A 140316-nucleotide genomic window follows, 5' to 3' on the forward strand; every position below is an offset into this window, starting at 1 on the left:
GTTTTCTTTTGTTTGTTTTTTTACAGAAAACCCATGCTGATTACATGGACCTTCAAGACCACAGGATGTAGATGCTTCAGGTGTGATACACTGCCCGATCAAACAAAAAAAAAAGTTGCAAACTCTAATATTTTGCTCGACTGCCTTTAGCTCTGAGTATGGCACTCATTCACTGTGGCATCATTCCGATAAGCTTCTGCAAAGTCACAGCACTTATTTCTGTCCAGAGATGCATTCATTTTTCACCAAGATCTTATATTGATGATGGGAGAGTCGGACCGCTGCACAAAGTCTTCTCCAGAACATCCCAAAGATTCTCAATGGGGCTGAGGTCTGGACACTGTGGAGGACAATCCATGTGTGAAAATGACGTCTAATACTCCCTGAACCACTCATTCTCAATGCGAGTCCCATGAATCCTGGCATCGTCATCTTGGAACATGTCCATGACATCAGGGAAGAAAAACTCCATTGATGGAAAGACCTGGTCATTCAGTATATTCAGGTATCAGCTGACCTCATTCTTTGGGAACATAACGTTGCTGAACCTGACAAACCCCAGATCATAATCCTAACCCCCACAGGCTGGTAGGCACTAGCCATGATGAGTGCATCACTTCATCTGCCTCTCTTCTTACTCTGATGCCCCCATCACTTTGGAACAGGGTAAATCTGGACTCTCTTCCATTGCTCCAGAATCCAATCTTTATGCTACCTAGCAAATTGAAGCCTCTTTTCCTGATGAGCCTCACTGATCAGTAGTTTTCTTAGAGCTACAGCTGTTCAGTCCCACATTATGCATGTGGAAATGTTCTTACTTTCACTATTAAACATAGCCGTGAGTTCTACTGGTGATTTCCTATGATCATCTAAGAGTTTGTTCCAACCACATTTGTTCCTCAAAGACGATGGTTCTCCACTATCCTTCCTGGTTTTATTAATGCGTTGGATGGTTCTTAACCTGATTTTAGTAGTTTCAGAAATCTCCTTAGTTTTCTTTGCTTGATGCAGGCCAATAACTTGATCCTCCTGAGACAGATTAACATCCTCTCAATGACCACAGGATTTGTCTTCCAACATGGTTGTTTAAGAAATGAGAAGCTCCTCACTGCATCAGCTAGAGTTAAATAAGTTGTTGCAGCTGAAACGTATTCATCACTGCAGTAATTATCCAGTGGAAGGCTCTTCACGGTTTGTTAAACCCTGGTGGCAGCTTGTTTTTTTTTTGGCCAGGCAGTGTATTTGTGCTGCTGTTTTCTACATGTATTGGTTTACTGATACTTTGTTCTTCACTGCTTCAAAAAGCTGACAACTCAACTAAATTTTAGGTCACCCAATAAATGAGTCTGACACAATCGTGTTGTATTGTATGAAGATCTGTTTATTGTATGGTGTGTTGTACAGTTTTGTAAATTGACAGCTCACACAGAGTCTATGTTCTTGAATCTGACACTGACGTAAATTTGTTTTTACCTAGGTCTCAACAGATAACATAGGTTACTGTGATATGATCAGTTTGGGACACCCTTACACAACATCAGATCTCACCATTTCTATGGTAAAAACAGTGACATTATTGAACAATTGGCCATACACACAACTGAGCTCAAACACATCTTCCATACGCTTTATTAAAACACAGCTACCCAGCTAAATAATTTTAGCTAAGATATAAGATTTGTTAAAAACTGTACATAACTGTAATATACATAAAGGCAAACTCTTTGGTACAGATATATACAGTTTATTTTCACTTTTTTCCTTTAAATTGGGCTTCTGAACATTTTGTCTTGTTGAAACCTTGAAACACTATACCTGAATTGCAATAGGTGTATGAGAATACCAGCCTCCCATGAGAATGAAAGATTTCATTATTATAATCAACTAACCACACTAAACAGCCGGTGACAACGGATCTGTATGACTAAATACGACCTACTTTATCAGAAAGTGGATATTTCAGTAAGAAACTAGAGAGCCCATTTGAAGAAATGCTATGAACATCACCACAGTCAGTGTAAATGTCAGCCCAGTGTGCAACTTCCTAAGCCTACTTTACAAATACAAAATGTATACCTTACATGTGTAATAGAAGATAAAATTATTCATTTAAAAAAAAAAAAAAAAAAGGAACACAACACTAATGAAAACGTACAAGGAAAAAAAGTGATAGCGAGTCCTTTGTAAGGGGACAAAATTGACCAATAAAGGCTACATATCCTTGATTTGTTTGGGTTTTAGTGCAGGAGTGTAACAAACAAGGATGAGTCACTAGCAGTACAATGAAAGGTTTGCTTAGCTGGGTGGGCGAACGGAGCACAGCAGTTGGAGCCAACATGACCACAAAGTAATAAAAAATCCACTGGATTCCTGATGTCATCACACCGAGAGAAGAACCAACGAAGGCAAAGCAAACATACACAAAAGCATTAGCTCAAGAACAAGAACGTAAGAAATTCCAAAACAACGAAACAAAAACAGAAATAAATATTCATCTGATATGCCCAAACTGGAAAGTGATCTGTTGCAGTCTCAGGAGAAGGTGGGCGGGAAGAGAGGTACAATAGCTGGAGGTCTCCACTAGAGGGCAAGCCAAGGGTGGCGCAAGCACTCTGCAGCTGTGGCTCTTTTCTCGGGGATCAGCTCCAGCATGGGAAGCAAAAAGTCGGTAAAGCACTCAGCTTCTTCACGGGGCCACTCGTATTTATCAATCAGCACCTCCAGCAGGCCCCACGGCTTCAGCTTGGTGATGTGTTTCAAATCACCTGCAGGCAAACCAGACACACGGCTCTGCATCAGAGAGCAGCAGCTACAGGGCACAACAACTTCCCAGGTTTTAATTCACTACAGGGCAGTTTAGTCTGTGAAAACATCACGCATACGCAATCTTAATATCATTAAACATTAAATATTTACCTTTGTTAACTGTATTTCCAAAACAGAATTGAAACATTATATGCTGGAAAACATTTCATTTTTAACGACTGAAGACGGTTATGACTCTTACATAAACTTAGGACATGATCCAAAGTCTAGAGGGAAAACTCACTGTAATCTTGAACGGCACTTCTGTTTTACCTTTCTTGGTGAAAAAATCCTTGGAATATTTGCCAGTCATTATGAGTTTGCGTGGGACACTCCCCAGCAGCTCAATGATCAGCGCTATATGGTCTACACAGCAGACGGTCGCAAGAGGAGAGGAGGAGACAGACAAGACAAACAACAGATTCATCAGACAGTGTCCCGGTCACAGGCCTGCTCTGGGTGTGTGGGAGGAGGGCTGAGGGAACCAAGAGTCGGGCCGATGGCACGCAAACATGGGCCTGATTGTTGCAGAGGACGAGTGCACAGACCAGTGGTTAGAAAATTAGCAAACAGGGCCACCAGACATTACAAGAGCTGGAGAGTTTTATGATGTGTTCCAGCTCTGAATCAAGAATCAGTGGATGGGCACAAATAAAATTCATACTAGAAAGAAAGAACTCCAGCATTATACGGTCATTGGTCAGCTGTTTATAGGCTGAAGCCAGACACTGACCACCTCTTTCTCAACTATTTGTGGCACCTTTTATGTGAACAAACGAAGGCAACAACATCAATGTGAGAAAATGTGCTACTTTTAAAAATAGCGGCAATTGGAATCACTAAAAGAATAAAATGCACATAAATCCCACTGATTTGTGGCAAATGTTTGTAAATTAGAAGTATTTGTCATGTTTATATAACTGTTTACATGCATTGAAGTTATTCATACTACAATTTAATCCTTTTTCACACTTTTATTATGTGTAAATATGGAAGTCCTGACATTTGAATCACCCTCGAAACGTATGAAAACAACAAATCCCACTCAGTATGCTGAACCATCACAAAGGTGATAATATCAAGACTCCATGTCATAGTTAATCCCCTATGGATAAATTTGTTATTTTGGAATAATGAGTGTTATACATCAATTATCATATTGTTGTAAACATTAAGACTTGTACTTTTTGAGGTCCCTGATGAGGCATATCACATACGTACACTCAAGATCTGTAAATAAACCGGAAAGTTACAACAGAAGTTGACATTTTCTCTGGTTTTTTGTTCTTTCATCTAATAATTCTATAAGAGTTAAATGTATTAGATAAAATCAGACAGCTGTTGCTGAACTCTCCCCGTGGAGGACAAAGATCATGAGAATCACCTCGACAGGGATCAATAAACTATCAAGTGCCAAGCCAAGTCATCCTCAACTAAGAGAGACTGTATGAATCTGAGCCTGGCGATCTGTGGCGCAACTACTGACACTGAATCAACGTCTGATGGTTCTGTTTAAAGTAACAGAGGTGCTTTACTTTGAAATATTAGGACATTTATTGCTCTGTGTTGATTATTACGCCAACTGGTCTGTACACACCAACAACTCTGCTAGGTTTGAGCCTGCCGACGGAAACCTTCTTCCGTCGTCCTTCCGTCCACCTTCCCCAGAGCGAGCCACAGACAGAGGGGTGGCGTACCTCTCTTGGTGAAGTATTCCTGTGAGTATTTCCCACTCAGAGCATAGTGACGAGGGATTTTACCGAGCAATTCAATCATGAGAGCAAGATGGTCTGGAAATGAGGCGCATCCGAAGAGGAGAGGGGAGACAGAAAATCACAGAGACGTGGTTTGGAGGGGAGAGAAGATGGCAAACAGTCATGTGGAACAATGTATTAGGAACAATGGATGATAACAGCCTAGTATAACAAGAAGCACGTGGATGGAATGCTTGTGTTATTTTTGGATATCAAATCTATTACACACATTTGAACACGTAGGTCATTCACTTTCGCATATGAAAACAAGCAATGGATATGAAGTCAGACTGAAAACAAGACCTTTAGAGCTAAACTACGTACACCAGATTCTGATACAGGATGATCACATAAATAAAGCAGTGCAAGAATAGAAAGGAATGGATTTCTGAGTTCGTGTGCTTTAAGTGAAAAAGCCAGTTCACAGCTGCGGGACATGCCGATACACTGAAGGTTAAATCTCAGCACATACCTGGCATGCCAAAGCAGAATCAAGTCAGTACAGAAATTTCAAGCTAAGCAGCAAGCCAACATCACCATAAAGACAGCATTAGGAGGAGAACAAGAAGAGTGGGCAGGGACAGACCAGGAGATGAAGAGAGATAAGAGAAGAAAGGAAGAGATGGCCCCATCTCCAGCGTGGCGAAATAGTGGTTTAAGGCATTAAAGATAGGAAATAGGCACAGGAATGTTGGTACTCTTTATCACATGATTTTTATTCCCCACTTCTAAATTTAAGATCATTCCACTTTTCATTGCAATGGAGTACCTCATTGAGCAAAGTGCACTCCAAATTATTGTGCAAACTGCACAATAATTTGGAGTGAATGTAAGAACTTGCCATGCATACTGTGAAACTCTTATTAGAAATGTGGATATTTTAAATAATTTATGACCACGAGAAAGCACCAGTGAAGGCAAATTTAACAAGGTTAGCACCATGAAGCTTTTCACAGTCGCAATAACAGTTAAAAGCTACCACCACTGCTAAAGGTCCCTCATCAGTGAAGCATACATTTCAGAACTAGTGAATGTAGCATTTAGGATTAATGCTGCGCAGTTAAAAGTGGATAAAAAAAGAGAGTAAACGAGAAGAGGAAGACCCAGCAATACCTTCATCCCTGGAATAATCTTCACCAGAATGTGGTTCAAATAAGTAGTCCCCTGTAGCAAGCTCGAAAGCCTGAGGAGACAAAACAATCATCATGAACACAGTAGGAAGCAATCTGCCTACATCTCAATAAATCCCTCCCACGACTAGCTACACACTCACAATGTTAGTAATCATGTTACACTATTGTGTTTTAGAATTAAAAACACACTAGTTTGATTTCCTCTCACCATGCAGGCTGTGCTCCATATATCAGCTGGTGTGCTGTATCCAGCACCGATGAGCACCTCTAAAGACCGGTACTGTCGTGTCTGGATGTCTTCAGTAAAGTGCTTGTGCTGGGAGAGGGAGACAGATTAGAGGAAACAAATCCTATAAAACAAGATTCTATGACGTTCGTAACAAGAGGCCTGTCACAAAAATTACATAATCACCTCATTGCAATTATCTAAGCTGGCCAAGATCACCGTTCATAATTATGAGTAATTGTTTCCATTCACCTGTATAAAAACATGCACAATGTCATGTTTCAATCATGATTTACAAGTCATTTTCCACTGCTAAACAATAGTATAAAGTTTTAGAGCTTAACCTCTAATATTCAACTGATTGCATTCTGATTCTATTGGTATTAACATTGTGGATTTAGTTCCAAACCTAAACACAACAGCACCATTGTGGTTGGAGGCCAAATGAAAAAGGGGAGCTCTGGAACTTAGAGGTGATTTGATAGATTTGCAGAAAAAGTAGCAATCAAAGGTGCTAATAAATCTACAGGCCTTTAATCTAAAGGCATAAAACGAACAGAAAAAGATAATCATTCTCCTCAGACAAGACAATCATTATTATTTATGGGATAATAGACAATCATTAATCACACTGTTTGTGTGACAACTAAGTCCCAACAAAAAAAATCATGATCATGACAGCCCTTGGTAACAGAACCTACAAACCGTATCCTGTTATAAAGATAAAAATATTTTATACACGATAATAAAATATATGTGAATTATAAATGTGTGCCGACTCCACTTGCTCTGCAGAAGCCTACAGAAATAGAGAACTGCACCACACTGTATCTTCCAATCCATTTCTAAACTTAAATCAATAGTTCATATGAAAGCTGGAAAACTGAAGCATTTCTGTTTTGGAAGCTAGATGACACTGGATGTGTCCCTAACTGGAAGGCTTCATCTCTAATCAGGAAATCCCACAGGCCATTAGCAGAGTACTCACCACCCAGCAGGCGTTTCCCAAATCAGCAATCTTGACCTTGATCTTGTCTGAATTGAGTGGCTCAAGGGGGTTAACTAGCAAGGATCCTGCTGTTAGTTTGTCTATATCAGGGCAAAGAGAAAAACACAGAGAGAAGGATAAAAGATAAGTCTAACAATCAATATTTCAAAGTTCACATGGCTGAGGAGTCTATTAGACTTCCAAACAAGCCCAGCCAGAGTAAAAAGCCTCCAAGAAAACCTCATCACAGTTTGATGTCCTGGTTTTGGCTGACTGACCATTTCTCAGGCTTTCTTGGGTTCCATAAGGACAGTCGGCTTCGTCCTCTCCCTCTTCCTGCAAAATGCTTTGTTCCAGCTCTCCCTCCTCCAGCCCGGCAGGAAGGTGTCTCTCAGTGACTCCACTGCTGTGAGCCCCCAGGCCTTCAGTCTCAGAGTCCAGCTCATTGAAATCTGTGGAGTCTACACCGTTGCACATGGAGTGGACGGGGGACTCCTTGTGTTGCTCCTCTGGAGTGGTACATTTCTCTGTCGACTCTGCGTTGCCATTGTGTTGGTCTTCGTCCCTCCATTGAGACTGTGTCTGCTCCACCTCCACATGGCCGTTACAGTTCACCTCCAACAGCTCCTCTGGTCCCACCCTCAGGAGATCTGCATTCACACTGTTCTCTAAAAGCATTAGGACAAGACAGAAAATAATTATTTTTAAATGACTCATACCAGAGCAGGGCTCCAGACTGCAACCAAATGGCTGCATATGCGACTGATATTTGTGAGTGTGTGAGTTAAAATTTCAAGTGGTTACATTCGTGGGAGTGAATGATGATCATCAAGCTGTTTTGTTGTTCAGCACAGGCAGCTACTGCGTTAGCCATAGTGGTAGAAAACAGAACTTTTATTTCTTCCGTGGTTCTGTCAGTCTGTTCCTGCCTGATGTGTAAAACAAGCTATTTAGCTGTTGTGCATTCCTCAACCAAAATTGAGGAAAGAGGAGGCAGAGAGGGAGAGGTCCGAGTCAGACACCTGATGATCAGACTGCAGGCAGGAAGATACTGAACTGTGGAGCTAGCCAATTACAATGGCTAGCTCAGCAGCAAGGCTGCAAAATCAAATAATCTTTAATCACAGTCATGAGTTAAGCTTCTAACCACTATACGAAAACAATTATATGCAGTCTTGACATTTAAATACGCACTCCACTCACAAAAGGCGTAGCTGTTTTCTCCACTAATAGAAAAAAAGAACGTCAGTGCAACATAAGGAGGCTATGCAAAAACAGCTGTTCTTCAGTATGCACAGTGGATTAATAGCTGTGGCAATGCTAGACCAAAATAAGGAGGTGGGGGTAGGGCGACTAAATCATCTGCTGCTGTGACCCAACAAAAAAGTTGGTGGCATCAGTGCTACCAGTGGAAAAGTTAGTCTGGAGCCCTACAGAGATTTGATTACTGTCTCGCAACCATGGTAGAACTTTGACTGACAGCAATAAAAACTAGGCAGCAGACATTACTCTCACTGATGTTAGCCTCTTACCCTCTGTCTCCTCATTTCCTAGCTCCTGGAGAGACACCTGTCTGAGAGGAGCACAGGCCCGTCCCTTTGGAGATTGTGGTTCGTCATCTTCATCATCCTCCTCTCGTGGCTCTGTGGTCTTTTCCATCTCCTCCAAGTCCAAGATACACTTTTCCAGCAGCTCCGCTTGACGCTTTTGCTTCTTTTTTAACTTCTTCTTCTTGTTCTTGGACATTTTTACGGTCTGTCAGAGACGAATAAAGGAAATAAAATGGCACGCTTACTGATTTGTAGGGCTGCTTCAAAAGTGTGTCACACTGAAATACGGGACGCTGATGTCCTTTGCAAAAAGTAAATAATAAAGGGTGTGTACCTGTTTTGGAGCCGGCGCTGTACTTACTGAAAAGAGAACATAAGGTGAGTACAAACTGTTATCAAACTGCCTTAATGAATGCGTACATGAATGTGTACAGGGCTCATACTTGCTGAACCAGAGGGAGGAGGCGCCCCAGCCCTCTGCCACTCTGTGGCTTCAGCTGCAAGCTTCCGGACATAAGGTTCATCGACACTCATCAGGATATTCTCTGGCTTGATGTCTGTGTGGATGATCTGACATTTTGTGTGCAGGTAGTCCAGGCCTTGGAGAACCTGAAAAATAAATGAAAAATAGCAAACCTGATTGTAAAAGCTGACTGACCTTCTCAAATTGAACTTGGCACTTTTCAATACTTAGCAGTCTCGAAGTCTTTTTGTTGTACACACAGGTAAAATGTATTACATAACATCTGACACACGTTTCAAAGTAACACAAATCCAGACAACATAGAGCTAAAATAAAAATTGAATCAGTGTAAATTGCTATTTGTATAAGTTATCCAACGTAAAATCAACAATTTAGAAATAAGTAACAAGGTACACTTTTATCACTGTGGAGATTTGTAATATATGTTTTAAACAGGACTATGGGATTGTTACATATGATCGATCAACCACTATATCCAAGCCCTTACAAACAAAATCACAAAATGCCGATTAATTCTACTAGTGCTATTTAAATCCCTCTGAATGTCACAGTGACTGAGTTTTAAGTCTGGTGCTTGCAGCAACATTCCCGCTGTGGCGCACCAGCAGCATTTTATGTGAACCGGCAATGACTTGTTTGCCAGAGCTGAAAAAGGGAGCAACCATGGCTACAGAAATAGAGTAGGTATAAACATAAACATAGGAAGCATCCAAGAACAGTTTCTGACGCTCTAAATAAAAAAAGGAAATGCATTGTTTAGAGGAAGGATCAGAGTCTAAATAAAAAAGCAATCGAGGCATAAGTCACAAGCACAAGTCAACAGTGTTCGAGTGGTTAATCTCAGGGGTAGACAGAAGTTACACACTAGAGGTTTAATCAGTTTTTGTCACATAATGACAAGATTTTTCTCACTTTATATATGTTATACTGGTTTGCCTTACTTACTGTTTATGTGCTCAGTTATCACAACATGCCTTGCCCTGACTGGTTTCCACCTTGAGGCTACACGGCCTTTGTAAGATACCGTGAGTGGCAGCTGAACATTCATCATGAGTCATCAAGGTATGGCTGTGGGTCTCGTGTTACCTGTCTTATGATGCTCTTCACACAAGGCAGGGGCAGTCCTTGGTAATTGGACTTTATTATCCATTTTAATAAGTGATGTCCCAACACCTCAAACACCATGCAGACATCTGAAGATCACAGAAGTTAAGATAAAAAACTACAGAGCAAATACAGCAAAATGGAAAACCCATTAGAACTAAAGTACATAGTGACCATGTAGTCATTCACCTACATGAGGAGGAGCATTATTTATACTGATGAGAGGGCAGGTCATAGGAGTGCAAACACTATCCTGTTGTCAGGGGCTCTCATATTACAGCTATAGCTATCTCTGGGGCATTCAGGGGATCTTACAGCCAATGTTTTGTGATAGGTGGAGGTCTGTTTGGGACACACAAGGTTCCATTATGACACCCATCACCTGTTGTTTACTTTGTTACTTGCATACTGCTTTTTAACTCAATTTGACACCAGCGGTGACTTCAGTCTTTCCAGTAGGAAGCAATTTAACTGATCAAATGTACCTCATAAGCAAGGTCAGGAAGCATTAGTAATATTTGGCTGTGAAGGATACGAGTTCCATTGACACCAGAGATCTTGAAGTCGTCTAGCAGCTGGACCACCATCTCACGGTTGGGATCATTGGGGTCTGAGTTTCTAACCTGGAAGTAAAGAAAAGTAAGAATGTATTACAAATAATCTGGATTTACATCTACTAATGTTAAATTGGATTAGGATTGGCATATTGCAATACTGCTTCAACACATATGCAAGCCGTCACAGTATGTGTAATCATGCAAGATGTAATGTAGAGTGTAATGGCTTGCAGTGTAGCAAGGTCCTGTCCTTGTGTTATGTCTATTCTCATGAACTGATGAATGTATCTGCACTGATGTCAGGAGTAAAAGTGTGTGTATATTTACTGTGCATTCTGATTTGAGCATTTTCAATTAAAACCTTCTGTGAGCAATTAACCCAGCTACTTACAGATCTAAGGAGTTTGATCTCGTCTACTGCCGTCTCCGTGTAGTGCTCTGCGCTCTTCACCACTTTCATTGCAACAAACCTCTTCACCCTGCAACCACAGAGAAGTCACATTCGCTAACAGGAAGCACTCTACCAGGTCCTACCACAACAGTCTCAGAGCCAGCTGCTATTGTATCCGTTATCCAACATCAAGCCTCAAAAACAAAACAGTGCAATGAGAATATGCAGGAAAGTTTTTCTCATACTGGATGTCCCAGGCGAGCCACACGGTGGAGAAGTGCCCCCAGCCAAGTTTCCGGATTACATGGTATTTTCCATTGTAAAGGTCTCCCACCTTCACATGGTGGTAGCCACCTAGATAACAAAAAAAATAAATAAATGCTTATTAGACAATTTAAAAACTAGAGTCCATTTACATGTGCAGCCTAATTAAGGCCATACTCTGATAATTGCAACCATCATGTAAAAACCTTCACACTTCAGCTTATTATTGTGAGTAAAAAATTAGCATGACTCAGTTATTGGGGAAGTTTATTCTGAAAATTCTGTAAATTGTTTCATTAAACTTATCAGTTTGGTGCATTTGTACACACTGAGTAAGTTGGGACTTGCCTTTGCAGTAGTCGTTGGGGTCCTCCTGCTCCTCATCATCAGAGCCGAGAATCTCTTCAGGTTCCTCCGGTTCCTGAGGCGAGGCTTCCAGCTGGGGTGGCTGTCGAGATCTGGGATTGGCTGGCTGCCTGACAGACAAACACCATCCAACACAGACTTCATTACACATATTCTTTTCTTTCCTGACTTCAAGTCCTTTCAGTGACAACCTTCACAGTGACAACAACTACGTGTTGTGTAAACAAATATATATAAAATGTTGAGCTAAGAGTTTGTTAACAGTTAAATTCAACCACACCTAAATCCTGATATTGCATTGCTGCTAACTGTTCCCAAAACAAAACAATAAAGCAGCAGCAACTGGCATCGTTTATGCACGGCAGCTCCACTGGCCAGACAACAGACCTTTAAACATGTGACAGGTTGTTAATTTGAATCATGTCCCCTGGAAATTAAGTTGGGAGGTTTGGTGTTCCTGGCTTAAGCGACTTAGTTTGACCTTGATGTCAACAAAAGAAAGATTTGTAAGGATCTCTCATGGTCCAACTAACTGAGTTCACAATGTAGTTTTATTTAAACTAATTAACGTTAACAGCAGCTCAAACAAATAGAAAAGCAAGGCCAGAACTTATCTGAAAGATCAGCGTTTAAAACAATCAAAGTTAACAGTTCATGCTAACTGAAAACAACAACTGCATTTCAACTTCGACAATTTGTTAATGCTGGAGATGAAAAGAGGATGTCCACATCAAAACCCTTCCTACCACAATACACCCACATCAACATTTCTCCTTCCACACATAATACATATGCAAAGTATAGGAAACATTTAGAGAAATCAAAGAATTAAAAAAAAAAAAAAAAAACAGCGTTGAACCACTTTTTTTATCTGTAGCATGCAGAAAAATATCAAAGCTACTGAATCAGAATTTCAGCATTGGGAAATTACAACCACATGAGGCAAGAAAACTGCATCTGCATTGAAAGGAGAAAAAACAAAGACTTTATCTGTCTGTGCAGATTGTCAGACTACTGAAGCACTTAAAACATATGCTTTATCTTCAAGAAAAAGATTAGAGTGCAAGCCTGACTGTAATCGTGTCCCAAAATTACACAGCTGTTCGGTCATAGAGTCAAACTGTCAGATGTGAAAGGAGCAGCAGATCAAGTCACAGAAGACAGGACAAAAATTTAGAAAGTAATACAAAAAAAGAAGGTTTTGTACATTACAATAGCTAAGCAATGTGTTCAAAACAATACTGCGGTACATGGAAGAATGTCTGTGTATATTAAATATGTTGTCTATACATCAAATTTTGGATTTACTGTTGTTTAAATTGTAATTCCAGTTTATTGATCCAAGTCAACATCACTGAACAACAGGATGACCTACAATAAGTGTACATTTTCAACATAAAATGTATATGCTTTAGGAATTATACAGCAGAGGGGCTGCAGCTTTTTAATGAGAATATATCATTTCAGGTTTCATCAAATCAGCAATACAATTATTTAGATGTGAAATATAAATATATCACTTACACTATTTCAATCAAGTGAAACATGCTATTTTTTACAGCAACTGAGCAGGATCAAAAACGGACTGAGATGTACGGCTGTTGACATCCTGGATCATAGAAAGACAGAGTGTGCGTGCATGTGTGGATATATATGTATATATATGTGTATATATATATGTGTATATATATATATATATATATATATATATATATATATATATATATATATATATATATATATATATATATATATACACTTACGTGCGTCTGTGTGTACATTTCAGTGCCTAATATTAACTTGAAAGCGCAACAGCCTTATGTTACTTCCCCCACAGTGGAGATTAAGGCTGCTCATCTATATGGGAGCCAAGAGAGCTGAGATCATATTCAAGTAAATTCCCAAAACTGGGCTGAAGTGTTTCCTAAATGGGCTTCTGGTTTCCACATAATCTGCAACCTATTTCTCTGTGTCTGACATGGTTATCTGAAGCCATGCACATTTGTGCACCGATGACAAAACAAACAGCTTCAATTAATTACTGAATTATTCAGATTTTTGATAAGGCTTTTTCCCTTGACATGCCTTCACTACTGCTGCATTACTGCAATTCTGGTAATTAAGACATTCAGTAATGCAAATTATTCTTCTAGATTCTCATACTCAGTTACGGACCTTCATTAACTATTAAAGAATGAAAACAGAGATAAACAAAACCATTACTGCAATGCAATTCCCACAATTAATCTAAAAAAAATAAATAAATCACAAAAAACATGGATCAAACATTGTGTGGGTGCTTTCGATTTTCGCTGGCGCTCATTATTTTAAGTGTGAAGAGAACTGTATGCTTCAACACCTAAGTTATTCTGATTTATATTTTCCTTCAGAGTGTAGCATTACATTGACATTTACCACGAGCAATGATTCACAACCTTAACTAGCCCACTCCACTATGTCCTCAACGTGACTGCTCTTCTATACAGCGCTCAGTATGCAAGGATGACTGTGGCATGCAACGGTAGGGTGTGCAGTTATATTTAGTTTCCTAATATCACATGATTCTTTACGCCTAATGGACGTGCCCGTTTCTGCCACGAAGAAAACACTGTCAGGAGGTGAGTATTCACAACAGTACTGTTTTTACTGAAACACCATGCTTCGGTGGGCTGATGTGGGCTTCTTCATTCCCTTGTTTTAAATATAGCACGGGCTGTTATGTAACACTCCGGAGGATGCCACTAGTGCAGGCATGATTAGTAGATTGTTAGGTACACCAAAACAATCAGGACTGAAGATCAACGCTCGAGTGGTTTATTTTCAGCCCCAAGTGTTGCATTATTGTAATGTAATCATTCATAAGTATTTTCGTAGTAGGACATAGTCTTCACGTAGTTAAATCAGGCACTGCATACTGCACATTCTATACAGACAGCTTACAATGTATGTCTCATTAAAATAACTGTCCAAACCTTTATGGAAACCAACCAAGTGTGCTCACTCTCGTGACTCTTTTGAGATATGATAAATCTGACTTTTACTCCTTTAACTCTGCAGCATGCACGGACCAAACGAAAGTATGAGAATATGCATGCTGTCAAGGACCATGTGACAGTTTTGCATATTGAAGTCAGGAAAATGCAGAGACAGCACATGTGTGATACGGCAACAAACAACAACATTTGACTGAGTGCAGCTGCTTGTATGAGGGGCTGCACTGCACAACACGAAGAGACGACGAGGCTGACATGGAGCAAAGACTCACTTTTTGCTGGTCTTCTTTCCTTTCGCCCTCTTCTTCCTAGCCTGGATTGCCAGAACTGAAAAGAAACCAGAGACATTATTTTTGCCATTGTCTGGTTGCCTTTTGATCTCCAGCTGACACTCGAGACAAAAAAGGATGAAATAGTCTGCGGGAAAGTACACAACTACCTCACCCCACAGCTCATAAACCCGGTCTTTATGCGTTGTATAATGCCATGTTTGCAACGACCAGGATCTAAATCATAATTGCAATACATACGTTTGTCTGACAGTTACCCAGTTTGATACTGGAACCCATCCAACGTTAACTTACATCACTAAGCTACCCACCTAGGTAACCGCTCCTTTAAAACACAGTAGTGTGGCATGAAGTAATTTCAGACAGGTCAGTGGGCGGCTGGTTGCTTTAACAGAAGCTAGATTCTCTCTTTGCTACTGCTGCTGGTGTTTTAGGCTGTGTTTTAAACGGACGGAGCCACAAACCACGTATCTAGCTAATCCTGACATGTCCCATTGAAGCTAAAGCTAATGTCTAGAAAGCTAACGTAGCTCGCTCCGGCTCAGTGCGTGACAGACGCGTTCAATTAAACCGGCCTCTGAATGCATGCAGCTCGGCTAAAATTCACATTTGCGGCTGCGTAGGAACACAAGCAGTGCTGCCAACACACATACGGGCTAACATTGTTCACACAGCGTGCGGCGTGTCGCGTAAAGATTTACCTTTCCTCTCCATGTCGGCTGGATTCGTAGCCTAGCCGTTAGCTACACCACCAGTGAGCGAATGTTCCACGCATGCGCACTCGGACGTTTTGCTCAAAGAGCGCTTCCCCAGTGACGTCTGCACCTGAGCATCAGACCGTTTTTATGGATTTTACTACACTGAGCCTGCAGGCTGCAAAGACACCGATCTGCCTTATAAAGGAGCATTTTATCTCCTGTCGCTGATTGGACTGAGAACTCACGTTTTAACCTTTTACTTCCTTTTACTGCATGGCAAAGGCCAGAACTGTTGGCAGGTGCTTCAACAGTGTTTAATGATCTGCCTGATTGATGAGGTGATTAAATGCTTGGTGACCGCATACTATAATTAAGCAAGCACATGAAGGACGGATTACATTTTTATGCTCATGACAATAAATTGTACAAACAATAGCAGGGTAAAATGAACAGGATCTATGCTGGAGACTGGATACTTGAGGCTGGTATCAATAAATATTTGACATTTTACAATCTGATAAAAAAAAAAAAAAACACACACACTCTTAATGGACAACAAACATTTTATTAACAAGACCGTGTAACCATGCAGACTACTTGTATAGACATCCTGAATTACATAAGACAATTGAGAACTATGTGCATATACAAGAAACAGAATGAAAAATAAATAGAAAAAAATGCAATAAATTGAAATTACAAAGCTACATACAGTGCAATATCCCAACCTAGTCAGTGCCCGTGTAAAGTATTCCCCCTCTTTGGAAGTTTTCTCCTTTCATTGCTTTTCAAAATTAAATGATCGTCAGTATAATTTTGAAATAACAGCTTTCCTCAAAGTAGCAGACAATCAATTTAAACAATGAAACCTATAATAAATAGTGACCCTCTTCAAGTCAGTATTCATTAGATGCTCCTTTGGCTGAACTTACAGCATTGAGCCTGTGTGGACAGATCTCAGTCCACCTTGCTTTTCTGAACACTGCAGTTTTACCCTACTCTTCTTTGTAAAACTGCCGTGCTGCACAGGGATTGAGAGTGAACAGCTCTTTTCAAATCCACCAGTTTAATTAAGGTCTCAGGTCTGACTCGGCCATTCAAGAACATTTGCCTTGTCTTTAAAGCATTCCTGTGTAAAAAAAATCCTCTCCCAAGTTCTTTTGCATCCTGCATCAGGTTGTCTTCCAGGATTTCCCTATACTTTGCAGCATTTATTTACCCTCTACCTTTGCAAGCTTTTCAGGCCCTGCTGCCAATTAGCATCTTCACATGATAATGCTGCTGCTGCCATGCTTCACAGTGAGGATGTTGTGTTGATGATGTAGTGTTTGGTGTCTCTAGTCTGTACAAGAAGAAAAACATGAAACATATCGTTTTTCTGATTCTATCTAGAGGTATGATGAACAGCCCTTCGACGGTCTGTCCAGGGTGTCCTCTGCCTTCGCCCCAAGTCAGCTGGGATAGACTCCAGCCATCCGCGACCCTAATGAGGATCAAGCTGTGTACAGATAATGGATGGGTGGATGGTATGATGAACACCTTTAGATTTTAGCTTTGGTTTTGTTCAGCATCTTGTTTTGGCAAAGTTTTAAAAAAGGCTTTGAATAACTTTCTGAACTCTCAAAATGCTTAATAAATGTGTGCAACACTGACCTCATGGTAAAATCATCAGATTCATTTACTGTGAAACTATCAAAGAGGAGCACGAGAGATAAATAAAGACATAAAAAATATTAGTCTCTTAAAAATAAGTCTTTATTTTGTTAAACAAAGGACTGAAGATAGTAGTTACTCTGCAGGACTGAAAATAGTTTAAGGGATCTTTCGATTGTTGCTTATAAATACCACCTCCACAAAGTATAAATACAAATCCCTCATTTACACATTTATGCAGTATTTCTATTACAGGATATATCGTGACACTTAAAAGCCCTGTAAACCAACAACACACTTGCAGACGCACACAATGTCTTGACGTACATTTTTAACAGTGATTGCCTCAAAACATAACCACAAGGAGTCGGATTTAAAAAATATGGCACAAATATTTACATATTTTGGAGCAGAGCATGTACCCATGAATATTTATTTTCCTATTTAGGTGCCTTGTTAAAGAGAATTATCCTTAAACAGTAGAGGCTCAGATTTTTACCTGTAAGAGTCTCACAGGGCATCTGAACCATCAAAAAACACATTAAAATGTGTGATTCAGGTGTTGAGCACTACAGATCAGTGACTACACAGAACAGGCACATTCTTAATTTATCAAACATCTAAAAAACTAAAATCTACTTTTGTCACAGACTGAAACCCTTCAAAGGCATCTCTTTTTAAATACAAGAACAGTTATGGTAATAACTAATGCATGTGACCCTGCACTGTGACAGCTTGGCAGGATGAGTGGTAAACCAGCAGATTCCTTTTTTCTGATAGACAAAAGCTTATTTATAAGTTACTAAACAAGAAATTTAAAACACAAAGTAGCACAGCTATAGGTCCAGGTGTTTCAGCATTTCAGTGTCACAGTGACGAGTCAAAGTGTAAATTTAAAAAAAAAAATCTGAAGAATACAAAATTATTTCAGTTGTTGGCAAGAAGAGACATTTCCCAGCAACAGACCATCAACATTAGTGGTTCATATACAAGAATAATGATAACTGGTCGTGTTCTTTCTTCCCCTGTGCTGGGAATGTTCTCCTTACAAGAGTTAATCATGGACAGAGATTTCTCGATTAGCGAAGAATGACAAAGACTGATTGGCAGTCTTACATGTGTCTGAGAGCTTAACACTAATGCGCACGTTAAATAAATGGAGGCTGGGGTCAAAGTGGCTCATCTCATTACTCCATGTCATCTTCATCAAAGATAGGCGGCTCAAAACTGCACACCTCCTCATAAGTTAAGCCTGCAAGAAATGAGAAAATGCCATGAAATTTAAATACGCATCAGGGTGCCTCTCCTTATCGGAGACTATATTATATCTTTATTTGCATTTTGAGAGAGATGACGTACTTTTCCACTCTTCAATCTCCAGCTCTCTGCTCTCAAAGCTCTGGTCGTACGGCTCAGCCTCGGGCTCGTCGTCTGGGTCGTGGTACTGAGTGAAGTAAGGGTGGGCCAGAGCCTCAGCTGCTGTTATCCGCTTGTCTGTATCCAGAACCAGCATTTTCTCCAGAAGGTCCACAGCTGAAATAGATGTAAACAGAACTGAATTGCAAATTGAAAATCACAGTGCCATGTCATGTCAAGTTGTAGTCTTAAATTTGAAGACAAAATTGGCAGGGTTTGCTCCACAACATACATACATGCATGCATGTGTGGAGAGAAGCTTCTCTTTCTCTTTTATTACCTTGTGGGTTTGCACCAATGAATACATCAGCAAAGTTCCTCTTGGGCATGTTTGGCAAGGAGCTGATGTAGTTTCTGGCCTGTGAAAATACATCAGTACAGTAAATCAAATGTCAGCTCCCACTAGTAGCAACATGCCATGACACATTATTTCATGCTACTGATTCTGTTCATTGCAGCCACTTGATTCAAATCATCACTGCTCAGTCCTTACATTTCTATCTACAGCTGAGACTACAGACAATTCCATAACTCTGAATGTATATTAATACTACACAGGCTGAATATGTTGGCTTTAACTTCTTAAGCACTCTGTGGTACACTGGAAGGATGTTGTGTGTCCTCATGTAGGACAACAGAAGCTACATGGCATGAAAAAAAACAAAAAAAAAAAAAATCATGAGAACTTGCTTGTGAGGCATTTGAAAGTTCAAGTTAGTTTTCAGATCCGTTTGTTGCCTCAGTTTTTGACGACCTCAAGAGAGGTGCAAGCAGTCAGAAATGCTGTTGACAGCTATGTGTACCTTGTGGCAAATAAGTGATTGACTGCCCAGAGGTGTTGTTTAGCAACAGCATGACATCTTAATGTTAATGGAACAGTGAAACAATAAAATGTTTACATTATAGTTACCATTAGGTAGATTCTCTAACCATGAGAATGAGCCCTGAGTATCCTATAGGGTATCTTGCAGGATACTGCAAGATAACCCTGTCTTTGTTTTGTATGATTGACATTACTAACTAAAGACATACTTTACAGTTATAATTTCTCTGATATTTAACCTCTTGATGGAAAAGAAAAGTTTAGTTTGCAGAGAATTATTTCATCATTTAGAATTAAAATTATACAAGACCGTATTGAGAGAAGCAGGCGACAAATTCCAAGAAAGAAAGGCAAAGAAAACCATGTGCACACCATGTGTAAACACAATTACTATAATTACACTGAAAAGAAATCTCCAACACCTTCTTGTTGCTCCAAGATGCCTTGCTCCTCTATACACCCCACTTGACCTGAGGTAGTTTGAGTAATTTGGTCATCCTCAGAGTTCAGCACTCTCTGTAGCATGGCTATTAATACCTTCAGTGTCTCTTCACTGAAGATTAAGGTAAGACTGACTGTACTTCAATCTGGGCATTAAACATCACTGCAAATGTTGGTCCATTTAAAGATATGCTAGTACAGAAAACTGTCGCAGTTTGGGGTATCACTCAACAAAAATGTAGGGGCAAAAGCTGTATAGCAAGTCTATCCTCCTGCTGTCTGAAGAAACCAACTGCTCACCTCATGACTGGGCATCCTGCATATTAGACTCATTGAGGGGGTTCCTGTCAGACGCATTATCTGCTGAAGCTGGTTTATATCTATGAAGCTTGTGTCAAGGGGAGTATAGCGACAGAGCAGAGTTGGTTAAGAAGGTGTTTCTCAACCTAACACTGTGTGGCTAAACTCAAAGTGCACTACAATGTTACGTTGAAAAGCAAACTTCAAGCTTTGAAGCAAAATGTGGCAAAACAGTAAAGAGGAGGCCTCGTCAGATTTAGAGCAAGAAAACAACACAATGGTCTTCATTACAGTCAGGCAGTGAAAGTCGGAACTCAATCACCTGTGTCACAATAATCACACAGCAAACACCATAGAATTCACTCATTTAAAGGTCCCATATTCTGCCTCTTTTAAGGAAATGTATTAAAATCTTTCAAGCAGTCCTACAAAGATAGTTCCGTCCACCATGATGGTAAAACTCCTGGTTTTAGTCCTGTTGTAAACAGGCTCTTGCAGTGTCTGTAGCTGTAAATGCAGCTGTGCTATTGCTATCCACACCCCCTTCAGGAACAAGACTCTCTCTGCATCTGTGATTGAAACTACACAGCAGCCAACACAGACACATATTATTGTGTGAAACTATCACTTCAAACGTTCTCTCTGAGCGGTCATGTTACATGTAAATACAGACATATTTCACTGCACAGTCGTTTTTATGTCTTGTATGGCAACTTTGTTAAACAATGATGCTGTAGTTCATTAAAATTTCAGTGGTGCAGCGCAGCAGCTTGGAAATGGGTCTAAAGTGACTGCTAGTTACCATGTAGTCTTAATAGGCTGCATTTTAGTCACTATTTCAGACTTGCGCTGTTGTCTAAATTTGAGAGCAGGACAGATATAAACAGATGACTGATACGGTTGTTTTTTGTCTTCACTAAAGCTCAACAGGTAACATTAAAGTCACAGTAATTAGCTTTGTAATTTCCACAGAACTCTGACCTGTGAGGCATGCAGTCAAGCTAAGGGTAACTTTGCTACACAATGTGCCAACACTAAGGATTCTGCTACTGTTGTGGTGACAAGTAATCACTTGACCTCCAGTTCCTAAATTGCTGGAGGCACATTAAAAGTCTTTTATTCACTCTTGCAGCATACAGTAGAACACTGAACGTAATCCAGAAACTGGGTGTATTAAGCATCTCCATGTATTGACAGCTTTAATGTTATGTTCATAAAACATATACATGACATTAATAACAGACTTTCACCACGTGGGACCTTTAAAGAGGAAGAAAGCAAGTGTCAAACTCACAAAGATGAAGGATGGAAAACATGCGGTGAATTAGAAAGCAGATACATCAAGCCGAAATCTGGTTAGAGAAAAACCTTGCATAGCTTTGTAAACTCACAGACTCTGAAGATATTTTCATCAAGAGCTCTGGCCCTGGTGTTCCGACGAGCAGCATGATTAACTTCAACTGATCAATGTCTACCAGCACACGGTAAAGGAAGACCAGATGCTGGATGAGGGAAAACTTGACCTCCTAAATTTGTGTAATTTATAGCCCATGTGTGATATTCAGTTTATTGTCTTGACTTTAAACTTCACACAGAGAAGAAAAGAAAAAAAGCATTTGAAATGTAACCTGTGGAGACTGAGGAATACGTGTATAATGACAGCGGAAGAGAAAGAGAAGCACAACTGTCAGTACAGATACAGCAGATCGACTGGCCTTAGTTCAGGCAGAAAGTGGACTGGAGCCAATGATGCACACTGACAGAGGAGAAAGAGCTGAAGAGAAAAAGGCGAAAGATGGTATGTGTCAAGCCAGAGGGAAGAGTGGAAACAGATACAATCAACATTACATTTTTAATATGAAAACGCCTCAGGCAGCTTTAAGTTGGATGAGGGAAGCAGAAAAGCAGGTTTTCATGAGAGGGCAGAGAACAGAAGCACCGCAGAACATCTTCTACAGTGTTGCCAAAAACATTATTAATCACTAGCTATACAACAATGTCAACATCCATTTAACTCTATTTGATTTGTTGTGCACATTACGTGTCAGAATCTCGCCAGCTATGAGAGCTCTGCACATACTGAACTCTCAAATGAAAAGGATACGGTCAGTGCCAGGAAATAGGGTTTTTCCAGTGAGAAGTTCTGCCATTATACATCCTACCGACCAGATATCCACTGAAACACAGAAAAGCACAAACGTCATGATCAACCTGTCAAACAAGTCTTCTATCGAGACACACGGATGCGGTACAGTCACAGAGGAACATCAAAGGAGCTTATTTTTTTTGTTTATCACCTGTCATGTTGTAATGCATCCAGTTCAACATGATCTCTGGTGCGCGGTACCAGCGGGTGGCGACATAGCCGGTCATCTCGTCATCCGTGTGCCGTGCCAAGCCAAAGTCCAAAATCTGAGGGTAATAAGTAGTAGTAGTAGTAGTAGTAAGTGCAAAGAGACAGCATAGTTTGCACAACAGTCACATCTACACGCAGATTTCATAAATGTTGTTATAAATAAAAGCAGTACTTCACTTACCTTCAGCTCACAGTCTTCATTCACTGCCAAGTTACTAGGTTTCAAATCCTAAAGGGAGGAGAATGTGAATTAGCGTGACTAAAGTTCAGGTGGTAAGTACTGTGAAAAGACAGTAAATCTGTTATAATGTTCTGGAGACTTCTCTAATTTCTTCTGGATGAAAGCAAGTCTGTCCCTTTGTTAACGGTAAATTAAAGAGTTACATCCTGAACACTGTGTACAGTGAAGGTCCTTTAATAATGTTCCTTCCTTTTCCTTCAGTGTTTGCACAAACCTGGCTCTGCCAAGTGGATTTTGTCAACTCTGACACACATTTTTACCCCTGAATGGGGTCAAAGACACAGTGACATTTGTCAGGCATAAACCAAACACTTACTCTATGAATGATGTCTGCTGAGTGGATATACTGCAGAGAGACAGAAAAAATGTGAGCATTAAATTATAACATCAGTTTAAGGAGGTTTAAATGTACCACAACAAAAAAGTCAGAGACCACAAGATACAGAGAATAAAACATTAATCATATTCCAAGTATTGGTAGGATAGTTGTTGCGAGAGCTAGATAAGAGGACTGATACCACTCTCATGTAAATATATAGAGCTATATGCAGGAGAACGTTAGCTTGCTTAGCATGAAGAATGGAAACAGCTTATCCTTGCTCTGTCAAAGGTAAAAACACCTGCACCTTTTAAAGCCAACAAAACAACATACAATATTTTGGTTCTTCAGTAAGTATAAAACCAAAGTGTAGAAACACTGTAGCTTTACAAGTATGTTATGAGCCTGAGTATTAAATTTTTACCACTATGGGGGGGTTGAAGGACACCAAGCTGAACCATGAGAGCGACAAGCTGTTGAGTCATGCCATTTGTTGTGAATGATTTTACAATGCAATTCATAGAAAGAAATATTTTCCCTGAGCCACAGTGAAGCTTTGTCAGACACTTTGCATCGTATTGGTTTGTCAGTGGAAAGCATTAAGTGTAACATAGCAGCAGCAGCAGGAAGGGTTCAGTAATCATCAACTGTAACTTAATACAGCTGAAGGCAATCAGTAAACAGTAAACTAATGCTCTTATCAGAATGTACACACTGGAACACAGTAGTGAAACTAAGCTCCAGACCGCTGAGATTCAGACTGAAACTACTAAACAGAGCTGAGGCCAGAGAGACTTCACTGACAGAGATTTCACTCTGGGATCCAGTACAGTTTGTGTACTGAAAGGACAAAAGAGGAAAGTGGCACATGTTGTCCATGGCCTGATGTTTGTCCCCAATTAAAGCCTAATGATCTCCACTGATGGTAAAAGCTTGTATTTCTTCTCCAGGCATAGTGACCTTTGCTTTTCTTCCAGATTCCAGTGTCTATGCTAGGCAAAGCAGATATGAGAGTGGACTCAATCTCCTCATTTAACTCTCAACAAGGAAGTAAATATTTCCCAAAATGTGAAACTACTCCCTTAACAACCTCACCTTTAACCCTCGGAGGATCTGGTATATGAGGAACTGCACGTGGTCGTCTGTGAGCTTTTGACATTTCACAATGTTGTTGAGATCTGCCCCCATTAGGTGAGTCACAAGATACCTGCCAATCACAAAAGATTAGTTTAAAAAAAAAATACAAACACATTTCAGAAATCATGCCAATGTTTTCTCACTTCATAAAAAGCCAGATGGGCCTAAAATTAATATATTTGCACTTCCTAACTAATTTTTCCAGAGATGTTTGCAGTCTGCAGCTAATTTCCCATATGGTTATGTGAGCTTAAACTGGTTCAGCTGCTACTTCTTTTCACTCTCACTTCTCTACAGAGGCACTAAAAGGCCAAGCCCTTCATAAATGGAATGTCATTTAACAACACACCCCAGATAAATGGGCTTAATGGTACTGCATCAGTGGATAATTCAAATCTAATCCGAAAGCTGTTCAAAAAGCCCAAACAGCACTTATGGAAGAAGGCGAGAGCAGGATGCTAGAGTGGCAGTTTTGGAGCCAAAACTCACAGCGCCATGTGCTGCTTCGACAGTCTGCTGCTCAACAAATACCCATTTCATGAATATCCTTCTATTCTCACACAGTACAGAGGGCGATGGCTTAAAATAGCACCTGGTTGAGCTTGAACTTGCTTTCAGCGGCACACAGGGACACAGATACTCCGCAAAGTTTATCCGCCTTGGGAAAAAAAGCCATGTAAATACGTGACCTATGTTTTCCTCTCTCCTATAGCATGGTTGGAGCGCTGAGGATTTTCAACCAATGTGTTGTGACTCAGTTTGTATTTTTAGAGTCGAGGGGAACCACACTTAGATCACCTGCATATCTGAGATTTTTATTTGCTATGACACTGTATACAGAACATTTTCAGGGTTCTAGCAGGTAAAGATAAACCTGTCTGAGCCACTTATTCATTTTGCCTCTCAAGTCCACGCTCAAACAGTCCATACGTGTGACCTTGCACTGCCTTCAGTCCTCCATGACATTATGCTAATCTCGGAGTAGGGTGGAGCCTCTTGAACGGACAGCTCTCCATTTCAACAGCAAATGGAGCCACTCCTGCATTAAACATGAGCACAACTTCTAGTATTACTGTTGTAAATAGAGATATCATGTAATTCTGACTAACATACTCCAGAAATGTCTCTTTGTGCTCCTTTAACACTGTCAGACAGACAAAGAAGTAAATCAAAACTGATGAAGGAGAACCAGATTTATTTGACTCCCTTGCCAAAACTCAATTTCCCACAATGCAACACAACTGCTGTCAGTAACAGTCCAGATTTTGGCGTGTTATGGTACAGGAGGCTAACGTATCCTCAGGTTGCTAACCTCAAGCAGGGTTGTTAACTAGTGGTCCCCACAAATGCTGCCTGAGGTGATTTTACAAAAAAAAAAACGGGTTAAAATACAACTTTTTCAAACAGGAATGCGTAAAATCATAGAAAAATATAGCTCTTAAAATAATTTACAAAGCTGTCATTCTTTCTACGGCTCGGTTTTATGTCAAATATGAAAAGGCCATGCAGACACACTACATGAACGAAAGGATAATAAGGGAAATGACTGATGAAAAGAGGAAAAGCACACTACGCCCCTCTGTTTACACCCTGCTGCCTCTGTCAAAGTACTTTTTCACACTTCACATTAAAATGTATCTTGAGCGATCTGACTGAGTCGTCACGAAGACTCGAGACCACAAATTTAGTGCAGCGTGAATGCAGGGTTTCCTGCATTGTTTTACAGCACGAGTGAACTCAACACCTCCTCAGCTCGTGCTGTAAACAAATAAAATTCTCCATGACCTCCAGAGACAGAATTTAATACATCATAAAAACAGCCCTGTGCAATTTTTAGTCACTAAAAGCCAAGGATACTCAAATGAGGTGGGCTGTTACAAGTATCTTGTGGATTTAAATGGTCTCAGTTATTCCCGTCTCATCATGTAAACCCAGACTGACCCCATGAGGTTGAGTTTAGAGCTCTATTGCAGAGCTGCTTGATTTTTAAAGGTCCCACACTGCCCCACTTTTTCTGTCTCATGCATCTCAGAATCTTTCAGTTTATCAGTTGAAAATACAACAAACATGATTCATTTCACCCTAGTCACCCTGCATTCAAAAATAAACTGGGGTTCAGTTTCTCAGATGCCGGGAGTGCATGAAGACTGTTAAGTTCACTCTTGCAGCAGAAAAGTTGGCGTGTTTTGCATGCAGCCTAAACATTTTAGAGTTAGCACTGGAGTAAATAAATCTGGTGGACTGTAAGTCAGCTGCTTATTCTGATTGGTTCGTCCTGTAAAAAGCGGGCAGTGAGTGGATTGTATTATGCAATTTTTTTCTTTACTTAGTTTCTACATAGAAAATGGAACACGTTCTGACCGGCTTGTCAAGCTGGGAGGCTATATAGCTGATGGGGTCATGAGGAATAGTAGTAATAGGCATCTGCACAGTTTTCAAAATACACAAAACACAATAAAAATGGACTTTCTTCATATGGGATCTTAAACACCCTGACTGTGTGTTTGTCGAAAGTGGCCAAAACCTTTACACATTACTTTATGTGCACTTTCTCCGACATCACTTTTAAGAAAACTGGGCACAGATATTACTCCACAAAGAATACGCCACATATTCACTAGTGTGATTATTGTTTAGACTGCTACGTCCCGACTGAATCAATCACGAGACAACAATATGTCAGCATCTGAGTGTGTTACTAACTCAGCTAAGCAATTTCCTGGGGGAAACCCAAAACACTCACAGATTGCCTAACAAACTACAGAAGAATTATGTGACAGAAGTAAAGTCCTTGCACTACAGACTGTCCTCCTCTGTGACTGTCAAGGGTGGATAATTTCCTTTTAAGCAATTTTTGCAGTTTCCCACCATTATAAATCACACAGCACTGTCGTCTTTCCTCAGAACTCACACAACCTGAGTTTGTGGTCTGAGTATTTGTGTGGGTTTCCTCCCATACAAACCCGCTGCATGGTAGATATCACAAACAATAATGAACTTGGTGTCTGTGTGCTGCACTCACCAATCCTTTACAACAGTGAGCATGAGTCAATAATTTCTTGTTGTGCAAGAATGTACTGAGTCCTAAATCAAAAATGAGTGAGCAACTCTAAATATTCAGCTAAGGCAAGTTCTTATGCAGGCTGTCCACTTAAATCCACCACAATTTGATGCTAATGCAAGGGCATAAAAGAGAAAGAGTCTGCCACCCATGACAGGCGAGGCAGCACACATGTCTGAGGATTGAGTCACTGTCTAGCTGTCCACTTCCCATTTCTAACAACTTTCAACATCAACAAATAATAACTACCTGTTAGCCAGTGGCAGAGCAGCTACACAACGTTTCACAAAGCCAGAATCCAGGAAACAAAAGGAAGGAAGGAAGCTGGTAATGAAATAGCTCTTGCAGCAGCCACAAAGTGAATAACTAACAGACTGGACGGTCAAGAAAAATGTTCCAGTGTGTTTAGCTTGCTGGCCTCCCTCCAGGTGTTTTCCAGCAACTGTTAGGATTGTCTGCTGCCGAGAAACTAAAGGCTGCACTTTCTGAACATCACTGCTGTGATGCTCCCAGAGAGAAAAAAGGCACAGAGAGGCAAACATGGGACTAATGTAATTAATCTTAAACACATTCGACTTACACATCGGTGAATTCCTTCAGACTAGTAGCAGGGGTGAAGACATCTAAGAGGCCAATTACCTGCAAAAATATGAAAATCTATATCAAATTAAGAGTCCAAAGCACATATGAAACCAAATGAAGCCTTAATTAAACTGCACATTTCTTAGACAAACATTATGAGACACTGGATAAGCAAGTACAAACAACTCAATGTTTTCTGCTCATTAACCACAAGGGAAGAGAAACAAGTCCACTCACATTTTCATGTTTCATATGTTTAAGCAACCGCAGCTCTCTGTACGTTCTTTTGGCGTGGATGATGGACTGAAATGGCCGAGACAGCTTCTTCACAGCAATCTTCAAACCCGTCTTCATATCATATGCAGAGCTGTTGAAAAAGAAAAAGGGAGTATATGTGTGATCACAATCAGTCCCTTGAGCATGATTTAAAGAATAAAAGCTATAACCTATTTAACATTCTAAACAAGAAATGAGGTTTGGAAAAACAAATTTGTCCTTTTTAAGTGGATGAACTAAACTGTGTCATATGGCACAGAACAGACTTTTGCTTTCAAAACCAAATTAGGTGCAGTAAGAAGTGCTGAAGGCTGGAAAAGACGACATCAGCACAAAATGTCATCTCTCAGCAGATCGGGAGCAGGCCTGGCTGCAATCTGTCCTGCACTCAGAAGGCTCACAGCCTCTAAACCAAAACCAACACTTCCTCCTGCGCAGTTCACTTGACCATAGTCACAACTGGTGCACAGTCACTGCTGCTGCTGGGACTCAAAAACCAGTGTGTCCGGGGATGCAAAAACACTACCAGAAGGAGAAAGGAGATTAGAAAAATCCAATGTTGTCCATCCGTATCAACCACTAACAATGTCAGACTGTGCTTCTACTATACATTTCAGTTTAAATGTGTTGAAAAAACCTGCATCTTTTTTTAAAAAAAAATGAAAAATGTAACAACCTAATCATAAGTACGAATGATCCAACAAAGTTAAGAGAGCGAAACTGAAAACTCAAATAAAAGAAACCAGCTATCAGAGGAGAAAAATGATCTTCCATAGACCTCTGGCTCTAATGCAATTCAATTCTACATTATTGGACACAGACTGCTTTGACGGTGCGTCATCTTTCTACTTTATTAACTAAATGCGAGTAGTATTGTCGCTCAGCAACTAGACTTCTTAGCCCATTAATCACAGAGTGGTGTTTCCATCTCCGGCTGCTCCTGTCCATGACCGGATATCAAAAACACTGAAACCCAAAGTGCTACCAATGGATAGGCACAGTCGCTTCTGATGTGTGATGTGAGACAATTAGAAACAAACTGCACAAACACCTTGGATAAAAAAACTAAATAATGCAGATAATTCAAAATAATGTTAATGTATCAGTCAACTCTTGATTTAGACAACTAAATGTTGTTGCTTTTTTTTTACATATTGTACATTTTTTTAATTGTGTGTCAATCATGGTGCTGTATAACACAGTTCAGTGGGGTCACCAAGAGTGCACATTTTCATTATAGAATATCTTGTCTAAGTAAACTCAAGGCCACCATGTAAACACTGACAGTATAAGCCTTTGCACTGTTATAAAAAAAAAAAAAAACACAATCACAATCAATGCACGGGTGAGCAGCTAGTAATCTGACCGGCAACAGATTATCCTATTGCCCGGCAACCGCACAGCTGTCCGCTTCCATTTGCAAAACAAACATCTGCGCAGTAAACCAAGTGTACCGCTGACTCCGTTGTCCTAGATAGTATCAGCGCAGCCTATTTAATCACCAGAGTAGTGCAAGGGGTCCACCCTGAGAAAGCTTACTTTTCTGTACTAAGCGGCATTAAGAAAAACACACCTTACTAAAGTCCTCCAATATGAGGCAAAAATCAAGAGGCATGACCTTCTCTCCCTCCCTGTACATGCAAATAATTCTGTGCTACAGATTTGCTGATGGTTACTGAAAACATTCACCACAGAGCTCCGTAAAAGATGATTGGTTATCAGGAAGTTTCTTACTAGGAGCAGAAATATATTATTATTTTGATGAGACTGCCTACCATATGGGATTTGCATGAAGAGGAAAGCTGCCCTTATCAAGCTGCATCACTTGTATTGCATTTAAAATCACACAATTTTCTAATGTAGCAGTTATTTCCATTATGGATAATTATTTGATATGTGTTTTTGCAGTTAGTGGCTGGTATGTAAAATGCCGGAAAACAATACAATAACAACAAACATTACCATACGAAAAGCTAGAATTAAAGAATGTTTGCAATTTTCCTTAATAAAAAATATTTTTTTTAATGATCAGAATGACTAGTGTGTTCACAATTGCCTTACTTTTCAATTGTAGTCTATTTTTGCTTACTTACTTTTACATCCAGTATTGTATCATACTTATATCTTGTTGATAATTTATTATGCAGTGCATTTAATCTAATTTTACAGCACTTTTTTCTGAGCAATATCTGGCACCAGAATGTCTCTGGGATCAATAAAGTTCTACCTTATGATGATTAACTTATGTTAATCTGCTAATTATTTCATGCAAAACTTGTCTGAAGTTCTTAAACCATTTAAGATGAGTTTGGCTGGAATTATCCACTATTTTCACTGATTACAGTGTAATAAATATTCCTATGAGTCAAAACATACATTTGTTACAAAATAGTCATGATTCTTGCAAAACACTTTAGCAGCACCAAGTTTATTTGTTATCCTGCTGACTTATCCGTGTTACTGTGCATTAAAACAACGTTGAAGTAAGTCATGGGGATCAGATCTGCAGCTGAAGTGTGAGTCAGAATTGAAACAGGTCATTCAGGCAGTTGTGTGGCTGCAACATGTCCACTGTTCACATGAAGACTTTTCAAATAGTTTGAGACAAATGTTTGCTGTTTGGAGGTCTGTGTGTATTTAAAAAAACTTAGGAAGAGTAATTAGAGAGTTTACAGGTGGTAAACAATTGGTAGATAGGATATTGATTGGTTTTCTTGCAGAAAGACATCGTGGCTCCACCTTGCTAGCCAACAATCAGGACGAGCTAACCTAACTTTAGCTTCAGCTGCGCAGGCCTCGTCTAAATGAATGGAGGTTAAGTTAGGTGATAGCCTTCACGTAACGAAGCGTCAAAAGTGACCTACCACACGGATCCGTAGGCTCCAGAGCCGACCGGGGACAAATTTTGGTACCTCTCCGGCACTTCCCATATCGCCTTGTTGACCTCCTGACGGTAAAACTTGGGTCTCTCTTTCTGCGACATTCCTGCAGAACCAACTGCCGACCACCGACCGACTTTCTGCGCTGAGGTGGGTCCTCCGAGCCGTGCAACACTTTCAACTTTTCCCTCCCCGGAGAAACCAAAAGAGGAGCTTAAAATGAAGCGTTTCTCGTCGCCGCGGAACTTGACAAGGTTTAAAGTTGCGCCGCGGGCCTCGTTGCGAAATGTTGCAGATTCACCGTGAGCTGTGTGCACACTTTTAAATCTTCACGCTGTTTGTTCCTCAGTCCGCAGGGTGCTCCCGAGATTTCACCCCGCTTGCAACACGTCGCTAAATCTCGCGAGAATGAGCGGTCGAGACAGCTGAGCCCGACGAGAAGAGGACAGAAACTGAAACCGGTGCTGCGTTCAGGTCCTGCAGCGAGAATAACTTTATCTGCAGTTAGAAAATGACACCAAATTATTTTTCTTGTGTAAAGATATATTTAAAAATGCTCTTTTGCAGACTTATTATTAACAGAATGTTCTCAAAATATGAAAAGTAAAAATATAAAGCAGTAGAATGGCCAGTGTGTCATTTACTGGGGTGTTCAGTGACCACACAAATCAATGGTTTTTATACCAATCACAAAATTAACATTGTGGAGTAATTACCCAATATATCATATATAAAAATAAATTAATGAGTTTAATGGAAAATGAGCTTTAAAAAATGCAATATTTTATCCTGCATTATGAAATAAGTAGCATAAAATCTTGAAAATATATTGTGGAAAAAAATCTAGTCCATCTCTTGCAGAAATGTACAGAGGTATATGGAGGAATTCTTTCATTTTTTTCAGTTATTTATATATTAGAATCTGTTTTCACATGTTTATCCCACAGTAACATGCCATGTATGTTCAGCAATTTTTGGGAAATTGTTTAAATTAAAATAAAATAATTCAATTTAGGAGTGTTTTCATTTTCTTGGCTAAAGATATATTAATACATTTTTGCAGACTTATTTTTAACAGAAAGTATACAAGGTAAATTATAAAGCAGCAGAATGGCCAGTGTGTCATTTGATAGTTTAAAAAAAGGTGATGATTCATGGTTCTAGATTGTGAAGGTTAAGTTTAATTTTTTCCTTTACTGAGGTGTTTAGTTACCATACAAATCAACGTTTTATTATATCACACATTTAACATTGTGGAGTAACAACCCAATATCATAAATTTAAAAAATCGGTTTAATGGGAAAAGAGTTTTTAAAAAATGCATTATTTCATCCTGAATTATGAAATAAAGTGGCAGAATATCTCAGATGGAAAAAAATTTGAATCCATCTATGAGTTCTTACAGCAATGTATGGAATTATATGGAGGAATTCTTTAAGAAATTAAAATAAAATAATTAAATTCATGCATGAATTATTGCAGTAAAACATAGAGGAAATGTCCACTTGGTAATTAATTATAATTATGTTGTCTCTGTTTTCACATGTTTATGCTACAGTAACATGGCATGTATATTGAACATTCTTTGGTAAACTATTTAAAATATCTGTTGTGCATGTTTTTTGTTTTTTTGCTTGTTTTGGGGGATTTTTTGGGTTAAAATTCACTTTCCCACTTCAACAAACAACCATTTACATTTGTTTATTTATTATTTTCATGTTCTGTGACATGATCGTACAATGAGTTCCTGAAGGCAGCATTAGAGGTCGGACTTAATTCCTCCAGTTGAACATTTTGTTGTTTATTTAATTTAGAAAATGTCTTCACAATAAAGCACGATCATGCCATAATGATAGAAAAGAGAACAGCTTTGGCAAGAAAATTCACATACTGTAAAATATCATTCATGAAAACTGAATGGCTGCTCTAATTTTTATTTTTTAAAAGGTACCCTAACAAAAACAAATAGAAAAGAATAAAAGATATATACACACTCACGGTTATGCTTGACACATTCACAAAAAAAGTGTAACTTGACCCACAGTTTATGTTCTAGATCTTTTTGAAAAACATTTTGGGCTTTGAAAATACAGTATTTCCCCAATATGGAGACTAATACTGTATTTTAATATCAGGCTTGTCAGCGTAACATATGGCAAATCATTTATACCACAATTTTCATGATCCTAAGACCTCCATCAGTGAGACTAATATCTTTAGTAATAAATGAAATACCCTCAGCAGCCTCAGAGCTGCACTGACGTTAAAAAAAACTGAGCACTTCCTCTGTGCTTTGACAGAAAGATCCGCTCATCTTCTGCTTTAAGCTTCATCAGAGTCTTCCTCCTCTCGTAGCTGGTGTGAAGACGATGATTTAAGTGGGACCGAGTCGAATCCATCTGCTGTCCTCTGAGAGCAAAAAGATAACAATGTAAAGCATGGTGAGTTGTATATAATATATAATTATATTCTAAGTATATAATTGAGGAACTTTTGAAGTAAAAAATCATTTTTTTTTATTACAAAAACACCTCTTAAGGAAGTGAGTTAATTCCAGATCACATGACCTGCTCCACATGATGTCATTTCCTCCTGAAGAAAAGACTGGCCAGACTCCAAGGCTTTCTGAGTTATTTAATATAAAGTAGTGTGTGAGTCAAGTGTGGATTTATGGCATGTCAACAGGTTTACTACAATATCTTTAGAAATAACTTTCAATTTCAGTTTCACTTAATTGTATATATAATATTTAGAAGAATCTTTCTGTAAAAATACCATGTGGTGTTTGGTTATGGGTTAGGGTTAGGCCATGTTGATTTCAGGCCTGAAAATAGCAAAAATGTCAACTATGATACAAAACGTCCCACAATTATATATTGACCCAGTTGTTTTAAGCAGCTCAGTGCAAAGGGGAATGAAGGAGTTACTGACCTCTCGTGAGAAAGACTTAATTTTGGTGAAGAAGGATTTCTTGGTGAGGTCCATGAGATCATCCTCTGCATCCTCTCCCTCCATTATCGCACAGCTGTCCACAGCGGGCAGCTCACACTCTTTACCCCCAGAGCTCATCATCAGCTTGGAGTACTTATACTGCAGCCTGCACACGGAGAACCACAGGATTATCAACACAGGCTACAGTTTTCAGGGTACATTTTTCCTCTAATTTTATTTAGAAGTGTGACATCTAACCCCTGTAAAGATAAACAAATATAATGGCAATGCACCCGATACATGTTATAAGTGTCATGAGGTTCAAGGCACATTCATACACTGCATATGTGACAAAATTAAAACATTCTGAAGGGAGGTGATCAGCCAGATGGGATCCATCTTATCTATGAATATTCTACTAGACTCTAAAATGATGCTGTTACATTTATATCCACCAGATCTCAATCTGAGATCCAAACAATCTAAATTTATAGACTTCGCAATACTGCAAGCAAAGCAATCAGTGTTAGCTTGGTTCACGCTGTTTTGACTGACATTTTGAGGATAAGAAAACTGTCTGCAAGATGTTTGCCTTGAATGTTGACATCAGATCAGAAGTTTAACAGAATAGACATTTTGAGGACACCTTTGGCTCAGTTTAAGGCAGATCCAGCTAAATTCCTCAGGAGATGTGTGACCCAGGATGAGACATGGGTTCCCCACTTTGATCCTGAATCAAAGAATCAAAGCTAACACAGGAAACACACCAGGTCTTCGCCTCCCAAAAAGTTCAAGCAAGCGGCATCTGTCAGCAAGGAGATGGCTTCTGTGTGTTGGGACAGCAAGGGATTGAACATAATTTACATCTTGCAAAAGGGTACAGCCATTAATGGGGACGACTATGCATCAGAACTGAGACAACTTAAAGACTGATTTTTATCTGTTTCCAAAGCTGACATTCCAGTTGCATGGTCGCCATTATTAGGGAGATGATGAGGTCATGTATGCTGTTGAGGAGAATCTGGAGACTCAAGATGTGACCTTCTCTAATGAAGGGATACTGAAGCTTAAACATCAGTGGACCAAGTGCATCGGCGTTAAAGGAGACTATGTTGAAAACAAGAACAGTCTTTCTCCTGTCAAGAACTTTTTAAAACTCCATCAAATCAGTGCCTAAACAAACACTAAAGGAGATATAAAGCTGAGATGTCTCACTTGCGTGTCTTTTTCCAGAAATAACAGCTGATACTGATGAGAAGCACAGCAGCGATCGTTCCTGTGGAAACACCAAACTTGAGCCAGAAATCCAGAGTCACACAAGCGCTGACTTTTTGTGCTGGCAGCGATTCTCCTCCGTAACACTGCAGAGGGTGCTGCCACACATAGGTGGTTCTCTGAAACACACACACAGAAATGGTCAGATTTTCCCACTTTACATATCAGTGAACAACCTGAATCTTTGGATTTTCTTCAGGAAAAGTTCAACATTTTGAGAAATATGCTTATTCATTTCCAGGTGCAGATAAGAGACGGAATCCGCTCTCATATTTCTTATTCGATATGAAGATAGAGCCATCAGGTCACTAGTTTAGTTTAGAACAAAGAGGGAAACAGATAGCCTGCTGACAATATCAGCTCAGACTCATCAGAATCACTAAAACTCACTAACTGACAGGTTATATCTTGCTTATTTAATCTGTGCATAAAAGTGTTAAAGCTAGAATTGTGTGTAATGAGCTTGAGTCGGAGGACTTTGTTATCTTTGGACAGAGCTGGGCAAACTGTTTCCAGACTTCTAAGCTTACTGACTGCTAGCTGTAACCTTATATTTAACAGATTGGTATCAATCTCGTCATCTAACCTTGTGCCAGAAGGGGATTAAGTGTATTTCTCAAAATGTTCAACTGTTCCATTAAACAACCCTGGAAAAGTTACATAAAACACGCCTGTGCTACTTTGTTTTCCTATCACATTTACTTTAAGTGAAATGAAAGACACCTGTCTCTGTGGGTGAATTATCAGATTAAATGGAAAGTGCACACTGTCCTATATATCATTTTACACAAGCAGTATTTTCCTGTGATCCAACCTGACGTGATTCATGTTTTTAGAATCTTTCCACACATTGCAAGTGTGTGATGGATGTGGGGAAGAGAGTGTGTCCACGGCTGTGCAGAGATACCTGTATTCCCTGGATACAAGCACTGACAATCTCTCTGTAGTGGTTTTTGGTGCAGAGTGGACATGCATGCTGGCTCTGCCACAGAAAGTGGAAAGTGCAACCATCACACGTCCCCTCTGAACAGTTACTGTGGAGGAAAACAAGGCGACAGAATGATCTCCACATTGTCCACAGTTCAGCTTCACAGAGCTCAATATGTCATAGGTTTGTGCAGAATATGGCTGTTGTACCACAATATGTGCATCGAATCAAATGTTGTTTGAATGATAACCTTCTGGGGCCCAAGTAGTTTCTGGGCATTCAATTTACTCGCTGTGGGCTCATTTTTCACTCTAATATAAATTCTTGCACCTTAATGGAAACAGCACAACCGTGACTAGAAGTAAAGAGAGTAGAGAGCTCAAAACTGCTCTATGTTCAGTATGACACATTTTCAGTGTCATAAATCATGAAAAAGTTGAATTTCTTTGTCCATCTTTGAATTGAAAAAAACAAAACAAAACAGCGTCAGCATGTGCAACATTTTTGCGGGTGTCCACAGGTTTTACCAGAACTGGAAAAAAAGTGATTCTACAGACTATAGATACTTTACTAACTACATTTTAATTAGTTTCCATTAGTGATATCCGATATTACCGGACCATAGATATTATAGGACCGATACTGGCACAAAAACGTAATATTGGTCGAAATCGTGATCAGATTTTTTGCCTATCATGAAAACCGATGAAATAATGCCTGGATTTCATCGGCATTTACAGAGGGAGGAAGAGTGTGAACTGTTGTTTGAGACAAATAAAAAAAAAAATATATGCCATTTTTTCCATAACTTAAATTGAAGTAGTTTTCTTATTTTGCACAGACAATGTTTACATTTGGAAAACCTTGTTGCATTTAAGAATGCATCCAATGGGGCATCACAATAAAAATAGGCATGATGTGTTAATTCCACGACAGGAGAGATGTGATGTTACCTAAAATTTGTTAAACAGCCCACATATATCGGTATTGGTTGATATCGGAATTGGAAATTGACAGTTGGACAATATCGGCATATCGGTAATCGGCAAAAAAGCCAATATCAGACGTCTCTAGTTTCCATACATCCCATCTGCTCTGTGTAAACAAAGCCTGCAGTTCAGTCGAGTTCAAACATAAAGTCTCTGAATTTTTGTCATGTGAGTGTTAGTTGCTGCTGATTTATCATGGCTTCCTGGTTGTACTGAGGAATGCAGAATTTTAGTTTTTTTTATACAATCTGGTCAGAGTAAATATTTGTTTTTGAGGATTTTTTAAATGATACATGCAGAATAAAGTGATTTTGATCAGTTATTATGATTTCAAGCTTAAATTTGTTTTGTTTTTTATTTCATGATGTATTAGTGTTAGGGTTTTACACACGATTATTTCAAAGATTGTCAGAAATGTGAACATTTAACAATCTTTTCTGTTTTTAGTTTCTCGTTCCGCTAGAATGAGTTATTTTGGTAATTACTTTAATCTCCAAATGCCTTTCAATTCTCAGAAAATTCAAATTAACATTACCTTGGCAGTGTGATGTGGTCTTTAGCAGTCACTGAGGGATTGCATCTCAGTCTGATGGCGGCCGATCTGCCTTTTTTACAAGCCTGAGTCGTATCACTAGACCTGGAAACATCAAAAACACAAAAATCTTAACTATGTGATTCATTTTAAACTGTTTACGAGTCTCGATTACATGTCATTATTGAACAAATGATACAACTTCCAGCATCAAAAAATGTACCAAAACGTATTTTAAAGCATCACTGTGGAATAAGAAAATAAATGAATAACTGTGGTCTGATTTACTTGTAGTAGAATATAACATCTGGCAGGCCGGATGCTGCGGGGAACAACGAGTCTGGAGAAGAGATGGAATCCAGGGTCGTCTTTGTGGTCGCACCTTCAGAATTAGAAGACATGCAGAATTATTACCTCATATATTACATATATACACACACAATGTAAATACAGCAGCATTACCTTTTATTGCTAACATCCCCACAAAGCAATACCTATTTTGATGCCCAGTCACAGGCTGCAGATGTGTTTAAAATGCAAGAAGTTTCATTACGCACGTGTTTCTCTCTTTTGTTGGCCTAAAAAAGCAGCATACTATACATTAAAGTCTGTGTGAGTCTGACTCTATGTGCTAGTGGGTTTATAAGCCTACACATAGCTAAATGCTAATATTAAATGTTAAAATAGTGACAATGCTAACATGCTAATGTGTTGCAGGTGCAGCATAATGCTTCCTATGTTCACATTCATGCTAACATGTACGAAGCATAGCTGAGGCTGACAGGACAGTTTTGCAGGTATTTTGTCATAAATCAAAGTGAAAATATGCTAGACATCTAATATTACAGAGAAATGCCAAAATTTTGCACAAATTTCCTCTGGTTTTATAATTTTACTCATTTCTAGTTTCATCTTTTAATCTCTTCTGGGGTTCTCAAGGTTGAAGTTGTAGAAAAATATTGGAAATGCATTAGCATGGGTCAAAAGACTATCAGTGGAAACGGGTATCAAATTTTATATTGAGCATTGTCAAATTGTTGGTACAATTTACTTAGTCTTTTTTTTTTCTTACAATTCCCAAGAAATGAATCAATATAAAAACTGTGTTACTTTGGCAGGGAGGCAGTCGCCTCTCTCTCTCTATACCTGTGGTTTCTATTAATCTGACTGGTTACATACCATGTGTAAAAGCCAATAGGAACACAGTTTATAGTCAACACCGAAGGATAAATGTTTAAATGTTCCCTTTTAGTTAAACACATATAAATATGATTAAACTAAGGCATTTCAATAGAGATTCTTGTTGGAGTTTGCCTTATACTAAATCTTGACACCAGGATTTAAATTTTTACTGCAAATGTATATTGGTTCCATTTGTTAGTTATTGATTGACTCCTAAAATGCATCACTGAGTCTCAGTTTAGAAATGATCCTACACCCCAGCAGATGAAACTATGTGTACTAAAAATAGAAGAACTAGTAATAATAATAATAATAATAATAACAAGCTTTTCTCTATATCCGACTGTCAAATGTTTCTGACTGAAAAACACCAGTCACAGTTTAAAGTTTGGGAAAAACACCCTTAGGTTATGATTTTAATACTGCTGCCAATTCTGGAAGAAAATGTAATCAAATTAATTTTTTCGAAGTGAGCACTGACACACTTCAACACAGAGAAAATTGAAAGCAGCAAGTCCAGATGCAACATATGCCCCTGGTGTGTAACCGCCCTTAATTAATATTTGAACACGCTTTTCGGCAAATGACTAACGGCCTCCTACAAACACATCCTTCGGTCCGTACCGATGAGTGAGTCACCGACGAGGAAAGGCTGCGAGGACACGACGCTCTGACTCCTGATGTCAGAGGGAACCACAGTGGACTGGCAGACGTAACCTCTGACCTCCCTCCCACTCTGAGTGACGTTGTCCACGCAGGAAGCCGGGATTCTGCTCTGTAGGAGAAACACTACGAGGTAACGCACACGTCAAACTGAATTTTTACCAAAAATACAGTCATGGAAAAAATGATTAGACCACCCTTGTTTTCTTTAATTTCTTGCTCATTGTAATGCCTGGTACAACTAAAGGTATATTACCTGAAGAATACAATGAATACAATAAAAATTCAGCTGATTCCTTAATACTTTATGTCCTATCTGACATGCTTCAGCTTCATTGCATCCCAGGGTCATTAAGAGGCCATTTCATGTCATCAGCAGCACATGTAAAGGTCTAGAGTGGTTTCCTGCTGTCATTCAAGCTGTAGCACAACTCAGAAGTTGTCAGCTCTCACAGAATGCCTAAAACTATAGAATTATGTGAAGCCACTAATTGGCATGAGTGAGAGACAGGTAGCAAAAAACTGAAGATCTCCAAGACAGCTGTTCATTACACCAAGAAAAAACAAGCCCAGCATGGTTCGACCAAACTGCTAGCTGGTCAGGAAACGTCTTTCTACCCACCAGATGACCATCACTCATCTGTTCCTGTGTCAAGAATCATTGTCAGACCTCTAGGGACCTTAAAAATGAGTGGACACTGTGGAGAAATGTGACTTGTTTGGCAAGGACAGCTTGAAACCGACTTCTTGAAGCTGGTCTGAAGTCACACAGGACAGGAAGAAGCCCTTCATCAAGGAAAGGCAGAGGAAAGCCTGGTTACTCTTTGCTGGGATCACAAGGATTGGACTGTTGATGATTGGACTGAGGTTCTCTTCAGGGATGAATCCAGTTTTCAGTTGATGTCCACTCCAGCCAACTTACTGGTTAGGAGGAAGCCTGGAGAAGCTACAAACCAGACTGTCTGCCCCTACAGTAAAACATGGGGGTGGATCAGTGACCATCTGGGGTAGTTTCAGTCTGGGTGGAACAGGGCACATGCAGTTGTGTGAAGGGCAAATGATCTTTCCTGTTTGGAATGGCTGGATTCTCCAACAAGACAATGCCCCTCACCAGATCTAAGTCCAACTGAAAACCTGTGGAACATCATCATACGCAAAATGGAGAACCCAAAAACAAAGCAAATTAGTTAGAATTAGTGCAACAGAAATGGGCTTCTGTGACAGCAGAACAATGTCAGAAGCTGGTGGAGAGCATCCAAGACACATGGCTGCAGTCATCAGAAACAATGGTTATGCAATCAAAAACTAACTCCTGTGTGGATCATGTGACTAAAACAGACAGAAAAAAAACATGGAATACCTAAAAGCTGTTTTTGGCAGTAAAATGCCATAGCTGTTGATGAAAGAATTTAAGTGTTTTTGGTTGTTATCAAGAAAACCATGGAAAATGTCTAGATATCAGCTCTTAAATTAAACTTTTATGATGTTGTTGTCATTATATTTGGCCAAACAAATGCACCTTTAGTTGTACCAGGCATTAAAATGAACAAGAAATTGAAGAAAACAAGGGTGGTCTAATAATTTTTTCTAAGACTGTAGTCATCGGGATGTCAGATTTCTCACCTCTGTCCCACACAGACCCACACTGAAGCGCTGGAAGTATCTCAGGCCTTTGATGGTGAACCGAGGGCTGCTGTGGAAACCCGTGACGTTGGCCAGAGGAGAGAAGTTGTAGCGCTGCAGAGATCCTCCTCTCGTCTGCACAGCCAACGTACAGTCGCTGAGACAAGCTGTGTGGGCCTGAAGGATGAATCAGGGAGTCAGCAGGTGCATTTATATCACACTTTGTTTACAGCGGGAGGAAAAAAAACACATGATCCGTCTGTGGGAAACCAAGTGAGACAGCTGGTATCTGCCAACATCAGTGAAAACACTCACTGTGGTGACTCTGGCTGTTGTTACAGCAGAGGTGTATTAAGGAAAGTTTTTAGGACTGCTTCTTCATGGTAAAGTTGTATTTTTTAAGTCAGTTAAAAGTAAATAGCATCTTAGTTCGACCCACATTCATTCAGGTAAACAACCAAAATCAAAACATGCCAGAGGATAGTACCAACACAAAAGTTTTTTCCACTTGAGTAAAAGAGAAAACTGAATAATTGCTTTTCTCAATAAAAGACACAGGCATTTTTAGTTCTGTAAATGGGAGAAATTTTGCAACGGTGATTTGTTTGCACGTTTACTCGACAACAAAGTTTGTATAATTTAATTTGTGATATACCAACAAATACAATTAGGAATAGAATTTTCTCAATGTTCTTAATTTGTTTGTGTTCAATTTTATTTTCAGTAAATGCTTCTCCCATTTGCACATTGCAATTAAATTAAAAATATGGACTCATACCGAGAGCTTCTATGTTCACTCAGTGGGTCACATTTTGTTTTCTTCACCTTGTTAGTCTTTGTGTTTGGTCCACATTGAATACATGCAGCCTCTCCGACCGGCTGATCGGCCCTGATGAAGGTGTTTGGCAGGCAGCTCTGACACGCTCCCGACCCGTTGACCATGTAGTGACCCGGTGGACACGGAACACAGGCGGAACCGGCCTTAACGGACATCAGAGGGCAGCGGCGACACTGCGAAGCCACACCTCCGATCACATTGGTGATGGAGATGGAGTAGATCTTTGCAACATCAGCGCTGAACTTCTTCTCCTGAGGGAAACACAAGGAGTCACTTATTCTTTTTATAGGAACACAGTTTATAGTCCAACTCTGTTTTATAGTCATTAGAGTCACACTCTGAAGTAAGGTGTAAAGTATGGTGATAAAAAAGAACCATTTTGGGTATTATCTTAAGGTACTGCTGCTATAGTCAAATTGAAAACAGATAAAGACAAGTGAAGAGAGCACAGCAGACAATGAGACATATGGAAGTTTTAGTAAAACAAGTGACTGACGGGAGCAGATGGGAAACAGTTTGTTCATTTTAAACACACAATATGGGAAAGTGCTAAAATAAACTGCTGTTGGACTGTGAAAACTCTATACTGCCTTAAGAAAATAGGTTCTAAATTAGTTTAATTTTAAAGACGTTTATGTCTCACACAGTCTGAGCAGGTTTTTCTTGCATTATCAGACACTTCTGTACCTCAATGAAGCTGATTGAGGTCAAATATCTTTCAAAATATGCACTCATCATTTACCATTTAGGCCTACAGGTACACAATGTACAAATGACACAGCAGCTTACAACTTCCTCCCAGAACAACTTTCATATTTTGCCGGTTTTATGATTTTTCAAGGCAATTCACAACCCAGCATACACATGAATTAGTCACATTAAGAAAGAGTCATTTTAAGACTGCAATGACTGTCAGTGATCTGAGTTTTCTCACCTCTTTTTCCGTTTATAGTCCAGCTCTGTTTATAGTCATTATAAAATAGAGATACAAAGAATCCAGAATACAAAGGTCATTTAGATCCTTTTTAAAGGAGCCACACAGGTCCAAGCTGCCCTCTAGAGGTCAGTGCAGCATGTCAAACCTGTGATTTACTTGCACAGAAACACTCCACAAGTCAGCAAGAGCAAACACAACACTACAAACTGTAGTAAATTTCAACAACCAACAGGTGCTTTTATGGCTTCTTCTTTTTCTATTGAACATCCCACACACAAAAATGTTCAAAATGACTCCAAAATCTCAACATTACATTGATCTGAGAAAAGAAATTAATTAAATCTTCTATTGATAAGCATTAAATGGACCACTGGCATCAAATGTAATCACTGAATAAGGATTTATTCAACTCTATCTATCTATCTATCTATAGTCTATCTATCTATCTATCTATCTATCTATCTATCTATCTATCTATCTATCTATCTATCTATCTATCATCGTTTGACACTTGATTTTGAAAGCTGTCTCTCACCACTTTTAACTCCTGCGTTCGTTGAAAAGTCCAGGTGAAGCCGACGGTGCTGTTGCTCTGGATCACGTAGGAGTACGACTGTTTTCTGTTGCTGCCCGTCCAATGCTCCACCACTTCGTTGTTCCACTGATTGTAACCCTGCAGAGAAATACACTCACTTCATTACACATTACCTATTTGTATGCATACTGTACATCCATGTGACCAAAATGCTGAAACATTTTCTCTCACCGCCAAGAAGTAAAATCTGCAGTCAGCTGTACACTTGGTCTCAAAGACGAAGGTGATGCGAGACAGTTCACTCCTTTCACTGTCTTTCACTGCTGACTGAGGCAGCCTGATAAAACAAGGGACATTTTAATAAACTTTACACTCAGATATACATCGGTAACAGTATTGGGCTTATAGTGAACCATTAAGGAAGGCAGTAACTGAACTGAAAGTACTGCAGCTACCATAAAAGTTTAAAGAAGATGAAGACAAACATCTATAACTATCTGAGAGAGACTTTAATGTGTAATTCTGTTGAGGAAAATCCTGTCTGACCTCATCTGGGTCAATCTATAACTGAGGGACTTTTGAAGTCCATGTTATATATGTTGCATACATTTTTATTAAAAATTTAAAAAACTAAGGCTTTTTATGTTCATTATGATCATGTCTTTACAAAATCCATAATTGCTTATTCTGGAAACAATCACTTATTAATAGAATGTCAATTAAATAAGCACCTGAATTCAATAACAACCACCTTCTAATTAGCTAAACAATAATAAAATGAGTTTATTCAAAAATTAGTTTTGATTGTGTTCTTTTTATTCAGTTCAGATAATCATGACAGATATTTCTTTTTTGGAAATATCTCAGATTTTATATGGAAAATAACAAATTGTATCTGTGTCCCAGAAATCACTTTCCACTAAGTTCCCCATTACAAAAACACCTCTCAAGGAAGTATGTTAATTCCAGATCATATGACCTGCTCCACATGATGTAATTTCCTCCTGAAGAAAAGACTGGCCAGACTCCAAGGCTTTCTGAGTTATTTAATATAAAGTAGTGTGTGAGTCAAGTGTGGATTTATGGCATGTCAACAGGTTTACTACAATATCTTTATAAATAACTTTCAATTTGAATTTTACTCAATAGTATATATAATATTAAGAAGAATGTTTCGTTAAAAATGTCATGTGGTGTTTGGTTATAGGCGGTCATGTTGATTTTAGGCCTGAAAACAACAAAAATGTCAACTTATGATACCTGTCAGCTACGTTACATAAAGTCCTGCAGTTATATTTTGACCCACCTGTATCCAGGGACACTGAGTGTGAGCATCAGGAAGTCAGTGTCCTGATTCCCAGGGGTTGTGTAGATGTATTCTCCAGCCACCTCCCAGGCTGCAAACAAAGAAACAAACATAAAAAGTCACATCCTCCTTTGTTGTCCTACCAGCAATGTGATGACTCACTATGCATCTTCTTTGGAGAGTAAACTGAACTGGTGTCACTTTAACACGATTTAGTTCAATTTTTACAAGCGGTTCTAAATATGCAAGTTGGTTCCTGACCTTTAAAAATAGTAATTTTATAAAATAATCTTAACTGAGGAGTCATTTAGAAGCTGCTGGGGCTGTTTTTATGTTATTTCTTTCAAATTCATGATTCCTGGGTGCTCACTGGTGCAAGTTGTACTTTAGGATATTTAATCTTTCTGCTGTCTTTTTATTTTTTTGAGACTTTCCTTACAATAATTCGACTAACTGTGTTCAGGTGGTAATCATTATTCAGCACTGATGTGAGGCCCTGTCCCACTTTGCTTTGCATAATGTTAAGTTTCTCACCTGTATTATGATCGGACTCGCTGAACTCTTGATGGAAGACGGAGCTCCTCATGTTGGTCGGCATCTTGTTCCACCACTTGTACTCGAATCCCACCACCGGCTCCGTGCCAACAGGACACTTGGTACAAACTGTGGGTAAATAATATGATATCATGTCAGAATGTACATGAGAGCAAACTGCTGAATGACACTGGTGGATGTGACAATTAGAAAAGTTACTAACTGTCCAACAACTGTAGAATTTGAACCTTTATAAACAAGTGTAAACTAGTAATTGTCGACCTGAAATCAGGTTACAACTTAAAATGCTTTAGGTTTATTAGTGTCAGTACTATATGTTTTTTTGCCTATTTTGTTGTTTATCATTCTAATGAGAAACAAACTCAGTAGTATCAAACATACCACCTTGTTCTTACACTTTAATTTAATTTAATATAAATATATTTTATTTTATTTTATTTTTGGTAATGACTTTTAATTTGTGTAATGATGTTTTGCTCTTTTGTTGTATGCTGCTAAACTGCCTTTTGTTGTTGTTTAACAATGACAATGAAGATGTATTCTATTCTGTTATCTTGTATACTATTTACTGCCTAGTAAATGTGGAGATGCATGTAGGAACACAAAGTTTTTTATAGTATTTCTATATTCCACTGCATGTTTACTGTATTTATTTTGTGCATCTGTATGTTTTTTCTTGTATATCATTAATATTTGCATAAAAATAAACTTTTCTCCTCCAATAAACAAGTATAATTAAAAAAAAAAATTCTGAACTCCTTTCAGCACAAAACTGTAAACTAATTTTTAATAAACTTATATTCATTTCTATTTAGTGTGCGATGATGTGCACTTTTAGCTTTATGTGACAGTAAAATGAATCCAAGAGGCTGACATTAATGAGAACAGAGGAAAATGAGAGTTCTGGTTCTGCACCTGTTCCATTTGAGAAGGAACCATTGGTGCAGGGCTCACAGGTGGAGTTAGAGACAAAGAAACCCGGGTTACAAGGCGGACAGGTTTGCTTCTCCCCTGACGCAGGAAGCTTCACTGCTCCTTCAACCGTCTCGCTGCAGATCTTGGGCTCAATCCACTTGTACATGAGCTGAGTCTGAGACACACATGAATACATGAAAGAAGCCACTGGCAGCACAATCAGCCAGATAATTTATATTGAAGGAAACCTAATCGTTACACCAGATGGTCGCTTGCAGGACATTGAAAGAAAAATCCCTTTGTGTGTTCACCTCTACAAAACCATCATGAACCCTGCCTCCACGTGTCGTGTCCTTTTTTTGTTACCTTTCCCTCAGAGTCGCAGGGAGTGTGGGTGTAGAAGTAGTCGCTGTTTGTACATGCAGGTCTTGGTTTGCAGCTTCCTGAACCAGCCTCTGGCAAAATAATAACCAAGCCAGCGAAAGGGAAAAGGAGCCAGCGGGGATGAAGGAACACGCACATTAAGATCCAATGATAAGAAAAACTTTACACACCACTTAAGCAGTAAATGTTGTATTTGCATCTTTCATTTGTGTGGCAACATGCAAATACATAACGGCTGCAGGTCGACCAGAATCAGTCGGCCAGTGATATGAGCTGCCTCTATGGACATGAAACAAGCAAACCTGCATATTTGTCTTTTTCACACTCATGGCAAACAGTGGCACCCTTGTTGGAGAAGGTATCAGCAGGGCAGGGAGAGCAGTGGGCAGAGCCTTGTTCAGCGCTGTGGGTGCCGGGTTTACAGTGGAAACACTCTGACGTGTAGGCCACCCCTGGAAGAGAAACACTGGTTTTAATCATTAACAGAAACAAGGAGACGGGGAACAAACAAATGTTTAGAACTGCTGCCCACAAAACACTCTCCGTGTGTTACTGTACCTGAGATCCGAATGTTTCTCAACAGCACAGGTTTGACTGCACTTCCCTGCAGAGCATATGTTGTGGTTCGCCAGTACAGCACGTTGTTGCCTTTATTCAGCTCTACCTGCACAGAGTCGTGTGAAAAGAAGAAAAATTCACAAAAAAATTAACAAGACAAGAACTGCAAATACTCCGAGATTCTAATTTTAGTTTCAATTTTTAGATTGTTAGCTTGTTTGGTGTTTTATGGTCTCGCTTAGTGGTGCAGAGAAAGGTAGTGTTCACTGGAGAAGAATACTAAGAGTATTCTGTTATATTCCAGTATAACAAGAAGAAGAAGAAGAAAGAGGAGGAGAAGAAGAAGGTGGAGGAATGGAAGATGAAGGAGAAGAAGAAGAAGGAGGAGGAGAAGAAGAAGAAGAAGGAGGAGAAGGAGAAGAATAGAAAATGGGTGTTGTTTTTATATAGTCTTTTAACTTTTTACATATTTTTTTGAATCGCTTTGACCTGAAACAGCTGAAGATAAAAGAAATAATAAATAATGAGGCATTAATAATAACAGAGTTGTTTCCTTCAAAACTCAGGCAGCATCCAGACATGAGCTAGAGTGACAAAAAGCTACATCTTTAAAGGGACAAACCCTGTGTTGGCTCCAGTTGTTGTCTGAGATCTTCATCCATCGACTTTCAGAGTCTGTAGACTGACACTGATCGTTCTGAATCTACAAGACGAGGAGAAAAATAGTAAAAAACATCGCCTACAAAAACAGCCATCTTTGTCTGCACCAGTCACACTTACAAAAAACTCAAAGTAGATGCTGTTATCAGGGTAGAAATACTCAAAGGCCAGAACTCCAGGTTTCTTCAGGCTCACAGCGTAGGACAGCATTGCAGTGCACTCGTCTGTGTTTGATGCTACGTAGTCACCTTTTGGTGTCCAGGTCGAGCTGCAGAAACATCAGCAGCAGAAACAGCTTGGAAATCAGATGAACAGAAACAAAAGAAAAAAGACATCTCTTAAAATAAAGCAGGTGAGGTGTAGTATGGACTAACTTGGAGCAGTCTGTGTGGGCGTTCCCCTCGTTCATTGTCATCCCCTGAGTGACAAAACCTGCCGGCAGGTCGTCCCACTCGTCAAAAGCCACGCCGGTGCCCAGGGAGTAGGTGCCTGCAGCGCATTTCTGGCACTGCTGCGACTGCATGTCAAGGAACTCCCCATTGCTACAGGAGAAGGCTGTGAGAGGAAAAACACAAGGGCAGAAAGAGACAGAAGGAGCCACACTGTAAAAGCCTCATGGAAACATACAGTTGCAAGCAAAATTATTCCACCCCCTATGAGGTTGTATCGTTAGTACTTTGTGAAGCTGCCTTTTGCTGCAATGACCTGCTGTAGAGGAGGTATAGTCTATAACAAGCTTCTGGCAGCGCAACTTGGGAATTTTAGACCATTGGACAATGGTCTCCAGCAATGTTCTCAGGTCTACGTGCTGCAGCAGCTTTCTTCAGATCCCACCACAGATTCTCGATTGGGTTTAAGTCTTGAGATTGTGATGGCCACTTAAGAACCTTCCAGACTTTTTTCTCTTACCGAGCCTTTGCTGATTTTGATGTGTATTTGGGGTCATTATCTTGCTGGAATGTTCAATTACACCCAAGCTTCAAGTTTTTCACAGACTGAGTGACATTCTTGGCCAGAATATCCTGGTACTTGCCTGAATCCATGGTGCCTTCAACACGTTGGAGATTCCTGGTTCCACAGTAGGCAGGGAGTTCTTCTTGTATGCCTCGTTCTTCCTGTGCCAGACTTACCTCTGATCCATTGGACCAAAGAGCTCTAGTTTTGTGTCATCAGTCCATAGAACAATCTCCCAGAATTTCTATGGCTTTGATAGGTTGGTTTCAGCAAACTGGAGATGATTTTTTTGTGATGTGGCTTCAGAGGTGGTATCCGTCTAGGGGATCTGGCATTAAACCCTTCAGCATGGAGTGTGTGGCGAACTGTGTCCACAGAAACATCAGTTCTTCTTTCAGCCAAATCCTCCTGCAGGTTCTTGGCAGTAAGCCTAGGTTTCTCATCCATCTGTCTCTGCAGGAATCTTGATGTGCTTGCTGACGGCTTCTTTTTTCCACCACGACCACAGTAGCGGGGTGGCTTTGAACTTACAAATGATGCCTCCAACAGTGTCTCTGGGAACATTCAAGAGCTTGGATATCTTCTTGGACCCATTTCCTTTCTTGTGCAAAGCAGCTTTCTCCTCACTAAACTTCAGGGACATCTCTCTGGTCTTAAACATGTTGCTTGCAAGAGGCATATGGGGAGTACTGACACAAAGTGTACCCATTTTATAGACATGAGTATTAATCAATGTTTAGCATGTGTCACCTTTAAATTCACCTGGATTATGAATTAAATCTTGATGTTTGCTTTGGTAAAACTGTTCACCTCTTGTATGATTTAGTAATCGCCTGCAGTTGTAATGTTGCTCATTTTGCCAGAATGTCAAAAATGTCAAGGGGGTTGAATAATTTTGCGTACAACTGTGAACAACCTAGACCTTATTATTTACACATAAAAGCTGTGACACAGATCGGATAAAACAAGATAAGAAAGTAGGACACCTACTGCACTGGGTGCCTTTGACTGGATCTGGGAGGCCCGTGCACGTGTCGGCTTTGTTGGGAACCGCCACCCTCCATCTCGACCCGAGTACGTCACACTCTGTGTACTCAAAGTGATAATCTGACTGCAGGCAAAAACACAGGTGTGACTTTCACACAGCGCAGACAGTAAAATATGCACATATAAAATCGAAACTGACACAGAAAGAAATAAGGATTCAAATACTGAATATTTTCCAATTAATCTGTTAATGCCTGTTTTAATTTCTCACAGTGATGATTTAAAATGTCTTGTTCTGTGTGACCAACAGTCCAAAACTCCGATATATTCAGGTAACTATCATGTGTGACACTAAAAAGCAAAAACATGAAGTTTGGGAAGCTGGAACCAGAAAACTGTTTAAAAAAAAAAAAAAAAAAAGAGCATAAAATGTGTAATCAGTCATCGAAAGTGTTACAGGCTCATCTTCAAAGAATTAATTACCTAATGTTTAGTGTTTCATTCTGTATTATCCCCTGTTTATTTTAGGTGTTCTCTGTTGTTTTATTTTGCTTTTAGCTGCCTGGTTCTTTGGTGTGATGTCGTCTATCTAATTCTTTAATTCTCTAATTTTTTGACTTTTATTTTTAACTCTCAATTTTGTTCTTTAATTTTCTTTAATTTGCATGCTAATCTAGCTAATTATTCATTTAATTTCTTGCCACTTCTACTATTTATTTTAACTGACTGCTCTGACTTGTCTCCTGTATCTTGCTTGATTGTCTCTGTGTTTGCATGTTTTAACTGTCAAAGCATGTGTGAACACTGTTGTTAAGAGTGCTATATAAATAAAGTTATTATTATTGATGTATAAGTGATGCAACTGACCAAGCACAGATCACCAGACTGTTTTATGTCTTTTGGAATTTTCTCCCCAAACCCGGCCAGCCTCTTTTACAAATAAAAGGTGAGGCCAATATTTGCCCAGGAGGCGCTTCTGAACAGTTGTTTTAATCTCACATATCAAGGATGTGCTGCAGCCTCTCTGCTGCCTTCAGGCCTTATTTACTTAGCCGGAGGGGGGCAGAAATGCTGATTTTGTCCGATCCTTTGGCAAACATTTAATTCCAGTGTTGTTGTCGCAGAACTTTGGGGACGGCAGGAGCTCAGGGGCTGTTTGTCCGTCACACTTTGAGACACTGGCAAACACTGTCCCGCCCGTAATGATGGAATTAAAGGTCTGAAACATCCTGAAATAAGTCTCAAATACTGAGCGGTGTAATCTTAAGATGGTCAACAGCAGGGTTTAATATTCTCAGAAAGGTCACTCAGCAGCCCAATCCAAACCCACACAGAGCCTAGTTGGATTAATAGTTAACAGAAACACAGCAGCAGCAGCAGCAGCAGCACTTCACCGCCTCACAATTAGAGCTGCTACATTAGCTGAGGTGAGGGTATCGAATGGTCCAAGTGGGAGGACCTGATGTAAAAATGCATTGAGCTGGAGATGTCCTGCAGCTTAATCGCCTCCTTTAAACAAACATGAGGGAACCAAGGCAACAGGACATCATGACCGCTGGGCCTCAAAGACGCCAGCATGAAAACACCTGAATGTAGCATCTACCAGCACTACTTCCTTAAATTAACATTCATTAGCTCTGTAAAATTCACAGGTCACACACTCTGTAGTAAGGTGCAAAGTATGGTGATAAAAAAGAATCATTTTGGGTATTATCTTAAGGTACTGCTGTTATAGTCAAATTGAAAACAGATAAAGAGACAAGTGAAGAGAGCACAACAGACACTGAGACATATGGAAGTTTTAGTAAAATAAGTGACTGACGGGAGCAGATGGGAAACAGTTTGTGCAATAAGTGCTAAAATAAATTCCTGTTGGACTGTGAAAACTCTGTACTGCCTGAAGAGGTTCTAAGTAAGTTTAATTTTAAAGACGTTTATGTTTCACACGGTTTAAGCAGGTTTTTCTTGCATTATCAGACACTTCTGTACCTCAATGAAGCTGATTAAAGTCAAATATCTTTCAAAATATGCACTCATCATTTAACATTCAGGCCTACAGGTACACAATGTCCACATGCCACAGCAGCTTACACCTTCCTCCCAGAAAAACTTTCATATTTTGCTGGTTTTATGATTTGTCCAGGCAATTCACACCCCAACATACACATGAATTAGTCACATTAAGAAAGAGTCATTTTAAGACTGATAGTGTGTCAGTGGCTGTCAATGATCTGAATCTCCTCACCTCTTTGCACATGGGCAAATCCGCAGAAGCTTGTGCCAAAACCAGCCCCAGCACAAAGTGGCTGAGGTGTGTGATGAGGCCTCGCTGCATCCTGGCTGCTGTCGGAGCTGAACTGATGGAGGATCGGAGGGTCGACCTGAACCCTCAGGTGCTGCTGGAGGTGTGGCTTCTCTCTGCTGTGGGCAAACACTGGGAGGTGACTGGTTCTGCTGTGTTCACACTGACTTATCTTTTAATGCCTCACTCCTCAACCGCAGTGAGTTCACCTGTGGCTTTGTGTTGGTGTTAACTTTGTCCCAGGTAAACTGACCTACTGCTGCAGTCACCACTAATGCCAACTAACTGCACTTAGTGGCCGCTGTGAAAAATGTCAAAGTACACTGTAAAAAAAAAAATATATATATATATTAAAAAACTGTAAAAACAGTGAAAATAACAGCACTTACCTGTACAATACACATTATATGTATATTTATATATATAAAAGTCTGGACACATCTTCTCATTCAATGCTCTTATATTTATTTGTATTATTTTCCACATTGCAGAATAATACTGAAGATTAACACCTTTTTGTTTACAACATAACTCCGTGTATTATTTTATAGGGTTATTTGAATGGTGGAGTCAGACCTAAATTCAGTGAGTCTAGGATCTGCCTTTTAGTGAGGCGTGTCCCAAATACCAACACAATGATCTTTCTTTTCGCCGGGGCTCTGTCAGCGTTTGACAACTCCAGAAGGTACAATGACAACTTTAACTCAGCATGAAGCATCAACACCTTCCATTTCTAACTGCTACTGCTGCATAACAAGCCCTGCAAAATAATAAAATATTTCAGCGTCTTTTCTTGTGTGTGTGTTTGTTTTTTTTTTTTTTTAAGTAAATATAAACAAACTCATACAAAACTGAAATGGAAAAAAGTTTCATCAAAATGTATAAATGTGCATATCAACTGTTGGAATAGAACTACGAACACTTTGTGAACTTCTGAACTGGAAACCGTGTGAACCCAGCATGCCAAATGATTTATTCTGATTCTTTTCTTTGGAGACGCCATCTGATGAAAGTCTTTTCACCTCGTTTCCTCTGCATACTCAAGACTCTGCAGCAGCCGAAGACGAACACAGCAGGAGTGGAAAATGGGAAATAAAGAATGCAGACTCTCATGTGTGCATAAACAACACAGCAGATATATTCTCTCTCACTTGAAAACACTTTTAACTTGCAATAAATTACTTTTTGGTCACTTGAGGGCCACAAGCTGTAAACAAAACATACAGAGAACCTGTTAGCAAACAGATGCTCATTTACACATCCAGCAGAGTCAGTCCAACCATCTCAAATAATGCTGTTGCTCCTCTGTCTCAGATTTTGTTAACTTATTTGTTATTTTCGACCCAAAATTAAGTTCTATAAATTATTTTGGCATAATTTTTTTTTGAGTTTTGTATGTTTTCAGACCTAGGAAGCCATTTTAAGGTGTTTTGATGTGTATTACCAACATTCACGTTGAATACAGTCATGGAAAATATTATTAAACCACCCTTGTTTTCTTTAATTTCTTGCTCATTTCGATGCCTGGTATAACTAAAGGTATATTACCTGAAGAATACAATGAACATGACAAAAATTCAGCTGATTCCATAATACTTTACATCCTATTTGAAATGCTTCAGCTTCATTGTATTCCCAGGGTATATAAGAGGACATTTCATGTCATCAGCAGCACTGCACATGCAAAGATCTAGAGTGGTTTCCTGCTGACATTCAACCTGTAGTACAATTCACAAGTTGTCGGCTCTCACATAACACCTAAAACTGGAGAAAGCGGGAAAGCTAGATGAATACATTTCTAAGCATAAATTAGAAATAAAAATAATCAAATCTCTTGTAAGATCTAATCATACTGTCTTGCTGAAAGGTAGCTCTTAAATGGCAGCATAATAATTTGTTCAACCACTTTCAATGTATAAATGTATAACTTCACTGATACTTCACATGAGTTTTACAGACATTCACAATTCTGGAAATAAAAGTCATTATATTTGACATTTCTGTGATTGTAAGCTGGAGGAGGCTCAGAATGAATAGAATTTTGAAGGATTAGGTTTATAAAGTTAAGCCCTTTGAGTGCAAATGTAAATGTTGTTATTATCTGCTCTTCTTATTCAACACGACCTTGATCAGATTCAGCATGCCAGGTAGTTTGCATAAACATAAACAAGAACCATAAACTAATATTAATATTTTACACTCGAAAGGCCCCACAGCAGCTTTTAGACTGGATTGTACAGATAACATTCTATTCAGATATTAATACTGCATCCCATCGATGCCACTGGCTCTTTTCAACAGACCTGTGCATTGTTTAGTAAGTGCAAAACAGCACTCAGGGAAAGAGTTACACCTTTAAAATCTATTATCGAATGATCAAAAAACTGTAACATAGTGTTTGCTAGAAGGTAGAGTTTAGGTGCAATAAAGGCAGAAACAGACTGAAAACACAGAGAACAGAAAAAACTGATTGAAGCACAGACAACAATACACAAAACACAGCAGACCATTGGATCTTAAATTATCTTAAATGTCATCCTACCACAGCTGACAATTGCAATGCAGTTACACAGATTCTCAGTTCTGAGTTCACTGATCCATACTTTCATTTGAACACAGTTACTGTTGTCACCTTCTGGAACTGACAGCCACAGTTTTCTCCTCAGTTTCCTTTTCAACCTTCTTCAGGTCAATAACGCTTTGCTCCATTTACCTCAGACTAAACAGGGAACGACAGAGTTTGATCGTTTCTTCAGGTCTGGATTAACCAACTAATTAATGCCTCATTATGGAATGGGTTTTCTAATTAAGTTGCATGCAATCATACATCATGATACACATGAATAAAACTTTGATTTTTGACCTTCAAATGCTGATTTGTTTATCCTGTTTGGAACAGTTTTTTGCTCCTGTTGTCTCTTTTTACTCTTTGGTTCATGGAGATGCTTCTTCTCTGTCTATAGTTAATTCTCACAGTGATCCAGTGTGACAGCTTCCTTCTGCAGGACCTTAATCTGTTCATCAATGTTTCCAAACTTGGACTCAAACAGTTAAGACTAACAATGAAACACCGCCTCAGTGGAACTCTTAACTAATATAAATGGAAGAAGCTGAAATGTCTCAAGCTACAGCACACTTGCAGGAAAGCAAGAAACCAGATTTATAAAATGCTAAAGTTGAAGAAAAAGGTTTGAGGTCTTCTGCCAGCTTTATTTATGAGTCTGTTTCTCACCTTCATCTGCTGTTGTTTCTCTTCAGCATCCACAGGACTGGTTCACTGCAGAGTTCCTCCAGATTATATTGTGGCAGTAAAATGCCCTCTTTAAGGTGAAGTTCTCTTCTGCTGTGTAAAACACCCCAGAAAATGGACAGAAAGATGAAGGTCACCACAGATGTCTTTCCAACTCAGAAAACACAAAAAATAAAGTTGAACTAAAACTCCTAGCATTTTGTAATTATAATTTCCTCTGACTCAGACATCCAGCCTGGACACACGAGGAGAAAAACCTACAGAAGTGAGATGTAACTTACTTGACATATGGACAATATATATAAAATTCAGAAATGGATTTAATTTCTTTGAAATTAAATCGAAGAATGCAGTTTAATTACATGTCTGTATGTATAATCTTATATCAATTTATCTCAATAGTGGTGTCCATTTACAACTTCACTAACATATCTTGTCTCTATTGCCATAGAAGAGTGTGCATTTTGCACAGAATGCATTATCTATTAAAGGTTGCACAAACTGGAATATTTTACCTATTGCTATCAGAGAAAGCTCCACTTTTGTCAGTTTTAAGAGACAGTTCAAGGCATGGCTGATTGACAATCAAACATGTGAACACTGAGGAATTAAGGCACTTTAAAAACAGTCTCTTTAACTACATGCACTTTATGACAGCCTCTGCCTAGAAAGCACTTTTCTAAAATAGTAGCACTTTAGGGTAGGTTTAACCCAGACAGTATTAGTTTGTCGCTGTCTTTGTTTTACTATGTTGTTTTTTGTACATCTGTATCCCTGTATGTTTTTCTTTTATGTGTGGGACAACGGATGGAAATTAGAATGTGGTAAATCTACTGTATTTACCGCAACCTTGTGTAAACCGTTATGAGATTGTATGCATAATTATTGTATCCATAATTCTTGCCTCTGATAAAGGAAATTAAATAATGTGAGAAGAGAAATGCACTGTTCTGATCTTCACCCACAGATACATCATGCACCTTGTACTGGTGACAACTGGAGGCAACTTGTCACCTAAATATGTTGAACCCAAAACATCAGCAAATGAAAAGTAAGAAAAATGTCCATATGAGACACAGAAAACAAAAAGAGTCAGAAAAAAGACAGAACTACAAAAATAAATCACTGTACATATGCTTTTATAGGTGATTTAATTTTCTCTCACCTCGTTGACTTTACTGTGGCTCAAACTACAACGGACTTCATCTTCATGATCTTCCTGTCACAGACCTGAGGGTCAAACAAATGGAAAGATCAAACTAAAGGATCATACTAAGGTTTGTATTTGGCTGTAACAATAAATAGATGGTAAAAATGACAGCATGCACTCCTCTCACCTCAATCATGAATCTTTTTATGTCGTTTTCATGCTGAAAGACAAACACCCACAGGTTCTGGAGGGAGACGTGGTTTTCTACAGCAAAGCGGAGACGCCTCACATCGATCTGAGGAATACATTTCTGGCATTTTGTGAAGAATCAACAAGAGTAAAATAAATAACAAACAATGTGAACCCTTTGCTCTGAATTCTTATTTGGCCATGTTGCTATTTGGAAATGTACTCTGTGTGGTAACACCTTTTAACCTTTCAACAACATTCGATAAATGGATTACTAAATACTTTCAGTGATTGCTAATGTACAGCACACGTCAACAACTAAAACTTAGAGAAAGAAATTTGTATTGTAGCAAATGTGTTAGTTTGTCATTCAGTCAAGAGCTATGGTTGTTCAAATACACGAGTACAGACTTATATCTGCTTATTACTACATTATACTGTGTTATAAACCAGCTTTTAAATGTGACTTAAGGGGGTTTATATGACGTATTATCACCAACATCAGAGGTTTCCACCAAAGAAGTGTTTGTTGTGTCTGAGCCACTGGAGGGCAGTGTGAGTTTGTGTCTTTGCAGCTTCTCCTCTTCATTATATAGTTAATATCACTAAGATTCCTCTCCAACACTGACAATACATAGAAATAAATACAATCCTACATTAACCATACGCTGCAGATGATGTAAATTTATCTTTTATTGTGTTCTTAGATAGTGAAAAGTGTGAAATGTAAATGTAAAAATGAGATCGTTGTTTGAGAAAACTTCAGAGGACATTGTGTGAACATTCTCACTTTTAAACAGAGAAGTCGCTCTCCTCCTCGCACAAGTCAAACTTCTCTCCTTTAATCTGGGCTCTGGATGCGCCTCCGATCGACTGATTGATCTTTGGGGTCACGTCTGGTCGGTCGCCAGCTTTGGCAAGTTCTGCCGTCGAGTCATCGATGATTCATCTGGCATCGCTGACTCACTTCTGGAGGTCTTCTTCCTCCATCTGCTTCAGTCTCAGCTTCTGTTTAATATCATCCATCTGCAGACGAGTGTGGGAAGAGGTGCCACTGACTATGAGCAGACGACAGCTGCAGATAAACTCTGCCCTATGGTGCAATAAAGGCAAAATGTACAGTAACCATGTATGGTATGATTACACCATGTAAATTTAGAAATACAGATTATACAGGATAATTTAAATGTACTCGATATAAAGCATATAGATGATGAATCTTTAATAGCTGCAAACTTTCTTCAAAGTTTCACCTCTTTTTGTTTTCAGTCTAAATCATCTAGATTGTTTGCACTTCAGAACCTACAGCCTTTGTTTCAATGACTTCCTTAAAGTTGTTAGTCTTGTAATTAATAGCATATTTAAACAGTTTCGCATTTACTCAAAATGTAATATACACTTAATGTACTGTCAAATAGTAAACATACTTTTAAAAATTGCATAAAGTAACACATCACTGTCTGTGTCTTCTTTAAAGAGCCCATATCCTGCACATTTACAGGTTTACAATTTTATGTTTGGGGTCTACTGGAATATGTCTATGAGCTGAAAAGCTTCTCCCTTTTAGAATTAATAAGTGGCCATCAGGGTGTCTGCCCCCCAAAAAGTTAATGAAAAACAAGGTCCTAGAAATGCATTCTAACAACTACGGTCCTGAAGATGAAGCCTCCTCTGAAATAACCCAAACTGCTCTTTGTTCAGTCAGCTACTGGGCACAACAAAACAAAGATGTAGGAAAGGGTGCCTAACGCTTAAGTTTTCCAGGGAAGGAGATGCACACAAATTAGTTTCTGGCAAATCCAAATAATCAAACTGCTCCAACTGAGGCCTTTTGTAAATTGTTGTTTTAATGTTTAATTACTGACATTTAAAAAAAATGAAACACAAAATTTTCAAGCAAGTGTGACATGGGAGCCTCAAAATATTTGTGTGTGTGATTATGTGTGGATGTAACCGCTTTTCCTACATATTTCACCATTTGAGGCCTGTAAAATCAGTAGAATTTAGTGTGGCACGTCAAGGTCCAGTTTTTTTTGCAGTTTTAATATGACCAAATGTTGGTGTGGACTCATTTGCAGTATCACAAAAACTGGTGGACAGAAAGGTCTGTATATTATCTTTACATGTGCAAAGTTACAAGTTGTTTCCATGTTATTTTACCACACGGGTCTTGCCATTTTTACAGACTGTCCCCATTCAAACACTGAATAGAGAAATAAGTCTGGGCGCAACCAAGTAAATATTTAGGAGGGGGGTGCCTCACAAGTTTTCCTTTCCAAAAGGAAACTTCAAAAACAATTCAGAACCTGTAACACGTATAAGAATCGACGATATTCATAAAGGAAGGAGTATTTTCTACTGCATATCTGGGAGAACAGAATGTTTTCTACTCAGTGAGGGGACACGACCTCCCGACCCAAAACAGTTGGTCGTGCTAAACGGTCGCTGAGCAGATTTCTCCATCCGAGGCTCCGCTGCTTCTCGGCTGTGGTAAGATCAGAATCGCCTCTCTACTCATCGTCCACAGTGAAGTTTGAGATGGACCCAAACTCACCCAGAACTAGTATATCTGATCGAATCATCACTTCTGACCACAGCACGAAGCGTGGAGGCCCCGAAAGGTTGAATCTCGCCGGCTGCTCATCGCCGCGGAGGCTCGAGAGCGGTTTTTCCTATCATCTCTGTTCAGAGCGGAGCTAAACTCTGATCAGATCAAATAAGATCACTGTGTAGGTTTTTAGAAAGACACACGCACGCTGACACTCCACATTCACTCACCCAAACAGCCTCAAACAATCACACACATAAACATTCCCACACAGACCAACATTCACACTGAGGACAAACCTCTTCCGATTCCGGTTTAAAGCAGAAAGCCGCATGGAATCATGGGACATTGAAAGTAGCCAGCGGGAGTATGGCGACCCCATGTGGCCAAAACGCACAACTTACTGTTTGTCCTGCAGTGAATGAAGACATTGCACTTTTACACTCAAGTAAGTCCATACAAACACAGAGGGGCAACATCAGCAACATAATAAGTAAATAAAACTGAATGAAGCTTTATAAATAGATTAAGAAATTACAGAAGAATTTTGTCCTGTCAAAATGTTACATCAACTGAAATCAAAACCACTTCTTTTGAATTCTCAGGCCAGTAAATTTAATTCAGCGCTAAAGATTAATAAGGCAGCTAACATCCAAGAAAAGACCAAATATTAAAATTGACTTTATCTGTTGTCAGATTGTCTTATTATTAAAATTGGATTTATCTAGTGGTTAGGAGGTAAATAGAGGAGTCATATGGATTGTAGGCTTCTTATCTCGGGGGCACATCTTACACAAATTCACCCTAAATGTACTAGAAATGTAATAAATCCCCACCAAAACATGACACTACAATTAAACAGTCCATGTTCACTCTTTTCTTCTGCACTCAGTGTCAGAGACAGTTCACATAACATTTCTAATCAGTGAGAAATTAAATATTACAAATAATAACTTTTTTTTTAAATCTCAGGAATAATAGGCTCAGTTGTAAACTAATGGACACTGAAAGAAACCGTTTCCTCAGAATATATTGGCAAAACCACAGTGCTGTGGTTATTATTATTATTATTATTATTATTATTATTATTATTATTATTATTATTATTATTATTAATAATAATAATAATAATAATAATAATAATAATAATAATAATAATAATAATAATAACAACACATGTATGCATATAGTGTGTTGTATGTATGTATGTATTATTCATATATATCTATATTTTCATTTTATTTCAGATTTTTAATCATCAGGGTTCTTGTATGCTAAATAAACACAAACAGGCTGAGTTTTTGTTGCCTTTTTGTTTTTATAGCTATTTAGTTATTTTGAAGGCCGAATCAGGGAACGTGGCTCCAAATTAACTTCGGCTGAACATCCTGCATACATTGTAGGGTTTTTATCTGTATTTGCATTTCAGACTAACAAACAATGAGGGTCTTGTCACTGTGAGCTTCAGTGAGGTGTTGCTCAGAAACCAAGTTACAAAGGTAGTGTGACCTTTGAGAAGTCATTTTTTGAAAAAAAAAAAGTTGATTATTCACAGATTACCTCCATCTTTGTGTTAAGAATTACTAAATGAGTTAAAATGGTAGCAAACACAAAGCCATATACTGCAACTAACTGTTCTAAGTGTGCTGTGAGCCCCTGAGCTGGAAGAGCTAATGAACTCAGTGAGAAATCTGGCTGCTTCACACTGTTAGCAGTGTGGGTTTGCATGAAAGTCTTTGTTGCTGGAGCCTCTGTTTGTACTGATGGACTTCATGGTGATAGTGCCGTGCCAGCTTGGCTTAAAGCTGTATTTGTGTCGGCGGTGATTAACTAATCCAGTCTCCTGTGCCCTGTGGGGGTTGTGAGGTAATCTTGAATGGCGTAATAAGATTTGGGTGTCTACTACCACCACTGACCACTGTTTGGCGGCACATTGAGCCTGTGGATCCCTCCTCAACAACAACATGTTGGCCTCGGTCGCAGCAAAGAAACAGACAACAGACAGGCTGAGTGAGGACGTGTGATTCTTTAAACGATGGACTAAAACAGGCAAACTGTGACTGGACAGAAACAGCAGACCTCCACCATCCTGCCATGGAGGAGTCGGCTGCAAAGAAAGTGAGTTTTTGTTGCTGGTTGCTTTCTTACACCATTACTGCTGCCTGATGAGGGGCAGGTCAGAGTCTAGACTGGTGGCCATCTGTCAGAAGCTGAGTTGACTTTTGATCAGGCTGTAAGAGTAGCATCAATTAGTTTACAGTCAGATTTGTTTTAATGTCTGTATGGAGACTTTTTCATATTACTTACACTATGACTAAAGATAAAGATGCATGCTTTCTCTGTTGTTGGGATGATTAACATTATTGAACCTGATCATTTTTAGAGTCCTTTATAGTCAAAGCCATATGAAATTGCTTCAATTAGTAATACATGTGCTCTCATTTCAGATTTGTAAGGTTATTTAAGGTTGTTAAACTCATAATTTATTGTCTATATTTCATTTTGCTCTCTTGATTTCTGAATAATCCAGATTACTTAAGGCAAATGTTGCAAATACACCTATGAAATAACACTAATGCACTGTGAAAGCACCGTTTCAACATAATGAAAATAATTACATAAGAAGGTCATCTTAGGACGAGGATAATTCCTGCTAGAAATAAAACTAACGCTGAGGTGTCGAACTTTGCGATTTAAATATAGTATTTTGGAAGTAGAAGTTACTCATCTGACAGCAATTCCACATTGATAAATGAAGCCAAAAAGAACACTTGGATCAGACATTTAAATCCAATGTATTAAATACTGTTTTGCCTGTTATCTCTATGAGGGTGTCACATGGTGAGAATACATTTCAGAGCCTCTATGCTAGCAGGTTTGAGGAGTTCTGAAATCAAGTGGAGTGATTTTGCTGTAATCCATCTCAGTCCTACAGGCCTTGACAGGAACAATGGCTTCCATCAGGTCAGACACCTGCCAAGTTATTTCCCAGCTCAGCCTCCCTGCAGGGGCCCGAGGGGGGGCAGGATCTAGAGGTTTAATGTCCACGACAGGAACAAAAAAGCACAATCCCAAACACTGAGGCTGAGCATGAGAGCTGAAGGACAGTTTTTGACAGAAACTTGCTCTTATTAGCTGGTTTGTCTGCCACAGGCTGCTCAGACGAGTCAAAACAACATCCACCATCTGCTCCTGTTTAATGTGATCCTTCTCTGCTGGATATCTGGTTTCAGTAGGTGTGGCACAGGTTGTGTTACAGGCACATGAAGCCAAGTTTCATCCCATTTTGTTATGAGTGAAATGTATTCAGATGTTTGCATTATTTTCATTGTTTTTACCAGCAGAATTACATGAATGCTTTTCATCGTCTCTCTCTGACCGAACTGTTACATCACCTTTGTAAACACAGCTCACCTGCTTAAGCAGCACAGCAGGCACGATCTTCTTTTATAGACTTTGTCTAATTATAAGCTCTGTGCTGTCAGGAGATGATCAAAATAAAGATGTTTTGACAAACCAGTCTTGGTACATCAGCGTTAACATGTTCGACTTAGCTAATGGCTGTAAAATAATTTACTTGTGAGATTACTAACAGGCTGTATCTTCTTCTTTTTACCTGTCAAATTTCACAGAAACCGGGATATGGACATCACAAAAAAGGTATCTTAAAACATATATTTTTTTCTATATAAGATCTGAATATTAGTATATTTATATATTACAATAGTTATATAAAATATGACTCTAACAAATAATTGGGGTGGAGTATAAGTATAACATTGCATAAAATGTAAATAAAAACTACAAAAAAACATGTACCAGTACCTGAAATTTGTAGTCTTTAAACACATGCAGTAGCACATTTTCATCGCTCGATGAAAACTGTAAAAATAAAGTGATCAAAAATACATTAAATGTCAAATCCTCCTCCAGCAGAAGTTAATCTACTCAGCACAAGCAGGTCAAATAAGCGTCCACTGTCAGCTTATAATGTAGTCAAAAGTGAAAAACACAAATGTTGAACAAAATTGAAATGCATTCTAAAATGTAAATAAGCGCATGTACAGTTGATTGATAGATCAACATTGAAATGTCTCTAATCAAATAGTTAATAACCTTATCTATTTGATCTGCTGCAAAGGTCATGGAATCTATTTAAATGATACATTGATCTATCAGCTGAATATCTGATTGTTAGATTGGAAAGAGTTTGATTGAACTAAGGACAAAATGAAAGCAAAGGTGCTTACATACTATTTCTGTATTGCTAAAAGACATGTTATTTTCTTGTTATTAAAATGAAATCTTAAATGTCTATGAAATCATCATTGTTTTCCCCTTTTTGAATGTTTCATCCAACATTTTGGTGGCTCAGATCATCAAAATTACAAATAGTCATCATTTAGTGCTTTTATGGCTGTGTAGTCAAACATATTATCTAAACATTCAAAAATACTGATTTGGGTATTTTAGTAGTAATTCATCAGATCTGAGGAGTTAAAGCCTCATGTCTGCATATGTCTGAGACTTGTGCCTCTGTCCCGTCACTCTACAACAGACTGCAGCAGTGATGAAGTCGCTCATCCTAAGAAGCTAAACGGAACCTCAGCGGAGACGCCAAGTTACCAGAACCTTCACCGTGAGCTGCTGCTCAGCCATAAACGGTCAGGAAGTCAAACACTGAAAACATCTCCACTGTCTGGTCTTAACCCTCCTGTTGTCCTCATAAACGGGCACCAAAAAATATTGTTTCCTTGTCTGAAAAAAATCCCAAAATTCAGCAAAAAAATTCCCCAAATTTCTGAAAATTTGCAAAACCTTCAGGAAGAAAATTCCAATAATTCCTTAAAAGCTTCCCTTAAAAGTTTTGTTTTTAAAAAAAATCCCCCAAATTTGGCAAGAAAATTCTTGTAAATATTTTCAAAAAATGAGTAAAAATCTTCCAAAAAATCCTAAAAATATCTAAAGTGATTACATATATATCAGTAAAACTTCTAATATTTTATTTAAGAACATTCACAGAAAAATCAACCAAAATCCAGCGAAATTCGTTGGATTTTTGTGAATGTTCTTAAGAAACATTTTTAACATTTCTTTTTTTCCCCCCACATTTTCAAACTTTAAACCGGATCAACTTTGACCCGCAGGATGACACGAGGGTTAATGTCATCAACAACTGAAACAGAGCAGGTCAGGCGGTCTGTGTTTGTCTGACTGTGACTCTGGCTGTGCAGAGGTTTGCTGCTGGAGGAGAAACCGGAGCTGAAGCGAGTGTTGGAGCAGCGCAGACTGGAGCTGCACAAGGAGGAGGAGATGGCACGACGGAGGCCCTCAGATCTGGAGACGGAGCTCCGCAAGAGGCAGCAGAAGCTCCAAGAGGTCAGATTCAAGGCATAAGTCAACATATCACAACTTCCACTTTATTATTTGTCCCTTGGAGGGTGATTTGTTGTGCAGCAGTTTCACAAGCGTTCACAATAAACAGACAATAAAAACAATAAAAACAAATAAAAAGAAATGTTTTGAAAATGTAAAGAACAAAATAAAATTGTAAAAACACAATGAAAACAATAAAATATCACACGAAACATAAGACAGACAGGGACATTAGCGGCAATCTTTGTCACTTTGTTTTATTTCAGGTGTAGTTCAGTGCAAACAGTCGCTTAGTCAGCAGCAGCAAGACATAATAAAGTCAAAACAGGATAAAGTGCACCACAGTACGCAATAAAGTACAGCAGCAAAAACACATCTTCTCAGTGTTTGTAGCTCAGATGGAGGTAGGCACAGAGGAGAACTTGTACTTGTTTTTTGTGGCCTGGGGTCCTGCCAGATGAAGATCGGAGGGGAGCAGCTTATACTCCTGATTAAGAGGATGATAACATCCACAAGAACAGACTCTGCTTTCCTTTTAACTTGTGTATTAAAAGTGTCTTCAAGACTGTTAAAACACACCCCAGCTACTTTAGAGGCTACTTTTACTATCCTCCCGAGGGAGTTCTTGTCCTTGTTGCCAAGGTCACCATACCAGCATATGATGGAAAACAAAAGCATTGACTGGATAAAGGAACAGTAGAAGAGCTTCATCAGCGTCCTGTCAACCTCAAACTCTGCGAGCTTTCTCAGTCAAACTTGAGTTTTCTGTTGATTACAGTACCCAGATACTTACAATAAAGTAGTAGTTCTACCGGCTGGCCATGGACCACACTGCACTGAGGAGCTGAGGGGGGGGTCATCTAAAATCAATGCAGATCTCCTTTGTTTTAGAAACACTGATCTGAAGGAAAGCTTCTTTACACCATAGTATAAAATCATCAAAAACCTGCCCTGACATAAAATATCAATAAAACACAAACAAAGTTCAGGTAAATAAAGAGTTACCAAGGACCAGAACTGTTTACATCCATGTTTATGGCCACTTATCATCAAGATTTTATCCACTCTAGTTCTTAAAAGGTCAAATAAACATCCATAAACAACGTAAACAACGTTTAGAGTCACTCTTTATAAACCTTCAAGATGGAAATGTTGCTAGAGTAAACTGTGGGTGTCACTGACTGGCTTAAAGTCGATTCCCTGATGTGTTTTTTCCAGTATGAACAGGAGGAGATCAGGCAGCGGGAGAACGAGCAAAAGATTCCAGAGTTTGTCCGCGTGAAGGACAACCTGAGGAGAACGCAAACGTTCGAACAGTGAGGCCCGAAGGCTCCATCAGCCGCTGGAGCTTCTCACCAAAGTGGCCCTAAATCTGTATGTTCACTGTCTACTGCTGTACATTTAAAAAAACACATTTCATGGTTGTTAGTGGACTTTAAATTACATTTTTAAACATCAGACTTGAAGGAATCATGCATACAAGGCTGATACATAATCCATGTTTAGCAATCATTTCTTAAATCTTAAATCTGTTTCTAAGGGGGAGGGAAAGTGCTCATTTTTTATTCAGAACTATACTATTGGTTAAGAGAAAGTTACTAGTATTCTGAGGGTGGATGTTTTTTTTTTTTTTTTTTTAAATGTTTTTTATAGACATTATACAATTTAATGTTCCAAATCAGTATCCCATGCTTCTGCCTGCATTAAAGGAGCAAAAACAGTTTATTTCATGAAGGGGCCACATCAGTTCAGCCTGATTCTTTACAGAAACATTTCTCAACAGAACTGCTTTGTATCAATAAAAAATCCCCCGGCATTACAAATGTACATGTTTGTTTATCTGTTTCTGTCAAGACTCTTGATTTTCAGTGCGCCTATGCGCATGTGGAAATAAAGGCTGTATGGTTTGCAGTGGTGTGTCGGTGCGCTGGACACAATTCAAAGCATTGTGGGGTTGATTTGCATGCAGCTCTTCCCCCTGAGGACTCTCACGGTTCTTTCACATGGATATGGGACTTTGTTTAATTAGCTGATCTTTTCATTCCATCACGGGACGAGAGGAGAAAGCACAGGCCATCTGGAGGAGGCTTTTCAGGCTATATAGGCTCAGGAATACCCAAGGGTCTGGTAAAGGGGACTGGAGACATTTGGGAAAGTCACGGAAGCCACCGGCTGAAGGGAAAATAAAAGTAGCCTGTTTGTTGTTTCGGAATTACAATGAAGTTATTTTGGCAGCGTGTCGTACACAAATGTAGCCTGCAAGATGACAGAATTATTCAGAATGTGCAAACATAGACAGACATATTACATATAATGTAACCCAAAAACCTATCGTTTATGTGTGGAAGTAATATAATATAATTGGATTATTCCTACTGGTGCTTTTATTGCAATATTTTACCCACTGTAGCAGAGGCTGAATGCTTGCCGTGCATAAAATTTTATAAGCTCATCACAGTTTTTTTTATATGTATATAAAATCTGAGTATTAGTAGCTATAGCTGTCAAATAAATGAAGTGTAGTTTAAGTGTAGCATTGAATAAAATGGCTAAACATTGCACACTGCACAGTCTTTAAAAAGATATAGTAGTTAATTTTCATCCCTCTACTAATAGCGTAAAAATAAAGCGTTAAAAAAAATGTAAAATAATCAGAAAAAAAAAAAACTCTGCACAAAACAAGTCAAATACAGCCACTTATAGAAAAAGGTCTTCCAATGTGAGCTAACATGCAATCAAAAGTACATTTGTCTTTATAATTTAATTATGTTTTAATTGAATGACTACTTTGGTCCACTCATCACATCTTGGCCACAGTTTTCTCGAACATCATGGAAGGAGGTGAGTGTCCACTAACACTTACTTGCCAGCTGTCCTGTGTTTTTTCTTTCTTTCTTTTTTTTTTTTAACTAAAACTTGTCTCTGCCTCCAGCTATTCTTCTTTTGTGACCCTTTTTCAATTTAAAGCCCCTCAGTGAGTCGCGTGCTGTGTCAATAAGCAAAGCGTGTCTGGAAACGCAGCAGCGTCGGGACAAACCATTTTAACAGGGTGCGGGGGAATCGCCGGCACTAAAAAAATACTTTTGCCGGTAAAGCCAAAATAAATATATTTTAATCTACTACATAATATAAATACACAATTAAGTATATATAATTAAAATTGGAAGAGATAATTAGATAGTAAATAAATATTTTAGCAAAAATAAACCAAAGCTCCTCCCCCTGTATGGAGAAAGTGGAGCCGCTCCTCAACAGATGTCCAAAGCGCTGCTCTCACATCTGACCGGAGAAAGTCTGAGCTGCTGCCTCAGAGAAGATGCTGTAGAGGAGCTGAACCCGCTACAAGGTCAGTACAAACCCGTTTCTGTGGGTTAACAGCATAATATAACAGGCAGAGAAGAAGCAGCGACGTTAGTACAAACAGTCACGGCAGGACTGGAGCTAATTCAAGTTGTTGAACTTTAGAGAAATGCTACAGAACAGTTACCTAAACTGAAACTGAATTTAACTTCTGAAATTAAGGGAAACATTAAGGAGAAATTTTAATCACTCTGCCTTAAATTATTCTCTCTCTTTGTTCATTGCAAAGTTGCCAAACCGTATAAGACCTTGTAGGTACACCCATAATACTTTCTGAAATCTACTTGCAAGTATTAATTTAACAGTTCAAAGTGCTAACAGGGGAGATTTCATTGCTTTTTTGCATGCAGATCATATCAGACTATGTTCAGATCAAAATCCACTTTATACACTCGTCAAATCATTTTTAGATGATGACAGAGAAGCTAAAGAGTCTTTTGAACACAGTTTATGATTTGTAAAAACATTTATTCTATTAGTAGAAATATGTAATTTCACCTCTCTTTTTTTTTGCATGCAAACTACATTACATTAGGTCCAGATCAAAAAGTGTTGTATATATACTGGTCAAATCTGTTTTAGATGATGGCAGAGAAGCTAAAGAGTCTTTAAAACACAGTTTCTGATTAGTTAAACCTTATTTCTCTTTGTGAAAATGCTAAAAAAAAGGGAGATTCCACTGCTTTTTTTGCATCCGATCAAAACCTACTTTGTATAGATTGGTCAGATCTCAATTACATTAAGACAGAGAAGCTAAAGAGTCTTTAAAACACAGGTTCTAGTCCAGATCTGATCAGTCTATATATTGTGGGTTTTGATCTGGACCTGGTCTGATGTGATTTACATGCAAAAAAAAAAGCAGTGACATCTCCCTATTTTGCATGTACACAAATATAGCAAAAGCTCCACAAAACAGAAACTGTGTCTTAAAGACTCTTTGGCCTCTGTAGAACAACCTTGTCCAGATCAGACCAGACTGTAAAAAGTGTTTTTTTCTCTACAATGCAACTTAAGCTACCCTTAACTTTCTCCTTAAGTGCAGAATCTGAAGCTGCTTTCAGTTTAGTTCAGCGTAATAGGCTAATTTAATCATGTATAATCTTTAAATATCAAAACACCTAAAAGAAACTTGTTGTTGTGATAAATGCTCACTGGCGTTCTGTACTTAACTACAGTCAGGAGGTGTTTGTAGTTCATTTTCCCCCTTTTTTGCTCATTTCTACTTTTACTCCACCTTAGTTTAGATGGAAATACTGCCTTTTTGCTTCCCTAGATCAAAATGTTACACGCAAGACATGAAATAAAATAAAAAAGTAGTTAAATGTGGATCCATATCGAGCAACTATAGCAATAAAATGCTTTTTACATATATATACAGTGTAATTCAATGTGATAGAGACCATGCTGCATAATGTGTGCATGTAATTTTGATGCTTTAGCTGCAAATGCCCACTTTATCTGTCTATTTAACAAGAGAGTGAGGTGTCAGTAATTGCGATTAATGAGTAAACAACATCCGTGGCGGTACAGTGCATTCAGCCTAAATACGGTTTAATCATTTGCTCTGTTGCTCTCTCAGACAAAACCACACTGTAGGACTGTTTGTGTCCACAGCGGCAGAATAAACATCATCTCCTGCAGCCCACGTGCTGACAGACACGAAGTGTTACCGCGGTGCCGAAGACAACACCTCTGTGTTGTTTTGCCCCTGCGGTCCCCCGGTTCCTTTGTGAACGGTGGGCATTTGAGGGTGAAAAGTTGTAACCACATCCTGCAAAATGGCCCGAGCTGACCATCGGTGTCCATTCAGAGGCCTCTGAAATGATGACTCAGAGGGACGAGGTGTCGTGATCCCCGGTCAGCCCCTCAGCCTCTGGAGAACAATGGAGCATCTCTTCTTGCCCTCTGTGTTTATGCTGTCATTGGGCTGTAACTGAGCTGCTGTGTCTGGACAGCATATGGCCTCCAGTGGCTGTAAGCAGGCCGGCATGGTGCTTATTACTCCTGCATTGTCTTTGTTGGAAAACTAAGATGTCTGCACTACCGTTGTGTGAAAATCTGAATGAATGTTGGCTTTTAAAGGAGCTGACTGCTCACTTTGGCTTTTGAACTTTATGCGAACACAGCCTCCTGTCCTACATTGTGCTGCTGTCTGGGGAGTTTCCAAGCTCAGCACTGCTTCTTAAGATCTCACTCCAGTCCGGTGACGTGCTTTGCAATGCTACCCTTCTTTTTTTTTAACTCCTGCCGCTCCCCCACATTGATGCACTTTTCCTCCAGCGGCCCATACTGTGTACAGAGTGGATCTGTTTTGCTGAATGGATTGTTGGCTTCCCATCAGACTCTGAAATAAGGCATGCTGTAAAGTCATTTGATTTCTTCCATAGTATCAGCATTCAGAGGAGAATCTTAATTACAGGGTTCGAACAGGCCTCGGTCTGGTTTCAGGCAACCCTCGCTGTTTCCTCGCCGAGGCTGGTCCCTGTCAGTAATTCCAGGGCCGACCACAGTGGTAATGAGCATGGTGGTGGTGGCTGCAATCCAGGAGTACGCAGCTCCAAAGGCTCATGGGAAAGGGTGGTGGGGGAAGTCCGGGAGACAGTAAATCCACATCGTGATCTCTTGCCATAAACATCAACTTCCGCAGATGTTACGCCGACACGGTCCAGTGAGCAGCGAGGATGGGTGGGACGGTCATCTCCAGCACGTTTCTAGGTGGTCATCATTAGCACTCATCACACACTCCCCTCAATTAAGATGTTATGACTACATCAGTCAACTCTGCGCTGGAGACTGTGCTATCAGCAGTCATCCCTTCAGGAAATGGACTACTATCCGTCATACGCTCAGTCATGAAAGGTCGTGTTTTTCTCCACTCCCACAACTCCAGCTTCTTATAAAACACATGACAAACCTCATCAGCATTTTGGCAACAAGCTGCAACTTCAAGTAAGAGTTTCGCCCCAACTCAACCCACCCACTCAGCCTAGACCTCCGACCACAGACTCTTGTGAAAGTCTTCAGACAGTTATGGGGTGTAAGTGGGTAAATCCCACATTACTCTGCCTGTCTCTGATTACCGGGCCGGATTCGTGTCAACGTCTTTAGTTTTCGATCGCTGCAGCGTGGAGCCATGTGTCTGAGAGTACAGCGGGCCTCGACCCTGAACACTGAAAACTCAGCACTGTTCCTTTCTCCACCTCTCGCTGCAGCCTCGTCTCGGCATTGGCCCGACAACGCTGCTCGAGCCTGAGTTGTCAGCAGATATTGCACCCGCAGCAGATTATTGAGGCCGGTTGGTGGATACAGAGCCTTTTGTTGCAGTGTTGTTTTACTGACTCGAGCTGCTTCGCCGTGCCTCATTGTGCTGATTTCTGCTCATAGCTTTGTCAGTTCACATGAGTTGCTGTGGTGAATGGGAGAGACCCGTTGGATACACAATAATATCCTGTCAGGGCTCTGTGTCTTCCTCGTCCCTACAGGAAAAGGCCCGATACCAATCTCCAAACACAGCAGCTGAGACAGGAGCTGAGGATTAAACACAGAAGCCTTATCAACACATTCTTTCATGTGGTGTCTATTTCCATGTCATCTTCCTTCCCAGAGTTAGTCTTTATTAATAACATCTTATTTACTTAACACATGAGTATATTTACAGGAAATTAATACAGCGGCTGTTCCAAGAGTCATCAAGTTTATGATCTGTGCTTTTATGAAAATTGAAGGAAGTGAAGCTAATGATATGCTTTAATCGTGTTAGCACCGTTACCTCTTGTGATTTTTCTGGCCTTTTAAGTCGGAGTCTAGGGTTAGGGCAAACATGTGAGATTATAAATAAACAGACTGACCTAAAAACTAACAAATGAAGGCAGTGTTTTCTGGAAGGCTGAGCTGATTTCTCCACAACAGCCACACCTAGACCCCTGGTCTAATTTCTCATTTCTGGGTGATATCTCCAATTTGTTGCTCTCTTTGTTTCTTTCTCTTCTTGCCGTCGTTCCACTCTGCGGCTCGTTTTTGTTTACTATCGGCCACATGTTTTCCGAAGAGCAACAATGAAGCAGAGCAGGGCCATAAACATGAATTGTGCTCGCCTGTGTGTGAAAGTGTGTTGGTGAAACGGGGCAGCGTTGCACAGGAGTCAGCAGGGACCTTGTGATCTGATGCTGCGTGGACAAGCCCAGCATTGAGACATTCTTCCACTTCAAAGCCCCCAGAGGGTTTTCTGGACACTGGTTGAATAGGAGCCGAGGGAGGGGTGCACGGGGGGGAACAGGTGCAGTCCATGAGTGGGGTAATTCCCGCTGCCATCTGCTTTCTTTTTCGGGGTGTGGGCTCTTTAAACGCCCTCTGACACGCCTCATGGCGACACACTCCCCAAGCCAGCCGCGCCGTGCCCCGTCGCCATGGCACCACGATTCAGATTAACCCCCGCACATGTGCCGAGTCAACCGTGGGGGTCTGCCTCCTTTGTGATGGAGCATGGGAGGGAGAGGGAGGAGGCGGGAGGAGGTGGGAGGAGGAGAGCTGCATGGATAAGTGTGTAAAAAGAACACCCGCCAGTCATTCACTTTTGTTAAGTGAAGCAGCAGAGTGACAATGAATGAAGCCATGTGGTCAGAAAACAACAGGAGATGTAGGATCTCCAAAGTGAGCCCTCTACTTTCACTAATCTGAATAAACTTTTCTTTTTACTGCAGGTATTTACAGAAACTCAAGAGCAGATAGTCAAGATGACGGCCATCGAGAGTAAAGAGGAGATCAGTGACACCGACAGCGGGATCATCTTACACTCTGGTGAGGACAACACTAAAGAATATTGAATGGATTATCAATACAGCATCAGACTTCTGTATACTTCATGTACAGATTAGTTGGTCACAATAATAGTAGTAACAGTAGCATAACCTGTGCTAGATTTTGAGTCAGATCCCAACATTAATGTTTGAGTATTTAAAAAGGAACCAGTTAAACATACATCAACCACAGCGATTTATTTTTTCTTACATAAACACACAACAAAGCTAGGGCTACCATTCACAATAGTGTTTCTATAGACTATTTTAAAAATTAATCGATTAATCTAAATGATTAATATTCCTTGAAAAGCAAAAGTGACCATTTAATTTAGTTTCATTTTATTTTTGCAAACTATATGTCTTTGTATAATGTAGAACAGTACAAAATGTAAACAAAACTTTAAATATTTAAGTGCAGAACTGTATATGTATATATATATATATATATATATATATATATATATATATATATATATATATATATATATATATATATATATATATATGTTTGTATATGTTTGATATATCTGCAGTAGAATTTGGTCTTCATGAGCCTTCATGTACAGCAATAATGATATATTTTCTGGGGCTATTGTACAAAACTTAAAATACTGAAAATGGAAAAAATGTATCTTACTTGAAACTAAACTTATAACGCATGCATATTATTTAAAACTGATTCACAATGTACACTCTATAAAAAGAACACATACAGTGAGAACAAGACACATTGACCTATTCCACTTCCAACAGACACCCAGTGTTACGCCACATGACACCACATGACACCGGCAGTAAAATACAGCATCGTTTCAGTCTAATGTAACACGGCTTTGCTATTTATAGTAGAGAATGTATATAGAGAATATATTTTGGTCAAGATGTTGACAAAGAAAGCCTGATGTTGTGTGGATTACCTGCAGGTCCAGACAGCCCCACGTCCCCAGTGAAGGATCTGACCACCCACACCAGAGCCCTGAAGCTGAAGCACCAGTCACTGGAGGAACGACTGGAGCTTTGCCTGCTGGAGCTCCGGAAACTCTGCATCAGGGAGGCAGTAAGTAGCTCCTGGATGATGATCAGTATATACATTACGATACTGGCTGTTTGATGAACATCATTAAAGCTCTGAATGAATGGTTCAGGCTGCATCCTGTATGAAATGGTCATAGTTTTACCTTTTGTTTTTTGTCATTGACACATTTAGTTTGTCTTCACAGGAGCTGACCGGCACACTGCCTTCAGACTATCCTCTGATGCCAGATGAGAAGCCACCTCGGGTTCGGAGGAGGATCGGAGCTTCATTCAAGCTGGATGAAGGTCTGATCCATCTGGACCAACAGGTACGAACCTCCATCAGTGTTTACTGCGCTGGAAAAAGAAAATGAACAGAAAAAAAAACCTTTGATTCTTCAGCTAAAACTAAATGCCAGAATTTGTGTTCATTTTAACAATTAAATGATTCAACAGTTATACAATGCAGACAAAATTACACTAAAAGTAGCCGTGTTTTATTTACTGAAGCCTCTAATGTTTTTTGCGAGGATAAATTGTGAGTTTTTTTTTAGTTACCATTGTTTCCAGGCAGGACAGAAAATAAATCAGAAATTAAAATCTATTATTCTGTAACTGAACACTCTCAAAACACATTCCCCATGTCCATTTTGCTTTGAGTTTCAAACACCAACCAGTATTAAATGTCTAATTTAATTAAACAGTGTTCTTGAACGATGTGAGCATAATGCTAATTGAAATATTAAACATATTAAACTTCAGTCTTTACACTTTATGCCATATTGGGGCCTTTGTGGTGCAACTCACCGGAGACATTTGTGCAAAAGTTACATTCTAGTTAGTGTTGGGCCCAGTATCAAGAGGTACGAACTCCCATCAGTGTTTACTGCTTGTGGAAAAAAAGAAGTGAACAGAAAAAAAACAACTTTGATTCATCTGCTAAATCTAAACGCCAGAATTTGTGTTCATTGCAGGATTCAGAGCTGCAAGCACTAGAAACTGACCTGGCTCTGCAGCGGCAGATTTATGAGGCGGCCCGCAAGCTCTCCCTCGAGGATAAACTCAGCAAACCACAGAAGAAGAGCCGGCTGCAGCAGTGCAAGAGGGAGGAGAAGAAAGTGAAGGAACTGCAGGAAGCCGTGTTCCAGCACAGGATCAAGAGCGAATGCAACTCGCCCTGCATCACCACCTCAGCCAGCCAGAACAAAGGTGAGTGACGCTGCTGCCCCCTGCAGGCCAATCTGTGCAGCACCCAGTGGGTTCGACTGAAACTAAAGAGGTTTGATTTCTGTGCAGATCTGTGCATGTCTGATGACAGCTCCCTCTCTGATGTGGTGGCTCTGGATGATGGTGAGTAATTGATTTAAACTTGTAGCAGAATTACATACTGTAGATTAGATATATTTCTAAGCAGAAAAGTCAGCAGGCAAGCAAACCTATCATCCGTATTATTTAACATGTGATAACCTGAAATGAATTGTGAGTTATGAGTAAGAATTACAGAAAAATGTTGGTTTTAGAAGACAAAAACAATTTGATGTTCTCTCTCTCCCTCCATAGACGTGGACTCGCTCACTCCCCTCTCACCCCCAGCGTTGGGCTCTTCCTACTCAGACCCTCTCCAGCTGCCAGCTAAGACCCTGCAGTCGTCCCCCCAGTCCACAAGCCAGCTCAGTGTGGAGTACGAGCGCTCTCCCATCCAGAACTCTCCCTGGAAAGAGTCCAGTCTGGACCATCCTTACCAGAAGGCCACAAAGCCTCAGTCGGCTTGCAGCAGCAGGTCCAGGTGGGTCACTGAAGTGTGATTATAACCTTTCAGATGCACAAAACGGGGTACAATTATTTAAAGTTCTTGTAGCTGTTAGGATGCAAACCAAACCAGCTACAAATTAATGTCAGCATCCATGTTCATGTGCACATTTCTCAGCCTGTGTTGACAGAGCATTATTTAGTTAGATGTGTGTTACTTTTTTAGTTTGACATGAAATCTATAGTGGTGTCAAAACCACACACTGCTACACTCTTCCTGCAGGATGCATTTCGTATCTCACATCATTCCTCCTGTTTCTGTTGTGTGCAGTAGTCCATCAGGAACCCAGGTGTCTGCAGAGAGCTGCAGGATTCCTCTCACTCAGTTTGTGAAGAACTCGGCTCTGCGTCACAGCCACTCCACCAGCGCTCCCTCCACTCCAGAGCTGCTCGTACGCCGCCAGTACTCCCAGTCCTTCAGGTACACAGACACGTCAGAATCACACACATTAGCAGAGCAATCAACGTCTGTGCTGTGGTTTTATAACTGTATATGATATGTGTCCTCAGACTTCCCAAGAAAAAGCTCTCTACCGACATGGATCGCCTCAACTCAGAGAACAGCCGAGGGCGAGCCCGGCTGCCCCAGCGGCGCTGTGTGGCCGACTTCATGGTGCGTTCTCCGGAGTACTCTCCCCTGCGTCCCTGCCAGTCCAGCTCTGAGGACAGCAGCTCGGAGCACTCCTCCACCTCCTACATCAGCTCTCCTGGCAGGGACGGGCCCACTGAGATCCCTAAGCTCTGCCCCCCGCCCTATGGGTTCCACTTTGGAGCACAGAAAAAAGGATTCTCCAGCTTTAGCAGCCAGTCTCCATGCAGCCCCGGCTACGTTAGAGCCACAGGAGAGAGCGGCCCGCTGTCTCCACAGGACTCGGGCCCGGGGAAGTGCTTCTTGTCCTCCCCTCCTGTGGCTCGCAGCCCTCAGCAAAGACAGTGGCAGGAGGGAGCGTCTTCCCCGAGGAGCATCCTGAAGCCCCCTCCACCTTACACCAGGCTGGTGCGGACCCCGTCGCTGAAGGAGTACCCGAACCACGGCATCAGGCTGATGCCCAGAGAGATCGTGTCGGAGGAGCTGAAGTCCTGGCATCAGAGGAATCAGCTGCAGAAGTCGAGACCAAACTGTGGGGAGCAGCAGAGTTTGCTGAGTCCCACTTCACCTCACCTGCCTCCCTTTCAACAGGTTTGTACGGATAATGATACAAACACAAGCCGCTAACACACAACAGGTCAGGCAGAAGTAATTATAGCATTCCTAGCTGTTTTTTTAAAATATATTAGGACCGTAAACTAATAATACAATCAATCAGATGATGCATTTTTCTTAATTAATTAAACTTGAATTAAATTAGTCCTTGTTTCGTCCAAACAAGAGTCCAAATCCAGAGATTTTCAATTTATATTAAGGTAAACTAATTATGCAAATTCTTTCATCTAAGAAGCTGAAACCATCACATTTTGGGCATTCTGACTCAAAAAGGAAACACAAAGCAACAAAAACAAGAAACAGAATGACAAAAAACATGAGACAAATGACAAGTCAGACAAAAAAGGACAAAAAAACCCAAAAACAAGACAAAATATTACAAAAATGAGGTACAAAATGACAAAAGGACAATGAGCAATCTAGTATTTTACTTTATGATTGAAACAACTTGTCATGGTCTAGAAATTAATTTAAATTTACAGTCTTTCAAATTTATAATTTGGACATAAACTAATAATACAATCAATCTGACTATTAATTTTTCTTAATTAAACTTAAATTTCCAATAGTTATTGTTTCGTCCAAATCCAGAGGTTTTCTATTTATATTAAGGTAAACTCATAAAAATTATGCAAATTCTTTCATCTGAGATGCTGAAACCATCACATGTTGGACATTCTTACTTGAAAAGTGACTGAAAAATGATTAATGTTCTCTTATCAGCTACTGTAATTCCTGTACATGTGTACGTCCAGATGCACAAAACTGACCTGATGACATTTTTCTACAGGGATCAGGTAATTTGATTCTCCAGAGAGCTGCAGACGGGACTCCGGTCCAGTGGTTTGTGGCCGAGGACGCAGAAATCGTGAGCCAGGTGTAGCCAACAGTCATTTCCTTTCTATTTAACTCTGTATTTATTAAGTCTTTGGACTCTCTGTGAGATCGTTTGTCAACACGATGCAGAAAACGTGGACCTATCGGTACCGGTGTCTGTAATTAATTTAAAACTTTAAGTAAGGTGATATGCCAGTTTTATTTATTTCTAAGTATTTTCATTATAGAGCTGAGGTGAAGTGAAGCTCATACAATTCCCTGAATGTGTCATACGGATCATACACTTTCTGTTTGTTTCTTTTTTTGTGGCTGGGACACATTTTGCACATAAAACTCACCTACAGTAGTTTTCACCATTCCTAATATAATTGTTATCTATATTTATCTATTATTTAAAGTTCCCCCCTTATAACATAGAGACTTATAACTAAAGTTTTGTTACACCTTTGAACACGCATTGATGTCTTTATAAGAACTATATATATTATAGTTAATACCGTGAAGTAAGCTGAATCTTAACGTTTGCTATTAACTCCTAATTATTAATCACTGATGCCTTTAATGGTGGTTTGATGAATGTTTTCACTGCAGTATGGTGTTTTCTTACTAACCCAGTGATTGTATCAGTTTTGATATGTTTTTTTGTATATTTATAATAAAACTTATGACCTAAAGTGATGTTTGTGGAGTTCTCATCTTGAAGGAAAAGATGCTAAAACACATAACCATAAAGTCTAGCATCAAAACAGTTTATATTCACATACAAAGAGCCTTCCAGACAACACACACTGGTCATTCACATGTACAGAATCACAAAAGGCCAGATCACGGCTCAAGAGCTCCATCCTGAAGCTTCCATAAGAAGTAAGTCAGCGATACGACAAAGAAAAGCACAAACAGGTAGGTGCAGATCAGAGCCCATCGACAGCGATACATCCACTGAGTCAGGTGGTGTTTCCTCTTCAGGGATCCGTTCCTAAAGAAAGCAGTTTAACTATCACAGTGATCAACATGCTTTAAAAAGTATGACTTTATGTTCACTCACGTGCCCACAGAGATCCGCTGGTAGATATTTGTTGTCTTTTTTTCCTTTTTCTTCGATAACGCCGCTTTGCCCTTGTGTCTCTGTCGCAAAGTGTCCAGAGAGGAGCTGCAATGGAGGCGCTCCTCTTAGTTATTTTAACAATTAAATGATTCAACAGTTACACAATGTAGGCAAAATTACACTAAAAGTAACCGTGTTTTATTTACTGTAGCCTCTAATAGTTTTTGTTGAGGCGGTTGATGGTAATTTGTGAGGTTTTTTTTGGGATAGAAGATAAATCAGACGCAAAAATCTATTATTCTGTAAGTCCATTTTGCTTCAAGTTGCAAACACCAACCAGTATTAATTGTCTAATTAAACACTGTTATTGAACAATGTTAGCATATTGCTAATTGGAATATTAAACATATTAAACTTCAGTTTTTACACTTTGTGATGCAAATCACCAGAGAAATTTGTGCAAAAATTACACTACAGTTGGTGTCAGGCCTGCTTTACCTGGTTAGTAATCCAGCTTTATCACAACAAACTGACAAATTACTTCCTATAACTGCATTTACAAAGAGGTTGGCATAATTTTGCATTTTTATGATTGAAACATCACCAGAAACTTCCTAGCCTCTTTGTAAGTTGGTTTCTGGAGGGATAAATTATTTTAACAGCAGACATTTTGACTTGTCAAAGCAGGAAAAGCACAGACAATACTACTAATAATCATCATTTCTGTTATTGTGAAATGTGCTGTTTTTGCAATGACAAATCAAGCCATTTTTGAATAAGATCTATTGTTATTTACAGTAGTTGCTCTCTGAATTACTGATCTGGGTCTGTTAGCAGCAAACAGTGTGTAATATTTAAGAAGAAAATGACAATATGGAGTTGATAAAGAACAGTAATGACATATATCACAATCAAGAGAGCACACTGTGTGTCTGGTATTGAACCTACTTTTTGTTTTGTGTCTTTCTGGCGGTCGCTGGTTTAGACGGAGGGCACTCTGGGACGGGGATGGGGATGGGAGGAGGGTCTGGAGGAGCTGCTGAAGCTTCTGGTGGAGGTTCATCTGGTTCAAGAGGCCTGAAACAAAACATGCTGATATTAATAGAACATAGACTATAGAATAGAAACACTTTATTGATCCACGAAGGGTGATTCTATTGTTACAGTAGCAAGCAGAAAGAATAAAATGACCATAACCATAGAAAAATATAAAAAATGATATAATAGAAAAACACAAATCAGCCACAACTTTATGACCACTGACAGGTGAAGTGAAGAACATCGATCATCTTGTAACGATGCAACGTTCTGCTGGGAAACCTTGAATCCTGACATTCTTGTCCTGACCTAAACATTGTAGGTCAACTAACCCCCCACTCTCCATGGCAACAGCAGTCCCTGATGCCAGTTTCCACCGTCAGCAGGACAATGCACCCCGACAAACCTAAAAAACTGCTCAGGAGTGGCCCAGGGAACACGACTGAGCTAGGTTGTTCACCTGGGTTCCACACTCCCCAGATTTAAATCTTATTGAGCATCTGTGGGATGTGCCAAGATAAGCCTGATCTAGGTAGGTCCCACACAATTCACTGGTGCCACAGGACAAGACACTGTGGTTCCATGCCCCACTGGGGCAGAAGAGTTTTAGCAGCATGAAGGAGACCAACACAATATTAGGAAGCTGTTCATAATAGATAGATTATGTTCATTTTTGTCGTTTTATATTTGATTAGCAATTCTTTTATCCGACAAAGTTAGTAAGGGTAACTGTTTTACCTTGCAAAATAGAACCAGACAACAAATGGAACATCATATATGAAATTCCGTGTAAATCATGCAAAAAAACACACACTGGAGAAACAGGAAGAGCTTTCAGAATGTGAAAAAGAGACTGCAGGACGACAAGAACACAAAAAGAAAAAGCTGATCAAGAAAACAAAAAAATCAGCCATCACAGATCACTGCAAGAGAAATAACTACATTATGGACTGGGACAGGGGGAGGATTGTAACATCAGAGGCCAACAAGCACAAGAGGTGGATAAAAGAGGCCATAGAAATCTGAAAGTGGAGCAACGATTCCATGAACAGAGACGAGAGGATCTACACCCTCTAACACCTGAAACTCCATCCTCCAGACACATCGGACGGCGGGGGGTGTGGCCGGTCAGACAGATTCTGACAGAACTGATAAAACCTGACAAAAACAACACGTCAGATGGTGCTCTGAGGAAGACTGCAGATGTAGTCGAAACATGTCAGCAAGGTAAAACAATCACCCTTACAACTTTGTCGGATAAAAAGAATCACTTATCAAACAGGTGGTCAGAATGTTACACCTGATCGGTTCAAACTAGGATGCAAAATGCACCAGACAGTGTCAAAATTCAGTTAAAATAAAAATACTAAATGATGCTAAATTGATAATAAATGTTAGAATATGGTTCAGATTTAAACCACAAACATCTGAGTCTCTCGTTCACCTCTCATCCACTACGTAGCTGTCGTCTCTGGTCAAAGCTAAGAAGCTGGACTCTGAGCTCTGCTGTCTCTTCTCCTGTACAGACAAAGAGGAAACTCATGTTGATTTATGGATGATAACGTTTGTGAAGAAAGTGAGAGTTCATGAGGAAAGCATCTCACCTGGACTTGGCTGGAAATGACTGATATGCTGACTCTTCTTCGGAGATTGTTCTGTTAAAAAATGAGGAGGGAAGAGACAAATAAGAGATATAAGGAAGGAAGAGGAGATTCGTTGATATTAGACTCTAAAAAACCACAGATCTGCTCACCTGCTTATAGCCCTTGGGTCTGTCGTTGTCCTCTGAATCTGCAACAACAGTTTCAGTGATAAGTTACATTTAGAGTGATAGAAGAACAAGACAAACACCAAGAAAACAGGCCAGAGTGTCAGAAACCTAGAGATCCTCCAGGATCGCGGGTGATTCTGCAGGAGTTCTGCTGCTGCACCATCTTCTTGGCTTCTTCCAGCTCCGCTACATTTTTGTCGTGTCGCCTCCTCAGAGTCTCAACGTGAGCCACCATGAGCTCAACGGCTCGACTCACCCGAGCCTCCTGTCGAAGGCAGACAGTAAAATATCAGAGTGGAGTGAGATTACAGTTGTTTTTATAGTAAGAGGCTGTTAGCTTTGGATGTGAACATAAAGTATTCCTCGTGTGCTGCAGATTGAACTCAATGATGACTGATGTCTTTATATGCTCTTAAACAAACACACATCTGTCCTTCCAAGTGAGGTGTAGCCTGTTGTTTCCCTTTAAGATGTGTATGTGTGTACTTTCTGTTTGTTTGTTAGTGTTTACTATTATCATAAAGACTGTTGGACCCTTTTTTCTTTAAAGTAGTCTGCAGAGCAGCAATTTGGTAAAAATGGACCAGCATTTAAATTCTGTCATAAAGATTAACTGTACACAGCAGGCTGATCAATTATTAACATCATAAATAACAACTTATAAGCTGTTTATGAGGTTTATGAATTTTGCAGTGTGGACTTTTATCTCAGATCAAATGAAATAAGCTTCATTAGAAAGACTTCAAATGTTTCTAATATGTTATTTACATTTTCCTTTCAAATCAAACTTGTAATCATTAGCAAATCCTTCCAACAACCAACATTCTGTGTCTCCAGTATTTTCCGGCTGTCTATTAAATGCTGTATAATATTTAGTAATTCACTTACATATAAACAAATCCTTACATGCAATGTTTTCATCTAATGCAGTACTATTCCTACTCTCTGGTATTTTATTACTCCTCACAGTTGCTGCATAACTGACTCAGACCAGCTGCTGCTGATGCTTCTTGTTTCACTGCTGTTTTAACCTTTAATAAACAAATAAACAGAAATGAAATCAAAGCAGCCGAACAGTAGTTTGGTGGTTAACACTGCCGCCTTGCAGCTAGAAGATCCCCGGTTTGCTTTCCAGCCTTTCTGCATGGAGTTTGCATGTTCTTTCTGTACATGTGTAGGTTTTCTCCACATTCTCCAGCTTCCTCCCACAGTCCAGAAACATGCTGAGGTTAAATGGTGATTCTAAATTGTCCATAGGTGTGAAAGTGAGTGTAATTGTTTGTCTCTATGTGTAGCCCTGTGATAGACCAGTGACCTGTCCAGGGTGTCCCCTGCCTTCACCCTCAGTCAGCTGGGATAGACTCCAGCCCCCCTGAGACCCTAATGAAGATTAAGTGGTGTATAGATGATGGATGGAAAAAAAGAGCATCTAAAATCCTACCAAACCATCTGAAAATGAAGCAGGATCAAAGCAGCATGGCTTGCAGCTCCTCCTAGTGTGTCGATTTCCACGATCCTCAGTGCCATGCCACGTCTCCCTACTGTCAGTGCTGAGAGTGTGTGTGTAGTTGTGTGTAGTTAGTTATATATGTATAGATGGTGGGTGGGAGGGACGGGTTTTCTCTGTTTTCTGCTTTTTCTTGTAATGTTTTCATCTGTTGTAAAGCACTTTGTGTTGCATTTTAGTTGTATGAAAGTGCTCTATGAATAAAGATTGATGGATGGACAGCCTGAGTGTACCTGGTGAACAGCACCCAGCACCTCTGCTGTGTTGGAGATTCTCTCCACGGTCCCTCCCAGGATGTCCAGAGACAACTCCAGCCTCTGCAGGATCTTACTACGCTTACTGTCCAGACACAGGCCCTTCAGAGTCTGAAAGCACAACAGCCACACATGTAGTTCCTCTTTGCTGCTGGCATCACGCAGACTAACTTCACCTCATCCATCCCATCAAGTACCTCCAGAGTCTCCCTGCCTCTGCTCAGCTCCAGCTGGACGTTCTCCTCGGCCAGGTTCCGGGCGTGTTCCTCGGCCTGCAGCCTCTGCTTCAGGGTGTACTGATCGCAGCGGAACGCCAGAGAAATCTGAGTGAAGGCGGCCTAGAAGGACAACAAAAACATCATTTACTGAGGTTTTCAGTGCAAGGTCACATTTTAGATGCTTATGCTTTTGTCTGGTGAGACTCGGTAACTTTTCTGTGATTTTAATGAGCGTGCAAATAAAATAAAGCATCAGTTTTGTTATAAATTTAACACAAAATGTACAACTTCACTACCCGAAACAAACAGGTTACAACGAAAACATTACAAACTGATACAACAGCCACAGACACACTATTTAATATTTATCTAACCAAAACAAAGTTAAACTGTGTCTCATGTGTTGCTGACTCACCTCCAAATCCTTCTCTGGCATCTCAACACTGTGAGAAAATAAGATATTTGAAAGCTCAGTGGAAGAAAATCTGTTAAATATGTATTAATTTTGCGTGTATCAGTTAAATGTTGCACCTGTTGAGGCCGACACGTTCGATGATGGAGAGGTCACTCCAGCTGGTGCCCGGCGGCTCCTCCTGGCTGGTTTCTATCAGAAACATGAATCCGGTCTGAACCTGAAGGCATCACACTCATTCAGAGTCTTTATATGAACTTTTAGTGAACATTTTTACCTTCCTCACTGTCATCGCTGTCCAGAACCACCGGCAGGTTGGGACTGTTTGTCTCTGCATCGGGCTGAAAACCATTCAGAAACGTTACCAGCAGACAGAAGCTCTGGATATGAGGTGTTTACAGGTAGATTACAAGACTCACCTCGGCGTTCATCACTACTGCCGTCCTCTACTGATGGATCCAAGCGTCTAACTCTGGAAAAAGCTGATTAAATCTTCCACCTCATAGCCGACAGTGGGGTTTTCATTGTTGCTGAAAACACAAACACGCTCTCACAGGTCCGTCTTTGGTTCATTTCTTCCTCTGGCTTTCTCCTGTACTGAGAATAGATAATCCTATTAAGAGATCCACAGTCAGAGCAGAGCAGGACCCAAGAGGCTCATGGGTAGCTGTGTTAACAAACGCTGGTGTTGCCCTGGGTAAGAAATCTAACATGCTAGTATGCTGTGAATTATAAAACATACTGTACATATACAGTTTCTCAAAACAGTGAATACACCCCTCACATTTCTGCAATGGTGGCCACACAAAACATTGACACTCTGGGCCCAATTTGGACATTTTCACTTAGGGGTGTACTCACTTTTGTTGCCAGCGGTTTAGACATTAATGCCTGTGTTATTTTGAGGGGACAGTAAATTTAGTTACACAAGCCGTAAACCGACTCCTTTACATTGTATCAAAGTGTCACTTCTTCATTGTTGTCCCATGAAAAGACAGAATTAAATATTTGCAGAAATGTGTGTACTCACTTTCGTGAGATACTGTACATGAACTGAAAGATGATCTGATTAACAGGCTGAACACATCAGAATACTTCAATGTTTTTTTTGTCAAGCACATTTACTTCTATGAAATACACCCAGGGTTAGCATTCACTGACACTGCTTTTTTAATGGTAATTATATCTCTAACTACATAATCAGCTCAGTCTTAATCAGTTTTGTTCCTGTGTATTACATTTCATTTTTCCTAGTTTCATGTAAAACACGTAACTACCAAATGTCAATCAACTGTCATTTTTACTGTCCATTTAATCGAAGTACCATGTTGTTAGCGTTTTACTTTTTGCACATCTATCACACGTGTTAAGCTGGAGCTCCCCTTGGATTTCTTTTCCTACAATTATTTCTTTATCCTAATATCAATTCAAGATTGACAGAACAAGTTTGTTTTATAGCCTGTAAGGTGAGTCTGAGATGTGTAGGTATTGACTTCTCCAGTGAATACATGTTCAATGTCTGATTCTCATGAAACCCATGAAAAAGTTAAGCATCCAAACTATTAACCTTCTGATACACACTAAAAATAAAATTTAAAAAATCACCCATGACAATCAACTTTGGAGCATGTCCACTTTTATTAACAGAAAAGCTGTGATTTAGTAGAGGCGCTGGGGTTTGCCCATGGTGCTCTTGACGTACAGGGCACGCACGTTCTGCCAGTTCTTCTTCAGCAGAGACACCAGGAAGTTGACAGCCAGGTGGATGTTGTACACGAGCTCATCCTCGGTCATCTTCACGTGTCCGACGGCTACAGCCAGACAGAGCACCTACAATACCAAGCAGAGTGGCTGTTCAATGACCCAGTTTCTCCATTTATTCAACAGAATGCAGCGTTCATAAAAAGGAACTGGATGTCGAAACTATTAGCATGAACACACCTTCTTCATCTGGAATTTGATGGTGGATTTGACCTCGTCCACCTTTGTGTTAAGGTTCTCGTTGTGGGTGAGCAGGGAGGGGAACTTGCCGGCCTTGTTCAGTCCAGGACCCAGGATACGAGGGATCTGCTTGATCAGAGACTCAGAGGCCAGGAAAGCATCGTACTTCTTGGCTGAAAGAGGACCGCGTAAAAGGAGAGGAAAATTTAGACGCCTGTTAGCCTTTAAACATTGTTGATCAGAGGAGTTGTACTACAAAGCGAGATTACTGGATTATTGAGGTATGTTGAGCCTTTCTGTGTCACAAGGGTGTCTCTTTTAACCTGCTACATCACCATGGTAACTGACGCTGACAGTTCTGTTCAGGGTTTCAGATTTAAGTTGGCAGCAAAAAGTGTCTTTTTCATAATTTATTTTCCCAACAATGATTTCTATGAGTCATACAAGGGAATATAGATGATGTGATACGTATCTGTAAACCAGCTGAGCTGTACACGAGTGATTGCACTGAACAAAGCCGTGAAGCTACAGTAATCCAAACCAACTAGAATGCAGGTATTGTAGCCAATACAACACAGATGAACAAATGGATTAGTCTATTGGTGTTTACCACAGACGATATTCCACCAACAACATTAAGTTCACTTTGATTTGACCAAATCCTAAAAACAATTTCCATGAACCTTTCATTCAGGGACAGTTTCTGATCTAAATGCACTCCTGTGAAGGTAAAAGTTGAACAGCTGTAATGTTAAAAATAAGTTGCTGGACTAGAGTGCATCAAGTGCTAAAATATAGATATTAACTTAAGTTTAACAATTTTCTACCAGCATTCTCTTTTACCACAATACATTTTTATATTCTTCAGAGCTTTCCATTATAGCAAATTCTCTTTATGGTAGTAAGTGGCAGACAATCAGTTCCCCTTTAAGAGAACACGCTCAGAGCCTGGTGATGAATTGATCAAAAGTCAAGTTGATAAACACCGTTGTGGTGCTCGTTATGACCTGATTTAGGTTTTCTGTTTCGTTGGCACAAAGAAAGCCTGGCTATGTCAAACTTACTTCATAGTATCCCTCCACCCAAACAGTCTTAACTTCTTACTGAACTTCTTTTTTTGAACTACTTTCTTTTAAAATTTTCCAATTTAACAAAACATACACAAAATACAGATTACAGAATATCCCCCCCCCCCCACCCCCCACCAATACGAACTAAGAGTACCTAACTCAAAACGAGTAGGTCATAGTTAAATAAAAATAAATGAAAAATAGAACCTAAAATAAGAGGGGGTGTAAATAGTCCTGGCTTCTACAGGTGACTTGTGGTCTATCAATCTGGTATTGTTTTTATAAGTCTGATAAAGGTGTTGGCAAAGTATCACTGTAGGTCAAGCAAGGCTGCCAAATCTTCAGAAAAATCTTGTATTTGTTTCTTAGAGTGTACGTAATCTTTTCAAGTGGAATGCAGCTGTTCATTTCCATTAACCATCTAACTATGGGGAGACGGGAATCAGACTTCAATGTTATCACTATACACTTCCAGGCAGTGCACAAAGCTATCTCATAAAATCTCTTAAGGGAACTCTTAAAATGTGTTTTAATGGTTGTAAAGTTCCCCAGTAGGCAAATTTGTGGATCCAATGGGAAGGCAAATCCTGCAAGTTTTGTCATAATGTCACTACTTACCGAGCTTCTTGACCAGTTTCTTGTTCTTGTTGAGCTTCTTGAGAGCCTCGATGTCCATGTGTGGCATGTCGGCAGCTTTGGCCTCGTCACAGTGCTGCTGGTCTCCCAGGACGCACACGGAGAACTTTGGCCTGGGGAGAGTCTTCAGCCTGCGTACCAACACAACAGTTAGCGGCAGTGCTTGAGACCACACTTCAAACTTGGAGGCATCAGGTGGTAGGAAGGCAGGGTATGGCTGAGAGAAGACCTGCGTTTAACCATTATCCATAATGCATTTCTTAAATAACTCTCACTTGTTGAAATGACAGCTAGGATGTGCACACTTTATACACGCCAACAATTACAGGTCTTTACAATTCACCATATCACCACTTAAAACACAAGATTGATTGGTGACATTTAAAAAATTGCTTGTTTTACATATGGAACCAAAAATACTCTGCCGTTACCAGATGACACCGCCCTGATTTTACTGTGGAATAGAAAACTTCTTACCCATACCACCCGAGTGGTCGGTGTCCAGCTGACCTCTTTGGTTTTACAAAGCAAATTGGTCGGCTTGAGGACGCGAACTTACCAGCTCCGCCACTCAAAGCCTCCCCTCATGTTTTAAGACCCAGGGTAGGGGTCCGTCTGCTTCACCTTTCCCAGCTAAAGCCGAGTCGGCTCAGTCAGACTACCCAGAGTACTTCTCCATGTCTGCCTCTGGCCTGTCTGGACTTTATAGCTTTAATCTGCCATATAATAGGCTGTGTTTACATTCAGACAGGGTTGGAAGCACACAAGGAAAAGGTTGGGTGAGACAGTAAAAGGTCGAACCTGACAGTGCCGGAGAAACGCTTGTCCTTCTGGGGATCATAGTTTTTCAGGCTGATCTGCAGCTCCACTGACTCCACGAACCTACAGACAGACAACAGGTCAAACATACGTCCTGCAGTTTTATTTGTCACAACACCTTTACTCTTGAGAACTTACTTCCTTGGTTTGGCCACGGAGCCCTGCAGGACTTCCTTTACGGCTTCGTACAACGTATCCCTGGAGACCTTACTGGAACGGAAGATAACAAAACCAGTTAAAGCCACTACAGTCAATAATTAGTGAATTAACTCAAGACTATTTATATAGCAGTATATAAAACAGTTGATCAAAGTACTGTACATATACATGCACTAGATACAGCCAATAAACTCAATATCTATACAAATACTAAAAAGAAACAGGATATCAAATTCAGAGATCAATTTTGTAAAAAAAAACATAATATTAACCCTCTGAACCTCAAAACCCAACCATTCTAAATAATTTGCTAATAGTGCACCATTTATCATGAAACGTACAAAAAAAGGTTGCATTTTAACTTTGCAGTGGTCCTTTAATAACTCGCCTGTGAGAAAAATTAACCAAATTTGAGCTAAAAATCATACAATCACTACAAACTAAATATTGTTCAAAATTTTGCCAAAATAACTGTTCTGACTAGATTCAGTTAAAAACACTATTCTGTCCTCCACAGTGCAACCATGAAGAAATGATTGACTCAGCTGCCATCAACAAAACTTCAGGGACTTTAGCTGGCCTGCAGGTTTCATACAAAGGGGGACAAGTATGGTATTATGCAGATAAATACTTTTTTGCAGTACTGATACTACTGTGGGCAATTGGAAAAAATGTACATGCTGATTAAAGCTTTTCAATTTTTTTCCTCAAAATAAATCCAGCTCTTGTATTTTTGCATACAAATTGCTTGAGGTTCAGAGGGTAAATTCAACCACTTTAGCCTTGATATGAAGACACAGAGATAATAATTTTAACATTAACACAGTAATAAAGCACACATTTACATACACATGAAATATATAACAATCATCTAAACATGCGGTTTGCATTTAATACATTCAAGTGACACAATGCTATTAAGCAGTTTTCTTACTGCATTGAGTAAGTATCACCGATATATAACGTTATCATATTACTGCTCATGTCTAAAATCAATGCAGCAGCCTGTATTAGTATCAGAGGATGGATTTCAACTTGAAAACTAACATCCTTTCACCAGTTATTCAGTTTGTCAAACTTCTGTCAAAGATATGAAGAACTGGCATAAAGTTTTGCTGTCAACGGCCCTAAATGAAAATATGTGCTGTGTATCACTGAGTTGTTCGAGGGAACAAAACATAACTACTTATGTTTAGCTGTCATTCAGCCGGTGACAGCTTTTTAATCCACCAATGTTTCAGGTGCTGGAGGCAGAATGAAGTGGCCCAATGAAACCAGTTTAGCACAGCTGCTACATCATAGCTCAGAAAAAACTACCAAATGGGTGCAAAGAGCGAAAAAAAGTTAAGTAAATGTTCCCTGGGAGAGTTAACCTACTCATATGACAGCTGATTGTGACCCTAACTATATTTTAAATGTGTGGATGACAGCGGATTTTATCAAACGTAACTGGACACTAAACCGGTAGATGAGCCGGCGCCATGCTGGATTTAAGCTTCAACTAATTCTGAAAACTCAACAAAATAAAATGTAAACCACTTAAGATTATGACTCTACATGCTTCTACGAGTCATACATTTTGGTTTAAACGTGTGTGCAGTTGATTTTTCAGACATTTATTTGATAAATCGAGTCTAACCTCATCTTCGCGGTTCGTCCTGCTGGTCGCACTACGCTGAAAAGGAAGTGCTGCAGGAAGTTACGCAAAATAAAGGCGAGGGGCGGCGACGTCATCAATAAGCGCCATTTTCTAAAGGACTACAAAATCTGAGGTAACGTAAGTTTTTATATTACAACTGGGAATATGAACGTCACAAATACTGCTAAAAAATAAAAACAAAGGAAGTTATTAAATTAAGAGGTAAAAAAAAGCACAAGTAAATTGCAATCAAATTATATCACAAAAAACACAAGTCAAACTCTAAAAGTGCAGTTAGTTACATGAAGGAATTTTGGTAATTGTTTTAAAGGGAGCCTTTATTCTTTCTTTGCCCATGGGGGAATGCTGAAGTTAAATATTTTTAAAAAACAATTTTAGACTACCTCTGCTGCACATACTTTCCCCTAGTTTTATTACATTTTCTGTTGTCAAGGTTTTAAGTACTGATTAAAACATTTTGAAACACAGACTCCCATAAATCATTTTATTTATTTATTTTTCTCTAGTTTAATGCCCATATATAACTATCAAATGTAAAAGATCTATATATATATATTGTCTATCAAATGTAAAAGATATATATATATATATATATATATATATATATATATATATATATATATATATATATATATATATATATATATATATATATACACACACACACACATATATTGTCATTGTGTGTGTGTTTGAAAAGAGAATGAGGGTCCAGAGGAAGGACTGCAAAATCTTCAGGAAGAACATTCCAAAAATTCCTTTAAAGTTTCCCTTGAATGTTTTTTTTTTTCAAATCCCCAAATTTGGCAAGAAATAAAAATTTAAAAAATAAAAATGTAAATGAATAAAAATCTTTAAAAAAAAAATCCTAAAAATATCTAAAGTGATTACATATATATCACTAAAAGTTCTAATCTTTTCTTTAAGAACATTCAGAAAAAAATTTGGTTGATTTTTTTCCAAACGTTCTTAAAGAAACATTTTTTTAGCATCTTTTTTTTTTGCACCAAAAAACGTTCAAAAATTTCCAAAAAATGTTGAAAATGTGGAAGTTTTCACTGTGAAAATATATATTTTTTCCACATTTTCAAACTTTAAAATGGGTCAGTTTGACCCGCAGGACAACACGAAGGTTAAAAAGATTCTTCAGCTGCACACTGATGTGTAGTTTGTGACTGTTTCATGTATGGTTAGTTATGCAACGCTGGTAAATTGTGACTCAGACATGTCATTAATTTTACTAACAGCAGGACTATTATATAATTATTATATAGTTTATTAAAGTGCATTAGGTCAGAGGAAACATTCATGTGTGTGTGATTCTTTTCAAGGCAGCTTGCAGGGACTTCTTGAGGAAAGTCTCATTTAACATCAGGCAGCTGGTTAGGGACTGTTTGTGCACAGCTGTCACCTAGAAAAACAGATTCACATATAGAAGATTACAAATACTATTACATCCACTGTGCAGCCGTTATGCATGACATAAATGTACAAACTCACATTAGCGCTGTATTTGGTGAGGACCGTTAGCATCATTTTTGCAAACTTCACAGACTTGGTGAATTGAGGACCCTGGCTGACGAGCTGCTCAGTGAATTGCGTGAAAAGTTCTTCACTCAAGACGGGCTGCGATAAAACGAAAAAACTGAACTCAATGACAGCAGATATTATGACTGAGGGATCTTGTAGAACTTTTCCCATGATTGAACAAATAGATCACCTTGGAGTCCAGCAAGCCGTGAATAACGGAGAGCACGGCCTCGCTCCATGCAATTCTGAAGGTCATTCTGGAATAAAAAACAGCGTGTCAGTGGTTTACTGAAAAACAAATATGTCTATGAACAGACTTTAAATGTTTAATCTTACTGAAACACCAGCAGTCTGTAATGGGAATCCAGACAACCTTCTATCAGTCTGTTCAGCAGCTCGGCCTGCGGAGGCCCTGAAAACAAAACAAAGTTCAGAACTGAAGTTCAACTGATGTTAGAGCCAAGGACTGTGTAAAAAGCTGCTGGCAAAGACCTCCATGACATCAAAGCATCTGTCCTGTTAATGTGTACTTTAACCAGGACTCTGAAGCTACGCCAGCTCCAGGGCTGTTGTTTTGACCGACTCTGATCACCCTCAGACAGAGAATGCATGTTAAAAACAACACAACTTACTATTTTCTGCACTTTTTTGCACTGTTCTTGCACATATACTGCACAATGACTTTCTATTTGTTTTGTATCACATTACTTATTGGCATTTTAACTTTTTTTTTTGTCCAATTTAATATAATGTAGAAAGCATTTTGCTCAGCGGCTGCAAAGCCTTAATTAGTGACTCAGTGACTCAATGTTGTCTTATGTTATTTGAGAACAGGTCTCTCTTGAGAATGAGACCCAGTGTCTCAATGAGATTACCTGTATAAATAAAGGTTAAATAAAGAATTAAAAATCTGTGTTACTATCAACGTCATCAAATCAGTAAACAGACTGTTTAAATAGATGAGATCTTGATAGTCACAGTTGAAAAAGCATGAGTCCAACTAATAAAATTAAGGAGGTCTGAATTCCACTTCCCACTTACTTTTCCCCCCTGTAACAAATCATTACGTCTGCATGTGTGAAAAAGACTCATAACTGAAGGCAGATCAGACTCTATGCTTTTGCTGTAAATTAACTTGCTGAACTCCAAACAGTTTCTGGGCATTTTTTACTTTCTGTGGACTCATTTTTTACTGCAATATAAAGTCTTGCACCTCTATGGAAACAGCACAACCATGGCTAGAAGGAGAGAGAACTCAAACGTGTGCTTCTGCTCTGTATAACAAAGGCATAATGCCATAAATCAAAAAAGGTGAGTTTCTGTGATTTTTTACCTTATAAAAACTGTAAACACAGCCTGCAGTTCAGCCCAGTTCACCTGAAAGTCCTTTAGTTTTTGTCGTGTGACTGTTGGTCAGTTGAAGCTTCTTAGTTGTGTTTAGGAGCACAGAATTTTATTTATTTATTTATTTATTTATTTTTTACAGAAACTGTTCAGTGCAAATGTTTTTTTTTGCCGATTTTTGAACTGAGCCATGTTTTATTAAGTAACTTTATTGAAATATCATGATTTTAAACCAAGATTTGGATCATTTTTCGGATCAAACGTCTCATCACTGATGATTAAGTCAAAGAATGTTGGAAAGTTGAAAATCAGAAAATTCTGTTTTTGCACTTTCTGGCTGATAAAGCGAGTCACTATTTAAATGATTTGTATTAATAACATGCCTTTCAAGCCTTATGAGCAGTTTTGGGTTTCACAGAACTAGTGTTATAAAATGATAATAACGTTATGATTAAATGCTCTTTATGATTTCAAACTACTGTATGACTGTGTGACTGTGAACGCTTATAACCCAATGTACTCCATGATTAACTTTGGCCATGAAAATGTAACAAGTTGTTCTTGCAAGCAGCCGGTTGAAACTGGCTGCTCAGAAACTGATAATACCACTGTGACTTGTTTATGTGCCTGTATAAAAGCTAAACAGTTTCTTTATATTGTCAGTCACTGACTCAGACTGTGCTCTCTGCAGGTTGATTCCAATTAAAACGTTCGCTTTGACTTGAGTGTTATTTTGAGCAAACAGCATTCCATCTCAACCTTTTTCTCACCTATCTTCTCGTCCTCCAGCACCGGTCCAATCAGAGCGTGGCACATCGGTCTGGGATACTGGCTGCACAGTGACGTCACCGAGGTAACCAGACACCTGGAGGCCGGTTCTGACAGGGACAGGACCTGTGAAGTACAGCAACATAATATCCTGTCAGTATCAAACACAGCGACACATCGTGCATCTTTGACGTGTTTGTTGACGTACCTTCTCCAGCAGCAGGCTCTTGATGAGTGTCGCTGCTGTGCTGTAGCTCAGGTCAGGAGACAGAGCCAGAACGCTGCTGCACAGTTTAGGCAGAGTCTGCTCCAGGAGGTTGGGCAAACTTAGCATGCTGCATAACACCTCCACCTAAACATGACAGAAAACAACACGGGGTTAGTCACATCACAGCCACGCAGCAGGAAAATGAGTAACAGCAAAAAAGTATTTCTCCTGTGATGAGTGTAGCTATAGAACACTTTTTACATCATATACACACTGTAATTGTAATCAGTACAAAGAGATTGTTGTATTTATTACTAAGATATCAGTTGAAAACTTCTAAAATGAACTGTAAATCCTTCAGTTACTCACAGCCGCAACAGTGGTGTGTGCATGTGAAAATACTGCAGCTTCAGTAAAATATAAAGCAACAGGTTCTGGTAAAACACTTAAAAATGACAGGGTTTCTGCAGAAATCAGCCAGTCAAATTTAATGCTATTTAATGCCATTTTAATGCTGTACTGTAAAAATTTTAATGCCACAACCGTGAACTCAACAAATTACAAGGGTTTGTTTTTTTTGTAAAAGATGATTTTTATATGAAAACTCTCCCTATATTTCACTATTTCTGAATCCGATAACCACCCCTGACCACCTACGGGCTGTAATCATTCTCTGAAATCCATGTTTTCAAGCCATTTTTGGTGGAATTTGCATTTCCCCATTTCCCAGCTCTCCTCCACCTGGTCCAGCCTGCCAGCCACTTTCCAAACATGCAGTTTTTGGCAATTGTACCCGACTGGCTGGAACAATTATCGCAGTGCTTCGGGATGTTTACGCAGATGCACAGATCTGACAAATTGCAGTCTATAATTACATATTATTATTATCAAATATTTTTCTTGAAAACTGCAGAAAGAATTTTTAATGCCACTGAGAATTACATTTAATGATTTTTAATGCCATTTAAGGCCTTAATTTTCGCAAAATCAATTTAATGACTATTAATGCTTTTTAATGCCCTGCAGAAACCCTGAATGAACACATTTTTCAAAATGAATTTATACATTACAACACACACACACTCACACATCATTCACACACACAAGGTTTTCAGCTTAGAACTTAAACAGTTGTTCACTAAAGGTAATGCTGCATTGTATAGAACCATCCACAGCTGTCATACATTAGTAGAGGTATAAAATAAAAACTGAAACCCAAAAAGCACCCTTTTAGGAATACACGGTCAGTGTAAAAAAAAAAAAATTAAAAAAAAGAAGGACAGGGGTCTTTGTTTTTACAAAATCTGCAGAATGTCTCCATTTCCATCGGTTTCAGTTTAAGTGTATACAAATTCTTCACTTAAAACTTTGGAGTGTATTATTTTCAATTCTTTCAAAACTGTTTAAAACAAAAAAATAAAACCCTCTCTTTCATGTCAGGCTTGGAAAACAAATAGCAAAACAGTGCAGCTTTTCACAACCTCTAACCATAAGTTTAGATGCCATTAGAAGTGGATTAAAGTGTCTTGAAGTAACAGATTATGCTTTTGTGCTTCGGTATGATGACATACTGAAAACAGAAATTAAGCCCTTGGTGCTAACTAGTGGTAGTTAATAAACTCTTTTTCTAATTATTTCTTGCCACACATTCAGTGATGCAATAGCTCTGAATGTCTACTCGTCTCATGAAACTATTGTGTTGCAGTACATAGAAATGTAGATCCAACACCTTGTTTTTACATATGGGGCACATAAACACTTTTAAATATGTGCAGTTTACAGCAAACATTTAGAGAAGCAGTGAAGCAGTTCTAATTTTGAGGACATACTTGGCTCGGGTCACAGTCGTTCAGCACTTTGAACACATCTGTGGAGCTCTGATCCCACTGAAACAGACAATATGAAGAATTACAGTGGAACTAAATGTGACTTCATGTCTGTGTAGTGCAAGCTAGAGGAAATACACCATTCTTCTTACCTCCGTCTGACTGTCTAGTAACTCTTTTATTTGAAGAACAGAAACCTAAAAACACAAAAGCAGCAGACGATGTTGGTTGTTGTAACTTTTACTCATGTAAACCAATATAATGTATGATGTTTAGTAATCAAACTGCGGTCAGGACTGAATCAAATCATCCTTTGAAAATGTTGTTCTTTAATGGAAAAAACTGAAATTGCTGAAAAATCTCAGTACAGACAGACAAATCAGCTGTTCTTCAGGGTTTACCTTTATGTGTTCAGGCAGGGCATCACAGTGACTGACTGGTGCAGGAGTTTCTGCTGCAGCATCACTTTCTGATCCTCCTGGTGTCCCTGTTTTTATGCTCTGTTCTGCTACATCCACCCCATCATTCTCACAGATCTTCATCCTTTTACTCTGACTTCCCAATTCTTCACCATCTGACTCCAGATTGATTAAACTGCTTTTTCTTTTCCTTTGTGTCCCCAGCTCGGCTAAATCAGCCACGCTTTGAGATTCAGATTCTACTGGTTCACTGCTGAAGCACTCGGCCCATCCTCCAGTCTCACCAGAACCGACTAAACGCTGTGACAGCTCCGTCAGTCTCCAGCTGCACTGTTCAGTATACAGAGGCTCCTTATGGTAGGTCCCCAGGTTCCTCTCCAGCTGTCTACCCAGAGCCGTGATCCAGGGCTTTGGATGAGAGTCTTGGCTGAGACACTTGAGCAGACGGTGGACGGCAGTCGCAGGAAGAAGGGAGCGCACCAGATAGATGAAGGACAGCAGGTTTTGTTTGAATAACGCTGGAAACAGGCATACTAGAGGTTTACTAGAGGAAGACAAATGAAGTGTGATAAACAAGAATTATTAGATGTTTCTAAGGAGTTTGTCTTAGATTAGCACTTACGGATTTACAGCTGAAGATGATTATTTCATGGTAGTAAGGAGACATCACCATATGTTGTAATCTAAAGCACAGTCTGTGATCCAAGTGTAAAGAAAACTCCAGTATCAAAAATCTAAACATCAGGTTGGAAGCTCTTGTCACTCTCTTGACCTTTAAATACAAGGAAATCCTAAACTATGCTCTTTGAATAAGATTTTTGAAAGCTTTGTTTATATTTCTAACAATGTATTTATGAACATTAGAGTAAAACAGGCCTAGAAAATCAGAATACCTCCCTTACGTCTCTAAAATAGGCCTTTCTAATTCAGGATATTTTGTTTTCTAAAACAAAAGTATAATAGGTAACACTAAAAATGCCTTTCATTATTCCCAGTGCTTTATTGAACACACTGTGTCATTGGTGGTTGTAGAACTCTCATGTTTAGCATCTAAAATTCCATTTAGAGAAAGATATGTTACTCAGTATCAAAGTTTAAAGTACTTGCTTTGCTGAAAAATGTCTCATACAACCTATATATATATATATATATATATATATATATATATATATATATATATATATATATATATATATATATAAAAAAACAATTACCAATTGGTAATATTAAGATTTTACCCTCAAAATCCTTATTTGACAGAAAGAATAAAAAATGTAAAAGCATAGGTTTCTGGTTTTGTTGGACTGCTTTGAGATTCCCTATATAATATATCAGTTTGAAGGACAAAGCCAGTACTTTTACTACATTATACTGCCAATTCTGATATACTTTCACTTAAGTAGGAATTCTCCTTAATGGAGTGTTTCTATTTTGTAAATACACTATGCAAAATGACCACAAAATGACAACAAAAAGACTTAAAATGCCCACAAAACTGCCTGAAAATGATGGAAAAAAGAAACTAAATGAGCACAAAGACACACAAAACAACCACAAAAAGACACAACATGACCACAAAAATGCACAAAATGACAAAAAATGACACAAAATGACTCAGTGAGACAGATAATTATCATATAAAGACACAAAATATTGAGCAACACACAAAATAACTCTAAAAATTAGCAAAATGACCACTAAAACACCTAAAATTATCACAAACGGAGTGAAAACGGCCACAAAAATGCACAAAATGACCAAAACGGACTGAAAATTACCAAAAAAAGAAACAAAATGACCACAGAGAAACAAAATGAGCAGGTCATGTGATCTGGAATTAACACACTTCCTTGAGAAGTGTTTTTGTAATGGGTAACTTAGTGGAAAGTGATTTCTCGGACACAGATACAATTTGTTGTTTTCCATATAAAATTTGATATATTGCCAAAAAAGAAATATCTGTCATGATTATCTCAACCTAATAAAAGGAACACAATCCAAACAACTTTTGAACAAGCTCATTTTATTATTGTTTAGCTAATTAGAAGGTGGTTGTTATTAAACTGGAACGGTTATTTAGTTGACATTTCAGTGATATCTAGTCAGTTTTATTAATAAGTGATTGTTTCCAACATAAATACTTATGGCATTTGTAAAGAAACTATCATAGTGAATATAAAAAACTTTTTTTTAAATAAAAATGTATGCAAGATATATCCCATGGACTTCAAAAGTCCCTCAATTATATATTGACGCAATGAGCTTGTCGGTCGTTTCTATAGCAACAGCCGTCATAGCAGCGTTGCTATGGCAAACCCTGAATAAACTAGAGACTTACTGAGCTGAATTAACGGCACATATTTGTTTGCTTACACAGTCAGCGGCTCGGTTTCATCCTCCGGTCGGCTGACTTCGTCCCGGCACAGTGTTTCCAGCAGGTTCCCCAGTGAGGTGTCGCTTTTAGCCCGCTGCTGTCTGTGGAGGACGGCCAGAGCTCTGTGAGCCCCGGAGACTCCCGACAGCAGCGACCGAACCAGCAGCCTCGACTGACCGTCAAACCGACTCAGAAACATGCCGGTGACCTTCAGTTCCACAGCTGAAGCTTAACGACAGGTCTGACCGGCCAGTCGCGGTTTCTCACCCACTACACAGAACCGAAAACCTACTTCAATTCCCCGCCAGTTCCGTTGACATTTCTTCTTCGCGAGTGTAATTTAACTACATGAGCTCCCAACTCCACCTAGTGGTACAGAGTGGTAACAACACTTCTGTCTATTTTCAGAATCAGAAAAGCCTTTATTGCCAAGTGAGTACACACAAGGAATTAGATTTTTAGAGCAGTACTTAGCAACAACAGACAGTAAAAGAATAAACAAACAAATCTAAATCTGAGAACTGTAAATAAGAAATGCTACAAGTATAAAAAATACTGTGTGAACAGTGTTGTGTAAAAAGAAAAGACATAAATCTGCTTAAACCAGGGTATATTTTTTAAGTTACAATATTGCACATAAAGGTATTGCACATGAGGTTGAATACTATATGTATTTAATATTGCAGTGGTAGTGACAGGTCCTTAGTGAGTTTCTCCTTTTTTGTTCACAAGGGAAGAAAAACTACAGAAAGTGGGTTAGACCACTCTGCTTCCAAACCCTTATTGTCTAAGATGCCTCAAAAATGATCCAAAATTATTTAAAATCTGTCCAAAATGACCTGAAAATGATCCGGAATTAGAGAAATTTTTCCAGAATGACAAAAAATGTGTTCAGAATGACAAATTTTAGACATTAAAATAGTCTAAAAATCACTGGTTATTTATCCAAAATAAGTCAGAATTTCTCTCAAATTATTAAAAATGATTCAGAATGACTGAAAATTTGCAGGATGACACTAAATTTGTCCAAGATGCTTTAAAAAAAATCATCCAAAATGACTCAAAATGAGACTAAAATGACTTGAAAATGATTTAAAATTGCAGAAAATTTGTCCAGTTATACAAAAGTTGTCAGAAAAGACAGAAATTGTCCCAGAATGACTAAAAAAATTGACCAAAATTACTAAAATGCTCAGAATGAACAGAAAATGATTAAAATGACAAAACTCGCAGATTGACATGAGGGGGTTAGAATCAGAGTGGTCTAACCCACAAAAAAAATCCAGCTTCATATAATTTCTGTAATGTTCTATAGTCTAGATTTTAGTGCCAAACTGGTCTAACCCACAACCACACTGTGTGCTGCATTTGAATTGTGTGAAAAGTGCTATATGAATAAAGTTTGACTGAGAAGCTGCTCCAGTACTGCCATGTTCTGGAGCTCAGAGTCCTGAAGCGCTGGCCAGAGAGCAGCAGGTCAAAGAGATGGTGACCTGGGTGAGAGGGATCTGAGAGAATGTTTTCTGCCCTGTTCCTCATCCTGGAGGAGTACAGGTCCTGAAGGGAAGGCAAAGGGGCACCGATGATTCTCTCAGCAGTCCTGATCGTCTGCTACAGTCTCCTCATTGGTGGTAGAACCGAACCAGACAGTGATTGAGGAACACAGGACAGACTGACAGTTTCAATAAAGACCTCCATACACTTTTTCCATTTAGGCATAGTGTGAAACAATGTTTTATTTTTTGTGTACAAGTACAACTTGTTTAAAAGAAATAAAATCTTAGTATCTTATGTTCTTGCCAAAACTAGGAAAAAGGAGTCTATCATACGAGGCAGCTATCATCAGTAGTGGACATTAGCAAGAAGGGGGTACAGTACACTTATTACCTTTAGGCAATTAAAACTAACATCCACACAACATTTTTAAAATATCAAACCGGTGCAAATTACTGGGACAAAAGTCTAAATGGAACACTCATTAAACTGGTAGAGGTTAACAATCTGCAACATGTTTCGAAACACTATGGCTGTGGAGAGTAAAATAAACCTCAACTGGAAGGGAACGGGTTAACAACAAGATCAGGGATACAAAATAAAGATGTGTCCAATCTGGAATGTTTACATCAAGAGCAGAGTCAATGAACCATGTGACATGGAGAGCTAAATATACACCAGCTCACTTCTAACCAGACTACATCACATAATATCAACGATATAGTAGTGCAGGTCAGTGAAATTACCTGCTGTAGTCGGACTAAAAACTGAACTCACCCAACACCATGTTGCATGACCAATATCCCTGACCTTGAATAAATGCTACTCAAAGGTTGTTTCAAAGTTAATTCCAAGAGGACAGAAGGGTCAAATCACAGCCACGTGTCCTCCTGGGGCCGAGGGTTATTTTTAGGGCCCCATTCAAACAATACTCTTCAGTCAGTAAAAAGGAATTCAAAGACATCGTCGTCGTCGCCAAGGAGGGTCACAGCTATGACAAGATTACGCAGATCTGCGAAATCATCTTCGTCATCGTCGTCGTCTTCTGTGTGATGCTGTGAGCAGGAAAAGGAAGCAGGTGGACAGTAAATGACAGATGTATGCTTTTGAACAGTGCTGCAAGCTCATAGGACACAAAGATTATTGTGTATGTACCCGAGATGATGTGCGACGTGCAGATTTATTATGGCGATAGAGACACTCCGTTTTGAAGGGACAGCATCCGTATCTTGAATAGTAATTGCAGTTTTTCTTACTGGAAACAAAAAAAAAAAAAAAAAAAAAAACAAAAAAACAAAAAAAAAAAAAAAAAAAAAAAGAGAACAGGAGGGAGGTTTCAGCTGCATGCATGCATCTCTTAAATCTGTAAGAATTCTGTACTGGCATGAGATTACATGCATTTCTACACTTATCTTCACAGGATGCAAAACATTTAAGGCTGCAGGTCACGTTACAGGTTTGAAACTTAAGACCATCCACATTTTGTACTCGACACTAGTGCAGCACCATTAGTTTTCTTTCAATTTGTTTTTATTCTAATTTTACAGTTTGATTTTAACTGGAATGCACTTTGGTCCCCTTGAGTGTTGGAAAGTGCTTTAAAAACAAATCTTGATTGATTAGTGTTCTTCATAATGGGCAGGCAGTTGTTTTTTTTTTTTCTCCCCAATAGGCCTAAATCAAGTTCAGTGTAAATCTCACAGAGTCATTTGAACTGCGTTTTAAGAGTCAGGCTAGATTCTGTTTGGTCACAAACTTCAGATTTCCAATCTACTGTGGTTAGTGCAGAGCAATGTCACCATCTGAAGTATAGAAATTCAAATAAATCCTACAAGTCACAAAATCCTGCAAGTGGGGTCTAAGAGCAAAGCAGAAACAATATTTAGAATGTCTTTAAGAAGTGATAAGTTGTATTCTAAAGCTCAATTTCCTTACAGTTCTACTTCAAGCTACAGTTACAGGAAGTTTTTATTCTAATGGGCAATCAGCAGAGCAGGTGTTTTCAGCTCGATTTGGAGTCAAAATTAAGTGGTTTAAGGTTACCGAGGGATATCTAGAAACTTTCAAACCTATAGGCGAGGCTGATCATACAAAGGCTTCTTTGAATTTATGTTCAGTGTCAAAGTCATCAGTGCAATAAAAGTTTTAGATTTTAGGTAATCTACAAATTGATGGTCAGGTTCTCCATTTGCAAACCTGTGGGACATTCTGTAAACCCATTAATGTGCTGCAGGTTATCAGAACATATTACAGCCAAACATTTATCATCCCTGTCTTCAAAGGTTCAGACCAGTTACATTTCTAATGATTTGAAGTGCTGGTCAGTTTCACAACATATTTCAAACACAAGAAACATTTCCAACACTGAGAAGTCAAGCTGGACTGTCCAGTCTGAAGAAAATGATGACTATAAACCTACATCTGGTACAATATACCCATGGAGTATAAAATGAGGGGCAGACTTAAGCAGCAAGACTTTTCCTAAACCATGTCTAAGTGGGACAAATTCATTCCAATTACAGTGATGTGGACATTCATGACGTGGTAAAGTCTGTGCTGCAGCACTGCTATCAAAACTGAATCTCACATACCTGAATTTCTCTTTGAATGTGGCAATTACACTTTCCTTTGCCTGCCCTTCGACCCAGTATTTGTTAGGCACATAAAAGGGAGACCTAACTCGGCACTGTGGGCAGCTTCTGGAAATAAACATTATGCAGGGATGTCAGGTCAAATCCTTTATAGTACGCCATCAGATGACTGCTGCCCTGGTTTTAAATCATTACCGAAACCTACTTTACCACTTCCGGCCCGAGGTCTTTCGTTTTCCTCCAGGTCATGATGCATTCTAAACAGAAGGAGTGATTGCAGTTTGGCAGGATTCCAAAAACCTGGTGTCTGGAATGAGTCTTTTCATACACCTTGTCCATGCAGATACCACAGGTTATGTTTTTACTCTGGAGGAAGGCCTCCGTTTCCTCTACTTGGGTACCAGAAGCAGCAGCAGCAGCTCCATCCACAGATGAAGAAGACTCCTGAACACAGACATTATACTCTAAACGGCTCCTGGATTCATCCTAGTTCAATTCATCACCATTCCCCACAAAAAACACATTTAAAATTAAGCAGCCAAATGAGATGCAAACCTCCTCCTTTGTTCCATGGCATGCAGCTGCTTGAGCAACTCTGGAGCTCTGAACCGATTCCGAGTCCGTTTCTGCAGAGAGAACAAGTGCATAAAGTACGGAGAAATGCTAACTTAAGTCGGTTTAACCTGTGAAAACCACAAATACCTGATGGTTCTTCAGCAATATTGGCAGTTAGGTGTCCAGCATTCTGAGAGTTTGAGGCGTTAACCACAGGCTGTGATCTGCTGCATTCCTGCCTGGAATGCTGCCCTTCTTCTTCAGTTTGCAGAAGAGCCGGTTCTGACCCTCTTCTGTCAGGTGGAGCAAAGGCAACACTGGAGGAAGAGACGGCCGGCACTGAACCTCTTCTGCCTGCAGCAGCTGTAACAACTTCAGGCTGAAGGACATGGAAATACCTAGCAGTGGAAAACACTGAATGAGCACAGGAAACGTGTACGTGTCATCTTTAATTAGCTGCATACAAAAGGAAGGGGAGAAAAAATAAAGAAATTGCTTACTTGCAGCGATCACCATACCAGCATCCACCTTTCTGAAAGTACCTACATATCTGGGATGACGGTATAACTGGCCACTCGTGTCGATAGTTGCATCTTGGACCCAATCGACAAGAGCCATTTAGGAAACGCCTGGAATGAAAGGAGAGGAGTTAATGGCTACTAGTGGGAGGTGTTGTTTTTTTGTGTCTACTTCCATTTTAGTGTCCGTTTAGAGGTTGCCAGTTTGTTTCAGAATAGATAAAGGTTATATTATTTGCGGTAAAGTCTTAAAAAAAAGTGAAACTCTGGCATTTTCATACCCCAGCTACATCATAACAGATGTTCTTGGGGAGTTCCAAAAATTCAGGTTAAAAAACAAAGGAGGATCATGCATTTCTTCAGAGAGTTTTATCCTTTCACATCAGATATTGGCCACTTTTAAATCCTTGATCTTTGACTTGGAATATAATCCACCCTGAAGAGAAAGTGATTTTAGTATTTTTCTAGCAGTTATTTATACTTCTGATAGTCTAATTGTCCTGTTTCAAGTTTTTGTGTATTTGACATTTTGTTCTAACGATTTACGGTACTTTGATCAGCATTGTCTCTCTTTTTTTTCTTTTTTTAAGTAAAAAAAAAAAAAAAGTTTATTAAAAGGATGCAGCAGTTAGACATTTTTTCAGAGATGTTTCAGATTCAGAAAACTTTATTTGTCCCCAGTGCAGGCCAGGACGACCATGAATGTATAGGTATAACAATCCCTCAAACTTGGAATGCAATGCATGCCTGACAATTGAGTCTTTAAAGTTGTGTGTTTGGATTTCAACCAGGGAGAGAAAAGATAAGCAAATCTCGAGTGAAAATATTTTGATTTGAGGCAAAGCTTTGACTACCAGAGGAGCTGATTTATAGGGCAAACTTTTAAACATAAATAATTAAACATAACGGCTCCCTGTAAACAAGTCTGCTTGGAAACCAACGGTAAATTCCAGACAGCTTACAGTGTGTCATTAAGCAGCTTTTTAAACGATAAAATACCAATCCATAATCGATTATCTTCTTCTGTGATGCCCAGCAACGTCTTACCATCCTTTATCAGTTGTTATCCAGCCTATTAGTCAAATTAAAAACCCACCGGCAGTCAAATTTTGGCATGGGTGTGACTAATTCGAGGCTTATTTGTAAGTTTAGCTAGAAAACTGAAGTGTAACAGCTAAAACTTCACCTCCGCAGACAGCAGCTCCTCGGTAGCGACACCAAACGTGTGCTGCCGTTGAACAAATTCAAGTTAGCAACAGTCAGCAACTAGTTTTGGCTAATATTTCACCATTACAGACACACACACTCATTTAATCACATGGCTCTGCAACGCCAACACCTTTTCAACAACTACGGGTCAAATATCAACCGAAAACGTCCCGGTTAATCATTTTTCGGTGACTTTTAAAAGCATGAAAAAAGTCACTTTTTTTCGCCGTAACGTTCGTCTTCGAACGTCGCAGGCAGACATTTCACCACAATTTTGTCGTTTCTGGATTTTTCGGCTCCGTTTTCGGTCCAATTTTGTCGGCTTTAAAATTAAACCCACCTGCAGATATTTCCATTGCGAGTCGGGTCCATCCTCCGTGTGTTTTGAGCAGGCCACCGAGCTCCTTCCATACCGGGTCTAAATAGTTGACAGCCGGTGCCTCTTACCAATTAACGTCGGAACCGACCAATAGAAACGTGACGCATGACGTCATCACGTAACGTCCTCCAGGGCCGCTTAATTTTAATTAACGTCGTTAAGAAAAGCAGCTTTAACAAGTAAAAAACACCACATAAACTGAACATACACGTGTCTTTGTGTTTAAATAACAAATGGAGAAAAATCAGGATTAATATTTCTAATCAAATTTATAAGTGAGATATCACTAAACTAGATCTGCAGATAGGTTACATGTGACCATAAGGAGGAAATTATTTCAAGTCTTGACATTGTGTCAACCCATCACTTACACAGGCATAGAGGTAGTTTACATCAACCTTTTCTTGTGTTTTTTGGTGTAATTTTTATCCATCCATCCACACCCTTTGCTAGCTTGGCACACCACACATCAGCCAATAATATCAAATTTGCAAATGTGTACCAATAGCAGGAATTAAGGCAAAAAAAAATAAACGTCAGGGATCAGATGAGACAGCGGAATAATGTCACAGATTGTACATTAGAGGTAGATAGGGATCAAGACCGATAAGAGCACAAGAAGAAGCTTATGAAGGTGGACCGTGTGCACCAGCGCTGACATAGTGAAGTCCATTCAGAGTAGGTACAGTGAAAAGAGAAAACACAGAATACTGTGGGGGGGGGGGGGGGGGGGGGACATTGGAAACGTATGGATTGTGGCTACAGTATTATAAGGCTGTTACACTTTGTGCCCCCTCCTCACAAGACAAATCAGACCGTACACACATAAAAATAGTAGCACTCTAGGACTGTGTATATCTCGAATACAAAAACCGACATAAGATACTAGATGCCGGATGCTGCCTCTCAATCGTCATCAAACTTTCCAGTAACAATATCATGGTTGGTATGCTGGTTTAGGGTCAATCCTCCTGATCCATGAAATCCAGATTCCTCATCAAGGAATGGTTTGATGAGATATTTGGTACAACCTAAACCAAACAGGCAGGCATGTAAAATGAAAAAACACATATTCTTAATACATGAAACAAGATAATTCATGTTTTGCCCTTACAAATGTGATCAACAATTACAAATAATTAGTAACATTACAAAGAATAAACTAAAAAAAAAAACCTTTAAAATGGCAAGTTTGTTGTGTTTCGCATGTGAACACAAAGAGAGAAACTAATAAAAACATGCTGTCCCTTGTACTTAAACAGGTCACGTGTTTATAGTGTCAGCTTCAGAAATAAAATCTGTGCAGCACAGTCCAACAGTTACCTCTTGGGTAGATGGCTTTAAGACAAAACTTGGATCTCACATTTATTGACAAATGGAAATGGTATTGCACAGACAGTTGCATTGATGAGCTCTACACTGCTGGAACCAGCCCAGTTTGTGTTCTTTAAACCAAATGGCAAAGTGGCGGTCAGTGATGATGATGATGATGATAATAATGATGTAAACAAATACCAAATTGTGCATCTTCAGCTCCGTTAAAAGTCTGAGAACAATTACAATCACTCTTGCAAGGTATAAAGTGATTTCTATTTCAACTATGCCATTGGTGTAAGAATGTGAATGCTTTCCCTTTTACAGCAAAACACAGAGCCAAGGAGGAGAAGCTCTCTCTCTCTCTCTCTCTAGACGCTGCTCTGGGGTCAGCTCTGCTATTAGGATGAAACAGGAGCAGCCTGGGTGAGAAAACACATCGTTCTTTTTGTTAAGTGACCGTTGTGGGAAACTAGGACCTGCAACAAATGATTCCAGATGCTCATCACGCACACACACACACACACTCACTACTGTGCTGATGGTAATGCTGACATTGTGAAGACTTTGCTGATTGTGTTAGCCCTACCAGGTGAGTTTGTCTCATCTGCACGTTAAAATCCATGCCCATATGTGGAACAGTGCTTGAACTGAATGCAGTGTATTGTTAGAAATGTAACGTCAGTCTGTAACAGTATTGCTAGAAGCAGTTTGTGCCAGAGAACGCTAATACATGTCTTTGTAGATCTCCTGTAGTAGAGGGTGGAGAGAGGTCTCCGACTCAGTCTTTTTGATCTTTTGGACAAGCTGAACGTTCTCAGTAACCAGCTGACGGAGGTCGGCCATCTTCTGAAGCAGCTTGGGGAAGAGGTAGACAGAGTCAGAGTGGTTTGCTTGGAGGTGGAGGTCCAGCGCCTGGAGGATGCTGTCCTGACTCTGCTCCACCTGCTTCACGTTCATTAACCCGGGACGATCTGGCAGGACAAGAAGGCACCAAGAAACAGTTTATGATGAGTCACAATTTGCTCTGAGCCACACAGTAAGACACAGCTGCTGCAATTAGTTAGCATAATCGACTAAGATTTTGAGGATGATGCATTTTCAGCATTGATGTCATTATTTTTTAATACATTTTCCACGATTCCCTGTAACATGTTTTTGGCCATATCACAATGATTTATTCATGCTATCAGATGTTTGTGAGTCCAGTTATGTGTCAGCTGGACAGTTTTAGAAAATTGAAGATGCAGCAGAGCCCAACTCAGACTTGAAATTATCAGAACACTAAAAGGTTGTTTGAGCACTGTGGAAACCTTTTATTGTAGCACTTGAAGAGCAAGCACACGGGTGTTATTCTAGGAGATGCACGGCCAGAAAATGTTGTCTGCTAATTAGTAGGGAGTTTCTTAATATCTTTGGTCAATGCAGATTATAACTACACTCATAAAGTTAAAAACTCAAGAAATTAAATCAAATAGTCGATTACATTTTTTGAAGGAAATGTAAATGTATACAAAACTAACTGATGAAAGTGAGTCAATTGATTAATTGATAGAAAAATAGTAGTTATTAGCAGCAGCTGTTAAGTAGCAAGTATGACTTTCAAGGCCTTCAAAATATCACACTATTTAATACTTGTTCTGACTACTTGCAAGCACAAAAAGTATGATGGACAACCAATTAAAGTTCTGAAATATTAAGTTTTGCATCACATTCTTCTGTATTTGCTAGTAACAAAAATAAAAAAATCCTATTGATGTAAATCATTTTACGAATGCAAACTTGACTCAGCCTTAAGTGAAATTAAACTGATGGTTGGATTAAGCCATTAAAATTAATTTATGTATTTACATTTATGTCTCACTAAAATCAATACTTGGCCGTTATGACACAAAAATGTTCCCGACTACAATAGCTAATGGCAGTGAAAGTGTTTGCTGCAGGTCCTGAGCACAAAATCCTTTAGAAACAATTACAGTTTAAGTTTTATAGAGGTTAATGTCACCTGAGGGCCCACATAGAATACCATTGCCTCAGGAAAAAGAATGTAGTGTTTGAAATACTTAAGAACACAAATTGTTCATTGTTTACCAGAAAACCCTTCAGTCTCACCTCCACAGAGAATAATGGCAGCAACAAACAGGGCCAGGTCACTGTCATCCAGCTCCAGGGCGTTGAACTTGACAGCAAACTCAAACTTGGGCTCCATGATCTCATTGAAGGGTTTTCTTAAGCTGCGCAGGAACTCCCTCGTCACAAAGCCTTTGCCATTGGCCACCAAGAGTCCATCTTTGTTCATGAGAGACGGCAGCATGGCAAAAATAGCCTCGTGCACTCCATACTTCAGCAAAGTCACCTGCACAAAGCACACAGTTGTCGGTTGCTGCTGTCTGTAAACAGCCACACAAATATAGCCAAGTTGTAAAGCAACCTGTGGAGACGGTGACTCACCTGGTCATTAAGAAAGAGGTCCACAAACCCTGGAATGCACTTGGCAAATTCGGTGAGCTCTCGCACAGTCTCCACCGTAGTGCACTGGCAGCGGTAGAACACGTGAACTCCGATCTCCTTGGTCAGAGGTGCACCGGGAACTAACTGGCTCCATACCAAACCACTCTCTGCTTTCCAGAGTGTGTCTACATCGTAGATCACAAAGGGCTGCAAAAAGGACAAAAACAACTTTTCCTGAACAATCACATGCAACCACAAATACTCAGTGCTAGAATATATCTGACATTTACGGCAGATTTATATAAATCAAAAGCATGGAATATGCACATAAAAACTTTGTGGTTCTCTTGCATATTTTCTGGCGATGTTTTAACCTAGAATAAGTTACATAATATATCATGTTTTCATTCCAAACAGATGATGTTTCAAGCAACTGTTAGGAGTCAGAGAGGTTAAAGCAACAGTTCCCTCACAACACATGTAACAACATATTCCAGTCGGTGACCATGTATTTAAGTGAAAAGAAGTGAAGAAAGAACAAGAATTCTAAAGAGAAAAGTTGAGGGGAACGTTTTGCCATTACTGAGGTTCATGTATTTTATTTCTGAGGAAGCCAGAACGTACTGCGGTGCTGCTGGTTTTGCCTGTCAAGATACTGCGGGCCCTCTTCTTGGTCATACTGAGGTTCTTCAGGTAGGCTGTGTTGACTTGTTTGGCCAAGGTCTTCAGGTCCGAGCCACCTGGTTTGCCGAGGTTCAGCTCCTCTGCAAGCAGGCCTGCCACCAGCTTCTTCCTCTCCGCCTCAGGCATACGTCCATATCGGATCGCTGAGCAAACACACATTCACATGCTGGTCTTATTTTGAGTGGACATTTCCAAAATAAATTAGGTCTGATACCTGGTTTGTTTTACAACAGATTCTAAGTCAGAGCTGGAAAAATGCAGTTGACCACATCTCTGCTGGAAATGTAGTTTTTTCCCTAACAGCAAATTTTGTAACTTTTTTGTTAAAGTATTTGCAAAAGGACATCATCATCAATAAATGACCTATTTTAAGAAGCTCATATGCAGACACATCTTCTCTCTCACCATCGTGGGACATTCCCAAAGACAGGCACTTCTGAAAGCGACAATATTGGCACTTATTACGATTCTTCTTCTGAATCTTGCAAGAACGCTCACAGCGCTCATATTCCAGTTTCATCCGCACGGTCCGCCGAAAAAAGCCCTGAGTAGAGAATAGGAAAACCAGTTCAGCAACTGGCATTATTGAACTTTCTTATCTTATTAAGATATTCTGCTGCGATACACAAACTGTGTTACCTTACAACCTTCACAGGCATGCACGCCGTAGTGGAAGCCCGAGGCCTTGTCTCCGCAGACCTTACACTCCACACTGATCCCAGATGCTGCGCTGTCTTCTCTACCGAGACGCAGCTGTTCTGACAGCGAAGGTGACGATGTATGGGACAAGTCTGCGTTTGCAAAAACAAAACACAAATAATAATGCTCATGCAGTGTCTAATAACAACAATCATAATAATAATAATACATTTTATTTATAGGTGCCTTTTAGAGCACCCAAGGACACTGTACAAAGTAAACAGTTAAAACATTCAAATAAACAATATAAAATTTAAAGATGTAAAAAATTTAAAAGAAGGAAATTTAGCACTTTTAAAATGACAGAAGAAGAAAGAGGAATGGATTCAAAGTGAATATGCTTGTTTGAACAGGTGGGTTTTGAGATGGGATTTGAAAATGTCCAGTGTGTCAATGTCTCTGATGTCAGGTGGGAGGGAGTTCAGGTCTAAGTATGTGTCCACTAGATCCGGCAATTTCCTGCATCCCATTCATCATCTATGTGAAATGCACCGCGTTGCATGCTGGTCCGGTTGCGGTGCGTTTCGAGCTGCGATCCGGCGCGTCTCTCTGAAACAGGCTGCTGCTCATTTGCATAAAGTAGACTCGAATTATACTTTATGCAAATTCGATGCGGCGTGCAGATGTCTGACGCATCGCAAAACTTTGGTCAAACATCTAAACTAGCCATCGGTGAACGAAAATGAGGACAGATTCAGCTACTGCACAGCTTATTTCTCACCTCAAATGCTTTCAGAAATACTTTCGCTGAACAGTTTTCGTAATGAAAGAGAAAGTTTGCAAAGGTTTGTTGGTCCGGCTTGAAATCCAGGAGCAGACAGCTTCCGAGTCGATGCGTTTGTCCAATCAGGGGCAGGCAGGACAGTTGGAGAAGAAGGTCGGCAGGAGCTGAACACTGGCTACTTGCCTCAAGTACACGCCCACCAAGCGGGCAATTTTCAGATGCATTTACAAGTGGTAAAAACACATCTAGTGGACACGTAGCACCTGTCTAAGAATGTCTCGCTCCAGTTTCTAGAAGACAATTTACAGGACAGTGAAATATAAGTCTTACCTGTGTAGCTGGACGACGCGCTGTTGTTTTGCTTGCTGTGATCGTTTTCGTCCTGATCTTGACCCTCTTTCTGTCTTTTCTTCTGGTCCCCTTTCAGACCTTTAGATGCAGGTGCTACCTCCTTCTCCTCCTTGTCCTCCTCATCTTCACTTTCCCTGGCCTTTAACTCTTGCACGTCTGTCAACTCCGACACGCTTGTCCCCCCACAACTGTCTGAGCCTCCAGACTCAGCTGTGTCCTGGGGGGACATGGGCTCGCAGTGGCCGTTCACCCGGTCGTGCTGCTCTGTGGCAGCTTGTTGAAACCCTTCCATGGTTCCTGTTGAAGCTGACTCAGCGGCTCATCTCCTGTCACGTAGCCATCATAGCTCCACTGTTTAAAAACAGAATCATTATTTTAAATACACAATACAATACCGATGTTTACTTAACGTGTGGATTAAATTCTGAGCCACAACGAGCAGCTGTTCACGCTTAACTGACTCCACATATCGTCTAACTTGCTTGTAAAGACAGTATGTGAGAGGTTAACAGTCCAATTCTAGCTTGTTGCAACACGCGGCAGAGCCAAAATTGTTCCCTGAATGTCAGTTTTTTTATATAAGCATTTACTACAATGAGTCCATTTAGAAATCTTTGACATGTGTTTGTTTAGGTGTCCTTCAGTCAATTTCAACTAATTTTGTTTGAGCAACCAGGGAGTGCCCTTGAAAGTCATACACCAATGACATGATATGCACAGGCTTTATAGTCATTCCTCTATTAACAAGGAAGCAAGTGAACAGACAAGCAGGGGTCACACACCACTGAAACCCCTGCATCATGGTATTAATTGGGGTCGAGGTCTATCATGGAATATGTCATTATAAATCTGGATTTCAATATACAGAGTCAGACAAAACATTGCATACATATATCAGGAAAAGAAAAATTTGCCTAAATATTTCATTTGCTTAAGTACTTCTATGCATATAGATACCTCTTTCAAAGTTTGATCAAATTATGATAACACTGTGTACTATTGTATGATGTTTTCCCAACAGATGGCATTACCCTCATGAATGGAGCATCAACAAGTGACGTCTACAACAGAAATGTCTGGCAGTCAATGGCCACCACTTTGAGCACCTCTTGTAACTGTAGAGGCCAAAGATAACTTTTATTAATCTCATGATGTCTGAATAAATTTGGTATTGAAATATTTATGTAAGTTTTTCTTTTCCTGTGTGTAAACATTATTTTGGCTGACTCTGTATATTATGATTTCACACAAAGATCAAATGAGAAATTGTTTATTGCCAAGTCTGTCTGACTTCATTAAATACAGAACCTGACAAAGAAAGGTACATTACCAGCAAAGCTATTAAGCAGTTGTTCTCATTGATATGCAACATTTCTTTCTGCTCTTCATCTTGGAATTTTTAACCCCTCATTCTGCACCCAAACCCCTCGGATCAAAGAAATCACCTGCTGTTAAAAATTCCACAAGTCCAGGGCTTAAACCAAAGGGGGACCGTGCTTTTACTATATTAACCCAGGCACTCTGGAACGAGCTAACCGACTTAGTTCAGGAAGCTTTTTTTAAAAACTAGCCTGCACAGAGCGGCATTTGTATAATATTTTATGTGTTTTACTGTCACAGCTAATGTTTTATTGTCGTCTTTTAATGTTTTACAAACACTTTGATTTGTAAAGCAACTCCAGTTCTGAAAAGTTTATTGTCATATCATAGAAAACTAGACAATTACACAGTACAATGCTTAAAAAAAACTAAATATGCAGACTTAAACTGACAGCAGTAGCGGTCATAAAGTGCACCGTGTATTTGTAAATTTTGGTGTGTATAAGGCGACTATTGCAGCGGTTAAGTGATGACAGGAGTGATTATAAACTGCATAGAGGTAAACAGTTACACATTATGTGGGTGTATAGAGTTCAATGAAATAGTCCAGTTCAATGCGAGCGCGTAAGAGTCAATCCCAAGGCTGATTGCTTGTGGGTAAAAACTATTCATCAGCCTACATCTGCTACAGAGACAGAGTTCACTATTATTTATCATAAGATCCTACTATAAGAATAAATAAAGGCTCGATTTACATTCACATAAAGTGCCCACAGCGCAAAACTTCTTCGTTGCTGTGATTTCTCTGCATCTTGCACACTTGGCTGTGCTCTCGCTGCTACCTTGAAGTAGAATAAACTTTGCCTCTACTGCAGTTTGGAGACATCTGTATTATTGTTTGCCTCAGATCCATGGCAGGGTGCGCAGTGTACTTGGTGGGTGCTTTAAGGGGACAGGGTGCATGCACTATGTACACACTGAGCACTGTTGATCGCCGGTGGAGGCGGTAGGGGAGAGGGCTTTAGGGGTGGAGGGGGGGGTTGCATTTTTTTTACCCCGGGGCCCCCTAGTGGATTAATCCGTCCATGTATGTAGCCTGTGCCTTGACAAACATCCACAGCATCTACTTATTGGAAATGTTTGCGTGTGTTTTCCCCAGAGTAAACACCGGCCTTGTGCGGTGTCCCAAGGCGGGATGAAGTGTAAACGTTGTGTTCAGGGATTTAAAAAAAAAAAACATCCAAATTTCGGAGTGTTAAGACTTGTCGTCCGGCAGACAACCTGTCACACTGGTTCTCGGAAATATCTGCTAACACTACTGTGAAATGTATGAGTCACTGACAGGACTGTAACTGGATACGACCATCTGAGAAATTAAACGACGGCCAACTTATAGACATGGCTACCGTGATGAAACTTTTTCCCTCAGAGTAGAAACAACCCCAGACGTAGCAGCGAGTGGCTCCGTCCGTCGAAGTCTCAGCTCCGTTAGCCAACCGAGCTAGTTAGCTACTAACCTTGAGTATTGACTACTACTAGCTAGCCGTTAGCGCGGCTGACCCACATTCCCGTGTGTGCCTTTAAATAACGTTAGCTGGGGCTTGCCAAGTTAGCTTACCTCTCCCAGTAGTGCTGCTGCTTGTGAAGGTGTTCACGGTGAAATGCCAAGCCGGCCACACGCCAGACAAGCAGCGAAAACAGTCCCGAATCCCGTCCAGGATCGATCGGCTGTTGACAAGTTGTTTGAAGTCACCAGCGGGAGTTAGCGGCTAACGGCTAACGTCAGACTGCTAACTAACATAAACTTACACTTGATTCGGGCCTCCGCTGCGGTAACACAAGCCGATGAGAGGAGAAAATTAACAGCGGTGCGGACACATCTGCTGGCCACTATATCACATGCAAATAAGCGAAGTTAGCTGGTAATCCCTCACCGACTCTCTGCCCTGCTTGGCTTGGCTTTGGTTTACTCTGCTTTGCTTTGCTTGTCCCCCCCTCCTCTCCTCTCCTCTCCTCTCCTCCTCCCTCGTCACATGCCAGGACACAGCGCCCCCCGCACCGCACACATCCGACTGGATCCTACAAACAGCTCCGAGAAGTCAAGGTCTCCGTGAAATACACAATAATAAACTGTTGTTGTTGCATTCGGCAACACGGACACATGCACTGACACCGAGAAGCTTTTACACGGGAGTTTAAATCCATGAAAGTGAAAACAAAAACAACATAGGATTTGTGACACTGGGCTATATAAGAATAGATTTGATTTGACATAGAGATTAAGTTATGCCGACAAAAAATGATTTAGATTCCCACAAAAAAATAAAATAAATGTAAAAATAAATCCAGTTGAATAATATGTTTGATTTTGTGACCTATTCGTAAAGATAAGATTAGTTTCAAAATCACTGGACTGGTTCATGTCTGATTTTACAAGATGTCATAGAATTTTATCCAATGGGACATGGGTGTCAAACTCATCACCAATTTGATTTTCCTTTGTTTTAGTGAAAAAATGTTCACATTTAAGGAACTATCTTTATACAAAACATTACAAACAACCTGAAATTTCCTAAGAAAAATAAATTCAGTTTCAACAATATTATGCCTCAGTTTATCATTTACACATTATACCCTACAAATCACAGTTTATCTACAAAGGCACAAAATATTTAGTCTCAGGTATCTGGAACTGAACGATATAGTATTTTACTTTATGATCAAAAAGACAAAAGTCAGACAAAAGTCAGACAAAAACAAACAAAAAAACAACAAAAACAAGACAAAGTATTACAAAAATGAGACACAAAATGACAAAAAATTGAGACAGACGACACAAAACAAAACAAAAAAAGAGACAAAATAGTAGACAAAAAGGCTAGAAAGCAACAAAAAAATGGACAAACAACAAACATTTGACTAAAAATGGCAAAAGTGAGAAACAAAATGACAAAAAACAGACTAACGACACAAGCGAGATAGAAAGGAAACACAAAACAAAAGCACTACACAAAACAACGAATAAAGCAAAACACAAAATGACAAAAATAAGACCAAAAACAAAGAGGAAACACAAAACGATAAAAACGAGAAACGATAAAAACATGCAACAAATAACAAAAGTCAAACAAAAAAGACAAAGAACCACAAAAAGAAGACAAAATTAAACAAAAATTAAACAAAATGCCAAAAGTGAGATGCAAAACGACAAAAACATGACACAAATTACAAAATCTGACAAAAAAAACAACAAAAACAAGACAAAATATTACAAAAATGAGGCACAAAATGACAAAAACGAGAAACAAAATGACAAAAACCTGAGACAAATGACAAAAAAGCCAAAAATGTGACACTCAGTGACAAAATGAGCAATATAGTATTTTACTTTATGATCAAAACAACTTGTCATGGTCTGGAAATTATGTTAAATTTATAGTTTTACAAATTTACAATCTACAGTTAATGTCTTCTCTGTAATTTTTACACTTTACAAAGTTATCCCACGAGCCTCATTAGACCCTCTGGAAGGCCAGTTTTGGCTCGTGGGCCGCATGTTTGACACCCCTGCTATAGGATTATAAGATAAGATAAATTATTGATCATTACATGTTAAAGCAGCTAGATATAAAGATAAAAAGATGCAATACAGGTATAATAAAGACAGTGTACAAGGCACGAATAATTAGACATATAACTTGACCACTTTATAGATAGATAAATGCATATGACTTGGTGGATTTACATATGGATATGTACAGATGTGGCATGATGGATAATTTCTGTTACTGCTGTCACAATGTTATTGATAGAAAAGTCTAGTGTTAACAGGATGTTATTAAACATATTGTCCCTGATGTTATTAAGAATTAAGACAAAGGGGCTTACATATAATCATCATACTTGCACTTTCTTTTAATCGTAAGTGTGTCTGTGTGAAAACCTACTTGGTAATTACACTGATTCTGATGTGTTTTTAGTTCTAAATAATACACCAGATGCAATTAATCAAGAAATACAAGCTTTTTCCATGTTAGAGAAGCTTTTTTTTTTAGCAGTATTTCACAAACAAAGCCTTGTTTACCAACCGGACAAACTGCCCTGGAGACCAGATCCACAGAGGCCGTCGGTCACCTGGTTCACGGAACATTAAATATGCTTTGAGGAAAACTGCAGTGTCATCAGCTGTATGCGTTGTGCCGACAGGGTACCAAACAATATCATTTCTGAGATCTGTAAATGCAAAAATAGGTCCAATGGTTATTAAGAAGGGCTGATTTAATGATTTAATGTGTCATTGAGGCAAACACTATGCCAAGTCTAGTTTTGAGATTATTGTTATTTCAAGGTGCATAATCTAAATTATTTAATCTAATTATCAGCCACTATCTGAACACTGTAATGGAGTGTCCACAAACATAAGTCTGCATTCATAATCTAATGGATTTCATGCTATTTTATCAAAAACATAATTCCCCCAAGAAGCAAGACAGTTAAAAATGAGTGTTGTATAATTTTTTTACAGTTATTTGCTATTGATTTGTTAAGTCAAAAATAAAGTCCAAGCGTCATGCATACAAAATATAACTGTTTCCCTTTTATAAATGAAGTCTACTAATACACAGCACTTTCTATGAATTATTCATATCAATTAACCTTCTGAATCCCAAAACCCACATGAGTTTAAAATGAATGTTTTTTAGTATGACACCATTTATCAAAGACAGAGAGAATCATCAGATTTTCTACTTTCTGAATGTCCGTGAGCTGATCACGTGTGACGTGAAAATCTGTCAGGAACGTGAACCATATCAAAGCATTAAATCAAGACATTTCTATAGAGCAGGGACAGTGCCAGATTATAAAGATAAATCTATTAAAGAATAAGCAAACAAAAGTGGAAAAATAAAGGTGAAAAAATAAAATTTAAAAAAAAATAATGTTGCTATGTAAAGAAATATTAATCAAAAAATTAATCTATAAATGAAAAGGCTAATAAAAGAAATATGAAGACAAATAAATAAAATAATTTTAAAAAAAGAAGAAATGTAATTAGAAATAAAGTAATAATGTGGCAATATAAAGCAATCTTAATCAAAAAATGAATCCAGAAAAGAAAAGGCTAAAAAAGTATAAATATGAAGATAAATAAATGAAATAATTTTAAAAATTAGAAGAAATGTGCTTATAAATAAAATAAAAAATAAATATTGTTGCTATATAAAGAAATATTAATCAAAAAATTAATTCATAAAAGAAAAGGCTAATAAAAGTAGAAATATAAAGACAAATAAAATAATAAAAAATAAAAAGAAGAGATGTGCTTTTAATTTGCTTTTAAAACAACATTATAACATTATAATGTTTATATTGCCACATTATTTATTTTTTCTTTTATTTATAAGCACATTTTTTTCATTTTTTTTCTTATTTTATTTGTCTTTATAGTTCTACTTTTATTAGCCTTTTCTTTTATGGATTAATTCTTTGATTAATATTTCTTTATATAGCAACATTTTTTCTTTATTATTTTATTTGTTCGTGTTTATATTTCCACTTGTACTTCCTTATTCTTTTATAGATTTATTTTTGCAGTTTGACACTCTCACTACTCCACACATTTCATCAAAATCAGGTTAAAAAAATTAACTGTTTATACTAACAAGATTTGATAAAACCAAATCAGCAAATAAATAAATAAATAAAATCTGCACTCCTTAGCAGATCTGAGAAGTTAATAGTGACCAACAGTCATGTGACCACAAATCCTGAGAGTTTTAGGCTGAACTGCAGGCAGTGTTTACACAGAGCAGATAGGAGAAAATGTAAGTAGTGAAATATCTATACTGCGTAGTCACCTTTTTTCCAGTCCTGGTGACATCTGTGGGTGAGTGCTATACATTTGGACTCAGTTTTTGTAAAATAGATAATCGTAATTCTTTTTTGGTATGTCAAGCATTACAACTGTGTCATACTGTGCAGAAGACACTCATTCAGGGTTGTGTTGTTTCCACAGACTTTATGTTACACTAAAAAATAGCCCATCGTTACTAAAATGTATAAAAGAAACACCTAGAAATGGCTCAGAGGGTTACTGAATGATAAAAACTAAAAGACCTATGCCATGGAGACTATGAGATTTTACACAAATAAATAGAGATCATGAAAATCAATCCAACCTGCATGTAGTTTGCAGGATTAGTCAGGGGATGTCTCTGTTCACTCATATGAGTAAAATTAGTCAGTGATGACGTATCTTACTCTCACAAATGAGGTGGACTCAAATTCAAACTAAACCGGACGAGCAGTTTGAACATTCAGCCATGTGGGTGTCAACTTCTTCCACTTCAGCGCCTGTGGCATCGATGTCTTCGCTGTTGCTTCACTCGTTTATTCAGTTCTCAGGATGTTATTTCAGCTTCCCTGGGTAACATATCAAAGTAAAGACTCCAGTTTCTTTTGAGTTGCATGTTTGAACACAGTGAAGATACAGAAATGTGGTGATGGCATCATTTCACTCTTTTATTTACAATAATGTTAACTGACATTAGAAACAGGAAGTTCAGTGAGAGCTCTCTCTTTCACCTCTCTCTCTCTTTCCTGTTTATCAGGAGCGACTGTGGTAAACTCTAATACTGAATCAACTTTCTGCATCAAAAACTGAAGCCTTCCTCTACAAATCACAAAAAATTACAAATAGAAAAATGACACATTGGTATCTCACTATATTACAGAGCTAAACAAATGAGCTTCATTTACTTTTTAAGCATCACAGCTAACTTTGTGCCTTCGGGATCTTTCTCACAGCTCATTTTCTTTGCACCGAGGTATCGTTTCTGTTCAGAACAAGCCTCACACAGGTTGCAGTCAAACCGTTAGTGAGCAGCGAATACTGAAAATGCACTTTCTCATTGAAATGTTTCAAACTGTTGCTGTCTGTGACAACATGAGGTCAGTAAATTCAACGTTTATTAGAAATGGTAGTACTGTAAATTCAGTTTTAAGTGCAGATATCCTCCTGCTGCTTTCACATTGTTCACGCATGACACAACCGTCTCCTGCCTTGTCAGAAAACCTCACAAGAAAAGACCTAAGCAGCCTCCGATTTTAGGGGATGTCCATGTCTCCGTTAGAGGCATGAGAGTGACGTTTCTCGTGATCGCACCCGGCTCTGCTGTCGACATTTTCTTTGCTCTCCTCGTCCTGATCCTCAGAACCCGATCTCCTTCTGAGACGCAGCCCCGGGTCTCTCTGTGTCGGGATCTGGAAGGCCGAGAAAGAGCTTCCCAGCGACGGTCTCTTCTCTAAACCAACAAACCAGACAAATTAAATCAGAGTTAGTTCTGTAATGCAGCACTTAGAGCAGGAGGATGTGGAAATAAAGAAGGAGTCCAGTGGGTGAAAAAAATAAAGAATCAAATTTCAGGAAGTATATTTACAGAATGCTCTATGAAATATAACCGAGAAACGGTCTGCAGAAATCGATGCACATTACTCGCTACTTCTCTCTTTAACACTGTTTTTATTTATAAGTCGAATGCTGATGGTTGCATTAAAATGGAAATGTTTCAGCATACAGTATGTAAATCACAGTATTAAGTTTGTGCTGGGACGATACACCGACTCGAAGCTGTAAATTAGACTCTTTAAATGCTAAATGTTTGCTGCGCACCAGCTCGTCATGCACACAGGAAACGTACCGCCTGGTCCGATTGGCCGCATCAGTCTGTTCATCTGGACGTTCCAGTGTTTGACGTTGGTGCTCGCCTGGCGAAGTTTCCTCTGAGCGGCCTGCAGGAGGAAAACGGCAACTCATAAAACATCGAGCATCAACTACTGACACAACAAACTGTACTTTGTGTTTAAAAAAACCTCAGCACACTTATGAGGCCATTGACTGTAAACAAAATGCATCCAAAAGATTAACACACGAGGCCATGCTTTTGCTGTGTTCCTTTTGGGACACACTAACACAGAAATAAACTACCATTTGCATTGCAACCACTTAGAATCAGCTATTAATTAGAAATAATAAAACTTACTGAGTTACAGAATCTAATATAGGGACATGTGCTCTACTGGCTCTCTCATGTCCAGATTAGAAAAGCAGAAATGTGTACTTTGTACCAGCGATACCATCGTCAAAGTATAAAATTCATAAAAGCAAACATATAAAAGAACAGAGCGGCTCTGGATAAATTATCTTTGTCTCATTAAAGTGCTTTATATGCAGCATCCTGTCTGTATACACAAGTAAATTAGTGTTTGAATTACAGTTGAGATGGAGTATGGGTTTCAAAATTTGAGTTTGCAGGGGTCTCATAAACTCATAAATAACCATCAATATTTCTAGAGCTACAATGAAAAAAGAAATTCAATAAGTCTAATTAAAATCCTGCTTGCAGTTGCACACTGGACAGTACACTTTCCTGTTCATTTGCTGATAAAAATTTCTGTAACATGACCAGTCGATACTTACTCTGGGTGTTTTTTTATTCATCACGGCTCTTTGGCTGCTTTCATGTGTTGTTTTGTGTTCCTTTTCTACAGATTTGGTGTTAGATTGTTCCTCTCTCTGACCTTATCAACGTTATCACATTAGTGTTTTTTTTTTTTTAATTAAAAAATTATTTAACGAGGAAACTAAACGCAGGGCTAACCTCTTGCTAATTTTTAAAATTTTCCCTTGTAACCATAACTAAATGATGAAGTCTCTGTCATGTTGAAGTGGTCTGTAGTTCCACCACAACTGTAGCCTTATTCTGATTGTGGAATAAGCATTCCTGAAGTGCTATTTTCAGCTGTGTGGTCTAATCACTTAACTGTACGTGTTCATTTTGTGTTTATTTTTAACTCACCACTACATCCTGGTCAACCCTGTGCCTGTTGGCGCGGACCTCCTCCAGCTGCCTCTGTGCCTCCTCCAGGGACCGAGATTTGGCCTCCATCTCCTGCTTCAGCTCCTGCTTCTCCCTCTGCGTCTTCAGGATGTACTCCTCCTGCTCCTCCTGCAGAGCCATCAGGGCCTTCATCTTCTCCTCCTCCTCAGCCAGCAACCTGAACAGAAAACACACACAAAAAAAACCATTACACTCTCTAAAGTTGATCGGCGAGGCGTTCGGTGAGATCAACCCATCAGATCATTTGAACCTGAGACAGTCGAAAGAGCTCAGCAGCATGTCGACGTGAGTGACAGCAACATTTAACAACTTCCCCTGCTGGCAGCTCAACTTCCTCAGGAACATCACGCAACATGAACTCATGAACTTCAGCAGCCGAGTTTAACATCTGCTGTCTGCACACAAACACACCTCCCCTACATTGTTCTGGAAGTCTGCAAACTTTACCCTGCTTGAGCGTAGCGGAAGGCCTCCTCATCCAGCCTGGCTTTAATCTCCTGCTGCAGCGCCTCCTCCAAACGCTTCTGCATCTCCTCCAGCTCCTGGATCCTCTTCCTCTGCCGCTCTGCCTCCTCTTCTTTCAGAGCCATCTCCGCCTGCATGCTGACCCGGGCCTTGAAACACAAAATCAAAGCAAAGGAATGCAAATCCACATCTTTCTGCATGTTTTACATTTGAATTCCTCTTCGCTCACCTCCTCAGCCTCCCGAAGCTGGACCTCCAGGGCCCTCTGGAGCTGCTCGTGCTGCTGGCGCCTCCTCTGCTCGTCCTGCTCCAGGAGGACCTGAGCCTGCTTCTGCGCCTCCTTCAGGAGCTCCAGCTCGGCCAGTTTACGCTCCCGCTCCTCCTGCAAAGCCCGAAGCCTCTGCAGCTCCTCCTCCTTGGCCTGCCGTCTTTTCTCCCGTTGCTCTCGCTGTTCCCGACGCTTCAGCTTCAGGTCTTTGTGAAGAGACTTTTTCCCCTCGACGTGGAGCCTGATGGCCGTTTGAATGGCTGCAAAGAGGAAGATGATTAAAGACAGATGAAGCTTGGAGGACTGATTTGTGATCAGGATCAGTGAATGTGAGTCTCCTCTGACCTGTAGTCCACTCCTGTCTCTGTTTGGTGTCTGATGCGCTCATTTCATAAGTCTTGGAAAGGGTTTTAAGACAAAACATGCACCTCTTCCCATCTCGGTCAGGCAGCACCTATTCAAAAAGCACTCAGTCAGTCAATCAAGTAATCAATTAAAAGTATCAGTTCATGTTGCACTCCTTTTCTATCCTTTTTTTAACCTTCTTTTTTAGATATGCAGAGGTTATTAGGGGAAAGCACAGGGAAAGGGACATTGTGATCCATTTTTCACAACCAAATAATATTCAATCATGATTTCAGCATGGCTGCTTGTTGTCTTTTAACACACGATGCAGTGTTTAGTGTTGGAAACAGCAGGTCTCTCTGTCTTTGCTTCTGCAGGCTTCACTTTCAGTATGGCTCATTCATGACTGAATGAGGCTGGAAAACCAATCGCTTCAGTTCTGTGAGATTTATGAGAAAAACTGGTTGTAAGTGTGAAACTAAGCAAGCTTTAGTTTCAGCTTATGTGCCCTTTTATAACCTTGACAGCTCACAGCCTTTTTTAGATTATTATTGTAAGCAGTGTCTTTTTGGGAATTTTTTGGGGAATGATATTCAAAAAAGAGAGAGGGTTTTGTAGTTTTTTCTCCCGAGGGGGTAGTTTTAATATTTCTGGAGGGAGAGTCAAGGTCTTTAGTGGTTAGTGACATAGTATTTATCACTATTCTACAGCAGCTCTCACCTTTTTATTCTACATTTTAACAGAAACCAGAACATTAACCATCTTAACTCCAGTTTTGGAGCTTTTTTTCTGCACAGTTATAAAGCCAGAAATCATTCAAAAATGAAAGTTGAATTTCTTTAAATATTTATTTTACAGAATCAGCACATGCTAAAAGTTTTATGTTACCAATATTGAAAGGAAAAGTGTTGCTGTACATACTATAGATATTTTACTACTTTGACCTTTAATTTGTTTCCATAATTATGTACACACAGTTCAACCAAGAAGTCTCCAAATTTTTGTCACATGGCTTCAGTCTAATAGCTTCTCGGTTGGGAGAATTTAAATTTTTTTTACAAAATCCTGTTAGGGCAAACATATTTTGGGGTATTTTTTATTCAAGAAATATAGAATAAAGTCATTTTGATGAAATATGAATTTAAGCTTCATTATATTCTCCAATGAATATCACACATTATTAGTTCAAGGATTGTTGGATAGTTAAAAATCCACTGATATTTTCCTTTTCCACAGTTTTTTTCTAATAAATTATGTAACTTGTGTAATTTTCTTCAAAAATAATGTCATTTCAACCTGCAGGTGGATTTTGAGGTTCAGAGGGTTAAACAGTAGAATGAGTCAAAAACAAATGTATCATAAAAGGAGAGAGTTAGAACTACATTTAAATTTAAATAAACTGAGCTTTCCTTTCCTACATTTTAATAATTAACATCAAAATGAACTGTACGAACTCAAATGTGGTCAATTACTGATGGTATCTGGGAGGGTCTCAACATTTTCATACAGTCTTCTTTGTTTTAATTTAATGTTGGTTTCAGCCATCAAGATATATATTTTTTTTTTTTTTTTTTTTTTTTTTTTTTTTTTAGTAATTTACAGGAAAAAACCAAGGTGAGGTGAGGAATAAAAACAAACGTCTCTTTAACATTTGCGGCCTTTTGAGCTTCATCTTGCGACACCTTGGGAGACTCCCCACCCCCAGGTCATAAAGAACGATATTTTGACTCAGCAATGGGAAGCAAATGAGTAGTATTCATTTCAAACTGGCAAAGAATGCATTATTGAAAGCCCTAGTTCCCTCCAGCGTTGAAAGATGATCATCTCCAGCTGCTTACCTCCACGCAGCAGTTCCCATCCAAGACTATGTTTCCTTGGCAGTCCTTGCGGTCCTCCCCGGTGTAGTAAGCCAAGTTGCTCGGCCTTAACGTGAACCAGCGCTCCTTCCAGTTTCTCCTCAGCTGACCTTTTTTCCACAGATAACCCTGTTTGCACCCAAACACACACCATCACAAAGCATTCCAGGAACTAAAACAAAGATTTCTGTTGGCAGATCAGCCTCTTACCTCTTTAAGGACGTCACCAACTATCTCCCTGTAAACTTCCTCTATAGCCATGCTGATAATGCTCTTGTCAATTCCTCTGGTTACTTTTCCAGAGTTCATCATCTCCAGGAAAACCCAAACAGTAATGCCGGTCTGCTGCACTGAATCTTGGGAGAAGAAGTCCTCTAATTCCACACAGTTGAACTCGATGCTCATGGCCATGCAGATCTTCTTGAGGAGATACTCCACCTGCAGAGCGAAAGAGGCAGAAATGCTCATTTGAACCAATTTTTTTTCTCAGTAATGGTTTATTAGGTCAGAGGTCATATTTGTGCACTTTCTTTCCAAGTCTCCAATTCACATCCAACAACACTTTATTCAGGTTGTTTCCTAATTAAACGCACTTCAATAGCAGCATTTACAACACAGTGGTACTCATTACAACACAGATTTCTTTGCACAGCGGTCACTGTGTGAAACACCAAAATAAAACTCAAAAACGTTTTTGTAAGCTCAGCATGACAGAAACTACTTTGCCCTTGCAATTTGGGGCTTTCTCTTGGCAGCTGCAGTGAAAAAATGCACGACAGGAAACCAAAACAGGGGTTTGCAAGTGAGAAACAAGCCCACACTGCTGCACAAAAAGAGCACCGCGTTCCATGATGGCAAGAAAACAGGGTTTCAGCCGGTGTACTTAGTGGTTGTAAAAAAAATCCAACAGCATTTTTAGGTCACAGATTACTGACTGCTGTCTTAGAGCTGTATTCAACAACAGAGCACAATAACTTGAAATATGTGTGTGTGTCTAAATTTAGAAACACAATCACACACAGCCACAATCAACTATGGATTCAGATGCTGTATACTTAGTAATATGAGTTCCATCATTAAAAATCTTGTATATAAAAATAATAACACAATTTAAAGTAGCTGTGTTGTGAAACCTGGTTGGACCCACCTCATCAGGAACCATCACTAAAGGGTACTTGTCTTCAGAGAGAAAATTAAAAAGGCACCACAGTCGAAAAGCATCTCTCTCCGGCAGAATCGTGCTGCTGGTTCTGTCCGGCTGGTAGTTTTTCTTTGCTGTGAGAGTCCAACAGAGCTCATCTACGTTTTCCTTAGTAAAAGAACCTTCCACGACCTACACCAACAGGAATACAGGGGTTAAATTCTCTCACAGAATCAAACTACAAAAAACAGCCCAGCAAGTGTTGTTATCACCTTATCCAGGATATATTTGTTGAGGTAAGGCATGTAACCCTGACTGGAAACCGGACCGTCGTCATCATCCCTGAAGTGCTCCTCCAAAGCCACCGGGTCATGTGGGATACACAAAACTGTGCACAGGTTGTGAGACAACACCTGAAAGATTGCAATGCACAGGAGAAACAGATTTAAAAAGAAAGGAATCCATATGTGAAACATTTAAGGAAAGACTTCTTGGCATGATTTTTGCTAAATTACATGCTGTATATGTGAGTTGAGTTCAAAGTTCTGCGCAATTCCCTCAGAAAACGAAGGCCAACATACTGAAACAAAAAGCTAATTCAGATCTTTAGGGAACTAAAGTGTTGGATTTCTGCTGCATTGGATTTTTCTAAAAATAACACAAGTTAGTGTGGCAATGTAGTGAGATCAGATTCAGCGAGAAACTGCTGGTTTTCGAAGGAAATACTGCACTGCATGACTTTTCTGACACAATGTTTAAAAAGTCAGTCTATCAAAGTTCATTTAAACAGCAGCTTCACACGTTAGGGCAAGTGGGAGACTCAAAAAAGCTCAAAAGTACATGATGAGGTGAGTCTAAATGTGAACAGAATGATAAACAGGAAATAACAACAAAACATATAAAAGGCAAGTATATTTATATGTCTCCTACATTACACTGTTGTGATAAACATGACTGTGTGTAATCAGTACTCGACAAGTTATGTGTCAAAAGGGTGTTTATTCAATAAACACCTTTTCTCCTCATTGTATTTGTTCACCTTGCAGCATCTTGAGATCTCCGACGCCGCGTGTTATCAGACAACCGGTCTCTGTGTGTTGAGCCATAACCACATCCTGTCTCCAGTCTCCAGCACTCTACAACATCTGTCAGTTTTGAGGCCACGGCATGCAAACTGCTCGCGTCTAAAGAACACGGCGCCTGTACACAGCTTGCATGCATGAGGGGGATAAGCCCAGTCATGAGGCTGCCTCTCTGTGAGCCAGGACGACGCAGGAACGTGGGAGGCGGCTGGAAATGGAGTCTGAGCCACACCAAGTGACACAACAATGAGATCAACAAAAAATACAGTGGCCCCGTTGAAGCCTTGTGGCAAGAGACAACCATCACCAACGTGTTTCCACTTTGTCCGCTCCCCTCGCCGTGACAATGTTCCTTTGACGTGCACGGGCTCATGCTGTGAACATACTCTATTCAACAGGCTGTTCTCCAGTGCCAGAGGTCCCTTTGCACCACAAGCTGGTACATCGAGGCCCAGTGTGAGCACAGCTTGGCGATGAGGGCTCCCATTCATGTTCAGACTGAGAGCAAACTGTTGCTCTCGTGCTCCTGCCAGACAGAGGTGCATATTGTGCCCTCTTACAGCAGTGAAAGTATTTTACTCGAAATATGGGGAACAAATTCGTTCCTTGTTGTACACGACGTGTTCAAAAAAGAGCTGCACACAGGAAATATTGATGATGAGGATGATAAGTAATAGCAGGCTGACTAACTTATTTCCTGAAGCGCAGAATCAAAATGTACGCTGACTAAATGACAAAGTTGTTGAGACATTTAGTTCACTGAGCTGCACTTTTACTGTCTTCAGTGAGCCATAATGGCAAGATATGAACAGAACTGAGGTAGTAAATGAAGAAGCAAAGTAAAACAGTGAGACAATCATCACACACAAGAAAAAGCTTCCTGTCGTCCCATCTCACAGGTGGAGCCCCCTTCACTCACCTTCAGCTGAGACTTGGACACTTTCCCACTTTTCTCCAGATCCAGGGCCGTGAAACCGTACCAGATGGACTTGAGCAGCTCAGACCGCAGGTCCATGTCTGCAGCGGTATTATTTTCTGGTTTCCTCCTCTACGGCTCTTCTTCTTCCCTCTGCTGTTGACACGGGCCCCTGGGTGACAGGCAGACACCCACGCTGTGCTGCTGCTGTCAGGCAGGCAGGAGGCTTTGGCAGGAGGCTTTAGCAGTCTGCTGACGGCGACACCTGCTGGACAAACGCTGACGCAGAGGGAGGGTCTGATTGTTTATGGCACGTTCTGATTCTGTCTTCCAGTGGTGCAAATATTCAAGAAAACAATGCAAAAAGTAAAAGTAGTAAGAACACAATAAACAAACAATTGATTACAAGCATTTGTCACTTTTTAAATTTTAGTATTCAGACTCTTTCTTGCCTGGATTTAGATTATTATTATAGCTTTATGTTGCTAATGACATGGTTTTGAGAGTTTTCATCCTTGTATCACTTCAGTCACCCAGCAGAGGTCCCCAGTGTCTCACACCTGATCCCAGTCAACTCACCTGTTCCCACTCTGCCGAGCAGTCTCAGTATATGGGTCAATATATAGTTAAGGGACTTTTGAAGTCCATGGGATATATCTTGCATACATTTTTATTAAAAGTAAAAAAATACTAATGTTTTTTATGTTTATTATAATCATGTCTTTACAAATTCCATAATTATTTATTATGGAAACAATCCGTTATTAATAAAAAATGAGTGGATATCACTAAAACGTCAACTGAATAACCGTCCAAATTTAAGTTAATTCCAAATCACATGATCTGCTCCGCATTTCCTGTCTCGTCATTTTGCGTCTCGTTTTTGTCACTTTGTATCTCGTTTTTGTTATTTTGTGTCTTGATTTTGTCGTTTTGTGTCTCAGTTTTATCGTTTTCTGCCTCGTTTTTGTCATTTGAGTCTTGGTTTTTTTCATTTTGTGTATCGGTTTTGTCGTTTCGTCTCGTTTTTGTTGTTTTTTGTCATTCTGTCTCGATTTTGTCGTTTCGTGTCTCTTTGTTGTCATTTTGTGTCTTGGTTTTGTCATTTTCTGTCTTGTTCTTGTCATTTTGCATCTTGATTTTGTCGTTTTGTGTCTTGTTTTTGTTATTTTTGTCTCGCTTTGTGTCTCGGTTTTTCATAAAAAATGAGTGGATATCACTAAAATGTCAACTAAATAATTGTCCCAATTTAATAACAACCACCTTCTAATTAGCTAAACAATAATAAAATGAGTTTATTCAAAAACTGTTTTGATTGTGTTCTTTTTATTAAGTTGAGAGAATCATGACAGATGTTTCTTTTTGGTAATATATCAGATTTTATATGGAATATAACAAATTGCATCTGTGTCTGTGAAATCACTTTCCACTAAGTTCCCCATTACAAAAACACCTCTCAAGGAAGTGTGTTAATTCCAGATCACATGACCTGCTCCACATGATGTCATTTCCTCCTGAAGAAAAGACTGGCCAGACTCCAAGGCTTTCTGAGTTATTTAATATAAAGTAGTGTGTGAGTCAAGTGTGGATTTATGGCATGTCAACAGGTTTACTACAATATCTTTAGAAATAACTTTCAATTTCAATTTTACTCAATTGTATATATACTATTTAGAAGAATCTTTCTGTAAAAATGCCATGTGGTGTTTGGTTATAGGTGGCCATGTTGATTTTAGGCCTGAAAACAGCAAAAATGTCAACTATGAAACCTGTCAACTATGTTACAAAAAGTCCTGCAAATTATATATTGACCCATATACCTCCATCTCTTCGCCATTCTTTTGCCAGATTGTTGGTGTACTTCGTGCCATTGCTTACTAGCCTTTTTTTTTTGCTCCTTATGCTCTGTTTACCTGTCAGGTTTTTGTCATCTTAAATCAGCTACTAAGTCTTTGGTGTCACACATTAAGGTCCCCTCTGAACTGACAATTATGGCAGGTTTCTTATTTTCATTGATGCTATTTTGTATTATGTTACATAACTGCATTACTCAACTGTTGTATTAAGGTGTTATGAGTATTTTAACATTGCAGCTGGCCAACATGGAGCTAAAACTGACCTGTGTAGTACACAAAAATATAAACACAGCATGTAATATTATACTAAATTGTACATTGTACATTGTAAATTGTACACACAGCATCTCTACAAGAGAATGGAAAAATCAAGTATGTATTGGAAATGATAATTAGTAGATGAAGAGTGGGGTTACAGACTAGTTACACGTCACATATCTGCAATAAACAGAATAATTGTCAGATTGTTGAATGTTGGACATTTTAGAGCATCGAGTGGCAGATTGTCAGCTTCTTAGATTATTGTATTAATTAATTGTGCTACTGAATTCTCATCACTGTTGTATTTAGGTGAAATCATAATTTTATTGTTGTAGCGGGTCAATGTGGAGGTAAAATTGACTTATTTTCAGGTACTTCTTTACAACAGCTGTTTATTATATTTTGTTTTGTCAATAAAATCTTAATTTGCTAAATAAACAACAGCTATAATTGTCAAACAAAAGCAGTGAAGCACCGATATAATTTTTAAGAACAATGTTGTTCTTCAGATAATGGTACAAATGCTGCCTTCAGGTGCTAGCTAGCAAAATAATGCTAATTTATTATCCTCCTAATATGACTCGAAATAAAAAACTTTCTATGAGATACAACATTTAGATGTCTGAGGTTTCAGCCATCTAAACCTAGCGTCAGGTTGTTTTATAAGAGGTTTTCTTCTTTGAAATCTATCTAGCTGTTCTTGGTTTATTTTTAGCATCGATTCTCGTGTTCAATAAAGTGACATTAGCAGTTAGCTTTAAGCTAGCTCCAACGTTATATTCTCTGTGTCGTCCTTTATGGGCTACCTGTTATTTAGCTAACATTAGGTAACAGACACACGCTAACAATACGGTGTGAGTATTTTGCAGCGTGTGAAAACAAACAAACAAACAAACACTGTGTATAAACAACTTACCTGTTAGCCTGAATCCCGATGTCTCAATCAACAGCCGCATCTAATTCTATGGAGCCATGAGAATCAACATTCAAGTAAGACTGACTGAGATAAACAGCGGTGGTAAAATGAAATGGTCAGATTCTAAATAAATAACTATGTCTATAACTGTGTACCTTAGAGTTTATGGAAGCTCATTTCCACTATTTGAAAAAAAAAAGTTACGTGTTATCTCAGAATTATGACTTTCTATCTCATAATTATGAGATAGTAAGTCATAATTATGAGACAAAAGTCAGAATTATGAGATTGTATCTTAATATATTAAGTCATTAAGTCATGACTTACAATGTCATAATTTTGAGATAGTATGTGTGTGTGTATTTTTTCAAGTGGTGGAAACAGGCTTCCATATGAACTAGTCTGAATTGTGAGGATTTACAGAAGAATTTCTCCACTGAGCCACACCAGGGTTGTAAATTTTTATATACAAGCTGGAGTGAGATGGATTTATTCTATTGGCTGTTAATGCTTATTTAAATTATTTTTAATTAATAGCAGTTTGAGTGAACAGACCTATAAATAGTCTAGGGAAAATAAAAGAAGAAATCAAAATAAGGTGCAAAAAAACACTGTATTTAACACAGATGTGCAGAAATTGCCTTACAAAAAAAATACATACATATATATATATATATATATATATATATATATATATATATATATATATATATATATATATATATGTTGTTAGTATTATAACAACAAAAAGGTACAATGTGAAAATAAAACTAATAAAAAGAAACATATAGTTTGCATGGCTTGGGTCCTGGTGGGCGAAGGTTATTGGTTTTGTTGCACCGAGCAGTGTTTTGGATTCACCAATTGTCTGCACTGAAGCTATATAATACTTAATTTAAGTACTGTCCTCATAAGACGGTTTAATCATGAATATTGTTTGTTTTTCCAACAGCTTCCCCAGTTGTAGATCGTTGTATCATTTTAAAATAATCTCCTCAAAGCATCTCTGTGTGCTTTCAATACCTTTTCCTGATCTGATCTATTTTTATTGTTGATTTTAACTTATATTGCCCTTGTCTTCCTATTCCCTGCATTAAGATTTGGGCAGCAATACCACTGCTTCAGGCATGTTACACATTATTTTATTTTATTTTATTTTATTTTATTTTATTTTATTTTATTTTATTTTATTTTATTTTATTTTATTTTATTTTATTTTATTTATTTGTTTATTATGTTCTGATGTTATTCCAGCTACATGCTTCAGGCTAGTAGTTCTATTTATTAATTAAATATTTTATGATTATGCAAAGTTTAAAAACTCTGACTTCACAGGTTTAGAAACAATCGGAAACAATAAAGTTTCTCGGAATTCTTCAACTCAGGAGGAGGCCGCGGCAAAATCCAGTCACGTGGTAAAACAACTTTCGCGTCGTTGCCATGGAGCTGTTTATTCAAATCAGGTCCTCATTGGCCGACGAAGTTGTCGTAACCAAATTGAGCGCAGCGATTGGCGGATACGGCTTCTCACTGCGGCCAATGACGAAGCTCGCTTTTTACAAACTTGCGAGTCCAGGAAGTTGACAGCCGTCTGTGATGTGAAAGCACTGAACAAGGGATCTTTAAATCGCCACAAAACGCCCGTAAGACCAAAACATTTCGACTTAATTAGTATCGGAAATACTTAAAAGGGTCGCCAGGTGGAAGTAGCAGAGGCTTGTTGATGTTTTGAAAGTTTGTAAAGTATGTTACAGCTAACGAGGAAAGACTGTAAATGTAGCTGCTAGCTTTGTGCCGTTGCCTTGTGCTGTGCGAATGTTTAGCTTTTAGCTCTACTGATTGGGCAAAATATCTTAATTACTTATCAACTGACTTGTTTTGTCATTCTCTGTGTATTCTGTGCAGGTATTTTTCTGCACGAGGCTTCATTGACTTGTTTGTTTCTAACTTTGCAGCCTTGAAATGTGAGTTTGTTTCTGTCGTTGCATGCTTTATGCATCTTCTCCATCTTCACACTTACTTTACTTTAAGCCAGTAGGGTGTTTCATGCTTGGTTGGTCAACTTTTCATATGTTTTACTTCCATTTCTTGCTCCTCCAGTTGCTGTTCAGACCTTTACCTCTGGCTTCGTCCTCCTGTCATTATTATGGATTCCTCTTCAGTCCTACGGCAGCAAAGTCAGAACACAATCCACAGTGACTTTCAGAGGTAAGCCGCTTTCTACAGTTTCAGCCACATGTTTAGACTGCAGTTTATTAACACAAAGTTTTTACTACAGCTGCTTTAGTTTGTACAATATTTAAAGTTTAAGGACTTTTGAATAATGGCAAACATTTATAATCCTTGCTTGAGTCGCTTCGTATGAACTTTTAACTTCTAATCTTGACTCATAGCTCGACATACTGAATCCTTCCACATCAACTCACTCAGTAAACAAACAAAACAGCTTCTGCACGTCTTCACATTTAAAAGTTAAAAAAATAAAAGCTCAGTTTAAAATGCTGGAAAAACACAGAGGAATGTTTATCATGGACGCGTCATGTTGCGATAAAACAAAGTCTACACGTGAAATGTGGGTTTTGTGCATCTGTTGTGCTCGTGTTCTCATGTTTGATGATTGCACAACTCCACGAACAGTAGAACAAACATACGGACAAACAGGAACTCTCTTAAAAACTAGAGATAAATAAATAACACTGGTAGGTTTCCGGTAAAGTCCCATCAAGGTGCTGAGATCTGAAGCCGACAGAGGAAGTTTCTGGTGAAGAGAAAAACTCCCTTTTAAAAGGAGGAGACTTCCAGCAGGACCAGGCTCAGAGAGGGCAGCCGTCTGGTTGACTGTTCAGAGTTTCAGGTACAGAGGAGAGAGAAAAGGGTAGCAAAGATAAACAGACAACAAACAAGAGAACGTAAACACTGGACCCACTGGCGGAACATGTAAACTGCAGATTAGACCTGTACAGCTCCAGAGCCAGAAATACGTTCAGCCAAGTACAGTAAAAGAGAGGACAAAACACAAATTATGAGAAAAAGGAGACAGAGATAATTATGTGCAGTTGTACATATAAATGCATGATGGATGTGACAAGTAAACAGGTAGCTAAGGTAAACCTTTGGTTAGATCTAAATGAAGTAGAATTATAAGTGAAAACTGAGTGAAATCAGGTCAACAATCAATACAGAACAGCAGAGAGCCTGATTGGGTACATCAAGGTCAGCTTCACAAAGAGCTGAGAGCAAGCAAGATGGGCCTTTAATTCTGATTTGAAATCACAAATAGTGGGACAGGATTTAATGTGAAATGGGGGACTATTCCAGAGTCTGGCAGCAATAACTGAAGAGTTGCTTTTAGTTGTGATGATGACCAGAGTGATCTAGTGGCAGAAAACTTATACATTAAACTTTTAGAAGAAAATTGAAAATGAGCCAGAAGTTGGGTAATTTGCTGAGAGCCTGGTACCTGCCTTTAACCCTCGTAATGTCCTCCCAGCTACCATACACCTTTTGTCCTCTGGGGTCAAAATTGCCCCGCCTGGTTTGATTGTTATTTAAAGCATATAGTATAAATTGTCAATCAAATCTGTGTTACACCTTTAGTCTGACTTCAGCCCAACCCATTACCATATTTTTTTTTCCCTTAATTTTGGAATTTAGGGCCAACTTGACCTTGTTTACATCAAAGTATATGATGACAAAAGATTTTATGTGGGGTCATTCTGACCCGAAGACAACATGAGGGTTAAACTAACTAAGGCTGGACTGCATCATCTCCATTTACAGGGAGTTACGATAGTCCAGTGGCAAGCTGTTGAATGCATGGATAACACTTTCCAGAAACTTGTGAGATAAAATCAGTTTCTGTTTGATAGTGGCTCTGATCTGACAGAATCTGCCCCTCACATGACTGATATTTTTTTTTTTGTTAAAATTGTTCTATGACAATAATTAAACAATATCCAAACCTTACTTAGAGTACATTTATTGTTTTGGAACTGGTTGTTTTTCCCTACAGAATGAAGAATGACCACAACAAAAGGCAAGCAGAGCCAAAGTCTTCCAAACCTGTGTCTGTATCTCACCTCTCAAACAAAGACAGCGAGAACAAACCTCCCGGAAACTCAGAAATCAGTAGGAAGGCTCCTGTGCGACCAGGTGTAAGCAGGCTCCCAGTACTGGCAAAGTCTGTTCATCTTCAGACTCCCACCAACTTCAGCCAGTCCCACAGCAGATGGGAGGAGAAACCTCTGGCTGTAAGTGTTTTCCACCCATCCTATAAATTTAACAGTTTTCATTTAATTGTATTTTTCTTGAGCCCTTAATTCTTTACAATTTTCCCGCAGGGTAAAACCAAGAAGAAAAAGCCGTGCACCCGGCCAGTACCGTTCAACCTGTCTCAGCCTAAAAACACTCGAGTAGAAAATCAACAAACTGTTCCAAAATCAAGGACTGACGCTTTTCCTAAAAACAACATAGACAGTTCAAAACCTGCTAAACATCCAGCTGTGTTGAATCGCAATGTGGACTCCACCAAAGCCAGGGAGGGGAAGTTTCATGCAAAGACTACAGAAGGTGCATCCCACCTGTCAGGACCTTCCAAAACTTTTAAGACTTCAGCCACTTTGTCTAAACCTGATAACACAATGCATCAGAATAAGGCTGGTTCTTCTGTGCAGCCTGCTCTTAATGCAGAGGTCTGTTTGAATGACATGAACCTTCTCAGTCTCAAAGATGCGTCCAAGATCTCTAATGCTAGTCAGACCAAGCAAGTGGCTGCACAGGACAATCCATCAGAGGATTTAACTGGTAAGTGTGTTATTGTCGCCACATTGCTTTTGAGCTGTATATGCACTCACTGGCCACTTTATTAGGTACAACTGTTCAATTGCTTGTTAACACAAATAGCTCAGCCATCCATTATCTATACACCGCTTAATCCTCATTAGGGTCGCGGGAGGGCTGGAGTCTATCCCAGCTGACTTAGAGTGAAGACGGGACACCCTGGACAGATCAGCAGTCTATCACAGGGCTACACATAGAGACAAACAATCACACTCATAATTAGACTGTTGTGAGTGTGACACACTATGGACAATTTATAGTTACCAATTAACCTGAGCATATTTTTGGACTGTGGGAGGAAGCCAGAAAACCCACATATGCACAGGGGAACATGCAAACTCCATGCAGAAAGATCCCAGGAAGGCCGGGACGTGAACTGGTGATCTTCTAGCTGCAAGGTGACAGCGCTAACCACCAAGCCACTGATGCTCCATGTCACAAAGCTCAAATTATCTCAAACTGGTTTCTTGAACATGACAGTGAGTTCATTGCACTCCAACGGCCTCCACAGTCACCAGATCTCAATCCAATAGGACCTTTGGGATGTGGTGGAGCGGGAGAATGGCATCATGGATGTGCAGAAGACAAATCTGCAGCAACTGCGTGATGCCATCATGTCAATATGGACCAAAATCTCTGAGGAAAGTTTCCAACACCTTGTTGAAAGTATGCCATGAAGAATTAAGGCAGTTCTGAAGGCAAAAGGGGTCCAACCTTTTACTAGCAAAGTGTACCCAATAAAGTGGCCAGTGAGTGTATTTTTCCACTTTGAATGTTATTTTTGCTTTGCTATTGAAACCACTGAGATACATTTGTTTTTATTCGTACCAGACAGAGCTCACAATAATTTGAAATGTGTTTGTCTGTTTAGTTTTTTTTTTTTTACCTACAATAACTGACTTCATCTAATCTTGTTGCCGCCAAAATGATCAGTGACGATGCACAAATCTTACCACAGTTGTAGCTTATTGTTAATTATAGACTCACTTGTTTGTCTTTGTAAGCAGTCGTACACACAGTCTCTTGAACTGATTTCTCATATGTTTCAAACAAAGGAGAGAAATTTCAGCCCGACCACGCAGCTTTACTCAGCGTCCTCCGGAATGAAGGAGTCAGCGTCACATCTCTGGCATCTGCAGCGCCGCAGTCCAAACCATTCAACTGTCTGGTGAGTGGGATTTAAATCAGTCATCTTATAGAGCTTTCCTCTCAGCATCTTTTAGTTGCTACATTTGTTGATGGGCTGCTGTAAGTTTAGAATGTTTACTTTTGTCTGACAAGTATTTTCAGCAGTTAGCAATTTTTATGTTTATTTTTTTTAAACATTTTGTGTCCAACATGTCTTGTTTGCAGCCTCAGCGAGTGTCCATCATGAAGAGTCAAAAAAAAGCTGGACCCTCAACAGGTCAGCATGACACAATGTGTACTTCTATGTACAGTGTATGATCACAGTAGAACTAGTTTTATTATTCTGTGGGAGTCAAATTAGCCATAAGTTACATTTTACATGCTCTAGCAAACGATGTGGCTCTTCAACCAGTTGTTACTCTTTGGCTTTTGATTAAAAAACATATCAATGAAGGGGCTGTAGACGCCATCAGGTGGATGTTGCTACTTCTGAATAGAGTTTATCCCCTTCATGATTGCTGAACCTCATCTTTAAACTGCATAAGCTGTAGAATTATATTTACTGCAAAGACTTGAGAGTGGTATCTATTCATTTAATTCAAACAATTTTTGCTTAAACACAGTCTACAAACATTTCAAGATGTCTTATTTAGTCTCAAGTAATTGTTTTATAATAAGTATTGGGAGAGAAACACGAAGCCTAATTTTAGTAAAACAGAACAGCAGTCAGTGTTGCTTTGCTGTGTGTAAACTTACATAACAAGCAGTGAAATGTAAACTCATTTGGCTTTTTTTATGTCACCTAAATGTGAGCTCCTCTCTTACAGCATCAGTGAAGTCAGTGCAGTTCACCCCAGACCTCGTTGCGCTGCAAAGCATCCTCCAGAACCAGGGGGTAAAAGATCTGGGGTTTGTAGGTATCACTGCCCAAGAGTCAGTCTGTCCACCAGGCAGAGGCACCTCAATCTACACAGTATGAACACATTCACTCTGTTTTCACCCTTTCACCTTCTTTCTGTCTTCTGGACTGTGGGTTGTTGTGCTTTCTTTCCATCTTTTTTTTTTTTGTTACTGTGCTACTTGCTTCTTTTTTGGGGTTCAGAGGGAACTTGTTAGCTTTCAAATTTTTGTTTTTGTCTTAGTGTTTTATTAAGGTTATAGATTTTGTGAATGTGTCAAAATATCATCTTGTGTGCAGCCTCAACGAGTGTCTGTGATGAAGAGTCGACAAAAAGCTGGACCCAGTACAGCTAACACCTTGTTCTCAGTGGACCCCGCTGCACTGCAAAGTATCCTCCAGAATGAAGGGGTGAAAGCTGGAGGGCCTGTGGGTGCCACACCCCGAAACTCAGAATATCCACCAGGCCGAGGCACTTCAATCTACTCCGTACGGGCACATTAAATTAGTTTTCACTCCTGCACCTCCTGCTTCTTGTATTTTCTGTTTCAAAAGCAATGGAGCAATCTAACAAACCGTTTCATTGCATGTGTTGCTTCCCTTCTCAGGCTCAGAGAGTGCCGGTTAGAAAAGCCAATGCACAGGCGACTCCCGAACCAGGAGGTAAGATGTAGCGTCGTTGTTTTTGTTATCTTCTAAAACCTAATGCATCCTTATCTCTCTGTCCTTTTACCCTGATGTGACACGACTGTTTCCTCCTCAGCAGGACCACTCAAAGAGACTCCGCTGAAGAAATGGAATCCACAGAGAGTCCGCAACACCAGACACCAGCCCATGTCTGCCATGGTCTGTATACACGTGTTGTGTGTTCACACTCTGTCCGTTTAGCACACGGTGTTTCGTACAGCCGCTGCCTTATCTCACGATGCTGCTGTTTTCAGAAATGGCATCAGTCGATTCAACAGTCGCCGTACGGCACGCCCGGATTCAGGAGCTGCAAAAACAACCCTCAGCCGCAGCAGGAGGTGAGAGCAGGAAATCATGTCAGATTTATAGTGCGTCTCAGAGCTTTTACAAAAATCTCTTCCAATGTGCGTCACAGAAATAATATTTAATGGAAAAAGAAGAGAAACATAATCTAGATGTGCAGCTTCAAGCTAAAACTGTAGAGTCTTTCAGGTAAACAAAATTTCAGAGAGAGGCTTTTTAAGCAAACAGAGACATTTTAACCCTCTTCATCCCCACATTTCTACTCACTGTGGCCCCTTTTTTCACTGCAATGTAAAATCTTGCACCTCTATGGAAAAAGCACAACTATGGCTGGATGTACAGACAACTAAAAAAACTGTTTTGTACAACATTACTCATAAGAGGAAAAAAATTAAAGTTGAATCTCTTTGATTGTTCATTTTACAACAGCATCAACGACTGTTTAGTGGTGTTACCAATGCTAGGGAAAAGATGAATTGGTGACTACATGCCACAGATATTTTGGTACTTACATTCTAAATTAGTTTTTCATACTTGTGTCCTATCTGCTCTGTGGAAATACAACCTGCAGTTCAGCAGAATCCAGTTACTGCAGATTATACATTTGAATTAGGAATGTCAAATAAAGTAACTGAACGATTTTAAGCACAGATTTTAATAATTTTTCTGTTGTTTGGAAATGTTAAGTTTGTTGCTCCAGACAGTAAAAGCAAAGATATCTTTGAGTGTCTTTAAAACAGGTTACTGTAGCTTTTGATGTCTTTTTAGTTTGCACACCTCAGATTTCTCAACCCACATAATCTGCCTCAAAACTTAATCCCTGCTTAGAAATTCTAAAATATTTTTGAAGTGGCATTTTAGAGATAGAGTTTAATAGATTTACTGCAAAGACAGGCCTTTTAATTCTGATATTTTGACAACAAAATGTACTCCTGAACAAAAAGCACATATTCTGAATCAGAAATAACCATGCTGTACTGTGAACTACAACTTGTATTACTTTCTTGTTCGTAAGCAGGAGGTTGTCCAGAGACTATTTGATGATGAAGAAGATGAACAGAGCAAGAATGTGACAGAAAAAGCTCCTGAGACACAAGTAGAGCAGCTCCCAAGTCAAGCCTCACCTGTAAGAAGTGAAACCAGTTATACAGAATTAAGTTTTGATGAAAAGAAAAAGTCACTGGATGCCCTCCGTTTCTTCTCTCTAGATTAAATCCCACCATGAAGAAAAGCCAGAGACGAGCAGGACCAATGGTGATGATGATGAGGAGGAGGAGAGGATGCAGAAGTTTGAGGGAGGACAGATGTTCTTACAAGCACCGCACAGGGAATCTGTCATCGTTTTCTCAACGGGAAAAAAGCTAATCAGAGCCCCGTATTTTAAGACGCAAGAGACCTCATCTCAACAGGATCAGCGTGGTCCAGTTTCATCGGAGCAGAAAAAGCTGCTGCCGGTGCATGATGACAAGTCAACTCAGTCACAACCAACC

General features: G+C 39.3%; 12 protein-coding genes and 1 non-coding gene across 24 annotated transcripts in view; 3 read left to right on the top strand and 10 right to left on the bottom strand.

The window, feature by feature from the left end:
- Positions 1 to 1360: 1360 nt before the first annotated feature.
- On the bottom strand, positions 1361 to 15704 carry srpk1a (SRSF protein kinase 1a). Of its 3 annotated transcripts, none has more exons than XM_023267803.3 (16): positions 15607 to 15704; positions 14888 to 14942; positions 11605 to 11732; positions 11238 to 11346; positions 10993 to 11080; positions 10580 to 10667; positions 10027 to 10133; positions 8900 to 9065; positions 8791 to 8816; positions 8439 to 8661; positions 7185 to 7574; positions 6907 to 7007; positions 5901 to 6008; positions 5673 to 5742; positions 3079 to 3171; positions 1361 to 2765 (listed from the first exon to the last, which is right to left on the bottom strand). In XM_023267803.3, exons 1-16 carry the CDS (start codon positions 15617 to 15619, stop codon positions 2581 to 2583), a joined length of 1950 nt encoding a protein of 649 aa, XP_023123571.1. In that variant the 5' UTR covers positions 15620 to 15704; the 3' UTR covers positions 1361 to 2580. The 3 variants fall into 3 exon arrangements, 2 of the variants coding, with proteins under 2 accessions (XP_023123571.1, XP_023123570.1); XM_023267802.3 differs by lacking the exon at positions 3079 to 3171 and adding an exon at positions 4503 to 4595; XR_008602466.1 differs by having other exon boundaries at positions 2709 to 2765; positions 3079 to 4595.
- Positions 15705 to 17340: 1636 nt separating this feature from the next.
- mapk14a (mitogen-activated protein kinase 14a) lies at positions 17341 to 31484 on the bottom strand. 2 transcript variants are annotated; one of them, XM_023267806.3, is made up of 12 exons: positions 31073 to 31484; positions 28170 to 28299; positions 27931 to 27989; positions 24248 to 24359; positions 23150 to 23179; positions 22774 to 22821; positions 22534 to 22648; positions 22341 to 22412; positions 20237 to 20316; positions 18953 to 19031; positions 18616 to 18789; positions 17341 to 18508 (listed from the first exon to the last, which is right to left on the bottom strand). In XM_023267806.3, exons 1-12 carry the CDS (start codon positions 31189 to 31191, stop codon positions 18444 to 18446), a joined length of 1083 nt encoding a protein of 360 aa, XP_023123574.1. In that variant the 5' UTR covers positions 31192 to 31484; the 3' UTR covers positions 17341 to 18443. The 2 variants fall into 2 exon arrangements, with proteins under 2 accessions (XP_023123574.1, XP_023123572.1); XM_023267804.3 differs by lacking the exon at positions 20237 to 20316 and adding an exon at positions 21628 to 21707 and having other exon boundaries at positions 31073 to 31483.
- A 1383-nt stretch (positions 31485 to 32867) lies between these two features.
- Positions 32868 to 59578, bottom strand: elapor1 (endosome-lysosome associated apoptosis and autophagy regulator 1). Of its 3 annotated transcripts, none has more exons than XM_035947069.2 (27): positions 59285 to 59578; positions 57521 to 57823; positions 56729 to 56836; positions 56557 to 56621; positions 55374 to 55481; positions 52085 to 52260; positions 49843 to 49963; positions 48273 to 48453; positions 48019 to 48166; positions 47861 to 47941; positions 47239 to 47344; positions 46983 to 47132; positions 46663 to 46751; positions 46297 to 46471; positions 45361 to 45489; positions 44827 to 44917; positions 43752 to 43857; positions 43521 to 43658; positions 42036 to 42299; positions 41211 to 41387; positions 39549 to 39699; positions 38031 to 38124; positions 37746 to 37847; positions 36201 to 36327; positions 35234 to 35412; positions 34019 to 34184; positions 32868 to 33496 (listed from the first exon to the last, which is right to left on the bottom strand). In XM_035947069.2, the coding sequence occupies exons 6-27, from the start codon at positions 52172 to 52174 to the stop codon at positions 33410 to 33412; spliced, it is 2952 nt and encodes a 983-aa protein (XP_035802962.2). In that variant the 5' UTR covers positions 52175 to 52260; positions 55374 to 55481; positions 56557 to 56621; positions 56729 to 56836; positions 57521 to 57823; positions 59285 to 59578; the 3' UTR covers positions 32868 to 33409. The 3 variants fall into 3 exon arrangements, with proteins under 3 accessions (XP_035802962.2, XP_023123578.3, XP_035802963.2); XM_023267810.3 differs by having other exon boundaries at positions 55374 to 55484; XM_035947070.2 differs by having other exon boundaries at positions 55374 to 55484; positions 56729 to 56851.
- On the bottom strand, positions 59222 to 59608 carry LOC111567000 (small Cajal body-specific RNA 2). Its single transcript, XR_002746045.2, has one exon. It is a non-coding gene; the product is annotated as a small Cajal body-specific RNA 2 (non-coding RNA).
- Positions 59609 to 61203: 1595 nt separating this feature from the next.
- zgc:195245 (uncharacterized protein LOC565483 homolog) lies at positions 61204 to 66565 on the top strand. Its single transcript, XM_023267824.3, has 5 exons — positions 61204 to 61396; positions 62911 to 62938; positions 63837 to 63942; positions 64513 to 64657; positions 65873 to 66565. Exons 1-5 carry the CDS (start codon positions 61373 to 61375, stop codon positions 65972 to 65974), a joined length of 405 nt encoding a protein of 134 aa, XP_023123592.1. The 5' UTR covers positions 61204 to 61372; the 3' UTR covers positions 65975 to 66565.
- A 1357-nt stretch (positions 66566 to 67922) lies between these two features.
- inavaa (innate immunity activator a) lies at positions 67923 to 78355 on the top strand. The gene is made up of 10 exons (XM_023267823.3): positions 67923 to 68000; positions 72715 to 72811; positions 73737 to 73870; positions 74034 to 74156; positions 74802 to 75036; positions 75124 to 75177; positions 75388 to 75613; positions 75908 to 76057; positions 76147 to 76816; positions 77631 to 78355. The coding sequence occupies exons 2-10, from the start codon at positions 72748 to 72750 to the stop codon at positions 77721 to 77723; spliced, it is 1749 nt and encodes a 582-aa protein (XP_023123591.1). The 5' UTR covers positions 67923 to 68000; positions 72715 to 72747; the 3' UTR covers positions 77724 to 78355.
- A 55-nt stretch (positions 78356 to 78410) lies between these two features.
- Positions 78411 to 85388, bottom strand: si:ch211-163l21.11 (inositol 1,4,5-triphosphate receptor associated 2). Of its 2 annotated transcripts, XM_035947055.2 has the most exons (13): positions 84342 to 85388; positions 84200 to 84263; positions 84042 to 84114; positions 83926 to 83953; positions 83490 to 83630; positions 83272 to 83403; positions 81640 to 81796; positions 81514 to 81551; positions 81365 to 81415; positions 81205 to 81278; positions 79671 to 79799; positions 78723 to 78827; positions 78411 to 78653 (listed from the first exon to the last, which is right to left on the bottom strand). In XM_035947055.2, the coding sequence occupies exons 1-13, from the start codon at positions 84351 to 84353 to the stop codon at positions 78503 to 78505; spliced, it is 1155 nt and encodes a 384-aa protein (XP_035802948.2). In that variant the 5' UTR covers positions 84354 to 85388; the 3' UTR covers positions 78411 to 78502. The 2 variants fall into 2 exon arrangements, with proteins under 2 accessions (XP_035802948.2, XP_035802949.2); XM_035947056.2 differs by lacking the exon at positions 83272 to 83403.
- A 153-nt stretch (positions 85389 to 85541) lies between these two features.
- On the bottom strand, positions 85542 to 90296 carry rpl10a (ribosomal protein L10a). The gene is made up of 6 exons (XM_023267801.3): positions 90187 to 90296; positions 88527 to 88598; positions 88371 to 88451; positions 87552 to 87700; positions 85864 to 86036; positions 85542 to 85752 (listed from the first exon to the last, which is right to left on the bottom strand). Exons 1-6 carry the CDS (start codon positions 90279 to 90281, stop codon positions 85582 to 85584), a joined length of 741 nt encoding a protein of 246 aa, XP_023123569.2. The 5' UTR covers positions 90282 to 90296; the 3' UTR covers positions 85542 to 85581.
- A 1164-nt stretch (positions 90297 to 91460) lies between these two features.
- fance (FA complementation group E) lies at positions 91461 to 99005 on the bottom strand. Its single transcript, XM_023267822.3, has 10 exons — positions 98676 to 99005; positions 96285 to 96846; positions 96036 to 96080; positions 95887 to 95943; positions 94058 to 94201; positions 93852 to 93975; positions 92074 to 92149; positions 91928 to 91994; positions 91708 to 91833; positions 91461 to 91618 (listed from the first exon to the last, which is right to left on the bottom strand). The coding sequence occupies exons 1-10, from the start codon at positions 98873 to 98875 to the stop codon at positions 91514 to 91516; spliced, it is 1506 nt and encodes a 501-aa protein (XP_023123590.2). The 5' UTR covers positions 98876 to 99005; the 3' UTR covers positions 91461 to 91513.
- A 1389-nt stretch (positions 99006 to 100394) lies between these two features.
- Positions 100395 to 105528, bottom strand: mkrn4 (makorin, ring finger protein, 4). Its single transcript, XM_023267812.3, has 8 exons — positions 105384 to 105528; positions 103817 to 103945; positions 103464 to 103714; positions 103317 to 103387; positions 102967 to 103205; positions 102762 to 102869; positions 101326 to 101425; positions 100395 to 101225 (listed from the first exon to the last, which is right to left on the bottom strand). Exons 1-8 carry the CDS (start codon positions 105452 to 105454, stop codon positions 101106 to 101108), a joined length of 1089 nt encoding a protein of 362 aa, XP_023123580.2. The 5' UTR covers positions 105455 to 105528; the 3' UTR covers positions 100395 to 101105.
- Positions 105529 to 105672: 144 nt separating this feature from the next.
- Positions 105673 to 114964, bottom strand: ppardb (peroxisome proliferator-activated receptor delta b). The gene is made up of 8 exons (XM_023267792.3): positions 114584 to 114964; positions 111625 to 111996; positions 110511 to 110662; positions 110277 to 110415; positions 109812 to 110014; positions 109188 to 109394; positions 108849 to 109092; positions 105673 to 107710 (listed from the first exon to the last, which is right to left on the bottom strand). The coding sequence occupies exons 2-8, from the start codon at positions 111935 to 111937 to the stop codon at positions 107463 to 107465; spliced, it is 1506 nt and encodes a 501-aa protein (XP_023123560.2). The 5' UTR covers positions 111938 to 111996; positions 114584 to 114964; the 3' UTR covers positions 105673 to 107462.
- Positions 114965 to 119461: 4497 nt separating this feature from the next.
- Positions 119462 to 128159, bottom strand: LOC111566988 (DEF6 guanine nucleotide exchange factor). Its single transcript, XM_035947053.2, has 11 exons — positions 127942 to 128159; positions 126213 to 126353; positions 125947 to 126132; positions 125010 to 125237; positions 124782 to 124928; positions 122944 to 123052; positions 122560 to 122858; positions 122313 to 122479; positions 121824 to 122022; positions 120666 to 120756; positions 119462 to 120269 (listed from the first exon to the last, which is right to left on the bottom strand). The coding sequence occupies exons 1-11, from the start codon at positions 128035 to 128037 to the stop codon at positions 120073 to 120075; spliced, it is 1860 nt and encodes a 619-aa protein (XP_035802946.1). The 5' UTR covers positions 128038 to 128159; the 3' UTR covers positions 119462 to 120072.
- Positions 128160 to 132504: 4345 nt separating this feature from the next.
- The window catches only part of troap (trophinin associated protein), an 11260-nt gene continuing 3448 nt past the window's right edge, over positions 132505 to 140316 (top strand). The window contains exons 1-14 of one of the 6 annotated variants that reach the window (XM_023267813.2): positions 132516 to 132614; positions 132877 to 132935; positions 133072 to 133179; positions 134984 to 135221; positions 135312 to 135774; positions 136866 to 136978; positions 137164 to 137215; positions 137766 to 137911; positions 138137 to 138325; positions 138445 to 138499; positions 138600 to 138682; positions 138778 to 138861; positions 139842 to 139952; positions 140035 to 140316. The exon at positions 140035 to 140316 is cut by the window's right edge and continues 37 nt beyond it. In XM_023267813.2, coding sequence (XP_023123581.2) covers positions 133118 to 133179; positions 134984 to 135221; positions 135312 to 135774; positions 136866 to 136978; positions 137164 to 137215; positions 137766 to 137911; positions 138137 to 138325; positions 138445 to 138499; positions 138600 to 138682; positions 138778 to 138861; positions 139842 to 139952; positions 140035 to 140316 — 1878 coding nt within the window. In that variant the 5' untranslated portion in view covers positions 132516 to 132614; positions 132877 to 132935; positions 133072 to 133117. Of the gene's footprint in view, positions 132615 to 132635; positions 132715 to 132876; positions 132936 to 133071; positions 133180 to 134983; positions 135222 to 135311; positions 135775 to 136865; positions 136979 to 137163; positions 137216 to 137765; positions 137912 to 138136; positions 138326 to 138444; positions 138500 to 138599; positions 138683 to 138777; positions 138862 to 139841; positions 139953 to 140034 lie in introns of those variants that run through there. The other 5 variants (XM_023267816.2, XM_023267817.2, XM_023267819.2 and 2 more) reach the window with 5 other exon arrangements.

Source organism: Amphiprion ocellaris, chromosome 8 (assembly GCF_022539595.1).
Source record: "Amphiprion ocellaris isolate individual 3 ecotype Okinawa chromosome 8, ASM2253959v1, whole genome shotgun sequence".
Lineage (NCBI taxonomy): Eukaryota > Metazoa > Chordata > Actinopteri > Pomacentridae > Amphiprion > Amphiprion ocellaris.

Excerpts from the sequence above, each read along its gene's own strand:
- srpk1a (XM_023267803.3), bottom strand. Across the intron at positions 8,662-8,790 it reads CAGCGCCGGCTCCAAAACAG|ACCGTAAAAATGTCCAAGAA; the intron begins GTACACACCCTT and ends CGTCTCTGACAG. Across the intron at positions 2,766-3,078 it reads GGATTTTTTCACCAAGAAAG|GTGATTTGAAACACATCACC; the intron begins GTAAAACAGAAG and ends GTTTGCCTGCAG.
- rpl10a (XM_023267801.3), bottom strand. The coding sequence starts at position 90,281 with ATGACGTCGCCGCCCCTCGCCTTTATTTTGCGTAACTTCCTGCAGCAC. Across the intron at positions 88,452-88,526 it reads TCCGTGGCCAAACCAAGGAA|GTTCGTGGAGTCAGTGGAGC; the intron begins GTAAGTTCTCAA and ends GTCTGTCTGTAG. Across the intron at positions 86,037-87,551 it reads GAAACTGGTCAAGAAGCTCG|CCAAGAAGTACGATGCTTTC; the intron begins GTAAGTAGTGAC and ends GTCCTCTTTCAG.
- si:ch211-163l21.11 (XM_035947055.2), bottom strand. Across the intron at positions 83,954-84,041 it reads GAACGTGTCGGCCTCAACAG|TGTTGAGATGCCAGAGAAGG; the intron begins GTGCAACATTTA and ends ATTTTCTCACAG. Across the intron at positions 81,416-81,513 it reads GACCCAAGGGCTATAAGCAG|AACAATCTCCGAAGAAGAGT; the intron begins GTGAGCAGATCT and ends ATTTTTTAACAG.
- inavaa (XM_023267823.3), top strand. The coding sequence starts at position 72,748 with ATGACGGCCATCGAGAGTAAAGAGGAGATCAGTGACACCGACAGCGGG. Across the intron at positions 73,871-74,033 it reads AACTCTGCATCAGGGAGGCA|GAGCTGACCGGCACACTGCC; the intron begins GTAAGTAGCTCC and ends TTGTCTTCACAG. Across the intron at positions 75,614-75,907 it reads GCTTGCAGCAGCAGGTCCAG|TAGTCCATCAGGAACCCAGG; the intron begins GTGGGTCACTGA and ends TGTTGTGTGCAG.
- mkrn4 (XM_023267812.3), bottom strand. The coding sequence starts at position 105,454 with ATGGAAGGAGCTCGGTGGCCTGCTCAAAACACACGGAGGATGGACCCG. Across the intron at positions 103,206-103,316 it reads GCCATGGAACAAAGGAGGAG|GAGTCTTCTTCATCTGTGGA; the intron begins GTTTGCATCTCA and ends GTCTGTGTTCAG. Across the intron at positions 101,226-101,325 it reads CACGTCGCACATCATCTCGG|CATCACACAGAAGACGACGA; the intron begins GTACATACACAA and ends TCCTGCTCACAG.
- zgc:195245 (XM_023267824.3), top strand. The coding sequence starts at position 61,373 with ATGGAGGAGTCGGCTGCAAAGAAA. Across the intron at positions 63,943-64,512 it reads CTGCTGCTCAGCCATAAACG|AGGTTTGCTGCTGGAGGAGA; the intron begins GTCAGGAAGTCA and ends CTGGCTGTGCAG. Across the intron at positions 64,658-65,872 it reads GGCAGCAGAAGCTCCAAGAG|TATGAACAGGAGGAGATCAG; the intron begins GTCAGATTCAAG and ends TGTTTTTTCCAG.
- mapk14a (XM_023267806.3), bottom strand. The coding sequence starts at position 31,191 with ATGTCGCAGAAAGAGAGACCCAAGTTTTACCGTCAGGAGGTCAACAAG. Across the intron at positions 27,990-28,169 it reads AACATATGAAACATGAAAAT|GTAATTGGCCTCTTAGATGT; the intron begins GTGAGTGGACTT and ends ATATTTTTGCAG. Across the intron at positions 24,360-27,930 it reads CTGAAGGAATTCACCGATGT|GTATCTTGTGACTCACCTAA; the intron begins GTAAGTCGAATG and ends TGTGATTGGCAG.
- fance (XM_023267822.3), bottom strand. The coding sequence starts at position 98,875 with ATGTTTCTGAGTCGGTTTGACGGTCAGTCGAGGCTGCTGGTTCGGTCG. Across the intron at positions 94,202-95,886 it reads ACGACTGTGACCCGAGCCAA|GTGGAGGTGTTATGCAGCAT; the intron begins GTATGTCCTCAA and ends TGTCATGTTTAG. Across the intron at positions 92,150-93,851 it reads GCTGGAGGACGAGAAGATAG|GGCCTCCGCAGGCCGAGCTG; the intron begins GTGAGAAAAAGG and ends TTTTGTTTTCAG.
- ppardb (XM_023267792.3), bottom strand. The coding sequence starts at position 111,937 with ATGGAAGGGTTTCAACAAGCTGCCACAGAGCAGCACGACCGGGTGAAC. Across the intron at positions 109,395-109,811 it reads GCAAAACCAGCAGCACCGCA|CCCTTTGTGATCTACGATGT; the intron begins GTACGTTCTGGC and ends TCCTTTTTGCAG. Across the intron at positions 107,711-108,848 it reads TGCCATTATTCTCTGTGGAG|ATCGTCCCGGGTTAATGAAC; the intron begins GTGAGACTGAAG and ends TTGTCCTGCCAG.
- LOC111566988 (XM_035947053.2), bottom strand. The coding sequence starts at position 128,037 with ATGGACCTGCGGTCTGAGCTGCTCAAGTCCATCTGGTACGGTTTCACG. Across the intron at positions 126,133-126,212 it reads ACAAATATATCCTGGATAAG|GTCGTGGAAGGTTCTTTTAC; the intron begins GTGATAACAACA and ends CTGTTGGTGTAG. Across the intron at positions 124,929-125,009 it reads TTGGTGACGTCCTTAAAGAG|GGTTATCTGTGGAAAAAAGG; the intron begins GTAAGAGGCTGA and ends GGGTGCAAACAG.
- elapor1 (XM_035947069.2), bottom strand. The coding sequence starts at position 52,174 with ATGCAGCGAGGCCTCATCACACACCTCAGCCACTTTGTGCTGGGGCTG. Across the intron at positions 43,858-44,826 it reads CTCAGTGTCCCTGGATACAG|GCTGCCTCAGTCAGCAGTGA; the intron begins GTGGGTCAAAAT and ends TTGTTTTATCAG. Across the intron at positions 41,388-42,035 it reads CAAACACAAAGACTAACAAG|GCCCACACAGCTTGTCTCAG; the intron begins GTGAAGAAAACA and ends TTCATCCTTCAG.